Source organism: Gymnogyps californianus, chromosome 19, assembly GCF_018139145.2.
Source record: "Gymnogyps californianus isolate 813 chromosome 19, ASM1813914v2, whole genome shotgun sequence".
Lineage (NCBI taxonomy): Eukaryota > Metazoa > Chordata > Aves > Accipitriformes > Cathartidae > Gymnogyps > Gymnogyps californianus.
In genome coordinates, this window is record NC_059489.1 from 11,716,227 (window position 1) to 11,839,601 (window position 123,375).

Here is a 123,375-nt window from a genome sequence, read left to right on the forward strand (position 1 = left end):
TGGAAGGCAGTTTGGTGTCTCTGATTTCTTCAGCCAACGGGGCAGAAAGAAGCTGGGGGGCACTGGGTGCCGCCCGCCCGCCCGCACCTACACTCCTCTTGTTTTATATCCACGTGTGCGATTTTTTTGTTGTGTTTTGTTTTGTTTTCTCCCGGAATACGAGGTGCCAACCTGACAGCCCCACAGCCGCGATTGCCGTCCCTCCCGTCCCCCCCAGCCCGCCCCAACAGCGTGCCTTTCCTCCCGCCGTCCCCGTCGCCGGTCCCTGCCCGCCCCAGCTCTACACAAAGCAGCATGCACAGTCAGTCTCTCCCTCTCGCGCGCTCCGTTGCCTTCTCCTCCTTTAGGCTTTCTTACACTTCCCCTTCTTCTCCCGCTGCTGGAACTTCCTGAGCCGCCGAGCCCACGTATCCCGCCACTGTATCACCAGGCTGGTTTTGTCCGCAATGATGCCGCTCTGGTCGGGAGAGTCCTCGTTGTTGCCCAGCAGCAAATACTTCTTCATGGGCTTGATTTTGGGGCACTTACACGCTATGTCCTTGGAGTGGATCCACAGGGTCTGGTCTCCGCGCCGTATCCGGTTGCTCCCTTGTTTGTAGACGGAGATGATGTTGACTGTGAACTTCCACCAGTCAGCATTTTTTTCCGCTTTCAGGATGTGGATCTGGACAGCTGGAAAAAAAAAAAACAAAACCACGGGGCAAGAGAGGAAAAGATGTTACGATTTGAGCTGGCGAGAAGAAAGTGAATTTCAAGTCTTACCTAATAGGCTGTGTGAGGAAAAGGGATTTTGTCTCCCGAGCCCTGGCTGGGGGACAGCAACCAAGGGTGGTGGTTGCACAAAAACTACCTGTGTCCCCAGGCCATCTGCCATGAGCAAGAGTAGCCAGTGCTGGCAGCAGAGGGTCTCAGCAAAGGTACTAAGACCACCGTAGGCTTGGGAGATGCTCTCCAGCTCTGCTGCCACAAAGATGGCCCCACTGAGCATGGGCATGGTTACCCAAGGACCGTGGGGGCTGCAGGACCCCCGGGAGGGGAGGACAGTCTGGGAGCAGCGGTACGCCAGGAACCTTGGCACTCCTTGCGCTAGGAGCCCTGGGAATGACACAGGGCTACCCAGAGCGGTGGTGGAGAGCGGGTACCTCATCTCCCAGGACATGGTTGTGAAGCAAGCACAGACCGAGCAGTTCCCCAGAGCTGTTGGTGCAGCAACATCTGCCGCAGCGCCTGTGAGCTCTTAAAGCGATCAAAAAAATCTTTAAAAACCAGGTGGATTCGTGTACACTGGACCCTGCCTTTTCCCCTGAAGCAGCAAGCACAGAGAAAATTAACAAACCCAGGGGCAGAAAATTAACAAACCCTGGGCGCGGGGCAGAGGCTCTGCGCACAAGGCGTGCGTTGCAGTGGGCAGGGCAGGGAGGTGCCAGTCCCCGCTGGCAGTGCCAAGGCCCCAGGCTGCACCGTAGGACCTGGGATGAGCTTTCTTCCTGACCCACGCGTCCAGAGAGCAGCACAGCCAGCCAGAGGATGGGTTTCTGCATGAGCCTCCAGCCCCTCTGCTCTCCCTTCCTCGCTGGGTGGGCAACTTGGCGCATCTGCACCAAGACCCTAAGGCAGCCCCGGGTTTTAAGAGAAGATGAGCCAAAATCTGGAGCAAAACACTGGGACTGGCTCATACCTCCGAGCACTTGGCATCTGGAGGTAGGAAAGACCTGTTAGAGCCTCCAGCATGTCTGCCCGGGGCCAGTGCAAGGAGACAGCTTTCCATGAGCGCCCGGCCTTGGAGCAGGACACTGAACGGGTTCAAACCTATGAAAGGGTTTGGAAACAGGGAGGTTCGCTGTTCACGTGTTTCTAGGAGATGTTCCTGAGTCAAGATTGTTCATTGCTTGCTGTGGAAGAAGACATTGCTGGTAAAAAACATGGGTGAAGGAGTGAGCGTAGGGCTCAGTGATCGTAAGGAGAGGTCAGTGGCAGCATCCAACGTGACTTCTGGGTCTGGCAGACTCACTTGAGCATCCCTTTAAATACTGAATAGCAACATCGGGCTTCAAGGGGATATCTTGGTGTGCAGCAGCCTGGCAAGCCAGGTGTCCTGGCAGATAACTGGGAGATAACAAGCTCCCAAAGCAAGACTGAGATGTGAGGACAACTGTGATCCGTAAGCAAGATGAGGATGTTTTCCAGTCCCATGGCTGATGTGTAGCCCATCTGTAGCCGTATGGACTGAGAAAACCTGGTGAGGACTCAGCCCTCCACCACTCCACCCCTTGCTCTTTCCTGAAACACGGTTCATACGTTACACTGTCCCTGCACCCACCAGCATCTGTGCAGGAGCGGTGGCCCGTGGTCCCGTAGGGCCGGAGTGAAGAGGTGGCTTGGCATCATGATCTGGATGGGAGAAGACTGTGAGGATGCCCGCAAAGGTGCTGCTGAGCTGGGATGGTGATGGACACCAGCACGCTCAAGGGTAAGGCCCTGCTCATGGCTGATTTCAGAAGCCCCTGGAGCTGCCACAGTTTTGTCCTGTGGGGCAGCCCTGGGCTGCAGCCCAGGTGGCCCTGAGCAGGCAATGGTGACCTCTGCCAGCCCTCCTCCTCCTCCTCCTCCTCCTCCATGAGGCTGCTTCCTTGGGCACCTCGCCCATACTGGACCACATCCCTGCCTCCTGGCCATCCTACAGCGGGCGCTGCTGTGCCCTTCCCAGGTGACATCTGTAGAATCGGGTTCAAACCACAGGGAAGGATGGAGACCTGTGTGGGAAAGGCAGAGTTTGGCCCCACAGCATGGCAAGGAAGAGGAGATACAAGCTTGGAGGCAGCTCCTGCCATGCCGGTGGGCTTCTTCCCAACAGCGGTCCATCACGGTGCAGGGCCGGCAGAGGAGGATGGGAGCAGCAGCAGTCGGCCGAGATCGCATCCTCCAGGGAGGCTGAACACATTCCTCCTGGCTAAAAATCAGCTTCCAGGAAAATATCTTCCCCAGGAAGTGACTACCCGGCCCTCCGGGGTTTGTGTGCTGACTGTGGGATGAGGAGTCCCCACCAGCAGAGACAGAGGGAAAAACCCAGGTGGTGATGCCAGCCCTGGCCGGGAGAGCAGGCACGGGCCGGCGGCTCCACGCAGGCTGGCGCAGTCCAACCACAAAGTGCTTTTTGACCAAATCTTTGAGCTTTTCTCTTTTTTTTGCCCCGTTCCCCTCCGTGCCCTGTGAGCTATAACCCCCTGCCCATCCACCTGCCTGTCTCAGCCATCTGGCCAGTCCCCAGCGGGTCCGATCTTGCTTGTATAAATTAACAGGGAGAAGAAACCTCAAAAAAACCCAGGCAAAATTCTCCCATTTGCTTTGTAACAACCCAATTTTACCCCCTTGGATTAGTGGTGGCGGAGCATCACCCTCTCTTTAAAACCACGATGTGCAAACTGATTTCAAGCTATGGAAGGAAGCAGGGCTCTGCAGCCCAGCAAGGCTTTTTAACACGTTGCAAAATATATGGTTTTTTTTTTTTTTTTTTTTCAGAGCATGTCATGGATGCCAGATGCTTTCATTAAAAAAAAAAAAAAAAAAGAAAAAAAACAACCCTAAGCTCTGACCGTGTATTTCCCAGTCTGGTGTGAAGGTAACAAAATGTGAAGATTAGCCAATTTTTATTTTTTGGAAACAAATCTTTCCAAAAAAGCTTAAACCTTTGACCTGCCTGGGTCCACACTGACAAAATGGAGAAAATGAATGAAAAGGAACCGGAGAGAGGTGGTTACAGGAAACTGCTCTAAAATACACAGTCTGTATTTTTTTGATGTCAAGGCCCCCGTCTCTTTTTTTTTTTCCCCTTTTATTAATGAAGTGGAAGGAGTGAAAGCTTCGGTGAAGGCTTGGCTGGCACGGCCACAGCTGCCTTCACTGACAGCGAGTTTTCTGCCCATAACTTTGCATCCAGGACGTGCGGTTTCCCCTGAGCCTGGTTTCAGAGCCCAAGTTTGGCGATGACTTGCCTGGGTATTTCGGAGGTGGGGTGGGGTCTCCAGCATCTCCCAAGGGACACGAGACGTGCGGAGATGCAGAGAGGTGCCAGGAGGAATTCTTGGAAGCACCTAAGCTGGCTGCCCTGGGTGAATCCCTGGAGATTTAGGCACTCGTTTCTCATGAAAGAGAAGGTTTCAGTTCCTTCGTGATTTTGGAGGGGGACTCAGCTCTGCCCCACCACTCCAAAGCTGGCTTTGGTGCTCGGTGTTGTCCTTCACCTGCCGTTTCCTAGGGCAAAGCTTGGCTTTGCCTGTGCCGTGGTGAACTGCTCTCCCTTTGCTGATGTACCCACTGAACCCCAGTAGTGAGGCTGACTGTGCTCAGGACTGTCCCTGTCACTGCATCCCTGCAAAAACATCCCTGAAATTGTCTATGGGACAACCAGACGAAAGGATGTAACAGGGGACGATGGTTATTCAGGTGGGCGGCGGAGGTGATACTCCCCTGGCTGTGGTCCCCCCGGAGTGGATGGTGACCCGGAGGGGGAGAACAAAATCAAATGAGCCGCAGCTTTCACGGCACTGCCGCTCCAGCCAGGGCCGGTGACACCGGTTTCCAGCGAGGGTGGGCTCCAGGCCAGGTCCTGAGCCCGGCGGTGCCTTGGGGCTGCCTGTGGCTTGTGCCCGCTCCTCCCCGTGCTTTGCAAATGGTGGGCAGCCGAGCCCTGCGGGTAATCCGGGGCTGGCTGCACCCCCCACGTACCCCCACAGCACCGGGGATTTTTCTCCTGGTTCGCTATTCTGCGCCCTGCTCTGCTCCGCTCCCCGTCAGCCCCAAGGGAGCCCTCGGTCAACCAAACGGGCACGGAGAGCTGGGGGACAGGGGCTCGAGGGGCGAGGGGAAGATGCTCGGTCCTGGTGAGTGCCCGGGGCTGCCCCGTTAACCGCATCCCACCTGACACCGAAGCTGCTGAACCACAAATCCCGCCTGGATGGTGCCTTACAAGTCACACCAGCCCAAGGGATGCATTCAAGTGTCTCGCCACGTTATGCTTCTTTCTAAGAAAAAGGTGGCTGCATGGTCCCCGGGCTGCGGGAGGGGGTGGAGGGTCCCTGGTCCCCTCCTGCATCCCCCGGCGCAGGGTGCTGGGCAGTGCTACCCCCGGCTACCCCGTGATACTGCCCAGCTCCTTGAAGCTTGGCTGGGAGCCTCCAGCCACAAGAAAGACCTGAAGGCTTGATGTTGCAGATGAAAGCAGAGGGGTGGATGATTTGATGTTAACGAAAACAAAAACCAACCCCAAACCCTCGAAGCAACATGTTTGAGGGCAGCTGCGTAAAGGCTTAAATAAAAGCAGCGCCTCGCAGCATTCAGAGACCATGAGTCAGGGGCCCAAAAATCATGAGATTGCCATGAAAAGAGTGAGGCTGGAAAAAAAAATATTTTTTTTTGTTGTTTTTTTAATTTACTTTTGTGGTTTGTGATAAATCTCCTGATTCCAAGGTTTCCCCTGCCAAAGCTGACCTAGGACTGGGCTACATGGACAAACCTATGCATCCTGCGCGCTAACCTGCCTGTGGGAGCTGGAGCTTTGTGGAGCTTCCAGCGATGGGGAGCATCGCTGCGCTGGCCCCAGGGAAAGATCCCATGGGACCATGGCAGTGGCAGCGGGAGCAGAGCGGTTTGCTGGGAGAGACAAGAGGGTCTTTACTATGGACAGATGGAAATGGGTGCGTGGGACAGCGGTTGTGGATGCAGGCGTCCCAGCCTGAGCCGGGGCTTTCCGAAGGCTCGGGTCCCTTCTCGCCACACAAGCAGAGCGGAGCCCGTGTGGATTTTACTCCAGCCAGCAGCAAAAGGTGACCCTGACACCATTAGGATTTGGGAATGGAAAGGGCTGGCTCCTCACTGGAGCAAAGGGTTAAAATGGAATTTTTTTCTCCCTTTTTTTTATTTTTAATTTATTTGGCGGCGGCTTTGCCTGCCTCCGGTTGCCAATTTCCTACCGGTTTAATATTGGAGATTTATGACCCCTAATCCCAGCTGGCCTGGGTGCGCCCTGGCCGGGCACGGTTCCTCCCCACGGTGCTGGGGGACTCCTCGCTGCCCCAGCTCGCTTCCTCGGGACCCCGTTACAGGGAGGGATTGCCCAGCACTTCCCCACTCCAGGAACAGGATTTCTCCACCTCCCAGGGCAGTGGAAGGGGCTGTAAGCCGGGGGCGAGCCAGGACGGTGCTTCCCCCCACCTTGGGTTTTTCTGTGGATTCAGGTTTTTTTCTGCCCCCCCCCCCCTCCTTTCAAGCTGCCTTTCGAAAACATATTTTGCTTTTTTCCACCAGCCCCTGCCAAGCCTCTCTCGACAAAGGGGGTGACTAAGTGAAGTCTCCGCGAAAGGAAGGATTTTTTTTACTTTTTTTTTTTCCAAGAAAGGGCAAAGTGAGCAGATGATCTCACCTTTCAGACGAGGATCCGGCTCCTCGTCCCCATCCCCTCCCCGATGCTGCGCTGGGGACACGGAGAGGGTGCGCGGACAATGGCTGGGACCACGGTGCCAGTACCCAGCAAAACGCTCCGGCATTATCTGCGCAGGATCGGGCCCCGCTGCAGTGCGGGGAGCTCAGGGTCAGGGGGAAAATGGAGATTAAAAAGCTCCGGGATTCCTTTACCGCAGCCGCCCATCCCACTCGGATGAACCACACCACACAGACAGCGGAAAAAGCCCCAAAGATCGGGCTGAAGCGGCGGCACCCGAGCGAGCGAGGGATGCTCCTGCATCACCTGGAGCAGCATCACCTGCTCTAATAAAATAATCCCCTCTCCTTTTGGGCCATGGGGGAATCTCCATCCTCAGCGGGGCTCAGCAGGGATCCCCCCCACTGCTTCCCCAGGCTAATTTTAACTGCCCCAAACCCAGCGAACTCCCTCCTCTACCCCTGGTTTTCTGGGAGCCGAGCAACCCCTGCACTCCACCAGGCAGCCAAAATAAACCCAGGAAAAGCTTTTCTGCTTCTGTTCTTGCCTGCCCCCCTCCCGAAATCTCCCAGCCTGCCCTCCCCGCGCCCTGTTTCACTCCAAATATTTGCACCAAAACCCATCTCGAGGGAAAGAGCCCAATTTAACATAAAAAGAAAAAAAAAAACCCCACAAACCCAACAAAAACAAACAGATAAGAAAAATAAATAAGGGAAAATATCCCCTTTGAATCGCTGAATGAAACGGGGAGCTAAAAAGCCCCATTGAGAAGCGCGGGGTGGATGATAGCTTCCCGATTGAGCCCGCGGGAGAAGTAACTCTGTTCAAGCTAATTAGGGCCTTTTAGGACATTCAGCCCAGCGATGCCAGCGTAACGGTGAGGAAAAGAGCCTCCTAATTGGCTTCCTGCTGGGGTGTCAGTCCCAAAGTCTTTATTATCCCTCCCTGCACCTTTTCAACCCTTTCTTCCTTCCCTGGCCCTGTCGAAAGCGTGGGCTGCCCTGGCACGGCCGGGCTGTGCTGCGGCATCGCTTCCCCTGCCGCCTCGCCAGGCTGGTTTGCCCTTGAAAAAGCAAATTTGCCGCGGCTGCGGGGCTGCCTGGGGCCGTGGGGCTGGTTGGGGACCCCCCCCAGGGCCAGGAGGGCTCGGGTGGGAGCACCCCGGTTCCCGCACTGGGACTGCCTGCGCCCGCTCGCCCTGAACCCGCCCTGGTAAATGGCTCTGGCTCACTTGTGCTTTTGCAGAAGTGATGCTGCGTGATAAAAGAGAAAAGAAAAGCTCTTTCCAACACCCCTATTCATTGCTCCGGGGGTATCTCCTGCCTGAGATGGCTCTTGAGCTGCCTTCATCTCCTCAGGGTCTGTTGAAGCCCGCGAGCCCACATTACAGCCTCAAACAAAACCAAGCGTGAGCTTTCACCCGAACCCCCAAGAAACATCTCCCCGGCAAGATCGGACAAGCCAAGGAGCGAAACCACGCTGGGGCTGCCCCTCGAGCAAAGACCAGGCGCTGCCGCCACCAAAATGTCGCAACCCTCGCCCTGAGAGTTGCAGGGAAAGATAACGCTGCTCGGCTGGAAGCGTGCTTCAAGGGGGATGCACGTGCCCTTTTTTCCTCCCTACCATCCTCCGAACGGCCGGGGCCAATTTGGATCACGACAGGTCCAAGTTTCCTGCAATCAAGTGGCTGCTTTCTCCCCCTCTTCAGAAAGCAAATGCTCCAGCGTGAGCTCAGCCCTTAGAAGATGCTGGAGAAGCTGGGTGGGAAAACGAAGGGATGCACGTGCCACGTGTGGGAAATGCGTTTGTAGCTTATTAGCCAGCAGAGAATCCACCCGCGAGAAACCCCACAGCTTTAATAGCCCAGTGCTCAGCCCCGCTCCCCTCTTTAATAACATCATGTTCTAGCAGTGACTTTCTCACATGCTATTAAACCCTTTTCTCTAAGGGAAAAGGTGTGCTTTGGACCTTTCCAACATTTGATGAACCTCTGGCAGCTCCTCCGAGCATGGCCAGACCTCGGCACGGCCTTGCTGGTTGGGGACCACAAGTGCACCCCAGCCCTGGCAGCTCGTCCTTGCCAAGGGATGCTCTCCGCAACCATTTTGCCACATGGACAATGGAAGAATAAATGGGAATGCAAATAAAACATTTGCCTCCAAGCCGTATTCCTTTCCCTGAGCTCGTGGGGAGGTGCCAGAGCACAAAGCCAGCGCGGAGCATCCCTTGGCCGGCCCTGACGGGAAGCGCCTTGTCCGGGGATGGGCTGTTACATGGGAATTCGTTCTGCTCTCGCAAACACTTCCCAGACATGCTGAGCTGCTGCTGTGAGCGTGTTCGAAGGAGGGAGGAGGTATCTCCACTCCTGGATGCTTTGATGCAGATAGGATGGGAGTTTTTTTCTTTGGTAGTTTGGTGAAAATATATACATATATGTATATACACACACACAGAGATACATATATACGCGTGCATATGCATATATACATATATTTTATGTATTCTTCTACTGTGGAGGGGAAGGGCTGGCAGACACCAGGGCAACCACAGCCCCAGCGGATGCTAAACCCTGTCCTGCAGCACCTTGTAATTCCCTGCTTGTTCAGAAGTTTGAAGGCTCAGCCCAAAGCCAGGCTCACCCGCGCACAGCCCGCTCCCCATCCCTGCGTCAAACCCGAAGGCTCCCGTTTGGTCCCTCCTGCAGACACTTTACTCCCCCTCACTACAGTCTATGGGGAGTGAGATAATTTCCAGCCCCTACATATGTTTAGCAGCATTTCTAAACATCCCTTGGCACAGAGCACCCGTATTTAACCAGCTCTACCTGATTTTTCCAGGTCAGTCCCATTCCTGACCCTCAGCTTATCCCAACAGTGTCGGCATGGCTGGCGAAAGAGGGCAATCCTCTGGGCAGGCGGGACTGAAGCGGAGCCATCCCTCCCCGCCTGCCCGTGTCGGAGCGGCTCGGTGCCGGTGGGCGATGGCCGAGCCGGGGTGGAGAGGGGCTGCAGAGCCCCGGGGAGGGCTTCAAGGAGTTTCTTGGTGTGGCCTGAAGAAACTCCCCTCCCAGAGTCACCCTGGACACCTCCTGCACGGACCCACTGGCAACCACGTTGGGAATGGACCCACATGAAACATAACCCCAGGAGCAGAGAGGTGAGGCGGGAGCTCGGGACATGCCTGCTCCAAGCTGCTGCTCTGAGCCAGAGCTGTGGAAGGATGCTCAGGACCTTGAGTACCAGCAAGGATGGGGATCCCACAGCCTCCCTGGCTTGTCCCAGGGCTGCACCACCCTCTGAATTTGTCTGGGAATTACAGGGGGGATGGATCCGGATGATGGGGAACTGCCTGCTGCTTGTCCCCACAGCAAAGCACAATTTTTAAAAGCTGCTGCAGGTAACAGCACAGTGAGAAGAGACAGGGCACGGTGTCATCGTAACCTAGAAAACACCGTGGGATGAGGACACCACGGACCCTGATTTGGGGGTTGTCTCAGCATCTGCAGGGGAACTCAGATTTTCCAAGTAAAACATTGCATCGCTGCTCTGCCACGCATCGCTACCCGGGGCTTCCTCTCCAAACCCGGCAAAAACCATACCCCAAATTGCACACACCCCAGCACGGGCGGCTGCCGCAAAGCAGAGCCAGGCTGCCTGGCCCCGGCTGCGGTTGGGACCCAGCCGGCAACCTGCCCCTGGGCTGGGTGGGCTTGGGGACACCCCGGGAGGGCGATGCTCCCGCTCTGCTTCCCTTTGCAACCGCTCGTCCCTGGGAAGCAGCGGGCCCGAGAGGGGCGACTCACCATAGTCTTTCTTACAGTACTTCTTCATGTTGATCTTCAGTTTCCCCTTGGAGGCTTTGCAGTATGAGTCACAATCTGCACAGGAGAGAGGGGGAGGGCAAGAAAACATTAACAAAACAAATTAGCCTTAAAATGAATAAAAGACTGGGGGAAGGGGGGGGACGGCTCAAAGCTGCAGCCTGCCATGAATAAGCAGCGTGCCTGTGATATCCATCTGCCAGGCCCCGATTGGGTCGTCTAAGGGGGCATTCAGAAAAACCTTCCTTTCTAAAGAAAGCTTTTCACAAAGGAAACCATCCTCCCGCCCGCCTCCCCCAGCCCGGCTTCCCTGGGCTGCCTCTGTCTTCCTGGGAGACCCCGGGGGCCTCCCTTATTGTGCCACCCAGAGCTTTTGAGAGCCACACAAATTCCCCCTGTTCTCCAGCTCCCAACTGGAGCCTGCCCGGAGCCCACAGAGGCCCCATTGTCACCCCTAACCCGGGCCGGTGTCAGCCTTTGGCATTCATTGCCGAGAGATTCGGGCTGGGGTCACCCTCCGACAATGCGGGTCAGAGAGGAAATTAGCAGCCCATGAAGCATTAGCAAAGCCTTTTGGTGTCCACTCTACTGAAGTGTGCAAATAAAATACCCCAGTAGGAACATTTCATTTCTAATGGGCCCCCACTGCTGGGACACGCTGGCTTCGCTCGGGCGGCGCAGCGGCCGGTGCGGCGGGCAGGCAGGAGTGCTGGCACGACAGCCTGGCAGCGCCGGCGGGGCTGGAGCCGGGCCGCGGTCCCGGGGCGGCTGCGGGGATGCTGAGCCCTGCTCCGGTAGCTGCTGCTCCCTGGGCACCTGCTCCCGTGCGGGATGCGGCTGGAGGGCATCACGCGGTCGGATGGCACCGTGCGGTCGGTGCCCTCCAGCCACTGCTGGGAACATCCCAGTGGCACCACAGCCAGGCAATGCTACAGTGGCTGGAGATGTGCCACCCCATGCCAGCTCCCAGAATTGGGGCTGGCTCATGGACCTGCTGTCCGTGCACATCCCATGTCTCCTCAGCACCCATGGGTGCTAGAGAGAGGCCCCCAGCACCATGGAAACCCCGTATTTGGGGGAAAATGGGACACATCTGGCTGCAGTGGGAGGCCTTGGTACAGCGATAGTCCTTGGACATCACCTCTCCCAACTGCCCATCGTTCCTGCACAGCCACCATTGGAGATCAGGTGTGAAACCTGCTGAAACGCCACAGCGGGGCCCCGGGGCTCTGCGAGCAGGGTGAGGTGCTGGGAAGGTGCGGGACACTGCTGGTACCCCATGGCCAGCGGACAAGGGGTACCCATGTCACATCGTGCCCCAGGCCACATTGGCGGTGCCAGACCAGAACCACACTTGCCCGTGCAACACCCCACACTCTCCAGCGGACCATGACCTGAAACCCTGGGGGAGCAGCTGTGCAGCATCCCCCTCTGTGTCCGCCTTTAGCACGGCTGTGTCACACACCAGGGTGGCATGTGCCACAGCCTCAGCAGGGCTTGAGGCCCCATTTCTTACGTACTGCAAGAGCCCTCGCAAGAAGCAGTTCCTTCCTAGAGAAGCTGACACTAAGCAGGCTGGGAGGGGAAACCGAGGCACAGAGTTGGGAGGTGGCCGCACAGCTATAGCAGCTGCAGCATTTCCTGGCGATAGCTCTGTTTGCAGCTCTGCTGCGTACACGGGGGCTGTGGTATGCAGTCAGCTTTGGGACAGGGCCATGCTGGAGGAGGTGGTCTCCAGTGGTGGATGCTCAGAGCCAGCCCAGGCAAGGAGGGCACCGAGGTCTGCAGGCACGGTGCACTGGGTGCTCTGCGCCCTCTCAGCTCGCCAGCCTCAGTGCAGGAGGTGTCCCTGGAGTGGGAGGTGGCTTCAGAAACATGGGGAGCTTCCTCAGGTGGAGAGGAGATGCTCCAGGAGGTCTCATGGACCCCAAATCCAACCTTCCCCATTGGCAGCAGAGCCAAACCCAGCCTGAGCCAAGCAGCAGCTTCTTTTTCAGCTTGAGTGGGGGAACCAGCAAGAGAAGGAAACCCAGAGAGCTGAACACCCACACATCCCACGATCATCAGGTACCACTTCAGTACCAACACCTCTGATCCATGTGTGCCCCAGCCCCTCTCAACACGGCCAGGCAGAGAGTCACCTCATCCCAGCACCATCCTCCTTCCCCCCTGCTGCCTGCTGCTCCCATTCCTCAGGACAGGATGGGATGGGATGGGAGCAGCCACAGTAATATATGGCTTCGTGCTCTTTCAGTATGACCTAGCCAGGGCCAAAAGTGAAAGCTATGATATGAAATGGGGCACCTTCCTCCTCCAAAAGTCCCAGCTGAGATCTCTGCCCAGCTACAACCTGGCCAAAGCCCTTAGAAACCCAGGAGCTGACCTGATGACTGAGGGGTTCCAGCAGCCAATGCCTCCCCTTTGCTTTTCTCATCTGACACGACCCTGAACATCAAGTAAAACTTGAAATGCACTGAGAAAAGAGTGGATATCCCATAAAAACTGTAGTTCAGATGATAGAGATTCACTAGCAAAGTCCCAGCCATGCCTACGTGGCAGGATGCCACCATGCAGTGGGACACTGCTGCCTGGTGTCACTGAGCCCAGGGAACAGAAATATTCCTGATCCAACTCACTGGTAAGGTGTTCCTGGCCACAAACATTGAAGGAAAAGTCTATAAGGGAAATAAATGTGCATGCAGCGACCTAACAGCCCAGTGATGCTTTCCCTCACGTGTTGGTGGAGCAGGGGACTGACAAGAGACAGGCCATCGGGCTGCTTCACCAGGCAGCTGGCACGATTCTGCTCAACCACAGATTGCTGATGTTTTCAGGACACCAACGTGGTTATGATAAACACGATGATGGTTCTCCTCTGGCACAAAAATCCTGGAGCTCTATAGATATTTATCACTGCTGTTACATCTCAGCCCCTTGCAGAAGCTGAACTGCAGAAGAGGCTGATGCAAGGGCAGGCAGGGAGCAAGCAACCGAGCGGGGACAACGCTCGGGAGCTCTGGCTGCAGATCTCTCCTCCCCCGGCCAGACCTAAGTCAGACAAACAGATGCTGGGGAGCAGCTGGCTCTGAGCACTAGTGGTGGGCAGGGGTGGACAGCAGCTCCAGCCCGCGTGCCCCGTGGCTCGGCCCCAGCATCTGCAAGAGGGTCTCCACCAGCCAGACTGGCAGAGCCCACCGAGAGCAGATCCTCCTCCAGCCCCACAGCACTGCTTCTGGCATCCAGCCCCAAGAAATAGCAATCAGATAGAAACCATTGCTCTGGACTTCAGTCCAGACCACTCACAAGAACAACCCCAAGTTTCTTCAGCAACCTCTCCCCACAGAAACATTCCTAACCACATCTGAGCTTCCCAATCCTTACACTACTACCATGATATTTCCACTCTGCCTGAGATTACAGACCTGCTAGAAACCCATCCCAGCACTGTTTCCAGCCAGGGAGGCTGTGGGGTGACGGAGCACCACCCAGCTGCCCCCCAAGCCCTGCAGGACAGCACCCCAAGCCTCTCCTTGCTCCCAGGGTGCAAACCTGGAACCAGGCAGCTCAAGACACCCAGCTACAGCCCAGGTCCGACCCTGCTAACACAACCCTCGTTCTGCCTTCCCTTTCTCTTTCTTTTTCTCCCAAGCCCACGGGCTGTGCCAGAGCCTCAGCTGGTTTGAATTGAACTTGGGGTGGCCAGAGCCAGCTGGTGTAAATCAGTGCAAACCACCAGATGCCAGGGCTGATTTACGTGGGTGGGGGATTTGCCCTGGTTCATTTCCTTTGTCTCCTACGTGGAGAGCTCTCCTGCCTCCTGGGTGACTTGGAGGTCCTCCAGGGCCTCTTTGGGAGGGCAAATGAAATTTCTCAGAGCAAAGCATTGAGTTTGTGTTTGCTGGTAAGCAGTGCTACGTATGTGGGGTGATGCTGCAAGATCACTGCTTGGTTAGGCAAAGTGCACGGAGGGGATGCTACAGGATGTTATTTCAATGCTGCCTGATGCCTAGAAAAGATCCTGCTTTTGTCCATCAGGTGACATTTCAGCAGTTTGGGCTCTGGGGCAAGGATGCTGAGCTGCTGGTCCCTTAATGGAAGGTGATAGCAGAGCCAAGCTCAAAGGCTGGAGAAGGGATGGAAGGAAGGGGCAGCAGGCTGAAATGGGAGGAAAGGATTGATTTGGAGCCTGGAGTGCCCTGAATGCTGTTTCAGTGACTTGTGCATGTGTACAGGAGATGATACACATGTGATGTGAGACTCTTGCAGAATTTGTCCCCAAATTCTTCTGTTACAAACTTACAGAGTCCCAAGGCACGTGTTGCTTGTCCTGGCTGCATGAGAGGCTCCCTGTCCTGCAGGTCCTTCTCGCCCATCTCCGTGAGGTGGCAGAGGATCAGCCTGGGGTAACCTGCCCTTGGAAGGTGATGCCAGAGTCTCACCCAAAGGCCAGGCTGAGAATAAAAGGAGGCTGCCTGAAGAAGTGAAGCCCCCTTGGGATGGGCAACAGCCTGGAACCTGAAGCATGGGGTGGTAAGTGTCCAGGTCCTGTCCACCCAGGCCCTACAGGCATGATGGGGGGTCACCACTTGGCTCTGCCCTACAGGACTGGTGGATGGGGTCAACTCTCTGCCCCATCGTGTTGCACACAGATGTCCCCTGCACACGGGGGTGCAGAACAAGGGTTGGTCCTCACCCTGATGCTGTCCTCACCCTGCTCCTCCTCCTGGGCAGACCTGCCCTCTCAGCCTGCCTGGCCCCAGGCAGGGCTTGCCTGCCCTCAACAGACCCTGAAACCTTTCCGAGTCCCTCCTAGCCTGCATTTGGCCTGGCCATCCCCCTTCTGAAGGACTCAAACCACCCTGGCTACAGCACCATGGTGCGGGAGAAATGGAGTGATGATATCCGAACGCCCTCCTCCCCCTGCTCCCAACGCTTTCCTCCCCGCGTTTGCTCAGCTGCACAAATACTTCAGTGCAAATCCCCATTTCAGAGATGCAAACCCAAAGCGCAACCAGACCCCGGTGCTTTTTTTTTTTTTTTCATCACCGCATCCTAACGCGCCGCGACCCGCAGGGGGAACATCCTACACCTCCCTGCCGAGTCCCCCGGGCTAGGAGCCACCGGCCGCTTCCCTGCGGGAAAGCACAAACTTTCCGCGTTTCCCGGATAAACAGAGCGGGAGGGGATCTGGGAAGAGGCGGTTGGCGCTACTTGTTCACAGAGGGCTGGGAGCAGGTGGCGGGCGGCTGTTTCGTGTCCATTGCAGCTTAGTAAAATGTGTCAGCATAGCATTCAGCAGCTTTGCAGCTCAGCCCATCCCCTTGATATAACTAATTCTCTGGCTGAGCAAAGAGTTTTCACAGCTAAACACCTTCTTTGTTTTGCTTAATTTTTTTTTTTTTTGCAAAGGTTGCATTTTTAATTTTTTTTTTTTTTTTTAATTTCTTCATTTTGGGGGGTTGCTTGAGCAGGGCTGGGGCTGCTAGCATGAGACTGATAGCTGTGGGAAGCTGGGGCCCTGGTCACCCCACGCTTTGCCTGGTCATCCCACTCCTGCCGGAGCGCTGATGCTTTTGGTGTTGGGCAGGACGGAGGTGCCGGCAGCCAGAGCTCAGGGCGCTGAGCGGTGTTGCTGAGAAGACGCTGCACGAGACTGTGTCTTGCTGCGCTTGCAGTTCCAAAATGAGCTTTAAGCCTCTGCAAAAGCCACATGTCGGTAACGGAAATTAAAGGCCCCTTGATTCTGACATGATAGAACGATTAAAGCCACATTTCTTGGCCTGGGTACCTAACTCGAAATGCAGATATAGGGCTTAGATCCCCAAGGGGATTCAGATTTCTAATCCCAATTTATGCAGCTAAATTCCTATTGATTTCCCCCAGGTAGGGCCCTAAATACCTTTGTGGGCTGAGATCCAAAGCGGAGGTGTCGTGGCTTAGAAGGGGAGACCCAGCCTTGACAGTTTGGCTGCAGCATTTCGGGTGGTGAAGGGTGCTTGCCTGCTTTCTCTCTGCGTGCTCCCGAGGGGCTGCGCTTCTTGCTGGGGTTCTGCGGGTGGGGGCCTGGGTGTCCCCATCTCCTGTTTGCACTGGGTGGGATGTGCAGCCAGACTGAGCTGCAAAATGAAGGTGCAGGTCCAAATGTCAAATCCTAAATCCGTAAGCCCACCACTGGAGAGACCGGGACTGAGAAAATGGGAGTGGGGGCCTGCTTGGGGTCCCAGATACCCCCAGAGCTGGCCAGTTCAGATCAATGGGGCTGTTTTGATTCGCTCTAATGCACGGAGAGCATGGTGGTGAACAGCTTTCACCTCCTTTCCTTTTTCTCTTCCTCCCCAGCATTATTGGTCAGAAATCCTCCATCGGGCGCTGCTCGTGGGCTGCGGCATCCCTGCATGGAGCCGGTGCACGAGCTGCCCCTTGCGATGGGGCTGTGGGAGTGGGCAGCGGTGACCGTGGGGGAACACAGCAGCATCCAGGTCCCCACCAGCTCTGGGCAAATCTGTGCTTGGAAATGCCGGCTCCGGTGCAGAACAGCTAAACTTCTCCTCCGCAGACATCTCCAAACCTGTGCTCCAGCGCTTGCATTGCTGCTTCTTCTGGCTTTCTAACAGCTCCTGAAGTTGCAGCGGGGGCTCTGCCCCACCTGAGGGATGGGACTTTCGGCTTGGTGCTGCAAAACCTGCATGAGTGCCCATGGGGAGAAAGGTGAATGTCTCGCTGCTGCATTTCTGTGAGCTCTGATATCACAGCATGCTGAAGATGGACCCAGGCAAACCCTTCCTTCATCAGGAGTCGGGGAATCCCAGCTCTCGGCCGCGGTCCGTGCTCAGGCCTCGCAGCTGAGCCAACAGTGCTCTCAACCAAAGCCCTGACGTGGGTGCTGTCTGCATCAAGTCAAGATGTTCCCTGAGCTCATCCAACAACAACAAAACTATTCCAGGTGCTCCAAAGAACTGCTACAGCCTGTAGTCCTGTGGGACATGCAGGACAACGTGTACAACAACCTACAACTCCACGGGTCTGCAGAGCTTCGTGCTGCCCCATCCCCATGGGACTGAGCGCTCCTCCAGACTGTTCAGACTGTGGAAATAAACCTCCAACCCCTTTACAGGCATCAACCCAACATCTTCAGCTTGTGGTTGGGAGCACGGAGGAAAAGCACATGGAGCAGAAAGGGTGTGCGTGGGGGGAGCCAGCCTTTGGAGAGGGCAGGGGCAGAAACATCGTGTTTCTGCTCTGTGGTTGAGCATGGGCTCAGCTGGGTGCTTGATGGGCATGAAAACATTTCTGTAAGCCATCTCAAAACATCCCAAAGGCAGTTGGAAGCCATGCTCCCAGGCGACACAGGGGATAAAATGCAATCCACCACTGCCCAGCACCAGGACAGGAGATGACGACCCTGTGCCAGGGTTGACCTGCAGCAGTTATGGCAGGGATGCCTTTGGCTCTTGGACTTCTGGACATTTCACCAGATGACCATGAAATCCTGTTTTGCTTCCCACAGCACTGAAGCTGCCCCTTGCTTCCATCCCAAAGAATTATTTTAACATCTCCTCCATCAGTCTCAGGGAATGACTGTTACAGTCATTTCAGAGAGTGCCAGCTCTGCTGGCCAAACATGCTTGCTCCAAGCTTCTAGCTCTTGACCTTTGCTGACCATGTGTCCCAAGGGGGGGCATGCTCTGGAGTAGCCCTCTCCTTGCACAGGGAGCATGGATGGGTTTCTCCCTGTGGGATGAGTGGCAGGGGCTGCAACGTAGCTGGCTTGCAGAACGCACGTTGTCTGCGAGGGATTGATGCTGTAATTTAATTTGGGCTGGACTCCAGTGGGAGTCTTTGTCTCAGAGCAGGCTTCTTTAATATAAAAGCAAACTTAAGGCAGAGAATCCCTCCCAGGTTATTCACTTTAGCAGTGGGATCGCTTCTCCTGCACTCTGCTGCACCCTCAGCAGCCCCCCTTCCCCGGTGTGGCCATTGAACGGAGCAGGGGAGTCTGTTATGACTGAACTGGCTCTTCTTCCCCCCACCTGGCAATGACCAAGCTATCATGCAGGATGCCCTTTGCAAATATAAAGTGCAAATTAGTGCTCTCCATTTTGGGGCCGGCTGCAGGACAGCCGGTGCCTCTGGCTGGGTGGCCTTGGCCATCTCTCCAGCATGGCCGGGAGCTGGTATGGGGAGGCACATAGTTTGGAAGCCTTGGACCTGGGATGAGCTGGGACTGGGCTGCTCAAGTCATGCACGTTGTGTGATCTGCAAAATGGTCCCCAGGCTTGAAACAGTCCCTTCCTCAGCCTGTGGACGGGGAGCCCGAGGGCCTGGGTCTGCTCCCAGAGGGTCTGTGCAAAGTCCTGGTGCAAAGCAAGCCTCTGGCATGGGGTTGCATTTAACCACGCAGCCGTGTGGCTTTGTTGTGTGTCCTTGGTCCCCTCTTAAGCTGGCCCAGGGCAGTCAGCCTAGGAGCAGCGGTCCCCACAGCGTGCCCTGGGAAAAGGAGCTGGCAGGGATTTGTCCCACCAGCTGAGACCCAGCCCCGTCAGCTCGTGGGGCAGCCTCGGAGAGGGTCTGTGACCAGCCTGCTCTACGTGTAAAGGCAGAGGCACCTGCTCAGGCACCGGAGCATCTTCTGGTCTCCAAAGCAGGCTGAGGAGCACTTCGCACCAGCATATGTGTGTGTAGGGTGCTGAGGCCAGCCCTGCCCCATAATGAGCACAGCCACTACGGCAGCGAGCTGTGCCAGCCCCATCCGGGCAGAAAAAGCGTGGTGAGTTATTTTGACTTTTTTTTTTTTGATGTTCTGTAGACCCTAACATTTCCCTGGGACGCTGTTGAAACCCCTGGCAATAGATATACAAAATCTTTCCTGCAGGACAGGGCCAGGACTCCCTGGGCCCACCTGGCAGGAGTATCCTAACCCCTGCCTGCAGCCCTGCCTGCCCCCAGCGTTGCACACCACGGCCTGGGCCACTGGCAGGTCGCTGGCCGCAATGTATCTTCACAAGACAGCAGGTTTCAAAGACATCCTCAGGCAGCGGCCAGGCTGCTCTGTGCCTCAACTGGGGACTTGTTGTGCGATGCTGGGGGAAAGGATGGCTAAAACCCACCCGTGCAGCAGGCCAGGCAGCCCCCTGCAAGGGGAGAGCCGGGTCCGCAGCCCCGCAGGCATCTCCAGTGAGGATAACTGCCATTAACCTCTCCCTTGGAACAAGAAGGTGCAAATGAGCCCACAGTAGCCTCCTTTCTTCTGGCTGAACAAGATTGATTGAAAAACAAATTGGCGCAAATAAAGCATGTAATTAGATTAAAACCTCTCGCCTGGAGCGGGTGGAAAGCGGCAGCGGGCGCTTCGCAGGAGCCTGCAGCCCCCTTCCCACCTCCGCAGCATCCAGCGTGGCTCAGGGGGGTGGCTGGCACCGGCCCCTCCGGCGGGACCACCAGCACCCCGCAGGATGCGGCCAGGGATGCCCACCACCTCTGGGGAGCTGCCCTTGCCGGGGCCCCTCATGCTTGGCCACCCCATTTCAAGCTGCGGCCCGATGCAGCATCCCGGCAGCTGGGTCCGGGCATGGTTCGGATGCTGCCAGGGCACACGCATAGCCCTGCCTGTTTAGTCCGGCCCTGGGACCCCTGGCTGCTGCGTTCAGAGGGGGAAACCACCCCCAGGCACCACCCAAGCCCCACTGCGGGTCGGGGTGAGTTTGCTCCCTGCTTCTTTAGCTGCCTGCTGCCAGTTTTGGGATGGGAGGGAATGGGCCTGAGCAATTTTTGGTGTTTGGGGACATGGGTGCCCATAGCAGCTGTGGCCTCATCAGCATCCCAATTTTTCCCAGATATAAAGGGAACGAGTAGGCATACTACAGCTGCCAGTGACACAGTGGGGACAGCCCAGCTGTGCCAGACACTAACGCACTGGAAAACACTGCATGAACACGGGAGCTTTATGGCTTATCCACCCCTGCCTCTACACCCTCCTCGCCCCTCTCCTGGGAGCAGCCGGCAGCCGGGGCTGGCAGCACATTTCCTACCCCCTCCCCACAGGACCAAACCCAGCGCTGAGCCCCAGGACATGTGGGGGGGCGTGGGGTGCCAGCCCCAACAGCATTTCATCCCCACCCGGCACTTCCCCGCTGCAAACGTGTCCCCAGCCGCTGACCGCTGATGAACTCCAGGGTTGCCGCTCCCAGCGCCCCCGGGGACACAGCCCTGCCGAGAGCCGCAGTCGACATGATTAAATAAGTTAATAGGAAACCATCTGTCTTCAGGAGTGTTGGTCACCCTATAAATTCCCAGCCTGACAGCAGCTCCCCGGCCGAGCGGGCGCTGTGCAGGACGCGGGGGCAGGACGTAACCAGAGCCGGGGCAAATCAGACTTTCTGCTCCGGGTGAAACGTGGCAACGGAGAGCCGGTGCTGGGGACAAGCGCTTTGTGTCACCAAGGGGAATCAGCATCTGGAAATGTCCCAGGATGGGGAGACAATCAGTTCATTTCACTTCAAAATCATCATTATTATTATTTTTTTTAGGTGGGTTTGACAGTGGTGCTGGGCTTGCAAGTCCTTGCTCTGAAGCTCATGGCTTGGCTATGGTGCTCAGGGCTTGTGGGCACTCAGGTCCCCTCAGCATCAGAAGGACAGTCCCTGAGGTGGCAGCATCCCAGAGCTGGGGATGTGGGGATGGAGGGATGCTGGGATGTGGGGATTGAGGGATTTGGGAATGGAAGGAAGCAGGGATGCAGGGATGGGGGCATGGAGGAATGGAGGGATTTGGGGATGGAGGGATGAAGGGATGTGGGGATGCAGGAAGCCCTGTGATGGGATTATAAGAGCACGATGCAGTTGTGCGTGAAGCTTATCTGCATTTCAGCAGAAGTTTTGTGGTGGTTTGTTTTGTGTTTTTTTTCACAGACCTTCTGAAATATTTTGAAGTGACCAGAAGTTTCCTCACTGGAATCCCCTCACCCCTATTGTGCTCACAGCCATTCACTGCAGATCACCATGAGAAACCTCTTTTCAGGAGGGAGCTGGATGCTGCGGCCGATCAATCAGTCAATCAATCATGCAGTCAATCCATCACCTTCCTTACAGCCTGAGACAAGTGAGAGAATACCCATGCAGGGCTGAATTAATTACTCATTTGGATGGGTACGAAGCTGGAGACCCCCAGACTAAGACCAGATTTACACCAGGGTGACTGAAATGAGAAGTTTGCCTCCTGATTGTACCGCAGGCAGCTGTGCAGACCTTTATTCCCAGCCTGTGGGATCCTTGCGGCTCTCCGCAGAGCTCGTGCTCACTGTTAGGTTAGCGCTTCCTCGGAGCGAAGAGCTGTGATTTTTCTCTCTACCAGTGCAAAGTCCTCCCGGCCATACCACATCCCTGGCTCTGGGAGCATCCTCACCAAGACAGAGCAGGCACGGGCTGTGCCCGCAGCCTGGCAGCTCCTCCCCAGCACGGCCGGCAGCCGGGAGCCCTTCGGGCAGGAGGGGAGCACTGCCAAGCCCTGCGCCCGGCTCTGGCTGGTCCCTTGTCCTGCTGCTCCCCTCCAGATGTGCAAGCACTAACACGAGTGCGCGCACACATGCACACACTCCTTTTCATTCAATATTAGTGCTAGGTGATGACCAACACATGTCACTACTTCAAATCCAAAGAAAAACTAAGGCTAGCTGGTACTCTGCTTGCAGTTCTGCAGAGCTAAGACTTTGTGATTTCCTTTGTTGATCTGGAGACAAATCTAGTTTGGAATCAGACACCTCCTCAGGCTTTTCCCCCTCAATACATAAGGTCAGTACAATGCCTTTTGATAGTCCCTTTCGCATTAAATTTGCAAGGTGCTACATAAGTTGGGGTTTTTGGTCTATTTTTTTCAGTTTGCCTCTGCTAAAGCAGATCTCCCCAAGGATCAGGCTCCCACAGGAGCCTGTGCTCCCTCTGCCCGGTGGAGAGCATCCCTCCCTCCGCCGGGCAGGGTGCCCGTGGCAGTGCAGGTCCCTGGAGCACAGCATCTGGCCAGGCCAGCCACCCCGGGGGCTGGCAGGAGGCTGGAGGAGGTTGGGTGGCTGTGCCGTGCCCAGCAGCTGAGGCTGGCAGCCAGCCAGCCCAGCCTGAGCAGAGACCTGGACCTGCTGGGGTGACTGTGCTTGGGGCTGCCCGTCTGAGATGTGGGAGGGTTGCAACATTCAACGCGTGTTGGCAGGGTTGGTTTGGGGCCGCCCTTGAGACAAAACCACGACGGAAGGAGAGACTCCAACCCAACCATCACCCCCTGGGGTCCAAGGCCATGGGAGGCAGGGGGAGATGGAGTTTCAAGGGACATCTCCCTGACCCTCTCTGGCACAGCCTCCGAGCCTATGTCGGCGAGATGCCATGGGCAAGTGCCACCATCCAAACACAATGACTATGGTGCAACCCAGGCGCAGAGCTGCCCGCTTCCCTCCTTGCTTGCTCAGTGCCCTGGGAAGGAGAGAAGACGTGAACTTCAGCGTGGTGTGGGACTCGCTTCCTTCAGCCCCCTGAGAGCCCACCCAAGAGCTGTATTCACATGCCTGTGCCCAAGCACAGAGTGATGAGCCAGGTCCTCTCTGGCCAAGCCGACGGCACCCATTGCATTTGCCCCTGTGGGTACAACAGTGGGGAGAGATTTGCCACTGACTTCACCTGGGGATGGAGCTGGTCCAGCGGTTTAGATAAGCGTTTGGGAAGGGGCTGGGGAGCAGCGGTTTGGCCCCGTGTCCTGTCCCAACTGGAGGCACTGTGCAATGGCAGCAGCCCGTTCCCACGCTGTCATTTTCCAAGCGAGCCTCGCACCCCTCGCAGATGTTGTGGAGGCAGCTGGCAGCTCACATGGCGTTGACTCCTTGTTTCCAGCTGCTGCAGCTCATTAAAAGGAGCTACGGTACATTTAATCCCTTCCTAATGTCACTTTTCCCTTGAAGCTGTTGCTGCAGTGATGATCACAGTGTTGATGTGACCGTGAGCAGGGGGGACAGTGGTCCACAGCCTCTGCTTGGGAGTGGAGCTGTTGAGCCAAAAAGACCACGTTCCCATGGGGATGCACGGGTACAAGCTGGCCGGGAGGCCGGAAATAAGGAGGTGGCTCCCAGCTGCCCGAGCCATGAAATTCGCACACAGCCCCCATACCTGTGGTGCGAGCAAGTGATTTTACTCATCTTCTAACAGCTCCTGGTGAGATTTTGCTGGGGTGATGCAAGTGCTGGTGGCAGCAGACCTGAGGGACCCCTTTTCCTCCGTGTCCATCTACAAAGGTGGCTGTGAGCCTGTGACCACCCTCTGAAATCTGCATTTTGCCCTTCTGCTGTGCGATGGATGAGCACTGTTCCTGCTGCTCACCTCCGTGATTGCCCCAGGGGTGACGGTGTGTACCTGGGAGCAGGGGACTCTCCAAGAGTGGCCTTGCATCGCCTCAATTCGTCTAGGCATGGGTAGGCAAAAATCAAAGCTTTCGACCTCCGGACAAAAGAAGAACAACCCTTTTTTAGGGCAGGACTACTCTGACTACCAGCAAATGATGCTGAAACAGGAGTACCAACTCATCAGAGGCCAATTTTCCCTATTCCTGGCTCTTGGGGGAGGATTCTGGCTAAAATTTGGAAATTTCACCCCAAAGCCCAAGCCTGTAAGTAGTGAAAAGCCAGCTACAGCCTCCAGCTCTGCCATGGGATGGGATGGGAAGGCATCAGGGGGGCTCCCAAATCTGGGACATGGGTACAGGGCGGCGAGGGGTGCAGGGAGCACCGCAGAGGTTGCAGGGGCAGGTTTGCATGGGGTATGAGTGGGCAGGTACACACGTGGTGCACAGGGAAAGAATGGGTGGCATGGGGGCAGCGGCTTGTCCCAAATGCTCCTGACGATGTGTGGCACGCCAGTGGGGGCTCAGCACCGTGATGGCACCGGGGGCCGCCCGGCCACGCGAGGCGGATGGAGAATTCTTCCCTGGGGAACAAAAGTTTTCAAGTGAATGTTTTCTGCTGTTTCCTACAAAGTTTCTATTTTCCCGGACTGAAGCCATAACCTTTGCGTGTGTTTTTTCTAAGTGAGACACAGCAGCAGGAACAGGTCTTGAAAGGCTCGGACAGCCCATGGGATTTGGGGTTTTTTGGTTTTTTTTTTTTGTTGTTTTTTCCTTGAGGCTATTCCAGATTGTTCCAGAGCAGAGAACCTGACTGCCCATCTCCCTTCTCCAAGCTGCTTCCGGAAGGTATTAATCATCCTCGCATACCACGGCATGCATCCACCTCTGCGCTGGGTTCCCTCTGCACTCTGGGAAAGCCGAAACCTGCTTCAGGTCCCTGCACATCTGAGGGAGCCCCAGGGATTGCTGAGAGTGGGTTTTTTTTCCCTTTTCTGCACTTACATCCAGCCTTTTCCTCACCAGCCAGGAACAAAAGGGCCCAGGCAACACCTTGAGCCCAAATGACTTTTGGAAAGTCCAGATCTGGTTTTGAAACTGCAGCGGCCGATTTCCAGGGGAAAACCACGCAAAGTTGCATCGATCCAATCACCTGTTTTTATTTAAGCCCACTAGCTGAAATCATCCACCTAAGATAATCATTTCCAAGCCAATCTGGATTCAATTCAGATAAGACAACGACTGACTGGCAGGTTTGTAAACCTTTTCCCCCCGCTGTTATTTTTTTTTGCCCTTTCACTGTGGCCCCTTCTGCATCTCTGAATGGGACCAGAAAAGGACGGGGTGGTAGCAAGAGCTTTCCTTGCCTGGCCACAAAAATGAGAAGCACCCCCTCCTCATCCTCCAATCTCCCGGCATGGGAGAGCATGAATGCATTTCATCTAAACAATTCAGTTTTGGACCGTTTCCCCAAATTGATTCAGACCTCTGAGAGCTAAGCAGAGCTAAGCAGGACCCCCCACGCCAAAGTTGACATTGTTCCACCCCTTGTACCAAGGCCAGCTTTGGCCCGTTCTCTTCTGAAATTTACCCCTTGTTGACTCAGAGTGGTGGTGATGCTAACTCGGCTCTTGGTGAGGAAGGCGCTTTCTGTCCTGCGTAGCTATGAGCAAAGGAAATAAAGCAGCATCTCTCCCAGCACTGGCTGCACCCAAAGTCTCCCACTAATATCTTTCTCCATCTCTATAACCCTTTTGGTCCCGTACCATGGGACCTCTGGCTCGCAGACACGCCGATTTAAGGATTTGTCAAGAAAACACCACGAATTTCGTCAGGATGATTCAGGGTGGCGGTGAAGGCTGAGCAATGCCAAGACCCAGGACCACCTGATGCTCCCCGCTGAGGGGAAGGGATGAAATATGGAGGGTTCAAGCTCCCTGGACAAAACGGTGCTTAAAAAGTCCAATAAAAATCACTGTGAGAAGAATTACGATCGGACGCCGGGCCCATCAGATTGCTCAGCTTGGCTCAGCCTCCGCTGGGCTTTCACGGGGAGGCGGCGCGAGCGGCTCCTGGCAAGATGGATTGGTCCCTGGTCGCCCCTCCAGGCAGGGAGCGGGGAGATCTGGCCCTCCAGCGACACGGGGATCCAAGAGACGCTGTCGAGTCATTTCTCATGGCTCGCAGGCTGTCAGGACGCCCGTCTCGCTCCCAGCCCGCAAATGACCCTCTCCTAGCCTCCAGCGAGAGGTTCCTGTGCTGAAGGGAGGTCTCTAACCCTGCTGAGATGTTCTCTATTACTGGCTTTATGCAAACTCAGGTGGGCTTGGGCAGATCCCTAAATAACCCTTCTCTCCACAACAAGGATGCAGAGTTATGGGACTCACTCCTTCCCCGACGGGGCTGTTTGTTTGCTGCCAGGATCTGTGGGGGCTCGGGACTGGAGACTGCAACCTTGCCAGCAGCACCAGGGGGAGATGGTCCCTCTGTAGCAAGGCTGGAAGGTGTTGCAGACACCTACCCAAAGCCTTGGTCAAAGGTGAGGGGCATGTCCTGACTGACATGACTTTGATCCCTACAGCCATCCCTATCGGCACTCACCCAGGGAGATGCGTGGGCGGCAGGGAGCACCTAGCCCTCCCCACCAGCTGCACAGGGACCTGCTCTTCACCAAAGTGTCCACGTTCGGTGCCTAAAATAGGCTGGGCACCCCCTTGTCCTGCTCAAGGGTCCTATTGCTGCAGGCTCTATGCTTTTGCCTTGCTCACCCTGGCCCTGCTCGCTGGCCAACCAAGGGGTCACGGGGGCACCGGCCCAAGCACCGGCCCCAGCCCACTCGGCACAGTGCCTGGCACCGAACTGGTGGCCGTGACTCACAGCCCAGGGCTGCTGCGGGTCACACTGCCACAGCACATCAGCTCAGGGCAGGCGCTGACGAGGGCTGTGGCCAATCGAGGTGGCATGTGGAATTTGGGATGGCCGAATGCAGCTGCCCCAATTGGCATTTGCCCAGGACAGCGCGGGGAATTCACGGAAAGGAGCTGTGTCCCCAGCTGTGTTGGTATCCGCATGGAGCACACAGGTGGGAGATGTGTCACCCCCAAACCAGTCCTCACCCGTGGGGGGCAGCAGGGCTGGGGCTTTGGCAGCTCTTTCCTTTCAAACCAGGATGTTGGCTGATCGATGTGGGTAAATGCTGCTTCCTCCAAGCCCTCGCCTGCATTCAGCCCCTCTCGTGGTCACGCTCTGGAAAGATGTGAGAGGACATGGGGACTGGCAGGGAAAGACTGTGAACAATAGAGAATGTCCTCAAAAAGGCCCCTTTGGACTCATGAATAGGAACGTGCCCAGATAAATGAGCTCCTAACAGCAGCAAAAAGACATTGAGAGATCCCCGTGGCCAGTTTAAACTCAGGACACTGCTCAAGCATCACCTCTTGCCACCAGCTCCAAGGCTCGTAGGAGGCTTAGCAGGGCAAGCTGCGTGCAAAACTGACCTGAGGGACACTTCCCACTGTGGTGATGGGCAAAACAATCATTTGCTCACTCAGAAATGCGCCCTGTGCCCTGCAACCTGATCTTGAGCAGGGGAGGGGATGGCACGAGCCAGGTCCTGCCTTAGGGAAGGGCTGGGGCAGCTGCACTGGGTGGGATGTGCCCTGGCCCCTGGAAGGAAGGAGCCCCAGGAAAGGAGACTCCACCAAGGATGAGGTTCTGGCGGGAGGTCCCTGGCATAAGTGCCGGGGCTGCTTCTGCTCCCTTGGTCAGTGATGGTGCAAGGAGATCCCAGCCCGGAGATGCTATAGCTCCACACACGGGACTTCATCTCAGGAGCCAAGCTCCCTGCAGAAAGGGCTGTGAGAAGACATCTCTGCATCTCCTTGGCTGCCAAACAGAGCCTGTGATAAGCTCGGTGGCATCGTGGTGCAAGAGGTCTGCTCTGCCATCCCTGCAGCAGGCTGGGAACAGAGCGGGTCTGGGAGGCCGTGGGGGGAGGAACAGACAGGTCCTGGTGTGGAGCACAAAATCTCAGTGTTCCCAGGCCATGAGACAGAACATTTAGTCTGCAAGTCCCTGCTAAATAGTGGGAGCCCGTGAGAAATCTGGTATTTCATCTGTTGAGCTTTTTGTATTTAAGCATTGCTCGGGTTTATTATTACCTGATGGAGGGTGAAAGCACTGCCCCGCAGGGTTGCAAGGGCCAAGTAGTGCTCGACTCCCCACTTAACATACTTAGTTTGGAAATTGTGGCCAAGTGCCAAAGGCCCCATCCCCAAAGCTTGGTCAGTAAATCAGGCAGGTGAAGATGCTCAATTTATCGCGATGACACTGTGGAGCAGAGCTCGCCCCAGCAGGATCCAGGTAAACCCTTCAGGTCCTGCTCTGCTGCCACCCACCTTCTGCCGCAGAGGGGATCAGCTGGGATTGAGCCTCTCCTGCAGTGTGCACTCAGCAATGCAGCAGGCACATTTTTCTGGAGGTCCTACTGATCCTTAAACAGCTAGCTGATATGCTCTATCTGCCTATAAACCCTCCATATATCAGCAGCACATTCCCTGTGGATGGGAAAAACCCACCCTCAAGCATCTAAAAGTCTCGGCTAGACCGTGGGCTTCTTTTATAGCAAGGGGTGAAACAGGGAGTTGCAGACATAAATTTATCCATCACAGAACGAGATGGGGAGAGGGAAGCCTGCTCTGCCCCATGCATCCAGCACATTTAGCTGGCACTGCTGGGATGCGCCTACAACATTGCACCAAACTGTGGTGTTGGGATAAATGAAAGAGCTGCAGAGGCTGCAGGAGCTGCCCGCTCTCACGATGCTCATGAGAAGACTCGGGGTTCTCATGAGCCCCCAGTCCCAGGGGCTTGGCCAAGGCGGGGACATCCCCACACTGAGTCCCCTTGCAGCCAGGACAAGATAGAAGGTTTAATGGGAGCTTTGGGGAGGAGCTCTCTGTGGCTGAAAGAAGATGGTGAGATGCACTATGGCATGTAATTAAGCTCCTGAGGAGTTGGGGAAGAAGATTTCTCCTGATGGAAACGGATAACAGAGGCTGGTATTGTCAGGAAACAGTGTTGTAAGGAAGATAAGACCTGCCCCTGCTTAGCTTCAGGTTAGGTGGGGCGGTCTCTGTTCCTAATAGCCCAATACTTCATTGTGATGGACCCACCAAACCGCACATCTCATGTTGGCACCTAATTTATAAGGCAAAGCAGCAAAAGGGCTGATCGCCAGCACCTGAGCTGGAAGCACACTGGCTGGGGCAGGTTTTTGGTGCCTTCGTGCTCCTTTCAGCCCTGCAGCTCAGTGGAGACGCTTTAAGAAGCACATGTGAAGCAATAGGCACAAAACCAAGGCTGCAAGACAGTTCTGGCTCGTACCAGCCTAAGAGAAGACACTGAAACACAGAGTTGCTGCTACTGTGTTTACAGGCGGTAGAACTTATCCTTTAAATCAGTCCTACAGAAAACCCTGGGCTTTACCTTCCCATGACACTGGGGACCGAAGACCCTTTGCTCCCTGGGTTTCCCATCCCAGGAAGAGCTCCTGAGCATACAGCAACATGCACAGCCTGCATGAAAAGCCCTGCCATGGGACGGGCCTTGGCTCAGAGTTCAATTCAAGGTGACGTCCATCACTTTTAGTACAAAATCCTTAATTTATGAACGCTCCTACACTGGTGAGACAAAAGTAAACAGCCTTTACACCTCGTGTCCTTCACAGCCACAGCACTGTTCAAACACCCCAGGAATCTGCAGGCAGCAGGACGGCATAAGTCACCCTTTCCCAGGGCCCTCTGGCTCCTGCCGTCATCCCCTGCTCAGACCTGTCCGACCCCAGGGAACTGGGGACAGGGAAGTCCCTCGGTGATGTGGCGGGGGCAGGTGTCGGCCCCTCTAGGGGCGTAAATCAGGAGGGGAGGATGGTGGGGTGTCGGTGCAGTGGGGGCGATGGAGATGTGGTGTACGAAGAGACACGTTGAGCCCCAGGTCGGCATTGCATGGGTCGCATTTGGCGCAAGGACAAGGGGAGGGGAAACGGGAGGATACACACACCGTGACATGCCAAAGCGTTCTCAGGACAATCCTCTGTATTGCAGCTTGCATAAATACGGTGATCCAAGTCCATCAGGGCTGTGCTGCTGTCCCCAGGCTGCAGCCGCTACTGCAGGACCTTTTACTGCAGGACCCACAGCTGCAGGACCTCCCGCACTGAGCTAAGGTGCTTCCCCTGCTCTTAAAGTCACTGGCCTTGAGACACCTCTGGGCACAACTGGCCCCAACAATGCCTCTAACCACAGCCGTGTCCCACCCCGAGGACCCGCAAAGCCGGACATGAGACACATTGCTATAACCCACACAGGTCACCTAAGATTGCTTAGCACAAGAAATACACGGATCTAGGCAGATAAAGAAAATGCTCATATGCAGCAGTAAGCAATGCTTAGGTTTTTTGTTCTCTTTTGGAGGATTTTTGGTTCTCCAGTCCTCCTCCACCGGAAAAACTTGATGGAACTCTTCTCTTAGCCTCTTGAGAAGGTAACCACTAAACTTTAATAATCAACCAGTGGTGGACTTGAGTCCTTACCTCTTTTCCATCAAGCGTTTGTTCCACATTGGGTAACCCCTGTGTGCTTATAGATTTAGCACCTCTGGGAAAAATCTTTCTGCATCTTTTCTACACGCCCACGTGCTCCTAGAAACCCCCATCTCTCGGGATGCTGCATACTTGTTTCAAACACTCGGACATTTTGGGCATAAAAGGAAACCGCTTGTCCCAGTACAAACAACAGAATTTATGTATTAATTTAATGCAATTTCATCTCAGGCAGATGATTGCTCAAAAGACGTTTACCATCAAGATGCTTTAAAAGAAGAGACAACGTACCTGCAGGCTCCTCCGTGCTGCTGGCGGCGGTGGTGGGGGGAGCGGCGGGGATCTCTGTGCAGGACAGCGAGAAGCAGACAGGAAAGGAGAGGAGATAAAAGAAGGAGGTATTATTCCAAATCCCAAAGAGCCTGGCCCCTGCACACACCGCATTTTCCCTTCCCAACCAAGTCTACCAGCAAGGGGTGTTTCCCAACTATGTCCTCCAGCAAGGAGCCTTGCAAGAGCCCCAGAAACCAGTACACCAGGACCATACCCACTGGGGAACTGGGCCTCCCAGGAGGGTGTGGGAAAGGGTTTTTTTAAACCAAAAATTTCGGCTTGTGGCTAAAAATAGAAGATACAGCCAGCCAGATAATTGATATGGTGCTACAGCCAGCAATTGCTGTGCTGCCCAGACACAACCTGCTGCAATTGCCAGGTCCCAGTTTGTACCCCAGGGTGAGGGATGCTCTTGCAGGGGCTTGGAGGGTGCGTAAGCCAGGCAGGGCTGTGCGGTGCCCAGCAGGCAGTGGGAGCGTTGCTGCCTCTCCCTGTCCCTGGGTTGTGCCTTCCAGCTGCTGTTTCCATCCGTGTCTGAGGCGGTGCTACCGCTCCTCTTGTGTGAGATAGTATTGCATCTATCTGCTGGGATGCAAGTGTTATCTCACACATTTAAAGGAAACACAAACGTATCTGGTGCCAATACAATGGTCCCTGGTTTTGATTTGGGGCTGGCTTTGCATAGCTGAAACCACATAATGTTCTGGATCTTCATGCCCAAGTCTGACTGTGTTTGTTGATGTTAAAAGGATGGACTGCAGATGGAGCGCATTATATGGTCCCAACTTTGGCAAGATGATCTCTTTTCCCCAGTGCACATACGCAGTTCTCATTACTGACATCTTTTGCGCATTTAGGATGCAGTGCTGCGATTTCTGTGCATCCCTGGGAATCCTGGCAGGGGAACACCCTACCAGTCCATTTTGAAAGTGGAATTTAGGCATGAGCTGGGAGTTGGCATCTGCCTCCTTCTGCTTTTGCTCTTGGGAACCTGCCTGGCCATGGAGGCAGGGTTTGCTGGGGTCTGTCTGCATTGCAGTGGCAGCAGCTCATAGGGGTGCAGCCCAATTAGCGTTAGATGGCTTCTTGAGTCGTTCACCCTCATGCAATTAAACACAGGCACAAGGCCATGTGCACATGGTGCACAGTCAGGCAGTACATGAACAGCCAGCACAGCCATCCCGAAGCTGGCGGCTGGATGGGTGCTCGTTCCTGCCGGCGTGGGCTGCAGTGCAGACAGACCCCACTGCTGTCTTGTTCGTTCCCCACAAGGTGATTTTTGCATGACTATAAGTCTTTGGGACAAGGAAAATAGAAGCAGTGGTAAATCAGAGAGTAACTGTGCTCTTGCAGACAAGGTGGACAGCCCCTTGCTACCTGTAGTGTACCTGTGCCCCCCCAGTGCTAGGCGGGAGAGCAGCGTGGGTAGGGATGGAGAGCAAGTGCTCTCCACTACGCATGTACAAAATATGTGTGAACAACATCCCCCCACAGAATATGCTGACTGACATTTTTCAAGGATGAAAATGTGCTGGTTGGGATTTTTCTAGGATGAGAGAATTGTGAGTTGCTCATATCCTCACTTTAATTGCTTTAGCATCGTACGTGCAGATCAAACTCCCAACAAATGCATGGTGGCTTGATAGCCAGGCCAGAGCATTGCTTGAAACACATTTTGAACAGAGCGTTTGGCCCCTTGGAAAGGATGTTTTGCAGTGACACAGAAGTAAGGGGCTCCCACGGGTGCCGGGATGGTGGCTGGGTCACGGGGCCAGGGCAGGGCAGCCCTGCCAGGCTCACGCCAGCGGGCAGCCTTGAGCACGCCGGTTCGGCAGCTGGCGTGAGCACAGCCCAGCTCCGAACGCCTGGTTGGATCATGTTGAAATTCTGTGTCTGTCTTTATTTAGTGCAACAAATCCCAAGGGAGGTGATGCAAGGAACAATTTACTCTCTAATTTACCATGGCCCTGGGGAATGATTAATGATAAACCTTTGCGCATACTTGCTGCAAAGCATACTGGAGCCATGACTGTAACATCGTGGGGAAACAAGCATCTGGTTTGAGCTCTTGCCGTCCCATTGCAACACGGGGAAGAATGAATCTCAAGTGACCAAAAACCACCCTGGAATGTATGTTTTCTTCAGCAGGAGAAGGTGGAGAAAGGGTATCATCTGCCCCGTAATTTGGCAGTGGCCATCCTGAGAGGCAGATGCTGCGAGGGGACAGTGCGGGAGCAGACTGTGGGTTCCCAACAAAGACTTGATTCTTTCAACCTTCTCTTTTCTTTTTCCATTGGGCCTTTTTTCCCTTTCAGCAGCAGGGAGTCAACCTCGAGGGGAGCAGCCCCTCCTTCCCAGCCCGTCCCAGGCACCGTAAATTTTGATGCTTCGTTTTGTTAGGGCAGGTGGAGATGTCTCTCACAAGGTGCATGAGCTACTGAATGATCCAACAACAGCAAAACCAACAGGCAGCAGACAGAAGCACTGGGCTAAAGCACACCTTGCCCGAGCAGTGAGCACTCAACAGGGACTGAGCGGGGATGTGGGTGTTTGCAGAGCAAATGCTGCAATGGGGAGACTTTGGGAGCTGTACCTGGTGCTTGCTGCTGTTGTTTTAAGAGCAGCGGATGAGAGCAGCCTTGGGAAGGCAAACTAAAAAGCAAACCCAAGGAAGCAAACGGTAAAACAGCCCGTGTTTCTGGGTGGGTTGTGTGAGTGTGAGATCCCCTTTAGCAATCCAGGTGCTATTGGCTGCATTACTGTGATGGCAACTCCATCAAACCAGCAGCTCCTCTGATATGAGCTCTGTGCCAGTGCAGCACAGCCTGATTTTGGAGAGAAAAACCTGTTTGTAGTGATCTGCCTTAGCATCCAGACCTGATGTGGTACACCAAAGCAAATGTGCTCTCGGGGCACCTTTGCTCTGTGAAGCAAAATCAAATTACCGGCAAATTGGGCTGTGGATGCACTCACAGAACCCACCCAACAAGGCAGACGAGCTACTTGGAAGCTAGGGGTGAATTTTGGACAGTGTGCCCTACTGCGGGCAGTGCGGCTGGCAGGGGTACCCAGGCAGCTCCGTCCCCCGAGTACTGCCTGTCGGCACGTATCTGGTGGGTTAGTAGCCGCCCAGCCTGGGCAGTGGCTCCTGCGGGTTTATAAAGGTTAATATCTCTAATCTACAGACATCGAAAGAGCGATCCACCTACTTATGCAGGGGGCAATGGGAGACCGGCTTTGCTGGTAGCCTTTGGCGCATCGATTGCATGTGATGCCGGTGACACCGTCTTTACAGGGACATTGGCCCGTGGTTTGGTTACAGGTTTGGCCGGCAGCGCCCACGGGATGGCAATCGCACTCTGTGGGGGGAACACACAACAAGAGGGTCAGGGGGAGAGGAGAGCGGGTGCAGATGGCGTCGCGGCGTTGGCGGGGAGTGGGGCGAGTGCTGCAGGATGCCGGCAGCTCTCACGGCACGACTCCACCTTCTCCGCAGCTGGCACTGGACCTCCGGCAAACGTCCCGTCCAGCCAGCAACTGCACTGACCTGAAACAGAGGTGGCATTTGGCAGAGGGGGTGCACATGGCCGTCGCTTGGGCACAGAGGGGATAGCACCGGAGAGGGGGTGTCCCAGCCACAGCCAGTCCCGCTGTGGAGACGGAACTGCAGCCAGGATGTCTTGCCCAGGGCAACGAGTGCTCTACGGATCCGGGCAGGCAGCATGGAGTGTCCCCGCTCAAGGATACCCACCCATGGACACTGCAACTGCCTCATCCCATGGGTGCTGTGATCAAGAGTTGGCAGGACTTGAAGAGGAGGGGAGCAGGCAAGGCAGCACCGCTGGAGAACTCTGGGAGCCACAGCACCCGCTGCCCCCACCCCAGCTGGCTTCAAACTCCCTTGGGCTCCCTGGAGAGGTGGCAGGGCTGTAAGGAAGAGGTACAAAATCAAGGAGCATTTCATCACCCCTTCAGCACACAAGATCTCGGGCAGGAAGCAATTGCTTTCAGAGATGTTGGGAATTCATTTCACGTGCACTACAAAAAAAAAACCAACAACTACCCTCCTTTCAGTGCTTTCGCTCAAGCCCTTCCCCGCTGAGCAGCATCCCTGGCAGCTGGCACTGCGGGCGCAGGAAGGAAATGCCCTTGTGGGATGCAGGCAGGCTGGAGGACCTGCTGTTCCCAGCCAGATGGATGGAGGCTTGACGGCAGAGCTGGGCAGATGTGAAGGGTTTGGCAGGGGATGTAAATACTGCACTTGAAATCATTCACCATCTCATTTCCCACAGTGGGACTTACCGGCGCAGCTGTTTGTTTAAAAAAAAAAAGAAAAAAAAAGGCAAAAAAAAAAAAAAGCATCGGGGCTTGTTATCATCACTGCCTCAAAAGGATTATGGCCTCGCACATTTGTTAACAGCCCTGATTTCTAAGAGCTGCAAGCGCTGTGCCAGACTGTGGTCTGCCCCTGCTGAGTGGTGGCAGGGAAAGGCAGGAAAGCTTTCCTTTTCTTGTGCAGCATCCTCGGGAAGGAGCCAGCCAAAACCCTCCCTGGGGAGCACTGATCCTGCTCTCCTTCTGCCCCGCAGGGGAGCTGCCTGCCAGAAAGAGGGTTTAGGGGAAAACCTGCCCCACTGCCCAAAACCTGGAGGGGGCTGGTCTGTGGGTCAGGACCAGTGCGAGTGTCTCCACAGGCTCCAGCGGCTGGGCTTGGCTTTCAAACACTCCCAGATCCCCCAAACTGAGCATATCGCTCCCATGAGGGTTTGTGCTGGACCCTACAATGCTTCTTGGTTTGCCTTGCACCCCCCTGGCTCTGAGACACCCTAAATCTGCCTCATTTGGGGATGGCAGATCACAGCCCACGTTCATTTGTGTTGGGTGTCCAAGTTTTGGTGTTTGGCTGGAGCTTCCCTCCAACCCGCCCCAGCACCATCCTGCTCCTGCTCCCTGCACCAGCAGCCCCCAGTTTGACCTTTACTGGGCAGCAGCTCCCAGGCTGGTCCCTCTCCCAGCAGGGTTTGGATGGTGCCTGGAGCATCCCTGCACTGGGATGTCCCCTTCCCCTGCACGGGGCATCTCATCCCCATGCAGCCCACCCCAGAGCACGACCAAACTGCCGCCGTCCCCCGGCTCCACTAGTGCTGGACAGGAAGAGACCGAGCCTTGCCAAAACCTGATGATTTTTCACATGAGAGGAAAAAAAAAAAACCCACAACAAAGCTTTTGCTTCTTTTCTCCTCCTCCCCTAACACTTCTGATTTGGGGTTTTTGATTAAAAGTCCTACTTTCCCCCCCCTCCCTTGAGCTGCCTCTGGGAACCAGCCGCTTGCAAACCTGCCCATAGCGGAAATCTTGCTTTTTTATCAAACTCAGTTTTGATTGGAAAAGTTTTAACATTAAATCAGTGTGGCTGGTGATGAGCGCAGAGAGCAGAGCAACGTTTAGGTGGGAAAACCTGCACTCCGCAGCCCCAAGGGATGGCTTCAATATTGCTGGGGGAGAGGAAATAACAACACATTAAGCAAGAGCCTGAAGAAGGAACAGGACAGAAAAGAGTTAAAGAAGAGCAGAGAGGCAGGAGTTAATACAAAAATAAGCAAATCAGGGAAGGGTTACACAAGAAGAGGCAAAGGGCAGGAGGATGGGGAGGAACATGCCTCATGTTTCAGGCGTTCCCCTCTGGGGCTGCGTGTGCTGGTTTCAGGCATCGCCTGCAAACCCCCATCCTGTGAGTAATCCTCCCCCATGTGAACGGATTGCACTGATTTCAGTGGGACCGCTTGGATGAGAGAGGGAAAAAAAAAAAAAACAGGAAAAAAAGGAAAAAAAGCCTTCGTGATGAGTAAGATTTACAGAATCAGGCTCTTGGAGGATGAGCTGCAGAACACACAGCACTCTTTTGGACACCACATAAATAAATAGCGATGCTGCTGCTTCCTTCCCTCATGAGGTAATGCCTCGGCACAGCTTGTCCAAAGCTGCCGTGGTTATTTTTACAGCCGTATCTGTCTGAGGTTGTCTACTCTCTCCCCAAGCCGGGCTCCGCGAGGGCTCTGCAGCACGGGTGTTAGCCGTGTCCCCATGGGCACACATGATGTGCCCAAGGTTACAGAGCAGACAAGTGGCGGAGGAGCTGGGAATCACCAGCCCTTGGTCCAGGGCCTCACCAGGAGAAACCCCTGGCTGATCGCTGATAGCTCCCTCCGACACGCCGTGGGGTAAATCCTCTCTGGGTGCAGGGATGTGATTTCTGCCACCGGTCCCCAACTCTCTGTTGCAGCACAGGACCCTGCGAGTCCGGGACGACTGCCCTGGGCAGCAGCACTCCTGCTGCTTGAATGCCTGACCCCATTTTGACTTTTCTATCTTCCAGCAAACTCTCCGAATCAGCAGCAACTCAACCCTCCTGGCGTGGGGAGGCAGGAGGTGGTCTAAGCAGTGTCTGCAGATGTACGTTTGCCGTCCCTGTCCCGGAGGAACTGAACCAGTGCCAGCAATTAGGAGCAATTAAAGGCAATTTGCAGTTCCCTGGCCAGTGCAAACACTTGCAGCCAGCAATTACAGGCTCTTCTCCTTCCCCAGCCATGGAGTAGCTGGGCTGCTGGTGGTTAATGCTGATTTTTCCAGCAGAGTTCAAATTCCTTTGGCTTGTAACCCCAAAATGACTGCACTAGAGTCGCAAAGGGGGTGTGATCGGTGCAAACACCCCTTTGGCATCCTCACTGCCTTTCTGATAGGCACCTTTTGATTCACAAGACATGTTTTCATGCCTGACTTCCCTGGGTGCAAGTGTTTGTCCGTCACCCACCGTGCTGCAGAATATCAGCAGTCCCCTGCACTGAGCAGAGCAGAGACCATGAGGCACCAGAGCTGAGAAAACCTCACTGATCAGGGAAGAAGGCGCCTGAGACATTGTTAGGGATAATAAGGGGGGATAACAGCTGATTTATCCTCTGTATCCTCATGCCTTGCTTAAAAGGATCACCCCATAGAGGAGAATGCGATGGTGCAGTGAGTGAGACGTGAGAGGAGCAAACAGGAATGATGTTGGTGCAAGAAGATGGTGTGGTTTTAGTCTGTTAGTTCACACAGCATCAGGGGGAAGGGAGATAACTGTCGTGATTTAGTTCTTTCAGAAAGTCTTTAAGAAAAATCTTTGATGAGTGTCTGTGGCAGAGATGACCAGGAATTACTAGTGAAAAATGAAGTTATTTCCTGCTTAAAAACCTGGCCGTGGAGGAGAAAACAAGGAGCAGGAATATATGGTGAGGTTTTAATGGAGAATGAGGGTAGCAATGGGAGTGCCTCTGCCCACAAAACCTGATTTTTCTTATATAATAACCATGACCTGGCAAGCAGGGAGCTAACAGCATTTCTAGGTGACCACCTTCAGCTTGGCTAGCCTAGACGTGAGGAGACCACGTACGTCTTCTGCGAGACCGACCCAAGTTGGCTGAATGGGTGAGGGGATAGCAGACAAAAACCGGTGCGCAGAAGGATGCATAATTGGAAGGAGGGAACAGGATGGCTCATACACGCTGAAGGGTCCCAATTAACTGCAACCACTCCAGGAAAAGATCTAGGAGTCAATGAAACATCTGGCTGATTGCAATGGAGCTCAGAAGAGCGACAAGATGGGAGGTTGTATTATGAAAGGGGTAGAGAGTAACACTGAATATAATATCATGACACTATAGAAATCAATAGTACGTCCTCAGCTGGGAAACCGGAGTGAAAGGCACGGAGAGGCACCCGTCTGAGGGCGATGGAAAAGATTAGAAATGCCTTGCCAAGAGACGATGGAGGGATGCCAAGTAATGCACAGCGCCGAGAAGGTCAGACAGGTGCTTCTCTTCACTGGTCCTTAAAATACAGGAACAAAGGGACATTCAATGCATTTAAAAGGCAACCTTTTTCAATGATAAAAGGAAATGCTTCTTTGCACTGCACGTAATTAACTCGTAGAACTCATGCTACGAGACACCATGGCAAAGGCCCAACAGGATTAGATAGGCCTATGAATGAGAACATCTGTAGTTACATTAGCTGGGATTAATATATATACGGATATAAGCACTCCAAGCCAGCTACTAACTGCCTGCAGTTAGGAAGAGATTTCCCCTGGGGGCATGCTATTGCAAAACTGTCTGTCGTAGAGTTTTATATCTCTGCCTGAAGCTTCCAAGACAAGCCACTATTATATGCACGAATCTGCTGAGGCAGACCATCGTCCGCTTGAGCATAAGCAACGGTGCATTTCTATGCTTCAGCTGAGGTTTGGCTGGTTTGGGACTGAAAAATACCTGAAATCTTAGGACTGTGCGTGAAAGGATGCAAAATGCCCTGGAAAGGTGGTTGAACTTGCTGGGATGTCTCTGGCCCACCGAAGGTTGACAAATAGCATGACAAAAATGCAAATATTTTTCCACCCCTGAATTTTGGTCAGAGCTATTCCCAGCTGCTAATCTTCCCCCACACGTGTGTTGAAAGATAAACAGAGGGATAAATCTCCAGGCTTAGCTCTCTTCAAGTGTGACCTTTTTTGAGAAGGTACCTGAAAGGACCTGCATTTTTTGAGAATTAGCATCTTCCTGTTTTCGGGGAAGCTGTTTTCTTGGGAGGTTTTCAGAATGATGAAAAATCCATTTGACTGAACAACAGAAAGAGGCTTGATTTCACGGGTGTCCAGATTTCCCCTTGTCACACTGTATCTGCAATGATAACATACATCGCAGGGCTTCCGGATTTAAAAGCCCAAAGCGTGACCGCTTTACGTTATGCCGTGCACTAAGCAGTAAAACAGCAATGCATTAAACTGGAAAAAAACACCTTAATTTGCAATAGTCATTGATGAAGGTTCCTGTATTGAGAAAGAACCTTCTTCAGGAAATCACACTCAGTTTTAAGTAAGAATTTAAGTCCCACATAGCCAATGTGCCTTAGGTACACATTTATATTTAACCATGCTTTTAAACGCTTTTCCAGAATCATGGCCAAAATTGCCTCCCTTTGGTTGCTTTCCTTCTTTCCTCCAAAGACTCCAACTGGAGTAAAAAATGTGGCTATAGAAGCTTTCTGCTGGAAAAAAACGCACCAAAATCAAGCTTCTTGTGAGGATGCTTTCATTCCAACAGTATTTTCAACAGCAAAATGTCAAAACAACTCAACTTAAATTTGCCTGTTGCTTCTTTAACAGAGCCCGCATCATCCTGATGCAGTAAACATATTTCACTTAGTCTTATGTTTTAGTATTTAGAGGTACGGTTCAGATATTATTACTTAAGCAAGCTTTTTTGTAGTTGTAGAGTTATTTTTTTCCTGCTCCGCTGCCTTTAATAACTCGGGTACTTTAAATCCTGGTTCCAGTGAACACATCTGCCCGGGGAATGCAAGGTGTGAGAAACTCCTGGGGTGGGTCGAGTTGTCCCCTCGTAGCTGTAATCTATCTCAAAGGTGACCCCAGCCTTGAAGCTGTCCCAACGACCTGACCTGGGCAGGCTTTTTTTAGCAGATTTGCTTTGGCTCCTGTCTTTGGGGAAACAATTCAAAACAAGCGGTGCTCCTTCCTTTGGAGACCTACCCTGCTTATTTGTCCGTGGGCGAGGAGAGTTATGATCTGATATCTGTGCACCTAAGTGGTGTGGAGAGGTTTATGCTGGCTCTGGGGATGGGATCCTGCAGGGATGGGCGAGACCATATTTAATGGCAGAGCATCTCCACCACGGGTGGCACGTCCTGCAAATCCCACAGATTTATGTCACGGGGAAGAGAAACTGGTATTTAGTGTGTACCCACCCAGTCTGGCCCCAGCTAGTTCGCTAACCAGAAGCAGAGGTTGAAATGTCTCTGTGTTAACTCTGGATACTAATAATCGCTTTAAATATTAACTGTTAACTGCTTTGCAATGAGATCGTCAGCTTGTCTGTGATATTGTGAACTGGATTTAGTTCTCCAAAGGATCATGTTCACGCACAATGTCCCTCAGCACATTCTCTCGGAGATTTAAAGGTTTCTTGCCAGCAGAAAATGAATTCCCCTTTTTATCAGGCAAAGCCAAATAATCTCTTGGCGTTTCACAGTGTCCCTCCTCCTGCGCCACTTCTCAGGGCTCTCCCGTTTCTTCCTCCTGAACAGGCACTTGGGGAAGCCAAGGGCTTTGGCGCCCTGTGGTTTGGGCCAAATTTCACAGATTAGACCTTGTCTTTGTCTTCTCCATAACAAGTAACAGACGGGGCCCACAATGCCTCCACTGAGCGAGAGCTGCTGCTAATCCGGAGGGGGCTTTGAACCACAGTAATAAATCCACTTTTTGGGCAGGCGCACTATGGGCAGGCATTAGTGATACAGACAATAAGACTATGGCAGCACTTCCCAAAATGCTCGAAAATCCTCTTGTTAAAAAATTGTTAAAAACTCCCGTGTCGTCTTGGAGCTCCACCTTTCGGGTGATTGCAGCAGAGTCGGAGAAGCCGCCGGGAGAGTGGTGGTCTGCTGAGACACCCAGGCATGAAGCACTGGGGCTTCCTTCTCCCCGCTTTGCTGGCAGGACTTGGGTTTTGTCACGGAGGATGTCATCCCTTTTATTTTTCCATCAAAATAATGTCAAGTCTGGTCAAAGACCCCCGGGGGCAGCTCTGGCCAGGCAGAGAGCAGCTTAGTGGGGCGCAGTCCCTGGGCACAGTGTCCTCACGGCTCTAAAGCAAAATAAGGCTCAACCTGCTCTCATGGGAGACATGAGAAAGTGTGGGTTGGAAAATACTTCTTTTGAGGAAAAAAAAAAGGCAAACATTTTCTCCTCCTGATGTGTTTTTAGCCTGGCTCCTGAGGAAATGAGGTTCCTACAAGCGTGTTCTCCCACTAATAATATTTCAATCAAATCTGGCAGCGGAGCAAAAGTCTCAGAGATAATGAGGTTGCCACAAGCCTCACAAAACGAGGCAGTTGGGTAGATGAGAGAGAAACCCGAGAAAAAGCTCAGCAGAGGGGGATCCCTTCGGTGTGCACAGCCCTTATCAGACACTAAAGCACCCACAGTGGGGAAAGCCCCCCCTAGCACCCCAAGTGCCTGTGAAAATTTGCAATGAGAGCTCCTGGGGCACAAATCCAGGCCACTGATTTGTGATGCTCTGACAAGTGTCTGTTTAACTGGAAAATATCTCTTTTTCTATCAGAAAGAAGCCTCTTCGTTTTAGTATGCTTAAAATCAGAACAGGGCACATGGATGAGCAGGGCTGAACTTTGTTTTAATGTTCAGGACCTGAGAGCTTGGAGGACTTTTCACTCTTGAGAACTGATCGGAAGCAGGAATTTATCTCAAGAGTTCAAAAATATTTATAGGGAAGGAAAATTATTCCTTTTCTTTCCTCTGTCTTGGAGATATGTAAAAGTCTGGCTACACAAACGAATTTAGCAACTTTTGTTCTTAGTCTGAGACTTGTGATGGAGAACTGGGGTTTAGTCTGTTTTTTTTTTTTAATAGGGTGCAAATTCCCCTCTATTGTGTCGCATCCTGCCACTTCTGAAAAACCACAGTCCAAACCTGCCCTTCAGGATTGCTTATAGATGTGTTTCTGCTGAAAAACCAAACCCAAACCACAGTTTTGAAGGTGGTCGGCCCCAAATTTAGCCATTGCAAGGATGTGATTTTTCAGAAAGGCAGAGCTCCTGTCAGGGAATCAACACTGTCTAAATTTTCCTAATAAGCTAGATCATCCATGGGTTTGGGACTCAGCTGTGAGCTATATCTCCCCTCTGAAGGCGCTGGGGGGAGGTTTCCAGGCTGCAATGGGGAGCTCAAGGTCCTTCCGAGGGTCTCTGGCTGAGCCTCCTCCATCGCACGTCGTGGCCCCCCAGAGTCAGCAGAGCATCTCACCCCAACCTCTGCAAGCCCCACACAGTGCTGGCGGTTTCTGCCACGGCTTTTATCCTTTCTGCATGCTTTTTCAGTTCATCCATTCATGGGGCTGTTCCTCCCTCCCATGCTAAAAGTGATGAAGGTCTCCCGTCGCAGCGGAGATGCATCTCCAAACCAGCTCACCTGGTGTCCTTCTCCTGGGAGGTGGTGCTTTGGGTCTTGGTTTTACTCATTTGGGTGGAAGAAGCAACTGGTGGGTGCTTTTGTGGGAGAGCGTCCACGGGAGCGCGACACGCGGGGCATCGCCGGGGCCCTGGGTGCATCTCCCATGGGAGCGGGTGCTCCTGGCTGGCCTGGGGCTGCCAAGCGGACACATCAGAGCCGCGCTCCGGGGTTTGTGCTGCAGGTCAGGCCCCCGCCCGGTGCGATGCTGTCTTGTTTATGTCCAGATGTCTTCCCAGCCCGTTTGAAGATATGTCAAAAGCCCCTTCCTCACCTCCCCTTCCCTAAACTGGGTCTGTTTCAAATTTGCCTTCAAATGTAATTTAGTCTCTACCGATTCGGCAAAGTCCAAAAGAGGCTCCTAGAAGAGAGAGGAGCTTTGCCGAAAAGGGCTCTGGATATGCCTGTGTGGCTTTTTGGAGGAGAACGGGGGGCCCAGGCTAAGAAGCAGCCCCCCACCCTCGGCACTGCCGCGGGGCTGGGGTGCACAGCATCTGCCCAGCCCAGCGACCCCAAGAGTCTGGGCTTGCAGGGGAGTCAAATCATGCAGCAAAACGTGTCAGGGTGGGAGCAATATGTGAAATTATTGACTTCCCTGGAGCTTGAAGACAGCTGCAGCTTAAGGAAATTTTTGGCATGGAGGTGATTTTGCTCTGATCTTATCACCAGGCACAGACAAACTTCTCTCTCTTTCTTCTTTTTTCCCTCTCTTTTTTTCTAATTTTCCTTTTTTTTTTTTTGCTTAATGACCTTCTAAGCCAACTTCTGGAGACTGTAGCAGACCAGAGACCCCCAGCATGTGCACTTCATCTGGGATGTGGATGGCAGAGCCTCCCTGCCCACGGCGATGCCTCTTGGTGCTCTGCCAGCCTCCGAGGCGGCGTCTCCTACCAGTCCTCTGTGCTGTCTCTGAGCATCCCAAGTTTCAATCCCAGACTGCCTAAAATACATTCCACTGAAAGCAAATACCTGTTTAAATGCTGCTGTATTGTGGGAGGTGGCCCTGATCGTAAGCCAGAGAGAGGAGAAAGTCAGCGATGAGTTTCTGGGAAGACCAGACAGCAGGATTTTACCCTCGTCCCAGTTAATCTTCACCAAAATGGAGAACCAACCCCAATACTGGAGCACTTCCAGGGGCAGATACACAGAGGAGCAAAAAGTATGACCTCTTCAGATCACCAGTGGCTAGAAACATGAAACTGGAACGTGATATCTGTGGGCCCTAAATGTGTGCCCCAGTCCATGGCATCATCCCCATGCGCTGCGTGGAGGTGGTGGAGCTGCCCTGGGCTAGGGGAAAGGGCTGTGCATGGCTCCGACATTTGGTTTGTTCCTCGCTGATGGCTCACATAGATCAGACTTAATTAGAAAGTCCTTGGAACTGGAATGCACGCATGGAAGGGAAAGCAGGATGAAGGCTGGCACATTGAGCCCCATCTGGCTTGAAACAATTAGAAAGTGTCTCAATCGCTGGGTTTGCCACAGGAATATTCCACTGCTGCGATGCAGCAAACTCTTCCCGGTCCGGCTCGCACAGAAGCGACTGCTTAATTTGACATAGCTGCTCATATGTCATTAAAATCACGGATGTTTAAAAGCTGGCATGGCCAGGTAGATGTCCTGTGCTGAGCTCAAGTCTTCATTAAAAAAAAAAATCACTCCTTTTCCATGTTTTCACGCTACAAACTCAAAACAGTTTAAGAGTTTCTGCAACAATCGTGTCCCTTCTTTGCTTTGGGACCCTTCCAGCCCAAGCGGGTGAATGGTGCAGCTCTGGCGTGGGTCCTGGAGGTGCCATGGAGGTGGTGGCACTTGGGGGCAGTGGCACTCCAGTCTCCTGCGCTGCCCCAGGACACTTCCACGCAGCGACCTGTGTGCATGGGACAGCTTAAAGCTGCATTTCTATAAACTTTCTCTGACTGGTTTGTGTGTGCCTGGGGGTTGCTGATGACAAGTTTTAGATGTAGAAACCATAAATCAGTGCTCAGCGCTTGGAATAATATCGATATAAAGAATTATGGGGCCTTGGGGAAGGGGGTGACTAAGGCATAGCCACTAACAAATGCAGTATAGAAATACAGCTAGAAAATTGTTCTTGCAGCAGTGGAAGAGCAGGCCCTATGGAGAAAATGAAGTCTGTGTTTGGCAGATCAATGCCTTGAAAGTTTGGACTTTCTCCAGTGATGTGATTTCTCAGAGGTGACCAAGCCTTGATAGAAGAACTCGATCCAAGCCCTGCCAGCACTACGGGTTGGCTCATCTCTCATCTAAACGGTAGCTCCAGCTGGTCTTCAAAAAGGAAGAAAAGGAGAAAAGGAAAGGAAGGAAGTTTGATAATTAAGGACAACTGCCTGGGGGGAATTCATAGAAAGTATTGCCTTGGACTTGGCCTTGTGAAACCACAAATGCGCTGGACTAGAGATGGGCATCAAAATGAGGTCGCTCTAGGGAGAGACACATCTCTCTTACGATGCACTTCACCTCCTCCTAAGGTGGACACCAAGGGCAGATCTCCTGCACTGATGCCCAGCAGCGACAGGGTCCCTGCAGTGATGGGAGGGAGACCTGTGGGAGCTGGTACTTGCCGCAGACAAGGAAAGGCTGGGGACAGGAGCCCTGCCAGGAGCCACCACTGGTGGCCCTGCTGCCCCAGGGAGCCCTGGTTCAGGGGTTTCAGCTGGGCCATCCCTGTGTCTTTGGGACGTGTTAGCTGTGAGCTTGCCTACCCCCCACCTAGCTGTGGATTGGGGACCGTGGTGGCAGGGGACATCTCGGAGGCTGGAGGGATGCTGACCACAACTGAAACCTGCAGAGATGCACAGGCTGATCTTCCTGTCCTACACTGGGACATGGCCGGTGGGACACCAGTATGCTGGGACACCAGTATGCTGGTGGCAGTGAGCCCGTCCTCAGACTCTGCCATCTAACGTGGGTTTTACCCCGGCTGCCTCCTGCACCCCAACTTCTCAGTGGGGCTCCAGGCAGCAGGAAGAGGTTACATCTCCCCTGGCTTCAGCCTTGTGGAAATGAGCTCTCTGCTTTAAGCTGGTCACGCAGCTCCCTCTATAGTCAGTGGAGAGAGATGGGGGACTCATCCCACTGTCCCTGTCACCAGGGGCTCTGCTCTCCTGTCCAGGCAGCACAAGGACCCAAAGGGGTTCAGCTGCCTCAGTCCCCCCGCCACTAGATGCCTGCAGCTGGGTGGGAAGAAAACCTGCATCTGCACCCATGAAATCAAGGACTGGAGGCTGAGCCCATGGGGACGGCGCTCACCCTCTCTCTGCTTGAACCCAAACTGTCTTCAAAAAGCAAATGTCAAAGTCTTGAGCCTTTGCGGGTACAAGCCAGGACGGGCAGGTAGGCTGGGAGTGCTTTTTTTTTTTTGCACAAGCCATTAAATAATCCTCCAATGCAGATGGAAAAGTCTGCCAGGCTCGGCACGGGCACAGGGCTGCAACAGCACGGGGGAGGCAGGCGATCCCGTTTTTTACCAAAACATTGAGTCCTAATGCATGTGACCTCTCCAGGTGCCAAATCCTGCCCCTCCACAACGGGTTTACACTGGCAGCCTCAGCACAAGTGCATTCACAACGCGTATCATTTGTCATCTTTTCATCAAAAAGTGTGTAAATCCTTTCCCCAAAGTGCAGAGCTGTTTTACAGCCAGGCTATAAAATCCTGCAGAGTCTCTGTTCCAATAGAATTACATTAGTGCCAATAATCTGGCAAATATCAGGAGTGAATTTAATCAAAAGAACTAACACCAGGCCCTGATTTACAGTGGCCCACAACAGAGCGGAGCGGACGGAGGTTTGCAGGACCCAGATGTGGAATTTCACTTGCAACATCATTTGGAGCAGAGGGAAAGCAGAAGGAATGGGAAGCAGGGCTTCAGCATTTTGGGAGCTCTTCGTGAACATGTGAAATTTCTTATGTCCAGGGTTTTGTTGCTTCTCAGGACAGCCCACACACCTAACGGGTGTGTGCAGGACCAGGGTTTTGATGTATCTGCCAGAGCAAAAGGCATCCTACTCCGGCACCCGCTGGGATGAGCCCATCCATCCCCCACGGCAGAGGACCGGCATTACCATCGGACTCCTCCAGCCCGAGAGTCCCCGTCCAGGGCCACGCAGAGATCAGTTGTGCGGTCTGACCTCAAAATGCCGGGGGAGCCTGAGCCCTTGCTTGAGTAACTGGTGTCCCTGGGTTTGCCTGACCACCCACCCGCAGCAGTCACAGCCCTCCTTCAGCTCCCAGCTCCAGCCTGGCAGGCTCTGGCACGCACCCAGCATTGCCACTTCATGCAATATCCCTGCTCCATCTGTCATCAATTCCTTTGCATGTGGTTTGCAGACTTCATGCCATGCTCTGCCTGTTGCGTGGCTCTGCGACAGGGCATCTCTGATCGCTGACGGCTTCTTTGCTTTTACCATTTTTGCAAGAAAATAACTGGATGCAAATGCACAGGCAAGGAACATGACATGGCTGCATCACTTTTAACCATCAGGGTAAAAGTCATCCTTAAAACCCAGCTTCTTATGCCTTCACCTGTGCTGCTAAGACAACTTTGCATCATTAAAAAAATCTTTTAATTAAAAATTATTATAGGTTTGGCTATTAGAAAACCAACCAGCCCTTCGCCTGGGCAGGAGGGCACTGCCCAGCTCCACTTTCTGCTCACCTTTTGCTGCCTGAGCCTCACACCATGCCCTGTAAACTGTGCAAAAGTTTGTGGCATTTTCTTTTTCTCCAAGTTAAAAAAAAGTAGCATTGTGCAAACATTTCTGCAATGTGATTTTTTTGCAGAAATACCAAACCAACCATTTAAAATAATGCAACTCATGCCTCTATAATGTTCTGTTAGATGCATTACGAATCGAGGTATATAACCTAGTGCACAGGATGGAGTGACAGATGAGAAACACAAGTGAGAGGAAAGGCAGTTTAGCTGGATGTGTCTGTTAGGCTGAATTAATGAAGTTGAATTAATATAAAAATCTCCTCAGCAGCTCTTTCATGGAACATTTGCTGTGAGTTCGACCGAGCTTACGCTCGCTTGCCAGGGTGGTTAAGTGTGCTGCATGCTTCCTTGGCAGCTCTCTATCGGCTCACAAGGCACCGGTGCTCTATTATATGCATTTGTTTAAATGTGTTATGTGTAGGACATGAACGGAGCAATGCGACGGTTGAAAGAATCAAGTCTTATAGAGAAAACACAATCTGCTGGGTGAGATGAGATGTCAGGCAGTTGTGAGGGAGATGGCAGATGCTACAGGATGGTTAATTCCTTAATTCTAAACACATTCGGTCGAGATGAGACTCTGGGAGAGCTTTGCCCATTGGCAGATGGCTTGGTGAGATGATAAATTAATATTGTTATCAATGGAGAAATGGCTGAAGTTGTTAGATGGTAGGATTTGGGTTTTTAAAATGCCTGTTTTCAACAATGATTTCAGAACAGTCCCTGAATCAGGGAAGAAAAATAGAGGGAACATAAAACCCCCTGTGTCATAAACAGAGCTCAGGAAAACGAGTTTTCAAAGGAATGCCTTTGCTGTAGGAAACTTCATTTCGCCCACTTTTGTATAGGACGATGGATTACGCCAACAATAAACCATTCCAACTACTGTGAAATTGTGCTAATAGCCTGCGAGTCGGGGAGCTGTTCATGCACCAGCATATTTATTACATACCTTTGTATCTGTTAGCTCCAATAGCCACATTTTTGTTATAAACCGTGGGGGGTTGGAGACGTATTTAAATTTGGTGATCTCAAATTTCAAGAGCAGGAGCAGTTCGAGAAGGCAGGGGGATGAGAAAAGGACAATTGCAAAGAGCATTTAACAGAGCAAATGACCCAGCGGCTGGGAAATTCAGCGTTAAAACATTGTGGAGTGCCTCGCAAAGGCCAGCATGCATCTTCCTGGGTGCTCGCTTGGGGAAACTGAGGCACGGCATGGCTCTGAGGCTTCCCACCCACAGGTACCACCCGCCATTCTGCTGTGCTTTTTGGGTGAGACCACTGTGCTACAGCCACGGAGAGGTTAGCAAGAGTGAGGGGCCAGGGGACAGCGAGGATAAATGGGCAGGAGAGGGGGGGCAGGCTGCCTGGCTGGAGAGGAGAGCTGGGAAAAGCAGGAGCGAGGAAGGTCCTGGGAAATGCGGGGTTAATGAGACAGAGAGAGTTAAGCGTGGACATCACTGCCAACACAGGGCAGGGACTGCCTTTTCCCAGGATGGAAAAGTTGGGGATGGACAGGGGACGGGATCTGCCCTACCCTCCAGCCGAGCATCCCCTCTCTGCTCCGTGCTCCCTGTGCTGATCCCAGAGGACTGGAATCCCTATGGATGCACAGTGACCCCATGGCTGGGAAAGAGCACTCCTCTCCCCCAAATCCCATCACGTCCCCAGGAGCCCCCACGCTGGGGAGGCAGCTGGGATAAACCGAGCCCTGGGAAGGAGTTAACTGTGCTCGGGGAGAGGTCGGAATTCCTCCCACCGCCCCGGCACCCCAAAACCCTTTCTGGGGAGCAGGAAGGTAAATGAGCATCAGGCTCTGGACATCAGCAAACGCCTCTGCGAGCACATTGCTGCCTGGGGGTGATGGATGCCTGCCTGCATCGCTGCCCGGCCCTGCTCGAGGAGAGCCCACACCTTCACAATTTCCCTTTGTTTGCCTCAACCTAACGCGCTGTTACTTCAGCTGCGACCCGGCCATGAAAGCAGAAATATGAACTTTATTACACACATATCCGCTCGGGACCGGGGGGCAAGGCGCGGCCGCACGCAGCAGGCAGCTTGCTGCCGGAGCGGGGGTCCGGCCGGGATGCTGGGTGTTGGGGCTGGTGTGGAAGTGGCTCAGCACCCCTACATCCCTGCTTTCTGGCTCCTCGGACCCCGAAACGGCAGCTCCTCTCCCCGCCAGAGCCACGGGTTGGGTTCACATCCCTCCAGCCCGCGCATCAGCTGAAGCTGTAGCTTGTTAGCAGCCTCAGCGCAGGGCGGGTCGAAAACGTCTCGTTGAAATAGTTTTTACAAGGTGAAAAAAGGGGGAGTAGGGCTGTCTAAAGAAGCAATTTCTTTTTCTGCTTTGGCAAAGAGTGTCTGTTTTCAGTAGGAAAAAAAAAAAAAAACCATGAAGAAGCGTTTTCATTAAAAAATTGAAAACGTTGAAGACCCAAAGCTTTCCAGCCAAAAATACCCAGCTCGGGCCAAAAAGCTTTCCGTTTCTTGTTGAAATGAGTCTTTAGAGAGAAAAGAGCTGAACCTTTCTGCGGGAAACCCCAGCATCTTCTAATCTGGCTTTTGAATGTTTGCTTGATTCCTTTAGCTGTGTCTCACGTTCAGGATTTATATCTCTTCCAGCAGACAGCTGAGAGTTAAAAAAGTTCATTTGCAGGATTTGCTCTTATTGCTGCTCCCGCCCCAGCTGAAGCCCCGCTCGCCTTCAAGTCCACTGCAGGAGGAGAGGAAACCTCCAAAAACTCCGTTTGCTGAGCTCAAAATAAAATTGTTTCCCGTTTTACTGTTCTCGCCTGGTCCCGAGGAGTGAAATGTTTTGTGCGTGGGTTAAGCGCTGCCTGTGCCCCCAGCAGCGCTGGGGGTGAGGGTGGAGGGTGGGAGCAGGAGACGGGCGTTTGGAGGAGGCTGATTTACAGATGCTACATCTAACCCCGTACCTGGGATTTTGTGTAACTCTGCCCTTACATATGTGATGACCAAGTTAGCTGTGGCTATCATCGGAGCAGATGAGGCACGATTTATAAGTGATAAAACCTGAAATAATTTAAAGTCATCCTAAACAGTGAGGACTTTCTGTGTTTCGGTGGCCTCGTCCTCACCGGGAATCTGGGGAGACCAGGGAGAGGTGATGGCAGGGAACGTGGGGGCAAGAAAAGTCATTTCAAGGGCTTGGTTTGGGAGAGGGGGGAGCAGGAGAAGTTTGGTGAGAGCAAGAGCTGTGGAAGCAGGAACGGCAGGAAGGGTTCGGAGGAGAAGGAGCCATGCGGTCCCGGCCGTCCCACCCCCAACCCGGTACCTTTGCAGGCCTTGCGGTGGGAGATGGGCTTGCTGAGGTCCCGGTAGAAGCCCTCCTTGCAGTAGTGGCAGTGCCGCCCAGCAGTGTTGTGCCGGCAGTTCAGGCAGACGCCGCCGCTCTTGCGCCCCGACAGCTTGTAGAGCTCCATGTTGAAGCGGCACCGCCGGGCGTGGAGGTTGCAGTTGCAGGCTGTGAGAGGCAAAGAGCGGGGACTGTCAGCATCTGCGCCCGGCCACAGAGGTGCCAACCCTGGGGGAGCGCATGTGCGTGGGGCTGGGCACCCTCGAGGCCCTGCCCGGGGAGCCCTGCCACAGCGGGGGTGTCAAGGATGGGATGCTCTGGTGGCACCTCTGGCTATGGGAAGCCAACTGCTAACCCGCATCCCTCCTTGACCAGTGCTATGTGGTGAGTCCAGCTTTGTGGAGGGGAAGCTGAGGTCACCGAGACCTCATTTCACCATCGTGATTTGCAACAAATACGCCTTTTGCCTCTCCCCACTCTTAATGTGAATTAAAAGCTGCGTGCAGGCAGGGCTGTGAGGGCAGGGAGCCCATCCATGGTTAGGAAACAGCAATGCACAAGCCCCCAGCTGCTCCTCCAGCTTTGTTGCAAGCGCTTTGCCCCACGTAAGCACGGCTTGTCTCCCTTCTCATCTGCTCTCGCACTGTGGTGCTTCGTATCGTGCTACTGCTTGGTACAAAGCCCCCCCCAAACTGCTGTGAAAGCCCCCGCTTCCCAACGCCCCGGGAGCCCCCTCTGTCTGCCCCCAGGGGAAAGGGGGTTTCCAACATCACCTGCCCAACCTTCCCAGTATTTCCACTCTCACCAGTCCCAACACACATGTATGTTTGAGTTCCAAATATCATTTCAAGGCCTCCCTAGCTACCTTCTTCCCCGGCTTTCCTTCCTATGCTTGGTACCCATAGCACAAGGCTCTGTTATGCGTCTGCAGCCCTGAACATGCCGATAAAACCTCACCTCTGCCTCCGCATCTCTCATCCCACCACTGGGACAGGGCCGGCCTGACGCCCAGTTAGTCAAATACCAAAAAGTCCCCTTCTGCTTTGATTGTATGTGCTGCGACTGAACCTGCCGGGAGATGTCCAATTTCTCCACCATATGCAGCCTAATGTCAACACAGGGACTATTTTAACAGGGGGCCTTTGCAAAGGACAACTTCAGGACTTCAAAAGCTCGACCCCTCGCCTGCCTCTCCCCAGAGCTGTCACGGGAACATCAAGAGGCAGTTGCTGGGGCTCTGTGCTTTGCCGAGAATTTTATAGCTTGTTTTCTTTTCCCTTTGCTTTTATTTGCTCTTCACCCCCGAACAATGCATCTGTGCAATGCCAACCCACAGCTGGGCCTCTCGGCTCGGCACGAAGGTGTCACGGCTCTGGGCTTGTCACCTTCCTTTAGAGCAGAGATGTCTTAATCCCTCATTCCTTCCTGTTTACCTTATGGTGCTTGCCCAAGACAAAGACACGTTATATTTGCTTAATTATCAAATTTCAGCCCAGAAAATTACAGTGCAGTTCCGGATTATTTATCAGGAACAATCCCCAGCTAACTCACGACGTGAAAGCAAAGGGGAGAGCAAAATCCTCTGGACACGTTCGACCAGTGGGAATGAGATGGCTCACTCTGTGCTCTGCAATCTGAATTCCTCTGGCTGACGTGGTGAGGCCCAACCTCACGTCCCCACCAAACACTGGCAGAGCAGGAGAAGCAGCCACCAACGTGCTAATGGTGAGAAGAGTGGCCCAAGAGCGGTTTGCCAGCCGTGAGAAAGTGAGATTCCTGACACCGAGCGGGGCCACGACTTTGAACTGCGGTTTGCCTCTCCTTAGATGAGCCCACCAGCCTGCGGGTGCATTTGCCATCTCCCAAAATAGGAAACGACCATCAAGGAGACCGGAGACACAGCTCCTGCATGCAGAGGGAATTGCTGCTTTTTAGATCTGGCCGGTCTCACAGACACATTTGCTGACGCTGCAAGTGCACTTAAACAGCCTGCTTACATCTAAAAGAAGTGCGGGAGCACGCACCGGGTGCGTTCCGCGTCCCCTCTTGTAGATTTTTCCCCTTCCATCTTAATCTCAGGAGGAGCACTTTGTGCTTTGCTGGGAGCAAAGCCGCTCAGCTAAGGTATTCTTTTCTCACAGCGTCCTGAGAAACCCCTGCCACCACGATGGCTCGGCCGCAGTCAGTGCTGTACAAATAGGGGATTAGAGGTGGTTCTTGCCCTGCAGAACGCATGAGCTAAGCTTTTGGGAAGGAGGTGGCATTTTTAAAGTCCCAATCCTTGTTTTACAGAGAAGCAACGGAGACGCTGAGATTAAACACTTTTCCCGGGCGTGCAGAAGGCACAGGGCTGAGGGCTGATCCCTCCGCTCAGGGCAGAGCCTTCCCCAGGCATGGCCCGGCTGAAAGGCACACCAGGGCTGCAACATGAAGGGTGTTCTCTTGGCTATAGCTGACCACCAAGGCAACACCTGTATCAACGGCATGGCCTCAGGACTCAGCTCAAGCAGAGGAAAAAAAGATTTAAGTCCCTCAGTCTGAGGGTCTGTCATCCCTGCTGCAGCCTGTGACCATGCAGTCACATCTCCATCGTTCAAAGCCTTGAGACTCACTAGCAGCTCTGCCTTTGGTGTTACAAACCCCAGGATTTAGTCCCTGTTGACCAACATGAGGAGACATTTCTCCAGGGGGTGGCATGGCCTCACAGAAGACCTAGTTCTTCCTTGAATCTGGCAGAAATGCATGTTTTCCAAAGAGCATGAATGCTCACCTCCTCCTAAAACTTGTATTTTAGGAGAGCTGGACTTGGTACTCAGGTATTTTGCAAGACTGCATTGACAAATCCCTTTTTAAAATTCAAAGGTGAGCCCAACCGAAGAGTGAGTGAAAACGTTCGCATTTCTTTGGGTTGCTTGATAAGCAGAAACATTTTTGCAAAGCCAGGAAAGCAGAACTCCTGAGATTTTCTCAGGATCTTTGCAAATATTTCAGCTGGTCCCACCAGGGCAGAGCTGCGTGGGAATGTGGAAGAATAAGTGGAGTGTGTAGAGATGCTCGCAGCCTTGCTCCCGGGAGCAGTTTTACATTGATCTCCCAGGGATAGGAAAATCCAGTGTCTGGAGAAGGGAAGAAGCTGAACCTCACAAGAAGCTGCAAGGAGCTTCCCAAAACAGCCATCCCTGTCCTCATCCAGAGCAAACAACCTAAAGATTGTGTATGCCTCGGGGTATAAACCCTCCCAGGAGGGAGTGAATGAGCTGGGAGAAGCTGCGGGCTGGTCGAGCCCCTCTCCATGCCCAGCATCCCTGCACTTGGCCTCCCTGCGAGCTTCCCGCAAGCACTGCAAGCAGCCAGGGAGTGATGGCCACCCTTCCACTGTGAATTCTCAGCTTCTTTTGGCTCCGTCAGCTTAGCCTTGGCTCTGTCCCCTCCTTCCACCTGCATTCCCAGGGCACCGAGGACATCCGCTGGGCATCGATTGCCTCCTAACCCGTGCACATGGGTGCTTTTCCATCATCCACCCCCTCCTGATCCACCTGTTTGTGCAGACAGAAGGGGCCAAACCGACCCAAGGAGAGTGGTTTTAATTGAAATTACCGTCTCTTGTGCTCACCCTGAGTGCCTGGGTCCTGAGTGGCCAGTGCTGTGCACCGCTGGCCACCAGCCAGGGCTAGCTGGCAGCGCCTGATGTGTTTGCAGATGCCCAATGGGAGAGGCTTGGTCTAACTGAAGGAAGAGAGCCATCCTATTTTTTCCTGACAATAGCGCATAGGGATGGAAGAATTAAGGCAATGCAATAAATGACCCATCTAGGCGTCAGAAAGTCCTTGCTGGGGACGAGGCTGGGACACATCATGATGGGATCCATCCTGCTGGTGCTACAGCCTCAGAGAAAACCAGCAGTGGGGACCCAGAGATGCTGAGTGCAGGCAATGCCTGGGCACACCGCTGTCGCTGGGACCAGCCGTTAGGACCGACAGGGACCCAGCAACAGGTCATGATGCTTTTGGATCCCAGCTCCAAATCTGTGTGCGGTCCCTGGGTGCCGCGGGCAGGGCATGCGGCTCGCCTGGCCACATTTTCCCTGGATGGAGGCGCTCCGGAAACGCGGCTCCCGCCCACCCTCTCCCTCGGCCGACGGTTAATCCCCTGCTGTGCTAAAGCATTTTGCCTCCTTCCTAACATGAATTGGCCTGGCTTTAATTTCCAGCTAGTGCTTCTTGGTTTGAATTTCCCTGCCACACTAAGTGGCTCTTTAGCAACCCATCTTTTCTTTCTATGAACGCCTTCGCTGGCTGTAATAAAAATCGCCTCCCAATATTGGCATCACCTACGCTCCCCACACTTTGCTTTTCAGCCAGTGGAGAAGACACCCCTGCACGGGCTGCAGACCCAGCACAGACCCAGCTATGGGCAAAACAAGTGCCAGGTGCTGAGACCTCTCTGATGAAAGGTTTTGGCTGCAGTTGCTCGACTAAACTCAGTGCTGCGTCTCCTGCTCTCTTCTTTCTCTCATTTTGCCAAGGACCTCACAAGCCTTTTGTTCGCTGACTTTATTGCACACAGATGTACAGAGCTTCATCAAACAGTCTCTACCTGGGCTGCCAGGCTCCGATATGAATAACCAGATATCACTTAAACGCAGATGTTCAGAAACCTGGAGAAGGTCAGAGCGGAAAAGAGGAAAGCTGTGTTTTGGAGCCAGGTGAAGAAACTACAGCAGAAGCATCTCTGCATTAAAAACAGTGACTTGGTCAAATGAATCCATCGAAGAAGGTCAAGGTGGGCAGGATTTTCCATTTGGGAGAACGAAAGGAGATACGTGAACGGGAGGCAGAGGCTGGAGCAGTGCGGTGGGAGCTGTGGTTGTGGTCTTTTGTGCTGCTGCCGTGTCCCCCGGGCCCCGCGTCCCAGCACCCTGTGTCTTCCAGGACGCATTCCTCTCAGCGGTTTTCATTCAGCAATGACAATGCTGCCCTTTCAAAAGACCCCACCCTTCCAAAACTTATATTTTGGCAATTTCCAAAATGCAAATTGCTTTTTAAACAAACAGAAACCCCAAAACATTTTGTTTTAATTTTTGCAAACAATAATTCGGGGGAGGGGGGAGGGGAAAGAGGAAGATAGAAGAAGCCAGGGGCTGAAAGTAATCTCTAAATTTGACTTGAATTTATGAATAGTCTCATTCTTCTTAAAATTGTCCTTTTCCCAGATAAGTTTTTTTGCCAGAAAATTGCTAGCTCAGCCTGAGCCATTATTTCTCTTCTGCAGGAGCAAGCCTCGCGTGCATGGTCCCAGCTGCTGAGAGGGGCACCCTGCCCATGCCCATCTGGGGAGGGGCTTTGCTCCCAGGGGATCCCTGGAGATATCTTCAGGGATATTATTTCTGAGGGCCATATTGGTCAAGGAAACAGCCACCCTTAAATCAAAGAGAGGGGATAACAGAGGTGGAGCAGCCAGAGCCAGCGGAGACCTGTCTGCTTGCTGGAGTGGGAGGTAAAGAGAAAGCCCCTATGGAGACAGGGGGAGTGTGTCCCTCGTCCCCTACAGCATTGCGTCCCTTCAAGCCTGCTGCTGGCTGGTTGGAGGTTTTGGAGCAGCTGGGCATGAACCTGGAGCTGCTGGACGAGCTCCTGCACTGCTGCATGCCGCCGGACCCCTCTGGTCCAGCATGGGCTGCGGTGCGTTGGGCTGCCGGGGCTGTGCCTGGTGAGTGATCCCGGGTGGTGTGGCTCTGCAGGGATGTCCCCTGGGGGGTGTGGATGCTGCCCGAGCTGGGGAAGGGGTTTCTGCCTATGCTTGCTGCAGCAAAACAGCAAAGCATCGATGAACACCGGCCGTGGCGGCAGTGAAGTCCTACACAGTGCAGCCACCGCGCGTGGCCCTGGGAGCTTGGAGCCGTCGGGACTGAGCGGCTGGATCCAGCTCTGCTTGCTGGGCAGGCGGCCCCGCGCCCTCCCGTGTGGCTCGGTGCCACCCACCACAGACCCAGTTGGCCGACACTAAACAAAAACGTTTGCTCAGGAAAATTCATTTGCGTGTGCTGTTAAGTCTGAGTAAGGAGGAGGATCGGAAATTGGTTTGGGTTGCTCCAGCTAATCCACCGAAGGGGAAATCCATCGGGGTGTTGTGGCTGCGAGGGGGAGACGCAGGGTCTGCGCCAGGCCCCAGGTTTTCCTGACAGTTGGAGCAAAAAGACGGAGGAAAGTGTGCGGACGCACCACAAAATATGCAGCTATGGCTGGCATCACCCATGAAACCGGAGCCACAAACCTGGCTTGCAGCAAAAGCAAGCGTGCACTGGTGGTGGGGGAAGGAAAGCCCCATCCTTGCTGATGCATCCCAGAGACCCCTGCTGCTGGGGCTGAGGGCTTTTTGGGCAGCCCCTCGCACTCCAACCTGCTCCCCACGAGGCCAAATGCCTCTCGCCCCTCTCCAGTCACAAGAAACACCCCTGAAAGCAAGGAAAGGCCAAACCGCAAATGTAGGTGAAGCAAGAGAGAGGAGTCCTGGAGAGAAGCACGCTGAGAAAATCTTCCCAGTGGCACAAAAAGGGGTTGGGTAACAGAAGACTTTTCCATGCATGAAAAACCTGAGGAATGGTAATTCTGCGGAAAAGCTCTAGACAAGATGGCATCAGAGTGACCCAGGACCTCCCTGGGGATGGTGCACACCCCAAGTGCCCTTCACTTCCCACTTTGCCCAGTTCCCAAACCCCTACGTGCCCCAGGGACTGGGAGGCCCTGGAGATGTCTCCCTGTCAACGTTGGTTCTGCAAAGCGTAACAACACTCTGCAATACTGAAGCCCAAGTTGGTAACAGCAACATTTACACCTGCCTGAGATTTCCAATGATAAAAGACCCTCATTTTCTTTTACGTAAAAAAATGCCAAACTCACTGTTTGGGCTGCAATGTTTGAGACCGGGTGTCTGACTCAGGCTGAATATTTCTGGAAAAGTTCCTGCTAAAATGATTCAGCTGCTAATGAGAAACAAGGCTAGCGAAAAATACAGTGTTGTGCCAATGCTAACAAATTTGGGGATTTCTTTCCTTAAAGAAAATCTATTGCCCTTATATTTGAAGCCAAGGCTTAAAAAGAAAAACATTGCTCCCTGGTAGGGATGTGTCTTTTGCTGTCTCTAAGAAGAACTGCTCAAGCTTGGCTGAGTTTCTAAGTCACTGAAAAATGGGGGACATGTTCGGTTGAAGCTGACAGAGTTTTGCAGCTAACTTCCCTGAAGATCGTATTTTCACTGGCCAAACCAAGCTCAAAACCAAGCCTGCAGAGACAGGACAGTAGATGCTTGTCCTGTCGGTGGACTCTCGGGTGCTAAGCGCGGCAGTGCCAACCCGCAGTGCTCCCTCCTGCCTTCGGTATGAGATTCACCTCTGTACACCAGACCTCCCCAACAGCGATGGTCATCAGCAGGCCCGTCAGCAGGAAGGGTGAACTTTCAGCAGATGCTAGGGAGTGGGTAGGAGAAGCAAATGCTAAACAGCAGAGCTTGACAGATTCAACCCATGAATGTGTTTTGGGGATTGCCCTCACCCCAGCAGACAGTAGGGGTAAACCAGGCATGTCCACGGTAAACCAGTTGTACATCAGCACCCGTAGCCAGTTCAAATACTGGCCGTCAAAACTGGACAGCAGACAGCTTGGCAAAGCCAACAACCAGTATGTGGTCTCTGGCATGTGGTTTTGAGAACAGATACAGGGAGAAAGTCCAGACCTGCTCATAGATCAAACCCAAAAGAGGAAAGAACAAGTCCTATCAGATCAGCTACTGAGGGTTACTTTGTTGACACTCACAATTACCAACTTTTCTCCAGTGCTGTGAGACCAAAGCTCTTCCCAATAGCACAAGATCCCTTTGGAGAGCACCCGGCAGCTGCTGCAAACCAGGCACGGTGGCTGCCTGTCCGCCCCTCCAGCCCCCTGTGCCATGGGAACTGGTTCCAACAGCAACAGACACTACTCGCGACTTAACCTGTGACGTGAACCTGTCTGACTGTGGTCTGATATATGTTTTTATTAATTTCAGGGAGGGAGATGTTTTCATAACTGCTTCCACATTTATTAGTTCCAGACTGGACTGGAGCACCGAAATCTCACTAGGTATTTCCTGGCTGTCCGCATGGTATTTCTGGCCCTGCAGGAAGCATCAGAGGAGCAAGAGCAAGACTTACTCCTGGGAGATTTACAGCTCTGAGATGTTCAGATTATGAGCCAGATTTTAACAATCTCTGAGCAGTGGAGATCCCTCCATTGCTAGCCGGCACACGTGGCAAACAGCTGCTTGCAGCCAGCGAGGTCCCACTGATTTGTGTATTCCTGCCTTGAACCCTTGGGGACATCTCCAGTGAGCTGCGATGGCTCCTTCAAAGCCACCAGGCAGCTGTCTGTCTATCAACAGGCAATGAGGATGGACCAGAAACCTATGGGCCTGTCGTGTTGCATTGAAATGTTGAGATTTGTGGCAGCCTCTCACCCAAGGCATTTTATCCCAAGACAAAAGCAGTCTTACTCAATACAGGATGCAAATCACAAAGCACGCCTAGCCCTGGTGCAGCACACACGGTTGTACTCAAAGTGCCTGGAAAAGGGTTGCAAATTGCCCTTGCTTCCTCCAGCAGCGAGTGTGCTGGGAGGGGACATCAGCTGCTCTTCAACAGAGACTGGAGTGGAGTCTTCTTCCATCTAGAGCACCTCTGAAAGCTGTCTGAAGATCAGGGCTTCAGCCTCGTAGTCTACATCATGAGTCTGCCTCCACAAGGACTGCAGGAATCATCTCTGAGGGGTGGGATGAGAGCTCCAAGTGGACCTCACCTGGGGGCTGATCTGTGGCTGGGAAGGACATGGGCAGAGCATGTGCCAGGCTCTCCTGTCCTGCACTGAAACTGCCAGCACACTGCACCCAGTTCAGGTCCCAGCACGGCCAGTGAAGCAATGGCGCTCGCAGGCACATTCTAGGTGATCTAGCAAGAGCTCCGTTTTCTTTAGTAGCTGTGGGATTTGACCAGGAGATTTTCTCTGCAAATCAGGTATTGTGCAGGAAGTTTGCAGATAAGCTTCAGCCTGGAAAGAGCTCAACTAATTTATTTTTTGGAGAAAGAAAAAGTCAAGAAGTGAACTCTTTATTTCAATCTGGGAGATGATACCAGGCTGTCGTCAGCTTGCTTTATTTAATTGCACCATCCAAATCCTGCCTCCTGAGGTTGTAAATACTTTGAAATGAATTGTTTGCATCCCGCAATTCATCCAGATGCCATCTGAAGGTGGGAGCTAAAGGGAGAGCTCACCCGACAACCTAGACAACCTACGGGTTATCAGAGAAAGCACACAGCCACCAGCCCCGCCCTGCCCACCCCGGAGGAGCTCTGAGGTGCTCGTTAAGTGTCGATGTTTATTTAGAGTCCAAGGAGAATCCACTTGGGAACAATTTATCCACTTAGGCTCTGGCCTTGTGGTTTCCCTCTTATCTGGTACAGATCTCAGCAGCAGCTTTCCTCCAAAGCTGCGGGGGTTGTGGTACTTTGCAAGACCTTTCTCCTCTCTCTACCCCACGCCATGGTGCTTACCTCCCACCTGTCCAGTCTGCTAACCTCAGTGGGCAGTTATGAACTGCTGCAGGCTGAGCAGATGCTTTTCAAGCCGCCCAAATCAGCATCCCAGTCCCCAAGTGCTTGGTCTCATCGATACTTTTGTGTTTCTGTAAAACCAGAGACAAGCAGCTCAAAGGAAGGCACATGGTGATGGCGATCTGAGCACTGCAAACCTCAAAGTGATGCTCCAGCCCAGACCAAGGGGCAGGAGCCAGCACATCCAGTGCACAGGCCATCACTGCCCCAGCCCAAGACATTTTCCTTAAGTTTTCCTACATTTCTGATGCAGGAGTATATCAGCCACTTGAGGGTTAATGTCACAGCAGAAACAGATACTGAAAGAATTTGCACATTCAGAGCATAGGTTACTCAAAATGCAAAAGGCCTGATAATGCAACCAACCCAGCAGAGTCAAAAGATTTTAAAATCTGTGTTAAAACTGCTCAGCCTAAAAGGACCAGGGATCCAAACAGCCTTAGCTCTGCTTCCGTCACTGCCCCAAGGAGCCAGGAAACTTGGCCATGGCTCCCCGACAGCCGAGGGGTGAAAGCAATGCAAAGCGGTTCTAAACTAGCTCAGGCTGTGATTCCTCCAGGGCAGACCCAGCTTAAAATGATGCCACTCATGTGCCCAGTCACTGCCTCTCCAGTTGTGCTAATTCAACTGCCTGTGAGGTTGGGCTGTGCCGGGCTCTGGTTTAAAAACAAACAAAGCGTGTTCAGGAACGTGTTGTGTTTTTTTAACCCTAGATCATTTCCCAATCTTGTCTGGAGCAGGGCCAGGGGAATTGTTAAACCGGCCCCAGCCAGACCCGCTACCGAAGGGACCCTGCGGCTGGGAGCTATGGGCTGCCGCCAGAGCCCATCACGAAGCCGAGCGTAACCCACTGCCGGTCATCTCCCCCCAAACCCAGCGGCATCCCCTCTGAGGTGACACAGAGTCCAGGTCCCTGTGCCGCTGTACCAGAAACACCTCTCCAAAGACAAGCTCTCGCAGGATTTCCCTTTGGAGGCTGAGTCGGCACCTCTTTCTCCTTTGAATGACCCTTTTGTCTTTCCCCGGCCATCGGTTTGATGCTGCCTTCCCTCCTCTCCACCAGGATTGCATCGCCTTGTCACCCCAGGCAGTGCCAGGGGCTGCATCTGTGTATTTACACCCCCCAGACCCCTGTACCCCTGTGCCAGCAAGGAAAAGGGGACCCCTGCCCAGAAGACAGCATCTCTCTCGGAGCCAGGAAAGGTTGCTACCCTGCAGGCAGCTCCCACGAGCGACCTGCGGAGCTGCTGTGTTACAGCATGGACAAAAGCCCCAGGGAGAGGGAGTCTCCGAGGGGATGGTCCCCTCCATTTTGTCCCACATTGTGGGCCTGTTTGGGAGATGGTCCTGCCTGTGCCTGCAGATGCTGCTCCAGCCTTAGCCTCGCACTGGGAGATGGAGCACGGGGTGGCTTCAGGAGCGCTCGCCCCGGCCTCCTCCCCTTCCCCATGAATTACAAACCTCAGCTTGGCCACTTGACGTGCCAGACAGTAACACAAGCTTGACAGATGACGGCTCTCGGGAAGGGTTTTGGTTTCTTTCCAAGGCCGAGCTGGCTCAGGGGAGCAGTTGGCAGCTCAGCGCATTTGTTTCCACCCGGTGGAGCGGGGCCGAGCATCTGTGCTGCTGCGGAGAGGCTGGCCGTGCGGGCTGCCCCCGCTCCGTGCAACACCGGCTGGACTCGGCCACTTTTGCTTGGCGGCTCTTTCCCTGGTGAGCTCCTTCCCAGCCTGACCAGGAGGGGTAGAAAAACTCATCTCTGCCTGTGCCATCCGCAACAACAAAGTCCTGGCTGCGTCGAAAAGGACACGCAGGTCCAGATAAGAGACCAAAGCCTTGAGCCACTCCAAGCTGCTGGAGTTGAGATTGAGAGTCACTCATTTTTTGAAAATATTTTCCAACCCTGTTATATTAATTAATGCATTTCAAAATAGGTGAGTGCTGTGTAGGACTCGTTTCTTGCATCAGCTGTTGTGCAGTGAGGAACCAGTGTCTTCAAAAGCAGAGATCAAACACCGCTGGCCCAAAATAAGTCTTGATCTTCCCTGCATGGTGGGTCTCTCTCTGGTTTTCTGGCAATGAAGTTCCCTAATCACTTCGGGCTGGTTTGGTTCACCAGCAAACAACCCTGAAAAGGGCCTGAGCCCCTGGAAATCTGCAGAGTCCTCCGCTGAGGCAAGTGTGTACATGGGAAATATCATTCCAGGAGCCTGGGGGTAGGCACCAACACAACGCCTCACTGTTATGCTAATAAAAGTAGATTGCTGCAAATTAATCCCAGTTCAATCAATCCTACAGTGACCATGAAAACAGGGGCCATCCATCCCCCCATGAATGGCTGGAGGAAGGTGGGAAGCCGATCACTGGCATGTTTGTTGCCTCTCCTATGCCCTTGTTCCTGCTCTAGAAACACCCCAAAATTCTGTAGCTGTCAATGCCAAGGCAACCAGCAGAGTCAGCTCTCCCCTCTTCCAAGCCCACTCCTGCCCACCACTGCCTCTCCCAAGGCATGTTCTGCCAGTGCATGGACGCGCACTTCCCTGGGCCATCACAGCTGGTGACAGAGCTGCACCATCCCCTTCCCTGCGCTCTGGCACATGAACGAACTCCACCAGATGCAGAGAAGGTCCTGCCATGGCTCTGCTACTGAGCCTGGTGTAATCCTGGCCAAGCTGCCTAACACCACAGTGCCTCAGTTTCCCTTTCTGGAAGCAGGCATGTGTCTCAGAGGAACCCTGGGAGGGTTTTGTTGTGGGAAAGGCTGAAAGCTCTGGGTAACAGGAGTCAGAATTGTCTGTGGGTCTACAGAAAGATGTTAGATGAGTTATAAAAATTCAGCTCTAGCTGGGAAACCTCAACAGAGAGGGATTTTAAGTCTGCTTCGGAGTCTTCCAAAACCTGAGCTAATGCTGCAACCACACAGGCCCAGCGGTTGATAGGGCAAGCATCCACCACCCATCCCACATTAACCTGGACCCTGTACTGGCTCCGGGCTGGCTTTCAAAACGCCACGCAGGTGCGAAGAGCTGGGGACGCCTGTGTTTGCTCAGCGATATTCGCACCTTCGGGGCTGTGGACAAAGCTCTCCTTTGTGGCTGTGGCTGAGCCCGGGTAAACAGAGCTATCTTATCGCCGGGACGTTATTGAGGGATCTGAGAAAGAAGGAAAACTCTGGCTTATGTGCCTGACCTCCCAATCAGCGTTATCATCGGCAAGGACATGAAAGTATTTCACAGAGGTGTTGGGACAAGCTTGTCTGCCCTGCTACCCCCACCGCTGCGGGACGGTGGCTTTCTGCTCAGTGCTCCCTGGCCAGGCTGGGCAGTCCCAGGACTCCCCTGCAAGGCACTGGTGTATTTTGTTTTCCTGGAGATTGGGGTTTTATCAAAAGCTGACAGGCTTATCCCGCCTTATCAGGGGAGCAGTGCTACTGTTAATGGTTTTCTGTAACAGGCTCTGGGCAAAAATGTTGATTGCTGCCTGGGCTTAAGTAGGTCGGCGAGGGCGGGCAGCCGACACGGATGAGCACAGCATCCCCTGCCCGCTGCGGAGGTCTCTGCGGAAGGCAGCACTGCGATCCCACGTGTGAACGGGACCCTCTTGCACTGTCCTGCAATGTTTAACATCAAGACCCCAGCACCTGTGAACATTAAAAGGTCATATCCCACCCTCTGCAAGGGAACAGCCGTCAGCTCGGGTGTCCCACACACATCCATCTGGAGCACGGTATTTCACCTTCTCACTTTCCCTCTGATTGCCACGGGATACGTTTTTTTTCCTTTTGCCTGCTTCGCAGCTGACTAGTGATGGTCTGTGCGGGCTGAAAGCTCACCCCAGAGACGGGTCTGGGCTGCTGTAAGTGAAGGGCTATTACCTGATCGTTCAGCAGCCCTGGTGCTCCTTAAATGCCAACATCTCAAGGACCCTCATGGTCTGTGTGTGCTCATCCTCACAAGCAGCTATTATCCACTTTTACAAACGGCAAACCCAAGTCATGGAAAGGTTATAGTGTGGGATCATAGAGGTGTTAGGCTCCTTATAGAAAGAATTGATGAGCTGGAAATAAAAGTATCTTTGGGGTCATGGGACCTGTTGGGCAATGTAGGGCAGGGACTTCAAGCCAAGTCTCCTCTACCTTAAGCCAGAACTTGAGCATAGTCCTGAGGGCACGGATGGCAAAAATGCTTGGTGGTGCAGGACAAGGGGAATGAGTGGGTATGGACACACTCTGCCAGCACCAGAGGACACCCCATGAAGGATGCTCAGCTCCCGGCTCTGCCCAGCTCAGCCCAGCCATGAGGTGATGTGGGCTGGGAGTGATCCCACTGACCCAGCATCACCAAGGATGAAGCAGGCAGACATCTACTCAATCCTGAAGCAAAGCCACCAAATCTAGCCTTACAGCCCCCCTCGGGCAAGGACGATGCACCTGGAAATGCAGCAACGCTTCACTGCCCAGCCCAGAGCCTGCAGCTACCTGCACGCTTTTAAGGGTCGCTTAGGGCAAACTTTGATGGCGTAAAGTCAAAACACACAGCCTCAGCCTTCCTGGGGCTTTTCCTCTGTTTCTCTCTGAGGGATTTAATCCAGATCAAAGCTAGTCAAACACAGGAATTTCCCAGCTTGTCTGCTGAGGTGAACCTCCCATGAATGCCACGGCCCTGGGACACTGCCTTGGCCAGCCTGGCCCTCGCTGCTCCTTTTACCCAAGCAGGGGGGCCAGGAAAGACCAGAACTGTTTGAAGAGGATGGTTAATCCTTGGATGTGACAGCATTCATGGCAACTGGGCAGGTCTTTGGGGAAGAGCTTGACATGAACGCCTGAACACATAAAGCTGCACGTGCTTCAGGGCAGCAAAGGCTGTTTTCGGCTATGGAAACTATTTGCTTTTCATTTTAGCCAAGACTTGAGGAATGAATGTGCCTGGCAGTGGGTTCCCTGGGGGTGGGAGGAGGATACTGGGGTCTCCCTTTTCCTAATGTCACATCACCCGCATTTTCCAAGCTCCCTGCTCTCCCCTGGGCTGTCGCTACGAAGCCCCTGCCAGCACCCAGTGCTCACATCCGTAACCCCAGGGTCACTGCCAAAAACCACCCCAGGGAAGAGAAGAGACTGAGCAATGACAACGAGACAGCCCAGGCCCCAGCAAAGGTGTTGACAACCTCTTGAGGGCAGAGGAGGAGGAGGGGGGTCGGTGCAGGGGGCCTAATGGAACCCCGGGTGTCCCAGCAGCCGCCTTCTCCCTTGCCCTGGGGGAGACCCGGGCCACCACACGGTCCTGCGCCTGCCAGGCAGATTTTATCAGAACTCTTTAATTAGCTTATCACAGGCAATTAGCTCCACAGCTCAGACTGCCCCTGGCACAGTCTGCAGATCTGGATCCTTTCAAATGAGGGCTGCAGATGTGTAGACATCCCTGGAAAACGACAGGACAGAGCGGCAACACTGGCAATGGTGAAGAGGACGCTCTGAGACGGGCTTGTGCCACTCGAGCCAAGGGATGGGCCACTTTGGCCCTAAAATTGCCCATCCCACCACCTTGAGAGAAGGCTTCGTTCTGTCCTGGATCTGAGCCTGCTCCATGACCATCCCTGCAGTGACAACAAGGACGGAGCATGACTGGGTGCTTACATGGACATGGGGCAGCCTGGGCACGGGCAGGACTTCAGCCACGTCCCCACAAATCCTGAAGCCAGCTATGAACATATTCCCATCCAAAAATATCCTAAAGTTATGCCTATAGCTTAAATCTAACCTGCCAGGGACACTTCTCAGCTCATGTCCAGACTGTCCTCCCTCCTCCTTCCAGTCCATCACAAGTGCCCTGTGGGAAGGGTCTCTGGAAGTATGACCCTGCATTGTGTCTAGAAAGCCGGGGACAGCTGGTGCAGGCCAGCCCTGTGCCAGCGACCACATTGTGCTAATGGTGTGGAAAGCCAGCCTTAGCTCTCATGGCGAGAGGGTGGCTGCAGTGTGATGGTGCCACATGATGCGGCTGCTTCTCGGGTCACACTTGGAGTAACATCGTACTGCTGCGGGACGGGCTTGGAAAAGCTGCTTGCCCTGGGCTGGAAGATTAACGATGTGGAGGGCAGGGTGACAGGCCTAATCCCTTCATCTTGTTTTTTTTTCTTCCTTTTTTGAAGCGATCCCCACTTTTCTGCAGTCCCAGCTGCTGCACTAGACTTAGACTGAGTCTGTCTCAGTGGGAGACCTGCTCCAGGCTTCAGCTGAAGTTCATGAATTTTGCCCAAGTGCTGCAGAGAGGAGATTGCATTTCTTTTAAGGAAACTGCATTTCCTCCGGTTAGAGCAACCAGCTGGGAGTGAGGAGTCCTGTATTTTAATCGGGCCTCTGCTTTTGAGTCTTGGACGTTGCTCTGAGCCAAACCTCTGATCCTGCTGTGGTTCATTTTCAGGCGCGTGTGCCCGAGAAACTTTTTTTTAAATTATTTTTTCATACAGAATTCTTTTGCTTGATGGATGCAGTGAGAAACTATTTCCCAAACAGGAAAGAGGACCTCCCTCCCCCCCTCCTCTCTCTCATGGATGTTTTTATAACAACATCAATTGTCTGCAAAAGACTTATTCCTTTCTGACCTCAAAACAACTCCTGGTTAGTGCATTCCAGCATGGCTACAAAAGGAGTCTGAATGACTTCACAGGGCCCGGCAAGAGGCTTTCCATAATAATACATAGTTAGTGAAGGGCCTGATCCTGGCAGATGGGAACCGCCTTGGCTTTGCTGGGGGCTGAGGGTGCTGAGCGCCTCAGGAGTGGACCCCAAGCACTGGGGCGGTGGTGCTGCTGTGCCAGTGATTTCCCCAGTGTTTCTAACTTCAGCTGCTCCCTTTTTCCCCAAAGTCTCCATCCGTGAGGACATCCCTGCTTGTCCTTTGTCCCGAAGCCCCTGTGAGCGGTTCAGGCCAGGGAGCGTTTCTGGTGTGGGCGATGGGCTCCTCGTGGCATGAGCAGGAGGAGACACCTCCCAGACATCTTGCTGACGAACCATGCAGATCAAGGAGAATTTATGGTGGGGTGACAAAGGGGAGGGGAGCCTGAAGCCCTCCAGTGCCACCCCCGAGGGTGGACATGTCCCCCACCATGCAGCAAGCTATGCCCAAGGCTACACAGTGACAGAGGTTTATATGTTCTAGTGCAGATGCGGACCAGCATCTAAACCCAGGTCTGACCTGGGAAGTAGGTGTTTTGGAGTTGTCTTCCATTTCCATCTCTGACTTCAACAGAAAGCACCATGTAATGGTGATGTGGCCATCACAGCACCGGCTGGCTGGGGATGGGTGAGATGATGCATCTTACAGCCAGCTCCCATGGTGGCACATCTGGTCCTGGCCTTGGCTAGGCAAAAAATTTGCCATGCCCCTGAAGCAGCCAGACTCGCTCAGCCCCAGCAGCCTTGCGAGCGCTCCCGGTTAACAGGCTCCTCACTGGGCATTGCACGTTCACAGCTGTTACAACTCAATTTTCAAATTTGCAGTCCGGCACGGCTGGACCACAGTGATCGTCACAGGACCCAGACCCACCGGCCCCGAGACTGCGGGATCCCAACCCGGCCAGGGGGCATTTTCCAGCCAAACAAATTATCGATTGATTAAAGCAGCTTGGAACCAGCTGGAGCTGCTCACGAAGTCATGGTGATTGAGCTGTAAAGAAACTCTGATTTTCCTGTTAAGTCATTGGAAATACCCATCTGGGCATTTTTGAAATGCAGCATTTTGGTTTTCCGCTGTGAAAGGGCACTGCAAAGCCAAGGTCACCTCAAGGCAACCAGAGGAGGGAAATCAAGCCACAGACAATCAAACTAAAGGGAGTTTTGTGGTGGGGGATCAGATAAAACATTTCTATGGCCTGAAATCCTGGAGGGAAGGGGGGAAGGGAAGCGTGCAGGACAACAGATGCTTTGGCAAGAAAAAGGAAGCAAGCTTGAGCTCAAGCCCATCTCCGGACAGAAAACCTTTTGCCGTTCCCAACTTGGCCCGAGCCGCAGGCACTCGCCCACTCTCGGCTCCCCTCCCCAGGCGTGCGGGGCCGCACAGCTATGCCCTGGGATGGGAGATCCCTCCAGACCAGAGACGGCCACCCGAAACCCACCCTTCCCACCCCAGCCAGATGAGCCAGAGCTGCCTGAAGCAAACCCCTACCTCTGCCTTTGCTCGCCCCAAAGCAAACCTGGAGGTCTCGGGGAGACCCAGACACATATTAGCTGCAAAAAGCCTGACTGCAGCAGGGGCTGATGTGCAAAATCCCTCCCACAGAGGTTTTTTTGGCTGGGTTTCCGGGCCAGCTGCTATGTGGGCCAGCAGCCACCTCCATGGGGAAGCCCAACCATGTCCCCAGGGGTGATGGGTGCTACTGTCCCACCTGGGCCAGGTACCACCCCACCAGCCACAGCCTCGGAGCCGAGCGGGACAACCGTCCCCACCCCGCACCCAGCCCCAGAGCAGCTCGGGGTGCTCCTGTGCACATTGGTTTCTCTTGCCTTCCTTCAGGCGGCTGGTTTCCCAAGCCAAACCTCTGAAGTGTCTGTGGTTTGCCCATTGCTGAACACAAGGCTTTTAAGTACTTGTTTGCCACGGTTTGTATCTCTGGCACAAAGCTCGCCGCAGCCCTGGAAATAACCCTGAGCTGAAGCCTGATACCCATGGCAGGAAATAAACATAATTTTATAAGCGTTAACAGACAGCAGAGTACCGGCAGGAATACACGGCATTTCCTAGGAACCCAGATGTTTGTAAACCAACAGGCTGCACCGTGCTCGCGCTGATGTCAGGGAACGCTCAGGGCCTAAAGGGATGTTCCTATATTAGGAAACAATGTCTTCAAAAACCACAAAAACAGGGACTCTGGGGTTGAGACAAGGAAAATGAACCCATGACACCCACCAAAGTATCACCTTGCTGTGGGACCCAGAGGAGCAGGAGCTATCAATCAGGAGCAAATGCCAGCCTAGCAAGGGAGGTATGGCAAGGAGAGGCTGAGATGTGAAGGGGACATGGCTCTCAGCCCTGCAGTAGTGGTGGAAGCTCTTTTAAGTTCTTACAGGTTTGAATTTGGCCCTTAGCATTTTCTGGCTGCCATGCAGGGTGTTGGACTGAGGTCCTGGCAGTCAACAGTGGGATGGTCGTTGGCTCCAATTGGAAAAAAGACGTGTTTTCACCTGAAAGACCTGGGAACCTCCAAACACAAGCAGAGAAACAAACTTATCTTCACCAGGACAAACATTGTTTCTGTTAAAAACAGGCTTGGACAATCAGCCTAAAGCTCTCTCTGATGTCCCCCCCCCAGGGGTTCAAGTCTTCTTCACCTATGGCCAAGCACATTCCCCCAGAGGGAGAAAACCCTTCTTCCTTTGAAAGCAGCAAAGCAGATTTGTTCCAGCTGCACCGTTTTGGGGACTGCAAATGAGAGAGATTTATTTATTGATTTTGTTGACAAGCTAAACTAAACTGACACTTGTAATCTGAAATTGGAGTATCTACTGCAGCCTCACCCTGAGACGTCTGTGGGTGAGAGCTGAACTGGTGCCATCAGCTGGGCTCTGGGTACGGCTCAGCCTCTCCGCACATCCAGCCCTTCCCGGGATGCTTCCCCCCCTCCCTCCGGCCAGCACGCAGGGCGAGCAGCTCTGGAGCTGGCAGCACGTGTGAGGTCCTTTGAGCTGTGTTTGCCAGTGAAGGGGAGATATAAAAATTGAGTTTTTCAAATGATGTTTCAAAGGCAACTTCAGAGCCCTTTCCTGAGGATGGGATGGGTTTGTTTCCCTGGGGACCAGCAGCGGGTGGCTGGGAGTGCTGCAGCACAGCTACTCACTGCTGGCTGCTGCTTGGGCAGGCTCCCAAACTGCTGGTCTCTGGGGCACAATCTTCCCTGGATTAAAACTGATGGCATGCAGCAGACCTCTCCAGCCACACAGCTCGTCCCAGGAGCTGCTCCTGCAGACAGACCGGACCGCTGTGGACGCAGCGTGGTGCTAGCACTGTAGGCAGAGGGACTGGAGTACCCCGAGCGTCCTGGGAATGGAGCACCCCCACGGCATGCCGGAGACCGGGCAGAAGTCCTGCTTATGCCCCTGATGCCTTCCTGGGTGATGGGGAGGGATCTGTGTCCCTTGGTGCCAGAGGCTGTCACTAGAAGGTATTTGTTCAGCAGCAGCATGGACACAGGCAGGTCCTTTCCCCTCTGTTTGGACAGCTGCATGGAGAGTGTCCCAGCTGAGAAAAAAGATTTTGGTTTCTTTTTTTTGGGTCATTTATCACTGGTTCCAGTCCTGGATCCGTTGACTGTGTGGCTGTGGCCGGCAGCACGTGGGCAGGAGAAATGCCCCTGGGACTGTGAAACCGCAGCCTGCGCAGCCCTGGCTAAGGAGGGGAGCACGAGCCTCCCTCCGCTGCGGGCAGGCAGCCGCCCTCCATCATCACCTGCTCAACACGAGACTCAAGCAACAGAGGTTGCTCCAAATGGGCCATTTTCTTTGAAGAGACTGAGGACTGAGGAGCATCAGCCTCGGGGGGTACGTGGTGTTGCTTGCCCTGCTTCCCATCTCATTTGCCCTTGGCAGCAGAGCTGCAAGGACATTGCAAGCGTATCACCCTAAGAACATAGGATGGACACTTCTAGCGAGGCTTCATCAACAACAAACCCTTGAAAACAACCTTTGAATTCGCTGCCACTCAGCTCACATTTTTAATAAAGTAGAAGGGCTACTCTTTCAGGCAAAACATCCTCAAATAAAAATTATTTAAACTGAAGATCCACCTGGATGGAAAAACCATTACTTTCAGAATGGCTGGAGGTGAGAAGGATGGCCATGGGTCTGGGATGCCCAGGTGGTCTATGAGAGAGGGGGCTTCAAGTTTCCACCCTGTGATGGCCCTTTGGGATGCTCTTCATTGGCTCCAGCAACACCGGGAATAGAGGAGCACTGTCTGCCCCCCCACCCAGAGGTTCTCGGGGTGACTCCATCCTGCCTTGTAGGACACAGAGACACTGCAGCCGAGGACACATCAGCATGGAGAAGAGACACAGTCCACAACACCTGACCCTACACCCTGATGCCCCCCTTCATTTGTCCCTTCAGCCATAATAATACCCACATCAGGAAACAGGAGTGGAAGGTTTTATTCCCCTGACCATACAGGCCTTTAACTCAGCCCCATCAACCTTCAACCTTACTCCTTATGCAACTCTCTTTTCCTTGAAAAATGCCAGAGATGGTTTCCTTTAGAGGGGTCTTACGCTTGGTTTCATGCCTGCATCCCACTCGGGGCCTCGCCGCAGCGAGCTGCCCCCTTGACTCTCTGCAGCCGACGACCCCAAACCCTTCGCTAACAAACCCGGGCAGTGCTGGCCGGCGTCCCCGCGCGCCCAACACGTCCCACTGCTCCGGGCGATTGTTCGGCCTGGATCCTGCCCGGATCATTTTTAACCTTCTGCAACTTTGGCTCTGGCAGAACTAAGGCTGCTCGGTGGGTAGCTTATTCGAACCAGCGCTCCCTTGTATTTGCCTCTCCAGGTGGTAACAGGCTGAAAAGCGCCTGTAATCCCTCTGAATGAACCGCACAGCACAGAAACAAAGTCGAACTCTATTGTATTATGTTCATCTCCTTTTAACATGGGCTGGTTCAGCCACCCAAGATAAAGCAGGCAAGGATCTCACAGCTCGCTGTGCCGGGACCCCAAAGGAGGAGGTAGGAAAGGTCCAGCAGACCCCCCATGGCCCTGGGGGGGTTTGTCTGCAAAGCTGCCAGTACTCTTGCCACCTTTTTTCAACTACATCAAGAAAAAAAGTCTCCTGTCCCATCCTCTCCTACAACTGGTGCCTTTCACCACTTTTTTTGGCAAAGTTCAAACTGATTTTTTTTCTCCAGCCTTAGTTACATTCCCCATTTAACTATAAAAGCTCCCTTTAGGACAGTAGTGCATCTCCGTGGCTATAAAAGGGAGACACCTTGTAGGCTTCATCTGAAAGACATCGGTGCATGGTTCTGAGCTCGACCAACCTGCCAAGACAGTGTGTCTCTTTGCAATTTCAAGGTGAATGGCGAGTCTTTTGAAATAGTTCACTTGGCAGTGAGTGCAATATATTCCCTATGCCAAGCATCGCATTTATGCCTTGTTTCTTCAGTTCAGGTTTTCTACAAAGATTTTAGACAGCAAACTCTCAATAATCCTTTGCTGATCTTGTTTGTGGATCTGCTGCTCCACACCCTCCCAAGACCCTCGACATGACCGAAGGCTTCTCAGCAGATGAGACTGCTGCTCCGAGGCTGAGAGGCTGCACTGCTCCCAACGTGGCAGAGGATGCAGAGGCAGAACAGGCAGAGCTGAGTCCCAGCCCCGAGAGCTGCACGCCGGCTGCCTCGTAGAAAGGTGACGCTGAGTATGGAGGTGGCCACACACCCACCAAATCCAGCTCCTGCTGCATTCAGCTGCCCTGCTTGTATAGAAACTCCTCAGTGTGGCAGCCAAAAAAGAGCTATATGCACCCTTCTAATGTGTCTCTGTTAGGATTAATCCCTTCTTGCTGCCCATGACACCGGCGGTGTGGCTCCCCTGCCTGCGGCAGCAGCCCTCATACCTGCTCACCCAGCCTTGCTTATGAGGACTCATTGTGCTGAGCAGCCAAGCCAGGGATACTCCACCACCTCCATGTCCAGCTCCTACTCATTTCCAACATCTTCAACTGGTGAAAGCCTTGATGTAGTAAAATTGGCTCCACAGCATCCTCTTTGTGCTGGAGCCCGAATTTGGCTCAAACTCATACCAGGGCAGTGCTGGGAATGCTCCAGCTTGGCTTGTCTGCAAGGGATCTTTTGAGCTACCAAGCTGGGAGTGACTGGGATCAGGAGGGAAAAGATCAGGGCAGGCACTGGACTCAACGCTGGCTGGGACTGCCCTGTATTGGCCCCAGCTGGACCCTGCATTGGCAGCTCGGGAGCCAGCAAGGGGCCGTGCCTGCTCACGCCAGCTGAGTTCCCGGCTCCAGCAACATGGACTGCTCTGTCCTGCCTTTTGCAACTCTCCCCTTCCCCTGCCTCCCCCATGGATGGACCACAGCTTTGCCTCCCTGACCCAGAGCTGCTTGGGCCAAAATGAACAAGACCTCACCGAAGAAGAAGCCATGAGCTATGTTCTGTGCATAGCTCTGTTTAAGTGAAAACAACTGCCCTGTGCCAGTTTAAATACAACTCTCCTTTTCTTACTTATATAACATGGTAACCTTCTTTCAACAAATTCACTTTATTCCTGGCCTAACAAAGCATTACCGAGCTCTTATGTTTCTTGGCCACAATGGCCAAGACCCTGCGAGAAAAGCAAAGCCGTTTGGAGTCGGCACTGCGTACATCTCGCTGGTACATATCAAGGCTTACATGAAACACGCTGTGCATTAAGGACTGGAAGTTTGCTAAGGGCAGGGGAAGCTGGCAGGATGTGAGGGCTTTCTTCTGATGGTTTTCTGCCTTGTGTCACTGTGTAGCTGAGTCGAAGCAGAGAAATGTCAGGACAGCTCAGGCTGTTTGGCATCTCCTGAGCAGGGTCTGCCCTCCATCCAGCACACCTGGGGTGGCCCCAGGCACATCCTTGACCCAGCCTGGGAACAACCCTGGTTCTTCCTTTCTCCAGCTGGACAGGGATCTTGGTTTCCAACAGGAAGAGGAGAATAAGATTTCAGCTCTGGGTCCCCACAACATTAAATCTGCACCTGTATCCCAGGACCTTCACAAGAAGTCAGGTTTGGCTTGTAAGGAAAGTAGCGGAGAAGGGTTTGGGGTAAAGGTAGACCTCCCCATCGCCAAACCCAGGCAAATGATGTAAGATCCAAGGAGATCCACATCACTCCCGCTTGCTGGGGTTTGGTGCCTGCTAAGCCAATGGCCGGCCGGTTTGTTAAGTCAGCTGTTGTTTTAGAAAGGCGTCTCGTTAGCCCGGCGTTTTCCAAGAACATTAGAGCTTTGGCAGGGACCAAGCAGCAGTCTGAGGTTAACAAAACAACCTGGTGTAGACAGGCACTCCGGTGCCTTGGAGAAGTCCTCAGTCAGCAGCTCGGTACGTGCCGTGGGGATCTGTGCAGACGCCAGGGATGTCCATTCCTTGTCTTCCCAAGCTCTTCCGGAGGCCGGGAACAGCCTATGTCCGCAGGAGGACAGTCCGTGAGATGCATCTGGAGAACAAAGTCTCCTAGGCCTGCCGGAGAGACAGCAATTGCCTGGCTCCCGCAGGCATTTCTCCACTACAAATGAAGTCTGCAGCCAAGAGCAACCTTTCTGACGTCCAACACGCTGTCTCCTTCGGCGGTACTCAGCCTGCAATAGCAGCAGGCGTCTCAGGGGACAAGCCTGGCTGGAAATGTCATTAGCATGTGTCACCTCTGCCTGCTTGGAAGGATTAATCAGAACGAGGAGCTCACTTTTTAATGAGCCTTTTCATGGTGTGTTACTGGGGGAGAAAAAAAATAACCCCCCCCAAGCGAAACAGATTTTCCAATAAAATTTATAGAGCATGAAAAGGGCTTCTGGCGCTGCGGTTCAGAGGTGGCTGGCCCTGTGCGTGTGGAGGCACCACCGTCCTCCTCCTCGGAGGATGAAAACAAAACAAACAAGCAGAAAAATCCTGGGAGCAGATAAGTGAAGTCACGTCCTTTGCTGAAACAAATGAGTTGCCATTGTTGGCAAATGACCCTCGGATGGATAAACTGAGCTCTCTGAGGCACCTCTGCTCTGCAGGGTGGGCACGGGCCCACCACCATGGCCACAGGGGCTTGGCTCCTCCAGGACCCCCCTGGGACATCCCTACAGCAGGAGCAGACCCACCAGCTTTCCTTGCATTGCAGTAGCACTTAGAAACCTCAGCCCAAGCTGGGCCACACTGTGCTCGGCACTGTGTGTATATTGAGGAGAAGATGCCCATCATGGAGAGCTTACAAAGTGCGCTAACTGGATAAGCGAACCATAGATGCGGTGAAAGCCCACGTGCCTTACAGGCTGTGTTTTGGTACCTGTGTGGGTTACGTCTGAGCTAGGCACACCAAATTCCCTTTCAGAGTCACGGGGGAGAAGCAGCCACCTCTGGGGTGGTGCACCTCACCCTCGGGCAGGTGTCTGAGAGGGTGCAATGAGCTGCTGCCTGCAGTAGCCGTTCTCCACTGCTCCGGCTGAAATGCTCGGACTCGATATCCCCCTTTCAGCCCTGGGCAAGGGCAGGAGTGTCCCCTGGGTATCGTTGGCTAGGGCTGGCAGCACAAGGGGAAGGGGAATCACCCTGTGTCAGGCATTGCGCGACCCCCTGGCCAGCAGGGAGCAGAGCCGGCTCTCGCCAGCCTCGGGGCATCGCTGCAGCGTGCAGGACCTTGGGAGCCAGCATCCCCTTGTGGGTGAGGGATGGGGACGGGGGGCAGGGGGATAGACACCGGGGAAGGGGGAGCGGGATTTCCATGCCCAGTCAAGAGAACAAATTATTCTTGCATAGTCCACCCTTCCCTCCAGTAGCGAGTAATCCTTGCAACCATGACAGCCACTTCTCTTTGCCCCAGAGAACTGTATAAATCAGAGCAGAACAAAAGTCCTTTGCTGGGAGCTGGGCATGTGCGCTGCGTTTCAAAGGGTAGGCACATTTCTCTATAGATCTGCGTTCTCCAGGGACTGCAACTCTGACAGCAGAGAGATTAAGCAAAACAACCCACTCAACCTACCCTTCTCCAGGATCTCTCCATGGGTGGAACAAACCCATCGCAGTCAAACCACAGGGCAGAGCCATAATTCACACTTGTTGCTTTGCTTCTTAGTTGTTTAATGGCCTATTTTTCCTACTTAATGTTTTCAAAGTTTTGAGTAATAATTACATAGAATACAGGCTCCTTTGGCGTTAGAGCTGGAAAACTTAGAAATAATGAGGAAAAGCAAACCAAATGTACCAATTATTAGAGTCCTCAGGGAACCTGCAGAGCTCTAGTGAGCTGTATCCAAACCTTCAGAGAAGCCATTCAAACTACATTCCTCGCTGGACTGGTAAACACGCACACACGAACCCTCGCCCACACACCCTGAGTGAAAAGACTTAAATCAACCCAACGATACCAGGCAAACTTTTTAAGTTAAAGCAACCACAGCTTCTTTTGTTATTAGCAATACCTCACATTGCAGGTCTCCTGCGGGACAGTGCTGCTGACGGTGTCCGTCACTCACGGTAGCAAGAGCCAGATAACAGGAGAGAGCGAGCACTGATTTCCCCCCGTGCTCTTACAGACCAAGGTGTGTTTTCTTGCAACTTTTCTAAGCAATCAGGGCAGCAAACTCATTTCTTTTCCAGTTGTATTTGCACCAATGGAGACCTGGGCTCACGCCAGCTGAATGAGGTACTGAAAATGAGAGTCATGGGGAGTTTAAGCCCTTCTGCTCCTCAGGGGTTTCTTGGGAATGGGCTGTTTTTCTGTGAGATCCTAATTATACAGCTATTTGCATGGACAAATTTTGGCTTCTTGGTTGCGCCCCATGTGCCTGCTTCAAGGCTTGGATATTGGTGAGGTGTGGGACCGTGATATCCGTCAGCTGCCGTGTCTCTCCACCTGCCCCAGTGCTGGTGGAAGAAGCTCTCGGTGCAGTCTGCGCCTGTTACCCCATCCCTAACCTCCCCCACATCTCCTGCAGAAGACTGTCCTGGAGCTGGGGACCAGTCCGCACCTTGCTGACATTGATGGAGAGGAGATAAATATCTCTTAGGTGGCAGCTCTCTGCAGAGGGGACATCATGGCATTGTGGGTGAAGGACCCTCAAAAGTCCCTTGAGCCACCTGGGAGCCACCCAGCACCTCCATCACCCTCCAGGCACAGGAGAACCAGGGGCAATAACTGCTCTGCAGACAGACTTTTCCTCCATCTCAGATGAATGTAACTGAAAACCTGGCCTGGGAATGTCTTTGAAGGAAAAGGAAGTATTGAGGAGTAAAGAATGAACAACAACCACATGTGAACATCATTATTCATACAAAGAAGTGCCATCCCCAAAATCTGTGCCAAGAAACCTATTGCCATGAAGTTCCTCTGCATAGGAAATAAGAGGAGTTGTGCAGCTGCAGTTGATGTCAGAGCATACAACCAGAGCTGGGAAGTTGAGTTATGGCTTTTGCCAACCTGCCTGGGTGTCAAACCTAAAACTGATGACACAGTATATGTGCTTCACGCAGAAATCACAGGGGTGACCCTTTTGTTGGAGACTCTTGAAGGAAGCATTTTCCTTTTTCCAATGAAAAACATCTAAATGTAGTAGAAACATTTTTGGGTTTGTTTCAGATTGAAATGGTTTCATTTGGGGTTTTGAAAGCCAAGCCAAGCCAAAAGTTTGGATTTAAAACAAAAAAGGGAAATATTTCTGTCCTGTTTCGAATTGCCTTCCATCAGATAATCAAAAACTTCATGGAAAGGGAAGAGTTTCCTCCAAGCATTCACATCCAATTTGAAACAGTAAATTAAAAGAAGTTGAATGTTTTTAAACAGCACCCTTATTAGCAGCAATGTAACTTCCTTCCCACCAGCATCAGGACACAACCTCCCCTGCTTTGCCTGCCGTCATTCCACTAACGGGTGGGTTAGTTTTTGGGTGCCTGGTTTGAAGCTGAAATGTCTCCAGCTGCTTTCCGGGGGGGCTGTGCACCCCCTTTCCCTGCCCACCCTGCCTGTGGCCTCGGCATCGCTGGGTCAGGGGCACCCAAGCTGGTATTTGCCTTGCAGTGCTTTGCTTTCCTTCTCACGGCTGCATCTGACGACCAATGCCACAGGCACAGGAGCCTGGCTCAGGGTCTGGATCCCCCCCAAATTTGGGTACGTACACAAACAGTAAAAGAGACCCTGTTCCAAAGTGCTTCTAGTCTGCAAAATGGGGCTAAATACTATTTACTCTCTGCAAGCTCTGCATGAAAAATTATAAAACGAGGCTAAATCTCTGCTTTCTCTTTTTTTCCTCTTTTTAATGTAGGGAAGGTAAGACTCCTGAGCCCTGGGGATTGCCTTTATTTTCTCTTTTATGATATTTACTAAAGACTTAAAGATGGGAAGAGGCAGAAGCCTATGGAGTGTATGGGCTGAGATGAAAAGGTCCCGGATCCCCAGCGGGATAGGAAGGCTTCCAACAGGAGGCACAAGCTGCTCGGCTTTGTTTCTCAATTCAAACATGGTACCATGCACAAAAGGAGGCGAATAATATCGCTCTCCCAGGCGGCGAGCCCACGCCTCGCTGCTGGCCATAATAATAATAATTAAAAAAAAAAAAGGATGCCAGCAAGAAAAATGATTTGGGATTAAGGGTTCCCGTGTCCCACCTGCTGGCTTGGGGTATTCTTCTGCTGAATAAACCTTCAGCTCCCCCAGACCTCAGGCACCCTGGGCAGGGTCCATCCCTTTCCGGGCCACCATTGACATGCTGTGGGATCAAAATGCCTGTGGAAAGATTCCTGGGGAGCTGATCGTGTGAATAAAAGGGCAACCTGTCAATGATCCATGCCGGTATAAACGCCAGGGTTATGGGGAAGGGGCAGCTCAGGTTTTCCTGTGAGGCAGAGGTTGGGGGGAATGGGCAGCACAATGCATGCTAATGCCTGAGCTGACCAGGGCTGGGCAGCTCAATGCCACCCCAGGAACTCCCTGTAATCTGCCATTATATCCCCCTTTTGACATGGCTTTCCTCTGCTTAACGGTCCTCTTTGGGCTTTGCTCCTGAGGAACAAGGCTGAGCTGGCTGGCCCCTTCCCCAATCCCAAGGTGTGTGGACAATGCTCAATTTTCTCCTAACAGCACAAATACAATGAGAGAGTCAAGCTAGCCTTAGATGTCAATAGAGCATCTAAACCCACCCCTTTTTCCCCACAGTCTCCCCTTGAGGCCACAAAAACCTCTATCATCTGGTGCATCCAAGGGTGAGGAGCTCCACAGCTTGCCCACAGTGCTGGAGGAATGGTCTCCTGTTTGACTTGGATCAAGATCCTACCAGCTTCATTTGTCCCCTCCTGCATGAAGTCCCACATGTTCCCACAGAGCATCCTGCCCCATCATCATCGACCCATCCCTGTGTCCCACTCCGAGTGGTGGTAGGGGACGTGGCTCAAAGGCTCAGGAATGAGCTCCCCAGCTCCCCAGCCACACAGACTCTCCCTGCCCCGTTTGCTGCACAGGTCAGGCTTTGCCGAGTGGGTTCAGGGGCTGTGAAACTCTCCCACCCACAGCCAGGTTCAAATCCTGCTGCAGGGGCAGGACAAGCGGCTGCTCCCAAGCCTCCGCCATAGCCGCCAGAGGAGCATCACCACCTGCGTTGGCCAGGCTGGAGGAGCATCGTCACTTGCCTTGGTTGGCAGGAGAAACATCACCACCGGTGTTGGTTTGGGCTGGAGGAGCATCACCACCCACACTGGCTGGGCTGGAGGAGCATCACAACCCACCTTGGTCAGGCTGGAGGAGCATCACCACCCGCATTGGTCAGGCTGGAGGAGCATTGCCACCCGCCTCAGCTTGGCTGGAGGAGCATCGCTGTCCTTCCTGGCTGGGCAGAAGAGGCACCACCACTCGCCCTGGCTGGGCTGGAGGAGCATCGCTGCCCTCCTTGGCCGGCCCCGGAGCACCTTGGCAGGCTCTGAATGAAGGTCCTTGCCCGCCTTGCCAAGCCAGAAGGTCAGCGGTGCTGACAAGGCGCCACAGCGGTACAGAGAATAAAAGCTAAAACTGAAGCTGGAGGGAACTGAGCTCTGACTAAGGCTTCCTCTGAAAATAAAACCACTCTGTCGAGTCTCTCAGCTGGCTTGGAAACCTCCGCGGGCCACCTGGAGAGCTGTGCCCTTTGCGGTTTGTACAGCAGGCGCTGCTCGGACACGTTGCTCTGTTTATCCTTGGCACGGTGGGAGCAGCACAGGTAACCCAGCGCTGGCATTTTCCCTTCGGGGCTCTGCCCTGGTCCCACTGTGATCAATGGGGATGCTTCAATTAACTCCAGAGAAGAGACTGCCGTCAGCTCTCCCATCAGCTTTATCCAGCATGGAACAAGCCCTTAGAAGCCCATAAATAAATAACGGAATTTTCATATTGTTTTGCATCAAAGCTGGTAGGATTTTTAACTCATTAACAACCAATGCGCTGTGCTTTTCGTTTGCCCAGCGTATTGCATGGGTATCGAGCGCTTAGTGCCAAACAACTAAATTGATCCTCCCACAGCTTTACACGGTGAGATGCCACTTCTGCATGTGGGAAGCTGTGGGTCACCCCCGCAATGAGACCACACAGAGAGGAGCCCAGCTTTGTCCTTGCAGAGATGAGCCACCGTTTGCAGGGAAGCTTCAGCCCTGTCCAGGCCACAGGGTTATATGGGGCACCTATAGAAAAATTCACTCTGAGGCAGCTTCAACGCCCAGCTTGGCCCCTATTGCATGCTCAGGTGTTCAGGACGCACAGCCCCGGGCAGCTCTTGGATGGCCAGGTGAAGAACTGCTATAGGGAGGAGTCGGGAAGGCCAAGATACAGGGGTAAGCCTCTATCTATAGTAATATATATATATATCTATAGGGAGCTGTGGGGTCCTGCTGGGGCAAGGCCACACAAAGAGATACAGAGCAGTAAAGAGAAGGGCTGAGGAAACACCCTGTGAAAGGAGCAGTGCTGGGAACAGGAGAGCCTCAAAACGAAGGGACGGAGGGAGCTAAAGAACGAGAGTCGCTCCTGGCCTCTGCCCAGCGTCTGCGGCACGGACGGAGCTGACAGACGCACTGACAGGCGCTGCACTGAGAGGTGCTTTCAGCTGGGCTGGGGTTTGCTTCCCTTGGAAGGATGTGGCCCTGGGGCTCACCTGTCCAGGCAGGGGTGGGAAACACCACAGTCTTGTCACCCTGTTAGGGACTGGCACGCAACAACGCCGATGAGATTGCCTCCTCCTGCCCTTGCCACCATTGCTTTCCTCCAGCTCCAGTAGAAACATTCACCATTTCTCACAGACAAATTTTGCCACCCAAACCAACCTCACCAAATATAAACCAAGAACAAATACAGCTGGCAGAGCGGAAAAACGGATACCCAAGCAAGGGCTGGAGGAAGCAAAGACCCCCAGAAGTCACTGGGAGCTGTCTAACACTGTTGGCAGCTTCCTCACCGCACCACGCTGGGGTACATGAGTGTCCCTGCTTCGACTGCTGATAATTTAGGGGGTGCTTTCAGCTTTCTGTGGGAACCCCACATATCCTGTGCTTTGCACAGGTATTCAGCATACAGAATTATTCCTGTTTCCGTTTCCAAACCAAGATATTTGATTCTTCCCTAGCTGTTTCAGAGTGAATGCTTCAGCTCTAGTGTTGTCTTTGATGGAAGCACCAAGATACTTCTCTTCTGGCAGAAACTTCTGAACCAGCTACCGAAATACAGAATCGGAGGGTGTGCCACACTGGCCTAACCCTGCTAAGTCTCATCCTTTCTATCTACTGGGGCCTTTTGCATAGATTCACAGACTGACAAACACCAAAGTGGACTCTAGGACTAAATCAAAAGGCAGAGTGTGTCCCCCCCCCCCAATTTCTACATCAACCCCACAAAGTCTAATGGAGCCACAGCAAAAGAACCAGTCAAAAACACATCACCTGCCTCAGTTTAAAGACTTTGGATGAAGGAGAATCAGCCTCAACACTAGAGGCACTTTCTTCGTATTTGCAAAGACTTTCCTGGTCACTGCTTCATATGGGAAAGGGCAGGATTTGCTGCACTTCTTTGAAGAGGTACATCAAAAGGCATTGCCAAAGAAGACAATTTGGGGACATTACAGTCACAGTGCGCCATTGCATCATTCATCAATTATGTGTCAAAGCTCAGCTGAAACACAGCTTTCAGTATGAGACCGTGATGAAGTGACAATCTCGCCCACATCTATGAAAAAGGTCTGCACCACATTTATCTCAGTGAGAACTGGGAGCCTCTGGTAATTTTGCTTAATCTTTTATATGAGGTTCTGAATTTACAAGAGATTCAGTCTGGGTATCTGGCCAGAAAGGGAAACCCTGGCATTGTCTGGGTCCTTATGTTCTGTGGTGTTGTGACAATCTCTACAGCATTTCCTTGGACTGGTAATTTTGATGCCCAACAGGGAGTTGAATTTGGAGTTGTCTAGGAGGTTTCAGTTCTCTGTCTAGCATTGCTCCCTCCTGCAGGGTTGGGAATTGCTCTGAATTTTATTTTGTTTTGGAAGAGGGTTGTTCTTGACTGCTGTTTGCTTCAGCCTCCAGCTGCTTTGCTCATGGCTTATGGCGCATGACTTCTACGGACTCGTGGCACCAAACCCAGGACCTGCTGAGGCCTGGTCATGCTTGGTCGTTGCGATCCCCAACCTGCCCAAATCCAGCCTTGAAAGGAGAGACCCAGACCAGAGCAGGGAGAGGGGCAGGACGGCCTCTTGCAGTGCACTCCCTGTTCCTGTTCTCCCAGTGTTTCTCCTCTAATAGGGCGCCTGCACTTGAGGTTCTGCACTTCATCTTGTTCATAAAACTGATGCTAGGCAGAATACTTGGCTCAGCTTGAGCGTGACCCACAGCTATAAATCTGCACTGCTCCCCCTACTTACACCCCCACGGAGCTGCTGTCACTGCCCATTTTGAGTTGAAAAACCAAACATGACATTTCCCAGGTGCAGATGTGTTTGTCTCCCCTCCCTTCCAGACTTCCTTGGCTTCTCTCTCTTTTTGAAGAGAAAGAGATTTAGCAGGCTCTCCTCCTGGATGGAAATGTTGAGGCAACAGCCGGGCTGGACCAGAGGGACAGCTCTGACACGGGGGGGAGATGGCTGTCTGTGGCACTCCAGCCATCCCATCAACTGGCCAGGCTGAAGAGCAGGACTGGAGGTCTTGCCTTGCCCCAGGAGGACTCCAGAGGAAACGAGTTTTTCCTATCCCAGCACCGAGGCAGTGGGGAGGATGGGGAAGGTTTCCTGGTGCTCGCTGGCTGCAAGAAGAGCTTCGTGGAGCAGAGAAACTGGTTGTGAGAGGAGAGTAGTGGGGAGAAGATCAGACAAGGTGGAAAGCTGATCTTGTGGCAAGACACTAAACTGAGCTCCAGTGCTTCTGCCCTTCCTGCCTGCACCCTATGCAACCACTAATCCAGTCTCTGCTGCACAGCCCTATGGGTGGTAGCTCTTAAGGGAGATAACATGCTGGGGCCATGGCATAAATGGAGTCTAGGGGACCCTATAGCCTTCTGACCTTTATGAAAGGGTAGACAAAATGCAGCACAACTGAGGATCAAGTTTTCGGACTCCAAATAGTCCCAACCCCTTGTAAGCCCCTATCCAATACTAGTTAATTTATATAAAGAACTTGAAAACATCCCAGATGTGTGATCCATAGAAGCAGAAGCCATTAAACTATTATTACTACCAATATGCAACTAAAACTAATTACAAGGATGCCATCTTTGGTTCAGAAACCTCTATATTACAGAGAATACCCCAGCCAGCTACTGCCTCATGGTTGCTCCATACCTAAACACCTCCCAGGGGGTCTGGTGCTGCTCAGGTTGGAAAAAGGATCCTGAAACAACAGGTCCTTCTTCTGACCAGTATGGGTCAGAAGAAGTAAGGGCCAGTTACAAAGCCTGAGGCTGGGATTCATCCCCACTTATTGTTGGCATTTTAAATGATGCCCATTTTAGGCACCTGACTGCTCTGGCCTTCATTAGCAGCTATGAAGGGAGGAAGGATTTCCAAGAAGGAAATTCAGAGTGCAAGGGGAAATATCTTCCCACTTCCCAACCAACATGTCCGTGATTCTGCAACCACATCACCATAAGCACAGGTCAAGGATGGCAGCGGTCATTTAAGTGAGCGTTACCTGGAGATGGTAAGCCCTGACAATACACCACTATGAGCTTTCTAGCAGAGTGTAAGCCAAGTGCTCCCAACTACAACCTGAGAACTGCAGGTTCTTGGGTGAAGGCAGCAGTACTAAGCAGCTACGTCCTGGAGTAGTGTCCATACAATGTGCTCTGGCTGGCCATGTGCCCTCCTGATCAACTCACAGGGACAGAAATGGTCCCAAACCCTGCTCCTGTGGCAGCCCTGTGTGATTTTTATAGCTTATTGTCTGCATGAGCGCCAGATTTCTTCTACCTCAGTGCTGTGTGGAGGTGGGTCTTATTTCTGTAGCTGTTGCCAGAAGACTCCTCTTCAGATCGCACAGTGATAAGAGGTGACTGGGGCTTTTTATGACATTGCTTAACGAGCTGATGACATTTTTACGAATGAAGAAAGTGCCAAGATGATTAGACTTGTTGATTCTTCAAAGATGCCAAGACTCTTCCCTGACTAACAAACCCTGTTCACATTCTTCTCAGTAGATGAAATCTTTGCAGTACACTTTCTTTTCCTGCCCTCCACCAGAATTGTCCTCCCCTTCTGACCAGCCCGAAGTCAGATGCGGGAGTAACCTTGCTTTCCTTTGTGTGGGAAACTTTGGCTTCTCTCACATAGGATGGGAGGCTCCCGAATCGGAGGTGTCCATGGCACTGCGGATTGGAGCCTCCCAGGCTGGGATGGGAGAGCGAGTCTGGATATCGGTTGATCTTTTATTAAGGTCAGGAGAGGGGTGCAGGATGAGGTGTGCACAAAGGCACTACTGTGTATGGCTTTGCAAGAGCCAATCCTGCCTCCTTAATGGATAAGACGGCTTTGAAAGAGCGAGTTAAGTGTGCCAGGGTATAGGAAGACTTTGTGAGGGGCTTTTCTAAAATCCCACACAAGAGGCTGTTAAGGAAACCTGGTAACCAGAGGATAAGAGGCAAATTCCCATCTTAAAACCAGCCTCGGGTAGCAGAGACAAAGAGTTTGAACCCTGCAAGGTTTGGCATGTGGGGAGGTGAACAGCGCCTGGGGCGCAGTCATAATTAAAAATAATAACGTTAAGCACTTTCAAAGCACTCGGTAAACATGATTAACTAATTAGTCAACTCTTTACTAATTAACCAGTCACAGGACTGGTGTGGCTCAATATGTTTAATGATCCGGAGAGCGGTTGAATAGCTAGGGGCAACGTCTGCAGAGGACGCGGTAGCTGCATAGGGGATTGACGGGGAGGCTGAGATGAGCTCACAGCGGGAACGGGGCTTGGACAGGAGGGGATGCTCACCCTGGGCATGGGCAGGGGCTGGACCCACTGATCGTGCTGAAGACAGAGCTGACCTCTTCTCCTCCTCCCCTGGCAATCCCCTCCCCACCTCTCGCGCTCCTCTCGGGATAGGGGACTCGCTGTGCATCTCCTGTAGACACCTGTGGTTAATGTTTATAGCTCTTTAGGCACAGCAAGAGGCAGATGGAAATTTTCAGATATAGCTGAAACCAGTCCAGTCTGAGATCAGGCTGAGCTAAATGTGAACCCCCCGAAATGCCATGTACCTCAAGCTTCACGTTAATGCTCCCCAGCACAGTGAGGATGAGTCTCCTCTCTCTTCCCTTCCAGTAAATCAAGAATTGGAGTAACACCAGTGCAGGATCAGGGAAAAGAAGAGAGAAGTAGGACCAGGGAGCCTCTCTGGTTGCCACTGCATTGCTAACTGGTCAGTTCCCCCACCCGTACCTCAGTTTCCCCAGGGCAGGTACTGTATGTGCGGTGCAATGTCACACCAGATGTCATGCTCAGATACCCTAGCATCGATTTGTTTTTTAATCAGGGCTGCTGTTGGAAGCTTCCCCACAAACCGAGTGAAAAACATCTCCCCAAAAGACACATGGGGCTGGTTTCAACCCTACTGCTCATGACTGCCCTGCACCTTTCTCCCTCTGCGTGAGCCTTTGCTGCCTTCTGCCTGCACACGCTAATCCCAGCAGGTTGTTCTCAAAGATGCTTCTGGTGGCACCAGGCTGTCTCTGTTGCCTGTGACAGGTATCACACCCGAGGGAAAGCCGCTCCTGGCTGGCGGCTCCAGCATATCCCAGAGCCCTGCAGGGCACCTTCATGCCCCTGCCATGATCCTGCCAGTGCATGCCACCTTTTGGGGCTGAGTTTAAGTATTTCCTAGCTGTAATTTGGGCATTTACTCTCCAGGAGTCTCAGAATCCAAGTCGCTGTGTAATTAAACATTGCATTTCACAGCATCACAGATGCATCTAGAACAGATCTGTATGGCTGTGCCCAAAGCTGTTATTAAAACATCTCATCACACAGATCCTTCTTCCTCAGCACCAGGAGGAGTTTATTCCCTGCAGGAGGGATCTGCCAGGACCGAGGGAGCACTGTGCAGTCCCAGAGGGTGCTGAGTGGGCCTGAGCCATCAGTCTCCCAGTGCCATTTTTCCTGGAGTAGCTGGGAAGCGCTGAGCTTTCTGTGGGACCTGCAAACCTGCAGCACCCATGCACTTCACCCAGCGTTGATGGGATCACACAGTCCGACAGCATTTCAGCCACTGCTACAGCCTCTTACAGGACGCCTGCAAGAAAAGCCAAGCTATGGAGAAGGTCTGACCTCAGCGCTGTTCAGGTGGAGCTCCGTTGGCTGGATGGGCTTTTTGCATCAGATATCCCCAGCGAGTTGGGGAAAGGCACCCAGTGCTTTGCAGGGAAGACAGAGGACTGGGGCAGGAGCTGGCAGCTCTGCATGACGTGATGGTACTGGGTGCTCTGCTTGTGGTGATGGAGCATCCCACCTTGCTGGAGTCATCACAGAGTGCCTGAAAAAAGCATCCTCTCCGTTTTCTCCTAGCTGGCCCCTGGACCTTGAGAATGAAGGCCCACCACTGGACAAGCGGGTCCCAGCCGAATTACCAGCTTGCAGTTGTGGTAGTAAAAGTTTCCAACTGCAAAGACTTGATTCTGCAGTTACCAAGAGAGAAAGAAAGAAAATTCTCCCATGCAGAACAGTGTTTCGAGGTCAATAGAGAAAACCCTGCGGCCTGAATACCCAATCTGGGGAGACTCGGGAGCCTGGCAGGGAGGCTCGGGGTCTGGGTGTCTGCGTTGTCACACTTGTAGCCAGGTTACCATGGCTCATCCGCAGTGCATCCGCACCCCGGGGGTCTGCTTCTTGCCTGCATTCAATGGGCTCTGCTCTTCCAGCATTGAGGACAGTTGATTTGCAGAAGAAAAGCGAGTCCTTAGTGGTCCTGTCATGTCATCGCTCCGGGGGTTCACAAAGGAGTGTGGGTGCAGCCCAGAAAGGGGCTGCCTGTGCTGCCCCGCAGCCCCCAGCCCGGCCCGGGGACCGGCTGCCCGTGGGCATGCTGCCTGCTCCCCTCCCCGGGAAAGGGTGCTGCACCGAGGAGCAGCCAGACACCCACCTCACCCTGCTCAGCCGAGCTCGGACACAGCTCGGTCCCCTGGGTGGCCTCTCTGGGTGTCCCACAAAGGGGACCTGAAGCATGGTGGCAAGTGGCGAGGACACAGAAATGGCCACGTTGCCTTAAATTCATGGGTTCAGTGAGCATCACCGTGTGCACGGGAGCGTTTGGGTGCCTGGTGCCCAAGCAAAGGGAGCGCTGGGACCTCAGTGCCTTCAGAGACACGGGTCAAAAGCCACCGAAGCAGCCAGGAGGGACACGGGGACCCTGCTTTTTGGGGTTTTCTTCCCAAACGTTTCAGCTGAGACCCAGCACAGGGTATCCAGTGGGGCTGCTCAGGCTGTGGGTGCTACTCAGTCACCGCAGGACACCCCGGCTGCCCCGTTTGTCTGTCCCGTGGATGGGGACCCTTGCTCAGCTCTCTTTCGGGGCTCCCCTGCACCAAGCCCTGCCGGCATTTGCAATTGCGGGGCTGCTGCTGGGGGAGGGGAGTTGGGTGCTTCGGCCACGTCTGCCCACCCCCTCCCCTCCTCCCTGGGGATGAGAACTGAAATAAAAGGTCCATTTCTTTAGAAAGCCAGGCCTGACTATGGGAAGGGTCCCTGTATCCATGCAGCTCGCCCAGCCTCCCGCTTCCCTGTTTAGTAATCTCACTTCTGGGCCTGAATTCATTCAGACGTTGTGAAGGATTAGCTGACCTTTCTTTCAGCGGTTGGTAAGCTGGGGATGTTAAAGCTTCCCAAAAATTAAACTCTCAGGAGGCTGTCTCAGAGGCTGGGAGCCTGGAGAGATGCTCAGCGGCTGCGGCTGCTTCCCCAGCATCTGCCCCGGGGCAGGGACAGACCTCGGACTCTCCCTTCGTCCCCACCGAAAGCGCTCAGATCCATGCACAGCCTCAGCACCCGGCTGCACAGTCCTGGTGCGGGGTGAAACCAGCTGGTTTTCTCTCCTACGAGACGGCTGGGTCATTTTTTCTGTTTGCCATATGTGGGTTTCAGCATCTGCTTTTCCCCGCTTCTCTCTGCTGCCGTGAGAGGAAGGAGTAAGGGAAAATGTGAGCCTGTGAACCTGGGAGCGGAGGTTTGGGGAGGCGGGGGAAAGCTGTCTGAGAACGGACAATGCTGTCACAGCTAACAGGTGGCACAAGCTAGTAGGGACAAGCTGCTCTCGCCTTTGCGAGGGAGCGTTCACTCTGAAACCTAACAATGACTTGTGGCTTGGGTAGCATTTTGCTGCCTTAGGTCTCAAGCTGGGACTGAGCATGAGGATTTATTTTGAGCTCCCAAGCACAGACGTGACGGAGCAACATACAAAGTACTTCCCGCAGAGGTGAAATTGGGCATACGACAAGGCTATGCTCCCCTGACCAAGTGAATCTGATTCTCTGAGCTTCTCTTTGCTAGATGCATGGGAGATGCAGGAAACTCTCCTCTTTTTCCACATTTTTGCTACTAATTTTCCCCTGCCAGTGAATCTCAGAGCTGGGCACGAGCAGAAAGGGCCACCACTATCAAAGTGCATTTTATCTCCCTGCAGCCTGGGACAGAGAGCTGGCCCCAGGCACCAGCAAGGGAGGTGAAATTGCTGCTTCTCCCATTCGAGGACCCTGAGAAAGCAGCTGGAGCTGCAGGGGAGCTGCATGGCCCGTGCCCCACCGCCCTGCAAAATGCTGCGGGCTGCCTTTGGGGGAACCCTCCTGCTGCAAGGCGGGGTTGCAAGGACAACCCTGCACCCCGGCAGTCAGGGCAGCCAAACTCCTGGAGACAGCAGCTTCCCTGCTTGGTTTCAGACTCTCCCGTTCGGGGTTATGTTGTTGCATCTGGCAGATCAGGAGCAAATTCATCAGTGCGAGCAAAGCCCACATGCAGCCAAGCCTGACCTTCTGCCCAAACCCAGGCGGGGAGAACAAATTGCACAGAGGGAGAGCAGGGATTCATCCAAAGCCCACGGAAACCAGTGTTGAAACTAGAAATGATTTCTCCTCCTCCCACGTGCTTTCTCTCTCCATCTCATTGGAACTGAAGCCGTTTGCATGCAGAAAGAAGCAAACAAATCCAAACGCCGCAGCAGCAGCATCTGAGCCACACAGAAGCCTGACTCAAGCAAACCCATTGCTGTTCTCCTTTCCATCTAGTTAAACTCACTTTTTTTATAGAAGCCGTGAGGGGGGCGAGGGGATGCCTTTGTTATCCATGTAAATTGCTTGTTTAAATGGGCAGCCAACTTCTAACGGGGCTAATTTTATAGACGCTATAACCCGATGCGAGAAGTTTCTTTTACGACTCTCCACTCCCCCTGTCTCAAGCAGGAGCAAGGGCTGTGGCCGAAGCCCCGGGGAGTTTGCACAGATCTGCCAGTTCTCTGGCAGAAAAAGGCATTGGTAATTCAGAAAAATAAAACTGTCTTATGAGATATAAATTAGATTATTGCTCTGGGGAGATGAGCTGCTCTGCTCACCCACAGGGCTGCCGCCGTCAGATAGCATCTGTTGCAATTGCAGGTTCTTCCAGCCTGCTCGGCAGAAATGACCTCCCAAATATTTCAACAGCAGCTGGAGCTCGCACAAACACCCCATGTTCTTTCTACGGCTGAACAGCAAGTACTTGGTCTGTGCTAAATTGTTAGCTGGTGGCCCCATCTCCTCCAAGGACTCGGGGGGGGGGGTCCAGAGTCCCCTCGCTGAAGGTAGCAGGGTCCAGATTGTCACCTTGCAGCAGGCGCTGGAGGCTGAGCTTGTCTCTCTTCATGGGTTTGTGCAGTGCAAAGTGCACCCTTGGCACTAGATCAGCAATATTAATTGCCCATGAGAGGAAGCATATAATCAGCCTTCAATGCTGTATAATTACACAGAAATTACCAGAAGAAATTAATTCCAAAAGGTGAACATATGGGCCGCAACGCTGAAGCTGAAGCTGGATTTTGCCTCTGGTTACTGCCACTCATAACTGAGGGCAGAATCTAGGCCAAAAGTGTGTTTTCTAGTTCATGATTTATTGTACCAAAATGGAGCTGGTAATGAAAACCGTGCTCCACTTAATACACAGTCGACTTCCAACAAAAATGCCAGCAGGAACTCTTTCTTCTCCTTCTTGCGTTACAGCTGCCCGTCAGCAGAGGATCTACAAGCTTGGCTCTCCTGCCGCAGCCATGGGGAAGAGGCACCACCACGCCATGAAACCCCAACACTCACTGGCACCAGGCTCAGCAGACGGGCACCCCGCTGTGTCCCTGCCAGCCCCCGGGCAGCTCCGGACCCTCCCCTGCCTCTCCCCCATCTCCCCCATCCTCTCACACCTTCCCCCACCTGAGCAGGGCTGAGCCTGAATTGCAGATTATTTCAGCAAGCGAAAAATCAGGCTCTATGGCTACGTATTTTGGCACACCGGTCTCCAAAATACCCCCCACGGGCTGGCTCTATCATGCCGAACCTGCCCCACTTTGCTGCAGCATTTACGCACTCAACCCGAACCATGTGGGTGCTGAGCACCTGAAGCCGATGGAGCCATATGAGGTAAGAGCTTTGCTCCTTCCTGGCCCAACCTGCTGCTTCCTAGCCTTAAAAATGCCATTTTTTTGATGCATGCACGAAACAGCAGGACACCTCCCTCTCCTTGCTGAGAGCAGCAGGTGGAGAAAGCTCTGAGGAAACCCAACGGTGGCGAAGGCACCCTACAGCCCTTCCAACCCCCCCTTGCAAACACGGGGCAACCTGTGGGAAACCATTGGGAGATGGCCGAGTGCCACGGCTGAGCCCCTTCGCTGCAAACAGGAATTCATTTGCATGCCAAAGTTGTAGTCGGGCGCTTTACGACACGGTGCAAGCATATAAATGTATTTGAATCTTCAATATCGCCCGGCCGCGGCCCAGCAGCGCACTCCCCTTGGAGAAAATCCCTCCAGGGGGGTTGGTGGAAGAGGGTCCCAAATAAAAGATGCCCAAATGAAACCTCGGGTCCCAAGGGCAGCAAAATGATGGAGAGCAGAAACGCACCAAATTCAGGCACACGGCGTATCTGCGGCGGAGTTTTCCCAGCCAAAAACGTGCGTGCCAGCGACAACAGGAAACTCGCGGGCTGTGTGACAAGTGTTGTGGCCTCTCCTTAGCTCTCTTACTGCCTCAATGGGTCCCGGGTGACTCTGCAATCAAGGTCCCATTCAAGCCAGGAAGAGTCGAATCCCGGGGATATGTGTTAGGCCAGCACTTTCCACTTCTCTTTCAGTTCATGGACACCTATAAATTTTCCAGGGACAGTGGTACAGTACATGCCTCCGCTGCAGCCACTTCCACAGACTCCTTAAAAGTAGTCCAGGACCCTGAGAAATTCATTATATTAAGCAATTAACAGTGATGCGTGTGAGTTCATGGACCCTCTCGCTGCCAAGGACCAGAGTACAAACTACACCACCCCTAGTCAAGGCAAGCGAGTCAAATTATTGGCGATAAATACATTTATTCCAAATGTCAACCCACTTTACATTCCTTTATTTAACACAGCTGCTCTAAAGGGGTGCTGGAATAAAGGGAAAATAAAGTCTGTGAGTCTTCATGCCTCCCCGGTTCTCTCAGCAGAGCTGGCTGAATTCTTGTTGCTATTATTAGTGTTGCGATTGTTGTTGTTATTATTATTGTTATGATTATATGCATTTCATTCTCTTTTGGGTAATGAATAATTTATGACTCTGTCTCGATCCCCTTTCAATGGATTCACTATCCAGGGAGACTTGCTGAATAATTTGGATCATTCGTTTTCAAGTGCATGGGCTGCCGACAAATTGTTCGCTTTTCATTCCTGGGGACATTCATTGGTCACCCAAATCAGGGGATTTCTTTGGTCGCCCCAAGCACGTGATGGGCTGTCTGGGGTTTTGTCGGGATTTTTTTTTTTTTTTTTTTTTTTTTTTTTAATTGGGTGAAACTTTGTGAAATGGAGACTAACAAATAGCTCATTTTGGGGGGCTGGATTTCTGGAGAAATCAGTTTGCCCAATTTTTGCGAACATTTGGTGGTTTCGCAGAGGCTTGTGAAAAGCAAATGCTACAGAGCACATTAAACTTTATTTAACGATTTAAAGGCATCGCTATTTTTGCCGTTTGATTTGATCAAAACTATTATGCAGCTGATTATTAAGCTTTTGCTTACTCAGTGCTAACTAGAGAAATATTGCGATATTAGACCTGCTACTTTGTCTAAAATCCCGGGGGTAAGTGAATTTTCAAGACGATTGCATTTGGGGATCTTTTTGCCTTAAAATCAAATGAGCACCTGTATTAACCTGGCTGTGTCCACCAGGCTGGTTTGGGGACCCTGCAACGCCCTGATCCTGCACGCATGGTCCGTCCCACGAAAGCAGCATCCCCTCAGCCCCGGGCAGGCTCCGAGCTCAACAGAGACACGTCCCCGGGCACGCACACGGTGCAGCAAGGATGAGCACTGCTCCTTGCTCTGCTGCCGGACCACAGGACGGAGACGGTTGACACATCACCGCTGGTACCTGCAGTTTGTCTGGGAGGTCCCCACTTGGGCAAATCTCAGCAGATTTGCTGCCAGCTCCATGAAAATCATGAGGACATGCCACACTCAGCTGCAGAATGAAGCAATAGCAAAACTCTGTTGGTCCACAGACCCCCCTCGATCCTCCCTCTGCTAGGCTAGATGATGCACTGTGCCCAAAAATGCCGCGGGCTAAATCCAGGTTCACCTGGGAATTAAGAGGGCTGTGCATCACCGCTCCGGCTCAGAGCTTCCCGGCACGGTGCAGTGTGATTGCGACCCCGTAGGCACAGAGCATCCAACTCCCTGCACCACGATGGCCGCAGAGGACAACCTTATGGTCCGCAGAGCCCCGAGCCGGAGGAGCTCATCCCCTCCCTGCCCCGCACCGCCTGCTGCCTGCGCTGCCTGCTTAGCCCCAATTTACGAGCAGCGTGTGAAGGACAGACACTGGGCCGCTGGGCTGAACAATGCGGGAATATTAGCCGAGTTACAAAAACAAACAAACCAAACCCCGCCGGGAGCCCGTTTCATTTATCTTCTTTTGTCCAGTTTTGCTTCAGCGTGAAAGTCGCCCTTTCAAGTCCAGCAGTTGTGTTCCAGCCCCGGCGGGTAGCTGATCCAAAGCGTTACACTGAGAGCTTCCCAATGGCATGTTTGCACAGTTCAATTCATTTCTAAATATTCAGTGGAGTTTCCCTCCCTCCTACCCTCCCAGGACTTTTTGCCCAAGAGCCGAGGGTGTAAAGTACAGGGCCGGGGATACTGGTGCACAGAGCCTTTGTGTGCAAACACAAGCTGCTGTTTGTATTTGCCTTCACACTGTCAGAGCTCAATTGTGTGCGATGCAATACTGGCTACCAGTCTGCTTTCAATATCCGCTCGGCCATCCCTGCTGCCAGAGAGACGCTCCCCCTCCCCGGCCGCTTTGAAGCAAAGTGATTTAATTTCATGAGACTTTCGGTAATCACGTTACAATCTCCAACATTAACCAGAACTGACTCCCTATTGCAAAAGGGCGGGCGGATGACCGAGTAAACAGCCTGTCCTGGGACAGCCTGCAACGCCAGAGGAAGGCAAAATGCATGACGGCTGCCTGCCTGGTTCTGCGCCGCTTATCAGATGAGGATGGAAAACAACAGCCTCTTGCCAGCGCCAGGAGGGAGCAGCCGGCTTTGGCCATCCCGAGGATGCTCTACGGGCTGCTCTGCTCATCTTGTGCACCAGGATGGCTGATTTTTAGAACCAGCCCTTTTTCTCCCATCCATAGCTCAACCCATCATTTACCTTCCTTCTTCCCTGTTCCATTTACAGTGTCCTGATACCTCTTGCACGTCCCCCAGGACTGGGTTTGCTTCTGGGACAGGCTCCTTCTGGTTATGCAATAATACATGCTGCAGTGGCCAGTGGTCCAGGAAGAGCCGGGGCCCCCCTGGATGGGGAGCGGGGTCTAGGGAAGGTCTAGGATGAAGAAGAGGAGGCTGAGAACAGGGAGATTCAGATCTCACCTGCCCACGCTGTATCCCTCACCCCTTCCCACCTCCCTGCACATGTGGCTCAGTCCTTCCCAGAGCATCTCCTGACCAAGCAGAGATCATACGCTAGACCCTGAAGGAAAGTACTTCTGGGGCTGTGAGAGCAAACCAAGGTGCTGCACCAGGCTGCCGGGCACTGAGCAATCCCCAGTGGGTGTAAAAAAATCCCTTTTTCCGATCAGATGCGCTGTCCTTGCTCTCTCCATCCACTGTGGCCTGACTGCCTAAGATTGCACCCTACGTACCCAGATGGCTGACACTAAGGGACATTAATTCACCCCACAGAGCTGCCATGAAAATAATCACACTCAGTCAAAATGAAGCACAGATCACAATGATCCACGCGGCGCTGCAGAGTGCAACCTGGTAGGGATCTGGGTGATGGATGGCTCCGAAATACCACAGGGAAGATGACATGGACTCCTCATCCATCTTTCCATCCAAATCTGTGAACTTGGAGTACACAGGCATGTGTAAAGCTGGTGATCGGGGACGGAACAGCTGGGCTTCGCCTCGTGCAAGCTGGGAGCTCGCAGACCCAGCATGGATATGGCACACAGCCTGGAGAGCGAGCGCGCAAAGCAGGGACTGCTGAGCCGGCAGCTCTCCTCCTGCGTTTCTTCTCTAATTCCTACCTGGGACAGGGGGGGAAAGAAATCCCCCCACTCCCTAGCACCCTGAGAAATTGGGAAGCGCTCTTCCCACTCCATCACGCACCATTGTTGAATCTGTGTCTACTTCTTTGCCATCAGAAAGCGTTTCCCATCCCAGCAGCTCCCCACAGCAGGTCAACAAGAATAAATTTGCTGTAAAACAAACCCGCAGAGCCCGGCTGCTCACAGCCTGTGTCAGTGCCCCGGCTGCTCCTGCCCTCACGTCATTTTTGCCCTTTTCTAGGTGAATTTGGGGGTGCTGGGCGTAGGCTCCTGGCTCTCCACCCTCCTTTCCCCAAACAGGGGAGATGCGGCAGCTTTGACCCTCAAGCAGGGAGCCCCAAGGCTGCCCCACCCGCACCGGCATTCCCGCTTGCCTGCCCACACAATCTCTTTCTCGCTGCTCATTTTTGGCGGAAGATGGCAAAGGTCTCCTGGGCACATCCTTCACCGTTACCGCCTCCTCCATCCCCAGGGGCACATCACAGGAGCAGGGCCAGGGGCTGTGGCTCCCCACGCAGCACCCCAGGGCACCCTGTCCCTGCACCAGGCTCAGTGCAAGAGGGGATCCCTCTCTGGGTGATACCACAACCTGGGTGACAACGGCCGGTGAGCAAAGCCAGAGGTGCCTTCCAGCCCGTAACCTTCCGTGAAATAATTTAGAAAGACTCTGTGCTTCCAAGAGAGAGTGAAATAGAGATTTCTTCCTTCCCCAGCCACTAACCCTCTATCAAGGAGGGAAATGCAGATACAATTTTCAACCCTCCCATCATTCACAAGACACTGAAAAAGTTTGAAAGGAAAACTCCCGCTTGCACCCTCCCTGCTCTCACAGCTGTGTGTGCGACATGAAACCGGGCTCTTTCCCTATCTATTGCTTTCTTTGCTTGCTGCACTCCCCAGCGATGCAGCAGCCACTTTGCACAGGAGATGCATGTTGTGAGCAGCAGCAATTTTGCGCCTAGTTTGCACTGTCGATGCAGCAGTCCCTCCAGCGCCAGCTGAGACCTCGGGGCGCCCAGCACCATCCCCACGGAGCCCCAGGACAAAGCAGTCTCTCTAGCCATAGTACTCCATCAGTTTTTAAACTCCAGTCTCCACTGAAACCAGTGCTGTTCAAAACAAATCCATAAATCAAGCTCCCAGCTGAGCTGTGTGCCTCCTCCATCCCCGACCCACCGCTGACATGGGTGCCTGTGCTCTCCCGGGTCAGAACCTGTTTCTTTAGTATCTACCAAAAAAAAAGGCAAGATTTTTTCCTCCTCACCAGTTAATCCTGTGCCTTCTGCTGAGCCTAACGCAAACTCCCAGCCGGCGTGTGGCTGAGCCCCTTCATGCCATTGATCTCTGCTGCAAACACGGGCTGCTCCCGCCTGGGACGGAGTCAGAGCAACCGAGCCCCCCGCTCCGCTCCCCCCAACAGCCTCCACGGCCGCACCGGCTCAGAGCAGGAAAAGCCTCCCTGTCTCCTTATCAGTCCCCAGGGCATCCTAATCCCCCTATAAATGAAAGCTATTATACAGATATCTTTTTAAAAGCCTGCCCGTCACTTCAGCCAGGCAGCCCCGTCCCAGCCATCAGGGGATTTTTTGGAGCGTGGTTAGCGGGGGTGAGACACTGCCACCGGACAGAGCCGGGTTTGCACCAGGCGAGGATCTGGCCTGTTTCTCTGCGAGCTGCGCTTTGATTCCCGCTGAGGCGCAGAGCTGTCTCCCCCGTAACCGTGGGCTGCAGAGCCAGGCTGAGCCCCGCAGCCGTGCCAGGCTCCCCGGCTCTGCCACGCTGCCTTGCGGGAAGCAGCGGGGATCTGGCAGGGATGCTCGGGGAGGGGAGCTCGGGTCATGCAAAGGAAATGTCCCCCGCTGATTGCAGCGGCAAAGGCCAAACGGCAGCCGCCGCTCCGGAGACACCCTGGGGACGAAGCAGAAGTAACTGCTGGGCTCTGCCACTGCCGAACCCTTTCCCCAGGTCTAAGCTGTCTGTGCGGGCTGATCCTGGCAGCAACACCTCTGCCTCCCCTGTTGCTGCCTGAAAAATCGGGGGGACTTGTTTGGTGCAATCATGAACATACCACAAATAAATGATCCGGGTGGGGTTGAGTCTGGGGGCTGTAAAGCCCCCCTGCGTGTTGAGGGCTCAGCCCGGCTGCAGCGAGGGCCGGTGTGTCCTGCGCCGCAGGCGGCTGTGTCAGTGCTTTCTAGGAGAGGTCGGATGTGGTAGCTGGTGGGTCCTGGGGCTGGCTTGGGTTTATTTCTGCCATTTGACAGCAATACGGGGCGAAATGATGTGCAACCTCTGCAGTGCTACGAAGGTAACCAGCTGGTTCCAGTCATCCTGATCCAAGATCTTTGCCCTGCATGTCCCCCAAGGCAAAACTGGCTGGGGAAGAAACACATCACAGCACCCCAAAATCCTCCAAACATTCCCCAGGAAAACTCTGGTTGCACAGCCCAACCCCAGCATGCAATAGCCCGTAATAAGCACAAGAGCCTCCAAAAACACTGTACCAAAAAGCAGGGCATCCCAAAAGGGAGGCAGAAGAGACCTGGGGCCAAAGAGGGCAGCAACCCTCTGTGGTCAGAAAGTCTGTCTCCCATCCCCGAGGATGAAGGGAAGACACATTAAGAATATGAAGACAGGCTCACGTGTCCTGGTTGCCCCCACTTCACGGGCCAGGTAGGAAAAGCAGAGCCCCAGGAGTGTTTTTACAAGCAGGATCCCTGCAGGCAGCGGAGATTCAAGAGCCCTCACGTGCTTCTCGCTCCGTCCTCGGAGAGGCAGCACGTCCCCCCGGACAGTCACGGGGAGTTTGCCGAAGCGAGGACAGCGTAGGCTGAATAAGGATGACATGCTTTGGCCCAGAAAGAGGAGGGCAGAGATTAGCCGTGGACAAGCTCAAGGGAAGGCAAGTGTCCAACCCAGAGTGCCAAGCCTGGTTTTGTTTTAGCCTTAACTGCGCTTTTTGTTTGTTTGTTTGTTGGTGTAAAAACCTTTCTGTTGGAAATCAGTTTAACTTTAAGCTTCCTGAGAATAAAAGCCTGTGAGAAAGCTCTGCCCATGCAAGGCCCACTTGGGAGGCTACAATGGGAGTCTCAGCAGCTTATGGGCCCATATTTCTATGGCTACAGCACCCATCTGCTCAGCAATACAGTGTTACCCACAGCTCGTGCAATTCCCCATGCAGAACAACCCACCGGGAGCTGAACCAGGGCTGGGGTGCAAAGGACCTGCGGCTCCGTGGACGGCACATGGTGCCACGAGAGGTCCAGCCCGCACAGGGTCCGTTCCAGTTGCTGGCTAGTGCCACGTCGCTGGCGAAGCTGCCCCAGTTGCAGTGTTTCCCTAGACACAAGGATGCTATGATACTGCTTCACGCCTTTCTTACCCCAAGTCCAAAGGATTTTGCACAGCCCTCCTTTACTCTCTATAAATGGGGAAACTGAGGCACAGGGGGACAAGACAAGCCTGGATATCAGAAGTTATGACTGTTCCTAATATGCTCAGAAGGTAATGGGTAGTATCAGCACACAGCAGCTCCGAAATCCATCTGTCAGCCTTGCCTGGCTGGCTCAAGCTAGGGACATAGTCGTGCTGTGCTGCCCAGCCCCAGGCAGCAGCATCCGTCTCAGATGGGTGGAGGGTGCTACACCCTGGGGATCCTCTATGGGCACCCTGGAGATCCTATATGGGCACCTTGGAAATCCTGCTCCGAGCCTCTTTGGTCAGATAAGAAGTGTCGCTGCTTTACAAGGTGAGAAAGGATGCTTGCAACCTTCCCCGTCCCTCTGGAAGAGATAAGCAGGGTAAACGCCAGGGACACTCAGACTCCCCGTTCTCCTCACAGAGGGATTTACCAAGCCGCTTAAGTCCTCCGTCTGACTCCCATCCCACCCTGGTGCCAGGAACCGAAGGGGAAGAGGGTGCAGTGCATGTGCCCCTGCCCAACCAGGTCTCTGCCAGCTCTGCTGGTCCTACCTCCCGCTCCACTTCCCACTCTGCTGCAGACAGAGCTCTCTCTTCCTCTGTCCCCTCTGAGACGGACCATTTGCAAAGCCCTGAATCACCGCAGGAGAGGAGACAACAGCAAAAAGGACATCTCCCACCAGCCCAGTCCTTCCTGGCCTGATGGGTGCTCTCAGCCACCATGAACCGTTGTCACCCATCGGTGGCCCCAGGACTTGCCCTGACTCCCGGCTCTGCTGCGTGCTCCCGGGATGCCTCGACCCTGCAGACAGGCATTGGGGGCTGCTCAACCGGCCAAGCAACGGCTGCAGGCACGCTCCGAAGCCATCAGTCACCACCAGCTTGACTCCTTGTCCCATTCAGAGGCCAGGGGGAATAGGGAGGAACCATCTCGTAGGGCTACCCAACACCCCGCTGTGCCAAGCCTGTGGAAAACGGTTATGGATGGGATGAGAACCATGGAAGTTTTTTTTAAGTGGAGATGATAAATTCAGGCTAAAGAAAAGGGATCACCTAAATTTAGTAAGAGACACCAGGAACTACCTGAGAGGAAATCCTACAGTCCTTACATCCCTCTGCAGGACCAGAGTGAGAAGAGCTCGCTGCTGTGGAAGGATTGGATTTCCCTGGATGTGGTGCGGTGGAGGGGAGCGCACCGGCTGTTTTAGTAAGCACTGCCCTGCAAATACCTCCCTGGTCCGCCACGGAGATGATAAAGCCCCAGGTTTGTCTGGAAGGAAGTTTTTCATTGGGAGTGTTTGGCAGGCTCTTTTCTGGCAGTTCCTGGTCCCCTCCTTGTCTGAGATGAAGTTTCCTTTTAGCTGCAGGAGAGAGTTGCTCGCAAATCGCTCTGACATGAGACACATCCCAGCCTGGGAACCCTACTGCAGCGCACGCTGCGGAGCAGAGCCTGTCTAACACCAGGCTTCGCACGCAGCTTGTGCCAAATCCCGTATCTGAAAACACAATATGTTTCCTTTCTCTCACTGCAATCGCACTTGTTATTGTTAAACACTCTCTAGGCATCACATAGGGCCAAAATCCGAGAGGCGCCCAGCACCTGCAAACACCGTTGACGTCAGACACACGTGCAGGTGCCGGGTGCATCTCCCGGCCCCGCGGGGGAAAGGGCTGCGAAGCACCAGAGCCGGCACTGGGAACGGGGTCTGGAGGTTGTTCTCAAAGTGCCTGTCAGCAGGCTGCAGCCTGGGTTTGTCTAGTAGCGCTTTCTCCGACCAAGGCAAATTCAAAGATATTTTATGCATACTAAAGGGAGTATTCAAAAGCAGTGCTTGTCCATGTTCATTTCCAGCACTCAGAATAACACCGCAGTTCATGAGAAATAGTGGAATGGTGTCGATTGCATTTTATTGATGTCGCTAAATCTGGTCGAGGCCCCTGCCTGCATTTTCATGTGTCCACACAAGCTCACCAGCACTTGAGCTCTGACAACATTTTAGTTCAGGCCTTTTCCAGCTGCAATCTCCTCTCACAGGGGAGCTGGAAGCTTCATCAGGACAAACCGGGTTGGAGACGCGGGGCTTGGGCTGGACCAACACTGAGCAAATGGAGCCGGCCCGGCGGCGCTGGAGAGAGGGAGGATGGAGAACAGACCTCCAAGCTTGTCTCCAAGCTGTGTCCTCCCTGGAGCATGTTAGCTCCCAGGCGCCCGCCAAAGCTGGACTGTAAGGCCAAGCTCTACGTGGATGAGTTATTTGCCAGGTAAAGCTGATGGGAACCTGAATCTGTAGAAAGCTCTGCTGGCCGGGCTCCTTCTGCAGGAGCAGGTCTCTGGAGAACATCTCCTTGGGCCAGGCCCTGTCCTCTCCGTGTGCGGTGCCTGGCCTCTTGCAGGCAGCAAGAAGTGATAAAGAAAAATTAGATCTGGCTGGCAAAAAACGTTCCCGTGGGAAATTTTGACTTTTTGTCAGAAACTCCAGCGCATTTCTTTTTCAGCCCCAAATAAGCATGAATAGGAACAAAGATTCGGTTTTGGCAGGGAGAATGGGCTTACCAAAGAAAACACCCAAATTTTTAAGCAAAGCAGACACATTCTATCATTTTTCTCCCTGGCTGAAAAAAAAACAATTTTCCAGAAAAAAGAGCAAATTCAGTGAAAAAATTGTAATCAGTTCTCACACCACTGCCTGGGGCAAATTCAGCTGATTTGGCTAATTCACCTACCCCCTCACCACTGCTGCTCAGGAGGGTCTGGCCTCCTCTGGCTTCCCTCTCAAGCGGCTGAAGATCCCTCCAGCGTGCAGCCGGCAACATCACCACCAACTCACCGCTCGTCCCCTGCCTCTGCCCGGCGAAGGCTGGGTCCGTGGCCCTCGGGTGACCGCAAAGCCTGACTTTCTCTCTAGGTTTAGGAGAAAAACCAGGGTGGCCCGATGGTCATGAGCAAGTGGGTGGGAGCTGAATAGGGTTATTGTGATCTTTATCTAGGGGGATTATTCCAGGCAGTGTGGGCTTGGCAGAGCAACGCAGTTGTTCAGCCGTGGTTGGTTTTGCAGACTGATAGGTATGGCCCCAGGGAACGTGCAGCAGAAACGGGCTGGGCAAAGTTATTTTACAGTAGCTTCATCCTTGCAAAACATTCACTTCCCAGCGAAGTGGGCGGAAAAGGAAAAACTGAGTGGTTTTCCTTTGCAGAAGTCTGACACGGCTAGGACTGGGCACAGTCTGAAATGCAAAGCCTGGCACAAAAGTCACACATTTTACTGGAAACTGGGAACTTGTTTCCTTTTTATTGGAAGTAAATTGGAAGGGAGAAGGACGGTAACTGCACAGGGCCTGAACTGCATAATAACTGAACAGAAGCATTTTCAGGAGCACTTCAGGACCCTGCAGCGCAGACCGAGGTTCCAATAGCACCCCGAGATCGCACCAAATTTTAGGGCATCGCCGATAGCGGTAACTCTCTTTCTGCATGCAGGGAACTCGTCCCTGCCTGTGAGACGGGACTGAGGCCTGGGGGGAGCTGAGCCCCTCCTGCTGCCCTGGACCTGCTGCTGAGGAAGAGGCAGCGCTGGGCCCGCCCTGGGCCGGCGCTGGGAGAGAGTCAAGACGCGGAGTCCCATCCCCGAGAGCTGCCGGGCAGAGGGACCCCGCCGGCACAGAGGAAAAGCAAACCCGGAGATGAACCCCGCTCGGCGCTGTTGGCACATCCGAGCGGCACCCACCTCTTTCCTCCGCCGGGAAACGGCATCTCCCCGCCGCTTCCCCCCGCTGCCGCCGCCGCCCCGGGGCCGCACCCGCTCCGCCCCGACGTGAGCCGCAGCCCGGCGGGGAGCGGAGGCTCCGGACCGGGGCAGGCATCGCCGCCAGCCGCCCGTTGCCGGGACCCCCGCACCTTCCCCCCGGCGCCGCCACCGCGTGTGCGCCGGTGCCACCGGGCTGCAGGACCGGGCCCCTCTCTCCCCACCGGGTAACCCAGGCTTGGCCGTGCCTCGGTGTTGAAGGAGCCGGCGAAGAAATTGCGCTGTCTGCAAGGGACACATCTGATTGTGATTTGGGGGAAAAAAAAAGGAGAAGGAAAAAAAAAAAAAAGCCCAACCCCGGCCGCTCGGCGAGGTTTTTTTTCCTATCGTCGGAGCTGCAAGTATTTTGGAAGACGGAGCCGTGTTTTCCGTGTAAACAAGGCGGCGGCGGCGGCGGCGGCGGGCGGCGGGTGCCGGGACGCGCTCCGCGGGGCCGGGGGGTCCGGGCGCGGAGAGCCGAGCCGAGCCCGGGCGCATCCCAGACCCCGGGGCTGGGTCACCCCCAGCCCCCGGCGCACGGCTGATCCCAGGGGCTGGCACCGGCCCCCTAAACCGCGGCGAGGAGGGGAGCGGCAGCCCACGGGGATCCCGCTGGGGAGCAGGGGTGGGATGTGCGGGGACTCAAGGGGAAGAGTATCCCAAACCCTTCACCCTTGGCCACCCCGGGCAGAGGCGAGGGATGCCTCGTCTCCCCTCGGGGACAGCCCGGAGGCTGGGGCTTGCTTACAGCCAGGACGGCGCGGGTTTCTCGCCCGAGACGGAGCGAACCGGCTGCTCCCCGGTTCTCATTTGGCCCCGGGGCTCGTTCAAGTCCCCGCCGCCCGCCACCGCCCCCCGGGGCCGCCCGCACCCCCTGAGGATGCAGCGACGGGAGCCGCAGGCTTTGCCGAGCTGCCCTCCCCAGCGCCCGGCCGCCTTCTCCCTCCGGGACAACGGGAGCCCGTCGCCGTCCCGTCCGGGCACGGAGCCTCTCGGGCGAGCTGGAGGCTTTGCGGCGGGGCTCTAAGCCGGTGTCCCGGGGAAGGGAGCAGGGCTGCCGGCGAGCTCCGGGATCCCCGGACCGGACCCCGCTCCGTGCGCTGCGGGACCCCCGGCCGGGAGCTGCCCGGGACGGGAGACCCTTCCCAGCCAGCCAGGGCTCCTCAGCGCTTCTCTGGACACGAACGGTGTTTTCCCGGTCTCCTGAGTGTCCCTTCTCCCCTCTCCTGAGCTCCTTGGTGTCCCCTGCCCCGCGCTTCCGAGTCTCTCGCCGTCCTCTGCTCCGCGCTCCAGAGTCCCCGGTGCCCCCCGTCCTGCGCTCCCGGTTGCCTCCGTGTCCCCTGCTCCAAATTCCTGTGCCTCGCCGTCCCCTGCCCGGTGGTCCCCAGTTCCCCGTGCCCCCTGCTCTGCACCTCGGGGTGCCTCGGCGCTGTCACCAGTGCGCTCCCGGGTGCCTCGGTGTCCCCTGCCTTGCGCTGCCGGGCGCCTCGGTGTCCCATCCCCTGCGCTTCCGAGTACGTTCACATCCCCTGCTCCGCGACTCTGGGTCCCTCGGTGTCCCCTCCTTTGCCCTACGCTCCCGAGTACCTCAGTGTCCTCGCCCTGTCCTGCTCTCCGTCTCCCTGCGTGTCCCTGTCCGGCTCCCCGTGTCCCTGGATGTCCCCGCGCCGCTCGCCGTGTCCCTGGATGTCCCCACGCCTTTCGCTCCCTGTCCCTGAAGATCCCCTTGCCGGGTCCTGAATATCCCCGCGCCTTTCGTTCCCCGTCCCCTGCCGGGTCCTTCGCTCTCCCCTCCCTCTCCCTGCCCTCCCGGGGACCTCAGCGGCCTCTCCCCGTCCTTCCCCCCCCAGCGTCTGCCGGAGTGTCCGTGCCCGCGGCGTGGGACTCACCCACGCACTCGTTGGCCTCCCGGGCCGTCGCTCTCTGCCAGGGCCGGTCGTAGTGGAAGGGCTTGCAGCGGTCGCACTCGGGGCCGGCCGTGTTGTGCTTGCAGTCGCACACCAAGCTGTCGTCGCGGTCGCGGACGCAGCGCGACGCGTGGCCGTTGCACTTGCATCGCCCGCCGACCTGCAAGTCGGAGACGGCGTAGAAGTAGGAATCGCGGGCCAGCTCGGAGTCATCCTCGCTCTCGTCGCCGAAGGTGTGGAGGCGGCTGAAGGTCACCCTGATGTCGGTGGCCGTCACCCAGTCCTGCAGCACGGGCGAGTTGTCGAAGTCGTGGGCGGTGGGGCGGCCGTCCAGGGTGCTGAAGGCGATGAGGCCGCCGGAGAGGGGCCGCACGTCGGTGTGCGAGTCGGTGCAGACCGCCTCCTGCTCGTTCTGCTTGGTGATGGCGGCGCGGCTGGGCTTGTTGTACATCTTGCGGCACTGCGTGGAGTAGAACTGGAAGGGCACCCAGGTCTTGCCGTAGTCCATGGACTTGTGGATGGCCATGGACTCGGGGCGCGGCGAGCAGAACTGCAGGCTGACGTAGGTCACCTCGAATTTCTTGCCCAGGGAGAGGGTGAGGGTGACGTTATGGGGGTACTGGACGTAGCTGTCGGACTGCCAGCAGGTCAGGTTGTGCGGGTTGTTGAGGTCGGTGAGGAAGGAGGGCGGGTGGGCGCGCTTGGGGTCGGAGGCGTTGCAGAGGTGGCAGGAGCGGACCTGCTCCTCGCCCTTCTCCGTCACCACGCAGTACCGCGACGGCGGCTTCCCGCAGGTGCTGGACACCTTCACCTCCTTCCCGAAGGCCGAGTTGACGAAGTCGGGGATGCAGCGGCGGGGCAGCCCGTGCTCGTCGTAGCAGGGGTCGGGCTGCGCCGTCTGCACGGCGAACATGCTCACGCCGTGGTAGCCGCCGCGCAGGGGCTGCGCCAGCCACGCCGCCGCCAGCAGCAGGGCCAGCGGCCCCTCCGCGCCCCTCCGCGGCATCCTGCGCACCCTCCGCGGGGCCTGGGGAGAGGAGGGAGGGGAGCCGCCGCTTCTAGCGCGCAGCTCCGCGGGGCGACTTGGCCGACGGACGCGGTGCGGCGGCTCAGGGAGCCCGGAGCATCGCCCGCCCCGCGGCCGGCCCCGCGGAGAAAGGGGAGACCGCGGCGGCGGCGGCACCACAAAAGTGCGGCTGGCGGCGGGGCTGGGTCCCGCCTGCCTCCCGCCCCGGCTCTCGCACGGAGAATGACTGGCGGTCCCAGCCCCCGCCGCGTTTGAGGTCATGCTAAAGGAGTGACATCGCGCTCAAGGAACAGAACAACGACATCCACTGGCGGCTCAGCCAGAGACACGCACAGGCCTCGGGGAGGGCGGGGGGGGGGGATGGGGATGGGAGGGGGACGGAGCCCGCCCCGACACCGCGGCGATGGGCGCCAGCGCCGCCGCGGGGCTCCCGAGCCGCCCCGAGGAGCTGGGGAAGGGTCCTCCTTCTCTATCCCCCCCCCCCCCCCCCCCGCCCCTCTGTGCCCCCGACGGGGCTGGGGAGGCCAGGGCTGCCTGCGCCCCAGCAGCTGGGGATGCTCCGTGGGCATGGGGCGGGGAGAGGGGGGCAGCGGCCGGGAGGAGCCCCCCCGCCCACCTGTGGGGACGCCGAGAGGGACAGGATCGGACCCTCTCCCAGCTGCTCGCTGCTGGCCTTTCCCTTCCAGATAGGTCGCTGCTGGCCTCCCCAGGCCAGATAGGGCCTGAGCCCCCTCAGCTGGATTGGGAAGGGGGGGCCGGGGCAGAGCCACCGTCCAGTGCAGGAGCCCGGAGCCCGGAGCCTGCTCGGGCACCGGCCCGCTCCGAGGGGGCTCCTGGCCGGTCTCGGCCCGGAGCCTTCGCCCCTGGGAAAGAAAACCCGATGCCGGGGAGGTTTAACTTGGGGAAATCTCGAGTCCTTGGGCACGACACGGGAACTAAGGGGCCTGGCGATCCCCGGCAGGTTGTTTTAGGGGGCCGACCTCGGTGAAGGGGCGGTTTCCCCGGCACAGCCCCGGGGAGAGCCCGGGCACAGCGGGCTGCGCGGCGCCTCTCGCCGCTCCCCCTCGGTATGCAGCTTGTCGGCGCTCCCCCTAAAGCGAGGAAGGGGTTAAAGGGCGGCACTTGTCCCGCTCTGGGCCGTGCCCCAGCCCCGGGCTCCCCTTTCCGCCCGCCCCGGCGGATCCCCGGTGCCGGGCGGGCCGACCCCCGACGGCTGCCTCCCTCCGGATCCGCTCCGGCTCGGCTCTTCCCGCGGAGATCCCGGCCGGGGGCACCCCGCTGCCCCGCCGTGCCGGCCCCGGGGGACGGTACCGAGATCCCGGAGAGATGGTGCCGGGAGGGAGCGGGAGGGGTTTCCCTCCCGCGGCTCCCGGCCGCCCTGCTTGCCCCCCTTCCCTCCCTCCTTGATTAAAAGGGCACTTTTATTTTTCCAACGGAGGTGCCCTCTCTCGGAGCGCTGCCCACGCCGTGTCACTCAAGCGGCCGGGCCCTGGCACGGCGGCGCGGTCCCCTCCCCGGCGAGCCCCGGCGGGGCGGCCCGAGGGGACGGGGGCTGCCCGGGCAGCGGCGAGCCCCAGGCCGGCCTCCGCCCCCTCCCCTCCGCCCGCCCCTCTCCCCGCTTTGAATTCCTTGCCACCGAGCTGAATAAAAGTGGTTGTTGTAAATTGAATTAGTGCCTGATTAATCTGCTCCCGGGCCTGCTAGCCCAGCGGGGCGTCTTTGGCAATGCAACCGCCTTCCCTGCAGGGCAGCGGGGCTCCGCAGCCTCCCTGCCCCCATCGCTCCCCCCGGATCCCCCCCCCCTCCAAGCCCCCCCAGCCCCGCCGCTGCCGGGATTTGTTAACTCTTCCCCGGGAAACAGCCCCTCCGTCCCGCTCCCGACGCCCTTGCTGCTCCTTCGCCAGAGGAAGAGGTGTGTGTGTGTGCACGGGGATGCGGTCGGTCCGGGACTGGGGGCGCTCCCAGTCCTGCTGGTCCCTCCCGAGCCGCCCAGGGACGCAGTCCGGCACACCCGGGACACACACACGCACCGTCCCGGTGTACTCCAGCCCCGGAGAGATTTTTCTCCCCGCTCTTGAATTGCAGCCCGATTTGCAGGATGGGGGGGGGGGGGGGGGGGCGGTCCCGGTGATCCCGTCCAGCTCTGGTGGAGCTCTAAGGAGGCGGGGGGGAATTCAGACCGAACTGTCCCGGGCCGTCGGGGCCCGGCCGGGGGACCGGCTGCGGGAGACCCCCGGGGACACCGCCGCCCCATGCGGGCTCTCCCCGGCTCGGCCCCGGCTCTGCGGACACCCCCGGGATGGGGGCAGGCCCGGGCGGGGCCCCCCCGAGGCTGCCCAGGTGACACCCGCCGGAGGTACCACCGTGGCCGGTGCATCTGGCGGGCCCCCGGGGACCCGAGGTCCGCTTTCCCCAGCCAGGCGCCCCAATTCCGGACCCGTGAGCCCCCCGGGTGCCTGCTGTGACCATCCCCGCTCGTCGTGTCTGAGCCCCCGCTTGGTGCTTCTCCTCCGGCCACGCGTGTCCGACACCAGCCCTTCCCCGCGGGGGTTCCGCCCGCCCGTGTCCGGGCCGTGCGGGGGCATCCAGCGCCGCCGTGTGCGGGGCTCCTGTGCCCGGGGGGGGACACGCGGGGGCCGGCTCGGAGCGCGGCAGGTGCCCCGCCGTTTCCCCCGGGGGAAGATGCGGTTTTGGCTCCGGCTGCCCCCGACCCCCCGCGACCCTCTCGCCGGCCCCGGGCGCAGCGCAGGGCTGAAATTTTGGCGTTTCTATAAAATCCGGGAAGGTTTTTAAAGGGGGTTCCCGGCCCCTCCAGCCCGCACTGCTCTTTACCATCTCGCAGCAAAAAATGGGGAGGGGGGGTGTCTAAGAAAACCTGACCCACTCTAAACTCCCCCGCAAACCCGAGGTGCTGCTTAATCCCATTAGCAGGGTGTTAATTTAACAACCATCCGGCGCTGCCGAGCACGGGGGGACCGTGCTGCCCGGCGGCCGGGGCGCAGGCTGCGGCTCTCGCCTCTCTCCTGCCCTTCTCTCTGGGTTTGTTCGGTGTTTCACAACCCCCGGGGTTTGTAATGGCTCTTGCGGTCATTAACGTGATTTACTGAGGCTTTCCTCTAATTACCTCGCCCTCGAGCTATTAAATGCATGTAAGCAGCTCCGCGGGGACCGAGGCGCAGCTCCCCGAGGTCCAGTCCCGAGTCTGTCCGCCCCCTCCGGGGCAGGGAGGCCTGGGGCCGTCCCGGGAGGATGGAGTAGGGGGGATGCTCGGGGCACCAGGCCGTGCCCCCCACCTCGGCTCGCCCCCCACTTCGGACTTGATTTTCCTATCATTAAACACCAGCTAGCCCCGGCCCTGCCCTGGCTGGCGGGAACGGATCCTCTCCGGCTCCAGCCCCGGTGCGACCCCGCTGCGCTCTCTCTCCCACCGGGGCCGGAGCATCTCCGGTACCTGGACGGGGAGCAGAGCATCTCCGGTACCTGTACCAGGGCCGGAGCATCTCCGGTACCTACACCGGGAGCGGAGCATCTCCGATACCTAGACCGGGAGCGGAGCATCTCCGGTATCTCCGGTACCTGCACCGGGACCGGGGCCGGGGCAGTCCGAGTGCGGGCACACGGGCTGAGCGGTAGCGGGGCACGGCCGGGCCGGTCCAGGGCAAAGCGGAGCGCCCCTTTCCCCCCGACTTTGGCTGGGAGAAGCCCCGATGAAGCAGGAGGGAGAAGGGCTTTATTTCAGCCCCACCGGGAGCAGCCGGGAAAGGCGGTCCCGGCGCTCAGAGCCTGTTTTAAAAGTCAAATCGCTTCGGGTGCCGGAGCTCGTCCACCTCCCCGGGAACAATGCGCTGCCCCGGGCCCACCTCCCCCTGCCATCGCCCGGCCTTGGGTTTTGGAGAAGGGAGGGGGGAAAACCCAACCAGATCTTCCCCTCCTCAAATATCTGGGGGCCGTCCCCCCGGCGGGGACCGGGAGCGGCTGGAAAAGCAGAGAAGACCCGGGTTGAAATAATCAGGAGCGATTTATTCCCCTGGAGTGACAGTTCTTTTGAGCTGTTGCCGAATGGCAGTTTCTGTCTTTCTGAAAGCTTTTCTTCCAGATTCTGTTCAGATTAGGCTGGGGAGATGAATGAGGCCATTATCCAGCCCAGTAGCTATTCTGAAATGCCAAATTAATTACCAAGGGCTAAATCAAGGCGATGGGGGCTGGAGGGAGGAGGGGCCGGCGGTTTGAGGTGTGAAAATATCTCCGCGATCTTTTAAACCCGGGCACCGGGGGCGGCCCGGGGTGCCCCTCCCCAGCCTCACCCCGCAGGTGCGGGGGGGGGGGGGGGCAGCAGCAGCTGGAGCGGCCCCGGCCGGGACCCCCCCGCGGGGTCCCGCTCCGGCTCCCCCCTCCCCGGCTCCGGCACGGCCCCGCCGGCTGCCGCATCTCTGACCTCCGGCGGGGCGAGGAGCCGGAGCCGGAGCCGGAGCGGCTCGTCCTCCCTCGGATGCTCACGGACCCGGCCGGACCCCTCCGGGCGCTCCCGGCGGGGCTGGCCGCTACCTGCCCGGGGCGGAGGAGGGGGCAGCCCGGCTCCCCCCCCGGCCAGGCTCTCCCCACGCCCGCTGCGGCCCTTTGCCATCAGTTGGGCCGCCGCGGAGGGAGCCCGGGGGATTTCGTGATTCCCTGAGCTCCGAAGGGCCGGCCTGCGGACGCAAAAAGCGATCAGCCGGCCGCTTCTTGCGGGCCGGTGGTGTTTGCGATGAGCGGAGGAAGGAGGAGGGCGAGGGAGCGGGTGTGTGCAGGGATGCTGTTCCATAATTTCCCGGTGCCCAGGCGTACCTGGCATGGCTCGCATTGCCTGGCTCGGAGCGTTAAAAGAACACGGTGGAGAAAGGGGAGAAAGACTGGCCGGTCCCCCAAGGTGTCCCAAGGGAATTCGGCAAGAAGGCACCGAGCAAGAGACAGCAAGCTGGCTCTTCCCGGACTGATGTCTCTCTGCTGGCACAGATCACAACATTCGCACATGACATTTAGTCCCCCACCCTAAAGCTCCTTGGCTGTCGGCAGGCAGTTATTGTTATTATTGTTGCTCTAATATCTACGCTTTGCTCCCATGCAAGTGTAATTTGGGCTTAAATTGTAGATCGCTTTGTAGATCCCTGGCCCATAACCCAGTTTTCTCTTCAGTTCCCGGGAAAGCACACCTCTGGCTCCTCTCATTGATGAAAAAATTGCACAAATTTTATGCAAAAAATTGTTTAGGCGATGGTGGGTAGAGCCTGCTTATCGATTTTTGGTGGGGCGAGAGGTGGGCATGTGGCTGATGCTCAATTTTCTGCAGCAAATGCACATGGCCAGTGACATCCCGGTTCAGCCTGCTGAAACCGCGGGCAGAACGGCTGGCAGCAGCGAGAGCAGAGCTAGGCAAGACTTTTGCTTACACTAGACAGTCCTTCCAAACGAGGAATAAGCAACGAGGAGATTTCCCAGGGACTGAGAAGTGGGCTGTAGAAGGAATCAAGCCTTTAATGTAAATTGGCCGTGGCTGGCAGAGACCACTGAACACTGGGCTATTCAGCATCTCTGTGAACCTCTAATGATCAACTCGGTTTTCAATTATACACCCAGAATTGCCACCAAGTGAGATAAGCCTCTGGGATACTATATTTTCTCTTGCAAAATGTTTTCTTTAGGGCAGGCAGACTAGAAAGCTCTGTGTGTAATATTGGATTTATTTTGAGCAGACCAGCCTGACACCCAGCAGCCCGGGGAGCTCCCGGCCATACCAAACGGGCACCCAAACGGCTCACGGGCTCCTGGGGACACGCAGGTGGCTTCAGCCACTATAGGGAGCTACAGCAGCGCGGGTACCAAATATACCCAAGAAAACAGAGGCCCTCCTTGATGTTAAAATTGTTAAACCCTGTCATTTATTTGTGTGCTTCTCTGCAGAAACAATGGTTTAATTTGGATGGGTGCAGATGTAGCAGAACAAAAAATAATGCAGCTTAGCCTGGAAAATGCTGCCATATTCCATACAATGGACATACCGCCGAGGTATCATGAGGGTGAAAGAGTGGATGCTACATGGCATAGCCCATAAACATGCACGGAGCCTCCAGGCTTCAGTTGCTCATGCATCCCAAAGAAGGCTACCCTACCTTTTCAAGCTATTTCCAAGGTAAAATTACTTTCCTGAGCTATATATTACAGGGAGCGGGACCAGAGGAGCACAGTGACCTTGCAACAATGTTTGGAGCTAAACGGGGAAAAAATACCAGAAGTGAATTGGGATCTCGGTTGGCTGGGAATGCCCTGGCACAGCTAAAGAAACCTCGCTGCAACCAGTTGACGGAGGCTTGGGGGAACCACTTGTCCCAATGGAGCAGATAAACCCTGCGTGTTTCTGGGCACCGATGGTGTAACCCTGATTTCATGGATCTGGAGGACTCTGCTGCCAGGCTGAGATATGGGAGATGTGGGGTGAAGAAAACAGGTTTTGGTTCGGGGGAGGCAGATTCTTGTCCAAACTTTGCTGGGGAGTTGTGGGGGGAGGAGGGGATGGGGACATCCGATTTATTCAGTAAAATGTTTTGTCCAGAGAGACTTCTGCCGAGTTGGTGGGGCTTTGGGAAGGTACGGTGCAGTAAACTGTAGGACAAAAATGAGCAGTGTTTGTCCTGCACATCTTTAGCGGTGCAGCAGAAGCTGTCTGCAGATCTTATTTTTAGATGATCAAAGCATCTACCTGGATCTCAGGGGACCTGGGAGCAAGTCCACCCTTTGCAAAGAACTTTCTACTGCTTTTAGGCCTATTCTCTTTATGTCAAGTATTTGTGGGCCTGACTTACAGAGGGACATCAGAGCAATTCACAAATCCCCACTGGCCAGCTCAGAGCCTGCTGTCCCTGGTCCCTGGAGACAGACCTCCCCGAGGACCCCAGGCTCTGCACCTGCCTAAGAAACCCCCCAGCTCAGCTCCCGTCTCCTGCCTTAAGGCTGTTTGGGACTCAGAGTGAGCATCCCTGCCCCGAAGTACCCAGCTCTGACTGCGCACCGCATTTTGCACAGGGGTTTAGTGTCTCCGCTCCAGCTGCCCCCCTGCTCCCCACGGAAGGGGGCTTTGGGGCTTGCTGACTTTCCCATCTGTGCTGTTTGGACAGGACAGGCTTGGTGGACTCAAGTGCTTTCGCAGCAGCTGCTGACCCTGGCTGTTCCTTGGGCAGAGGGATGCCACCGTCCCGCACCGGCTGCCGCGTGGTGACCGCTGCCTTCCTGCGCCGAGGAAGAGCCTGGCAGGGATCCCCGCTCTCCTTTACGGGTAATTGGCAGCAAACGGAGCAGAAGGGAAGACACTCGGGGTGGGCTCCTTGGGTGCAATCTGACCTCCACAGCCATCAATCGTCCTCGACATCTCTTTTTTTTTATTATTTCTACTTTTTCTTGCAAGGGCTGGGGCTCTGCAGGGAGCAAAGAAAAGTTTCTTTGCTTCCTGCAGAGAAGGAGAAAGCCGAGCCAAGAGCCGCGCAGGGCTTCCCTGCCCGACCGGTGCTGCCTGATGTGGCAGCTCGAAGGAGTCGCGGGCACCGTGAGCTGCCTGCTGTTCCTCTGGGAGGAAAACAGCCTTGATTCAGAAGCATCTGCCCCTGGGCCCTGTTTAGGAAGGATAACAACAAAGTCTCCTGCTCTTGAGTTTAGACCAGTGTTACTCAAAGAAAATTGATCCTTTTACTTGCCGCTTTGACTCGCTTTAGCAAAATCTGAGCAGCAACTCAAACACAAGCATTCTGGTGCCAAGGGAACCCAGATAGAGAGGGAAACTGGTCAGTGTTATGGCAGTGCCCAAACACTGCCCAAAGCAAAGAGCGAGCAGCCGGGACAGTGAAACCACAGCCTTGCTAAGGGCAGAGACATTGCAGTGAGCAATGTACAGTGAGCCATGTTCCTTTAAAATAACTAAAGTTCCTTTAAAATAATTAATTTGAGCAGAGACGATTCCTCACCTACATTACAGAAATGTTTGCTGGGCACAATGAACACTATTGATATCAGTCCAGTGTGGGAGTTTCTTTGGCTCTGGCGTAAGAAAATGGCCCATGTAGAGACTTTCTACCTCAACAGAGACCGTTTAGGAGAACTCAAGATCATAATTTTACACAGGACCTGTGAAAGGCCGGGGAGCTGAAACGCTGATCTTGTTGCTGGGAATTTTCCTCCCCGCTGATTCAGAATAGAGCCGTGAAAAGGAATTTGATCTTCTTAAGCCAGTGTAAGGTAAAGATGGAACCTGGGCAGAGCTTCAGGGGGAGAGGGAGAGTGCGCGGCTGAGGCTGGGGCCAGGGCAGGCAGGACTGGGCATATTTCAGCTACCTAAGGAGCAAGATTATTGAACCATGGGTCCCCAGAGCTTCTGAATTCCCACCACCTAGTAACTTCCTTTGCCAGGTAATTAACTCTTCTCCAGCATTTGCTTTGCAGTGGTGAGTGGGCTCATGGGGCTGAGCTCCATTTGCAACTGTGGCAGTCCTGGGGCAGGCTTTATTTCAGCATTGCAGACAAAGTGGGTGTTTTGTTGCTTTCTTTGTTTAAAGAATAAAAAAAAAATATTCCAGCAAGATTCCAATCCTGTTCCCTTAGGGAAGAAGTGGGGGATCTGTAGGGACTGAGCCAGCAAGGCTGGGTTTATCCATGGGTCTGGGCAAAGAGGATCATGCAAATGGCCATCCAGGTTTTGGGTTTATACCTTCTTTAACCAGAGTGTCCTCTTGACATGAGACAGGGCACAGCGAGTGCTGGGGGGCTTCCTGGCACCCCCAACCCACCTTTGCAAATGGAGGCTGCCGAGACTGTGCCCAGCCCTGTGCGAAGGCACGTCACCTCGGCAGGACCGCGGGACACATGTTTTTCAGGAGCCTTACCCAGAGCACTTTGCAGCATTCGGTCTCTTTTTGGCAGCTGTCCTAACCTAATTATAATTAAGTATGTATTAAGCTGGGATGAAGTGGCCTTCGAGTGGCTATAACCTTTTAATAGGGGAAGTTGCAGTAAGGCAGCAGGAGGGCGGCTCAGGCCAGGCAGCAAGGCATCGCGTGAGCCCCGGACATGGCGTGTTGGGGACGGGGCCAACAGGTCCCTTTGGAGGAACCTGCTTGTGTCTCCCTCCTGAGAACACCGAGCTCTGGCCCCTCTCCATCCTGGGACTGGGGTATGCAGAGACCCTGGCTACACAGGGCTGCCCACCCCAGCGCCGGGGCAGAGCTCCAGAGCCTTATCTAGGAGCTGTCTCCACACTTCCAGCCATTATCCGTGCCAGTGTTGCGCCCATGTGAGGGTTGGCGATGGGGGACGGATGCATCTGAGCGAGCACAGCCAACAAGCACCGCATCTGCCCTGGCACGGCACTCCCTGCACATTGTCCCTGCGCTTTGGGGGGTCCGCACCATCCCAAACCCATCCGGGAGACCCCCTGCCCCAGCGCGGCGGGTGCCAGTGCCTGGCGGCGGGCGCTGCCCTGTCTCATCCAGCTCCCTTGCAAGGGCAAAGCAGCTGGGGAGCGCTTGTTTGCTGAGCTGAATTCCTCGCTGTCGACTGCTTCTCAGTAGCACCGTCGCTTGCCTGCAAGCTGATCCCCGCTGCGCACACCCTGGCGTGCCCGAGCACCGGGACTGCCGGCGGGGAAAGGGGCTGAGAAGTGTGAAGGAACGGGATAGAGGCAATGGTGAGAGAAGGCAAGTGGGCAACTCTGGGTCGGCCTCAGTTTCCCCAGATATTAGGCAGGGGAATGATGCTCGCACCCTTTATAAAGCTCTTTGCTGTCTGTAGCAGAAAAGGCTGCTATAAACTTATGCCAGGTTGTGGTTGCAGTTCTCATCCCTGCTCCCAGATGCCTTAGTAACAAGGGGTAGGAGGAGGTAAAAGCTTCTTTTTCTGTCCTGGCATGCTAAGGCCCCATCCCTACCCTCTATGCCTTCAATAATCCCCCATTGTTTTTCAGTGCTTGTCATGTGCTAGAGAAAAGCAAAATGGTTCTCCCAGCACATCGCCTGGTTTTGATTCTGCTGGAAAACAGCCTTATCTCCAGGGTCCTGCCTGTCCCCGTCACTCTGATCGATGCACGCAGACGCTACCCATCCGAGGACGAATTCCAGCTGTGACCAACTCGCATCCATCAAATGCCGCACCAGGACATCACTGCCTGTATCACTGCTCCCTCCTTCTGTCCCTGACACAGGTCTCCTGGTCACTCTGGTGGCATCGATAGGTGTGTGGCGACAGATGCAATAAAATGTTACTGCTGTGAGAGTTAAGATATGGTGTAAGCTGTTCCTGTGCCACCGCAATATGCATAGATGAAGGTACACAACTCTGCACTGCCTGAGACCCAGAGAGCATGGAAATATCTGTAACACATCCACCCTTGCTGGCCTCCGATAGAGCAGTGGGTTTAGTTTTATAATCGTCTCATTTAAACACATAAGTTTGCAAATCTGAACCTAGAAACACCGATGAGACCTTGGAGGATTTTCTGAGCATGGAGTGGCTTTACTATAACTGAGAATTAGAGCATCAGGATGAAACTAGCCCCTGGGAGGGGGATGAGAAGTTGATTGAAGTTTAAGGATTTAAGGACAGCAGAGTGTCTGTGGGGGTATCCTGCCTGGAGAGGTCCTGCACTTGCTGTGGTCCTCGCTCAGGGCTACCTGCTGCCCACCCGTGCGCCTCCCCTCACCCTGCCTGCTCTGACCCTCCTGCCTTGTGGCCTCTGAAGGAGGATTGCCGAGGGGCTGCTCCAGGGGGTTTGCTGGATCACCTGGCAGAGCCAACTTTCTGGTATCTTTATAAAAAGCTCCCAAAAGCTGTGTGTTCCTTTGTGTGATGTAGTTTTGCAGCCCAGGAGAAAAGTTAAATGGTGTTTCCACCAGGGCTTGGGAAAATGCTGCGGTTACGGCTGCTTGCTCCAGGCAGTGAGGTCTCCCTGCTAAAGCCTTGCTGTGGTCACCACCCCTTGCAGGCAGCTCCCCATTTTGGTGACCAGCTTGCTGAACCCGGATTGGCTGTGGCAACTCTCAGGCATCCTCTGCTGCCAGCTTCCCAGTCGGCACATCCACCTTTTCCCACCCCGGGACCTGCAAATCACTGTCCACAGGGGATGCGTCTGCCTGCCCCATCCCCTTCCCCTGCCCTTCACTCCCTCCCTGCGAGTTATTCCAGCCTGGGGTCTGAAGGTAAGCAGGCTGGGGGGATCTCCGAAAGGTTTGTGAGGTGCTGCTACTATCACAGTTTGCTTTCCCCAAAGCTCCCAGTATCCTTTCACCTGCACCCCTCCAGAAAAGCCCTTAAAACACATGCTTAACATTAAATACATGGTTGAAGGCACGTTGAAGTCAGCGCGATTTCAGGAGTGGCTCATGTGCTGGAGTGGGAGCTGAATTCCTGCCACGGGAAGGGCTCACTGCCTGTGGGAGGCTTCCCCTGGGGATTTTGCATGCCGAGGGCATGTGCTGGGGGCTGTTGAGGAGATGGGCACTGGCATTTCCCTGCCTCCTGCAACCCCTGAATATTCCCAGCCGCTGTCAGGTCAGGTCAGGTGAGGTCAGGTCCTCCCCAGACCTTTGCTGAAAGCATCTGTGGCTGATGCTGGCATCAGGACTTTGTCCTTCTGGATGAAGCAGGATGGCCCCAAACCTTTCTCAGTGACATCAGATGGCATTGCTGCTACCTTTTACATGTTCTACCTGGCTCTGTGCAGCCAATTCATTCTTGAAGGCAGTCGGAGCTATCCCTGCGCAGCAGAGACCTCCCCTGGCTGGCACAGGCCAGCTCTGTCCTGCTTTGGGCCTCTTTTGGTTGCCTTGGATGGGATCGTGTGTCCAGAAGGTGAGATCTCTGTCCCATTTTTGTCACCTGCCCGAGGGTGAAATAAATACTGCCTGCAAATACCGTTTTCTCCTCACCGCTAATCTGGGCACATAACTCAGATGCCTGCAGAGGACGTTGAGTTTGTCACCTGGATAGGTGACTGACACAGCTGATCAGGGCAAATGTCCCTCTCCCAGTTCAACTTATCCCAAGATGCATCTGCAGTGGATTTGCAGGGGGTGGCTATTTTTATTTAAAACAAGCAGAAAAAAAGAAATTCATGGAAAAAAAAAAATCCATTGAAACTCACCCTGAGGCCCTGCTGCCATCTACCGGGGTCTGAGCCCCGAGCCACCTGCGCCAGCCCCGGGATGGTGATGGGGCCTGCCTGGGGCGGAGGGGCCCCTCCAGGGCGCTGGGAAGGGGAGGAAGCTCCCATCCTTGCTGTCCTGGATCCGGCCCTGTCTTGCTGCAACCTCATTTGGGAGCAAAACTGCTGGAGAGCCCCAATAGCCCCGAGCATCCCAGCTGAGGAGCTTGGCTGTCCCCTGCTCCTCCAGGCTGGGACTTGCAGAAGTATTTTGGCACCTATATTTGGGGAGGCAGAGCCCAGCTCCCTAGGGATGCTGGCACCTGTGGTTTCTACTTGCTGATCTGATTTTACACCTGATGCCTTGTTTGTCCATCATAAAATGTGCATCCAAAACGTGCCTCTCCCTTTGGGCACCAGGGCTGACAGGGACGTGGGCATGGCTGGGTGGGCACTGCCTGGAGGACCTCACGGCTCCCCTGGGTGGCAGGGCTGTGAGCCGGGGAAGAAGCAGCGACTGCAGATGTTCCAGGCTCAGAGCATCCTTCGAATGCTGCCACCTCCACATCTGGACGTGTGGGCTGCCCAGGAGCGTGGCTGGCTCCCCCAGGCCTGGGGGTAGCACAGCACATTGCCAATGTGCAACCAGCTCTGGTGGTTTCCCAGAAGGTTTATTCAGCCCCATCATAACATAGAGCAAGGCCAACTGGTTATGGCCATGTCTTCAACTTGCAGTGCCCAGAACAAGCTCCCAAATCCAGGCTTTGACACCTGAAGGCATTGATCGCTGCTGAGGGGTTCACCAGGAACTGTGATGCTCTGGTATGTGGAAGGTGGTGGTGACTCTGGAGACTCAGAGGTGGCTGGGACAGAGGGTGCTGGGCCATGGTCACAGCTATCACGGTACCACCGACCTCACATTGTCTCTCCTCCAGGCTGCCCCCAGGAAGGCTGCCAGAGGCAGAGCCCTCCCTAGGGAGGTGCTTTCCAGGGGTGCATGGCCCGACTGGGTGCAGCTCATGGGCGGCTGAGCTGCCCCCACCGAGCGGTGCTCAGCCCCCACCCATCACTGCAGTTCTCCAGCAGGACACAGGGTGGAAACCTCAGCCCATGCGAAAGCCGCTCCCAGCCCCGGCTCCTTCCCAGGGCTCTGCCCCTTCCCGGGGCCGCCTTGCCTGGGCTCCTTAAAGCCCGGGAGGGGATCCAGACCAGGAACCACCCTGCTGCAAAGCCTTGGGGGAAACTGGGGCAGGAGAGGAAGATCTGAAATGTAAGGAACAGGGTATTCCAGCTTCGGGAGAGAGGTTTTTGTTTCAGGCAAGGCTGGGGCAAGGCCAGCTCTCTGCATCTAAGGGGACTTCTTGCAGCAGCCTCTTGCCTCAAGGGGTCATTGAGTAAAGCCAGGATGCAGCTCCTGCAGCAGGCAAAGAGGCAGCAGCCGAGCAGGCACAGCCCGATGATGGAGCGGCTGAGCATCTTTGCCTGCTAAAGTGTGCTCTTGTGCAAGAGGGCAAATGCCCACCAAGCTGAAAGGAGAGGAACGAGGAAGAAAGATTGTGCAAACCAACCCTCTGCTCTGCTCTGTGCTGGGGAAGCATCACCACGGTGCTGCATCCCACCTGGCGGCTGTGGCTCAAGCCGAGTCGGGTGAGCAAAGGGCTGGGAAACCCAGCAGCACTGGGGCTGTGTGCTCACGGGAGGACCGAGCCAGGGCAGATGGTTTTGACACAAAGAAAAGGTTGTCATGGAGTGCGATGAGGTGGTCTCCTCCATAAGCCACCAGCAATAAGAGAAGTCATGGGACTCATTAGCATCAGGGAGGCTAGGACTGGCGCTGGGAAAGGCTTTCTAGCAGTAAGGACAGAGCCGTGCTGGCATTGCCAGGGATGCTGCGGATCCCCTGTCCTCAGCAGGCTCCAGAACAGGGCAGACAAACATCTGTCAGGGATGGCTACGTAGCAGTTCTGCCTTGGCGCAGGGAATGGTCCCTTGTGGTCCAGCTGTCTCCTTGGTTTCCATCCCAGCACTGATTTCTGCACCCCTTTCTTGTCCTTCCCTGTTTCTCCTGTAGGAAAAGAGCACCCCATCCTCTTCCACAGCTCTGTCTCACCCACTGCCAGCTACAAACTGGGTTCTGGAAAGAGCACCGGCTGCTTGCATAGCAATGCACAGCTCGCGTGGAAACCATGGCGTGATGTGGCTGTGGGGGCAGGAGGGGTGTGTGGCTCCTTCTCTTACAATTACCACTAGAATTGTTAATATTACGGTGGGGAAAATGTTTGTTTTTACTGCATCAATGTTTTACCCAGACTTTTACTTGTCTTGCTTCTCCCTGTGACAAGCATGGATGGCTTCCAGCAAGCATCCATGTGGCTTTGAGCCTGCAAAAGTCAGAGACTAAAATAGAAATGGTCCCGAGGGCTGCAGGATGGATCAGCCAGAGTAAGACCTGCTGCATCGCCCTCTCACAGATGGGAAACTGAGGCACGGAGGGCTGAGTGACCTGCTCGTGTCCCCCAGGGCATCAGTGGCAGTGCGGGGAGCTGAGCCATGGTCTCCCAAGACCAGGATCAGACTTTCTCTGTGGAAGAAGGCACCTGAGAAAGGAGGTGGAAGAGAGCCAGGAGTTAGCGTGGGTTTGCTCCAGCCACCCCAAGCCCTTTCATGAGGCAGGAGAACAGAAAAGTGCAGATCAGACAAGCGTTCGTCCGCTGAAAGTGTGACAGTGCTGGAGCCCTTCCACCCCAGAGCTGGCCAGGAAACCTTCGGCACTTTGCCAGATCGGGTCATTTAAGGTTATATTTTCACCTCCTACATGGGAGGCGGAAGGGGAACATCTGGGGTCAGATCTGCCACTACTGAAGTCTACGGCCCATTTTCATTTCTCAAGGATCAGACTCAGGTGATGTTGAGCAATCTTTCAGTATCCTTTGAGTTGCACCAGAGAAATGAAAAACACAAGTCGCGGGGGGAACCAGTGAGAAAAAGCAGGTTCCCTTTTCGGTGGATCCTGCTTCCCCTTCCCTCTGAAGCTGTGCAGGCAGCGGCGAGAGGCTGCAGAGCTGCTCCGCCGGGGCTGTGAAGCTCCATCATTACATGAACATGGGGAGAAGGAAGCGATGAGCAACACCTAGAGCCGTGGCGGCTGAGCCTCTGCAGCCACTGGCACGGCAGTACGCGATGGCCTCGGTGTCTGTGTAAGGACAGACTTAGCCATCCCAAATCTGAGGGAAACCCACAGTCTGGACAGCAGTGAAAGCATCCTAGGGAGATGTGCCAGCTGTGGCCTGCAGCTGGTGGCCCGTGCCTGGAGATGATGACTTTATGGCATTTTTGGGGAGCTGAATTATTATATTTCCAGTGTGTGGCTTGGTCTGAGTCCAGCAAGGACACCCCAGCACCTCTCTGGCTGAGAGGGCAGCCCGTAGCCAGCCTGTTTTGCTCCCTCTTCCTGCCTGTTCCCTGGACGATGTTCAGCTGAGTCCTGCATCCCGCTGCCTGCTGCATCCCGGGAGATGCTGCTGGGCTCCCGCATGGTTTCTGTGCCTCCTGCCCAGGTCTCTGGACAGCAGCGTATCCGTGGGGAGGGCAGCGGGTTGGGGTGGATTTGGGGTGGGGGAGAAGTTTCAGGGCAGGCGTGGACCTGCGTGGGGGAATTTGACCTGGCCAAGGGAGATCACAGCCTGCGGAGGGAGAGTTTCTCCACACGGCCGCCTTTGCAGAGGTGCTGCCCCGGGGAGAGGGGACCTTCCACCGGGCTTCCTACGAAGGGTCAGCAGGGCCAGAGACACAGTGTCTGCCTGCAGAAACCCGGTGCAAAGCCACTGCAGGGGAGGAGGATGAAGGGGGAAGCCTGCATGGAATTTTTTGGGCACTTCCCAGCTCCTCAGTCTGCTGCTCCCCCCTTATTTAGACATAGGGACCCCTTAGCTGGGGGACAGATGAGTGAGGGGCATTGACTGGGGCAATGCAGCAGTGTGAGGGGGTTACCCCGGGTCAGCTTTGCCCCACAGCCTCCTGGCATGTGAGAGGGGCCCAGCGAGGAGAGAGCTGCTGCTTGTGCAAATCCCTGGGGAGATGGGAGGTTGTGAAAGGAGCTTCCTCCTCGTGGGCTGCAGCGCTGGCTCAAACCGCCAGCAGAGAGGCAGGGTTGTCACTGCACCCGCAGCGCTCCTTTGGGGCAGCATCCCCATCCCTGCTGTCCCCGAGCCTCTGTCCACCGGCTGGGTGGGAACCGCTGCTGGAGGGGGTGAGGAAAAAAACCCCATCTTTGAAAAGATGCATTTGCAGAAAGTGATAGTTGCTTGGTTTGTAACCTCACAACGTTAAAGCCTTCCCTGGTTTTGCTGTGAAGGATGCGGAGATGAAGAGCAGGACTTCGTGAGCCCTCCAACGATGAGCTGGGCAATGAGTCTTTACCCACAGACTATTTTTCTGTCTGGATTTTAGGTAGTTTTGTCAATAGGACATTCCCAAGTGAGCTAAATACTCTGACTGACGGCCATCACAGCCTGAGCAATGTTCTTATGTTTGGTCTATAAATACAGAAATCTCTATTGCAAGATTTGAGACAGAAAAACTGTCTTCCAGGTATTTATCGTAGAAATCTGGAGATACTCCACTCTGCTAAGCCTGACTCAGCAACATGTTGTTGATTCAGGAAAGTGTGTATGTGTGTGGTACAAATACAGGTTTTAGAAATGTGTTGAGTAGAGAGGAATGGGAACATGACCCTGACTAATTTCCGAGCACCTCTGCAAGTCAGGAGTAAGTCCCACCTTCAGCAGCCATCTAAGAGGTACCTTTGTGCTGATTTGGAGGATGAGGAACCAAAATAGGAGCTGGGCAAAGGAGATTTGGGTTTGTGAGTTCATGTTCCTGGAAATGAAAAAGGATTTGACCGAAGCAGAATGACTGCTCTCGCGGGAAATGTTTACAGCCTGCCGATGCTCATGCACCCCAGTCCCTTTGCATATATTGGAAACCTGATTTGCTTAGAAAAGTTCTCTATGGAAATCACTTTCTATCACCAAAGGGGCTTTGTGCGGCAATGACTTTGCTCTTCTCCCGACCACGTGTTTCCATGAGTTGCTTTGGAGTCACTTGTGGAAAAATTACATTTATATTTAAATACTTTCTCTCTAGCCCTGTATCGGCTGTTGAGCATCCTTCAGAGCAGAGGTGGTGTCCCCTGGGCATCTGGAAGCAGTGATGCGGCCAGATCTCTGCCCTCTGAATTTGCATTGGCGTGGGCTTTTCTGCCAAGTTAGCTGGAACTTGCAGTTTGGTATTTGGGTCTTTTTATCTTGCCGCATCAGCTGTGGGAGGACAAACAAGACCGGGTGAGCACGAAGGCAGAGCAGCGCTGACAGCTTGTGTGTCTCCGGTGTGAAGCTTGTCCAGTGGAGCTGGCTGGCCCCGTGTTTTCCCTGGCAGAGGGAGTTTACCCCCGGTCAGTGTTTCGCATCACGTGCCACCGGCATGTTTACTCCGGTACGAAAAACCCTAGGGTCTAAATAAGCGTGTCGTCAGAGCGCAGCCTCAGCTTCCTCCTCCCCGGTCAGGGCTGGTCGGGCAGCTCTAGGGGAAGGAACCGAGCTCTGGAGCTGCGTGGCCGAGATGCACCCCGCAGGCTGCCAGCATGCTCCGCGGCAGTGCGCCGGCTGGAGCTCGTTTAGCTTTGGCATCGCTGTCGGTGTCACCACAGCCACCCTGAATGCAACCCCGCCGCATGGGTGGGAGTGACTTGGGCTGCCTACCCCCGCTCTCCGTGT

The 123,375-nt window shown here is 54.5% G+C and overlaps 1 protein-coding gene and 1 long non-coding RNA gene across 2 annotated transcripts; one reads left to right on the plus strand and one right to left on the minus strand.

Annotated features, from left to right (window-relative positions):
* Nucleotides 1–279: 279 nt before the first annotated feature.
* NTN1 (netrin 1) lies at nt 280–105,426 on the minus strand. Its single transcript, XM_050908415.1, has 6 exons — nt 104,403–105,426; nt 50,680–50,868; nt 33,771–33,920; nt 30,520–30,573; nt 10,239–10,313; nt 280–672 (listed from the first exon to the last, which is right to left on the minus strand). Exons 1-6 carry the CDS (start codon nt 105,424–105,426, stop codon nt 344–346), a joined length of 1,821 nt encoding a protein of 606 aa, XP_050764372.1. The 3' UTR covers nt 280–343.
* On the plus strand, nt 14,091–17,651 carry LOC127024018 (uncharacterized). The gene is made up of 3 exons (XR_007767511.1): nt 14,091–14,157; nt 14,559–14,786; nt 16,596–17,651. It is a non-coding gene; the product is annotated as an uncharacterized LOC127024018 (long non-coding RNA).
* Nucleotides 105,427–123,375: the final 17,949 nt, after the last annotated feature.

Excerpts from the sequence above, each read along its gene's own strand:
- NTN1 (XM_050908415.1), bottom strand. The coding sequence starts at position 105,426 with ATGCCGCGGAGGGGCGCGGAGGGGCCGCTGGCCCTGCTGCTGGCGGCG. Across the intron at positions 50,869-104,402 it reads GGAGGCCAACGAGTGCGTGG|CCTGCAACTGCAACCTCCAC; the intron begins GTGAGTCCCACG and ends TGCCTCTCACAG. Across the intron at positions 10,314-30,519 it reads CAGCACGGAGGAGCCTGCAG|ATTGTGACTCATACTGCAAA; the intron begins GTACGTTGTCTC and ends TCTCCTGTGCAG.